General features: G+C 47.9%; 3 protein-coding genes and 1 pseudogene across 3 annotated transcripts; 2 read left to right on the top strand and 2 right to left on the bottom strand.

Annotated features, from left to right (window-relative positions):
* Nucleotides 1-4,371: 4,371 nt before the first annotated feature.
* On the bottom strand, nt 4,372-6,756 carry LOC146175181 (uncharacterized; annotated as a pseudogene).
* Nucleotides 6,757-23,634: 16,878 nt separating this feature from the next.
* Nucleotides 23,635-38,724, top strand: LOC146175180 (uncharacterized). Its single transcript, XM_084584608.1, has 5 exons — nt 23,635-24,168; nt 24,754-24,983; nt 33,529-33,811; nt 35,550-35,735; nt 38,337-38,724. The coding sequence occupies exons 1-5, from the start codon at nt 23,991-23,993 to the stop codon at nt 38,705-38,707; spliced, it is 1,248 nt and encodes a 415-aa protein (XP_084440734.1). The 5' UTR covers nt 23,635-23,990; the 3' UTR covers nt 38,708-38,724.
* Nucleotides 38,725-50,303: 11,579 nt separating this feature from the next.
* LOC146175178 (uncharacterized) lies at nt 50,304-140,660 on the top strand. The gene is made up of 4 exons (XM_084584609.1): nt 50,304-50,361; nt 121,553-121,791; nt 123,052-123,246; nt 130,573-140,660. The coding sequence occupies exons 1-4, from the start codon at nt 50,321-50,323 to the stop codon at nt 130,845-130,847; spliced, it is 750 nt and encodes a 249-aa protein (XP_084440735.1). The 5' UTR covers nt 50,304-50,320; the 3' UTR covers nt 130,848-140,660.
* On the bottom strand, nt 131,163-132,782 carry LOC146175179 (uncharacterized). Its single transcript, XM_084585542.1, has 3 exons — nt 132,315-132,782; nt 132,041-132,248; nt 131,163-131,179 (listed from the first exon to the last, which is right to left on the bottom strand). Exons 1-3 carry the CDS (start codon nt 132,780-132,782, stop codon nt 131,163-131,165), a joined length of 693 nt encoding a protein of 230 aa, XP_084441668.1.
* Nucleotides 140,661-144,179: the final 3,519 nt, after the last annotated feature.

Genomic DNA, 144,179 nt, shown 5'->3' with positions numbered 1-144,179 from the left:
GCCGATAGTTCACCTGCCACGCGGTCGGGGGATACCGCGTTCCACGAAGCGGTTGGGGATGTCCTCCCCCTCTCTCCGCGCCTATGCGGACGTCGCTGGCGAGCCCAGCTCGACGCCGCTGCTCGAACGCCTACGGGTCAAGAGGTCAAGAGCGCGAGGAATAGCGGAGCCTTCCGCTGGCCTTTCCTGCCCTACCGTCATTACGTCTGCGCCTCTGGCGCGTGGCGCGGAGTCTTGGCCTCCGGCCCAGGCACATCGCGGCTCTAGAGATTCGGCTGGCCTGGGGTGTGGCTGGTAGCTCAATTCAGCGAGTAAATCCGCCTGTATTACCTTCGCTTCCTGTGCTAGGGCCTCGAGGTTTGCAAAACCACGACCCCGCAAATGCGGCTTGAAGCGCGGATGGCATTGCCTGATCACGCGCGCGACCTGTACAAGATCGGTTGCCGTGGGACCTGCCCTCTTGTAGAGCTCCTGCATTGCGCGTACTGTTGTGCCGGTGGGGTTATCACACAGTAGCCCACCGTCAACAGGGTTGTGCCAAGGAGTTGGTAACGCAGCGCTCGTCACCCGTTTCGTGAACGAGGGCTGTCAGCTCCCTGGGCGGTAGCGATGAATCCGAGTCGGCGTTGGTGAGATGAAGAAAAGGCTTTATACACTATTTACATGTATTTACACAACAAGATCGGCTCTGGGGCCGAAAGCTAACATAGCCATACGCGACTGTTCTCGCGCAGCGACGGCCGGGGAGATTCCGCCGCGTCCGCACTGTCAGGGGGCGAACTGCTCCCGATGGACGCTCGTGACGAACTCACACTCGGAGTCTCGAACGGAAGCACTTGAGACTCCGTTGCCGAGAACCGTTGACGCTCAAAATGGTCCAATCCGATGGCAGCACTTTCGCAGGGCCAATGGGAGAGCTTGCTGCGCTCTCGCTTCAAATATGCCGCGGGGCGAGAAGGGGTTCACCGTCAGGGCCACGGCGCGCCGTGCTGTCTGGACGTTCAGCGCATGTTACAACACGTCGCTTCTGTCCCTTTGGTACGGCTCGCCTCCAGTGCATTGGTGCTTTGCAGAGAAGTATCCAAAGTTTGTGAAGGAGGCGTTCGCCGAAGAAGTTTGGCGTCCGGCTGAATTTCTAGGCGGCTTTGGCCAGGCACAACAGCACCCCCGCCATCAGACAATGCGCCGGGAAGACGAGCTGCTCGCATGTGGCTCGGATGCCGGGCGCGCTCGTTCGCCAGGTTCCTCCAAGCTCACGTACAGTGTCCGGGCGCCAGGTAGCCTCACGTGCCTTGGGTTCCACTCGCCAGGTCAGGATCTTTGCCGACAGCCTTGTTGCCGGGGCACGCCGATCAACTTCGCTCGGGTCGCTCCGATGCCCTTGCCACTCGCCACTGGTAACGGTAGACTTTTCTGCGGCTTGCAAAACCGACCGACAACAGGCAACACCCAACACAAGCAAGTACCCTCGGTCACCCGTCAAACACCAGACAGAGGCAAAATTTCAAATTCAATTAGCTAAATTGTTGTCCCCTTTTTGCTCCCATTACAACAAGAGACAAGTGTATAGGATGCAGTACACAAGGTTCAAACAACAATTTTGCATATTAAAGATACATTAAGTAGCAAGGGAAATTATCAATCAGTAATGGAAAAGAGTCTCCTTGAAATCGCTTGGACCGTAGACCATAACTGAGGAAGTAAGGAGGTCCTTTAATTTTTCCCAGTCTGCCCGCGAACATAACAGTCTGTCGCGAAGCAAGAGAAGGTAAGCAACGCGGAGTCACTGCAGGAAGCGCGGCCTAGAAGGCCCGACTTAGAGCGTCTGCGTTCGCGTTCAACCTCCCCTTTTTATAGCGGACAACGAGATTGTGCTGCTGGAGTGTCATGCTCCACCTCAGCAAACGGCCGCTTTTAGATGACATGTTACTTAACCATGTCAGCGGGCAGTGATCCGTTTCCACAATAAACTTAGAACCGGAGACATAGCAGGCGAGCCTTTGAACGGCCCACACCAGGCAGGCGCACTCTTTTTCAGAGGTGCTGTACGCCTCTTCTCTACAACTGAGTTTGCGGCTCAAGAATAAAACTGGTCGTTCATGACCATTAGCATCTTCTTGGCATAGCACCGCTCCCATGCCGCGATCACTCGCGTCACACTGAATAATGAAGCCCTTGGAAAAGTCTGGCGCCGTTAGAACTGGCTTGTTGCTCAAGGCTTGTTTCAGCCTCTGAAACGCGTTCTCTTTCTCTGAGTCCCACGTCACTTTGACGGGCTCAGATTTCCGGAGTGCGTCTGTTAGCGGGCTGGCAAGGTCAGAGTAGTCTCTCACATAGTGTTGGTAATAACCAGCTAAACCCAAAAAGGCCCTTATCTCAGTCTTAGTGGTTGGCCGGGGATAGTTCACAATAGCTGCTACCTTGATGTCTGAAGGTCTACGCAGGCCGCGCCCCACCACATGGCCCAGATAAGTCACTTCCGCACAACCTAGGTGACATTTAGCCGGTTTCGCAGTAAGACCCGCCTCTTTCAACCTGCTCAACACGATTCGCAAGTGCTCCACATGTTCCTCCCAAGTATCTGAAAATATGGCCACATCGTCGAGGTATGGTAACGCGAAATCGCCCAAGCCATGAAGCACTCGATCCATCAGACTGGAAAAACAATACGGCGCGTTTTTGAGTCCAAAACTCAACATAACTGGGCGGAACGTTCCGAATGGAGAAACAAATGCGGCGTAACGGCTAGCTTGTTCTGTAAGAGGTACTTGCCAATAGCCTCTCACTAGGTCTAGCGTAGAGATGTAATTTGCCTTCGACACTGTCTCCACCCTTTCTTCCAGGTTCGGTATTGGATATGTCTGATCTCGGGTTATCGCGTTCAGACGCCGATAATCGACGCATGGCCTCGGATCTTTTCCTGGAACCTGGACTAGTATTAGGGGCGATGTGTAGTCGCTCTCACTTGGTACTATAACCCCCAAGTCACGCATGCGCTGGATCTCTTCAGCCATGATTTTCTTTTGCACAGGTGAACATCGATACGGTTTACTACGAATCGGTTCCTGCGATGTCAGCTCGATGTCGTGCTCTACGACCGTTGTTTTTCCGGGACGGTTCGAAAAAACCTCTTGAAATTCTGAAACGATTCCCTTTAAATCTTCCTTTTGGGTGGCGCCTAGACGTGCATCCAACATCAACTCATCCAACATTACCTCTAAACCACACGCTTTCATGTCGGCCGTCGTCAGGATTTCCTCCCCTTCCTCATCGGCCGCGTTCAAAGTCAAGTTTACAATTGCCTGACGCTGAATGTATGGTTTCATCAGGTTGCTGTGATAAATTTTGTTGGGCCGTCTTCCCAATTTCACTTCATAGTTAGTATCAGAAAGCTTCGATACAATCTTTGCGGGCCGTTCCCATTGAACTTCGAGCTTGTTTTTCTTTGATGGCCGAAGAAGCATCACTTGGCTGCCTACCTCAAAGGTGCGTTTTTTTGCCGACTTGTCGTAGTACTCCTTCGACAAGATTTTCGCCGCCTTCATATGGCTTTCTACAATATCCTTTGTTTTCCCCAGCCTCTGAAGTAGGTTGAGGACGTATGAGACTACATTTGAGTCTTCATCGCCGCCTTCCCAAGACTCTCGCAGCATGCGTAGCGGAGTTCTCAAGCTTCGGCCATACACAAGCTCTGCTGGGCTAAAACCTGTGGTCTCGTGGGGAGCAGATCTCAAGGCGAACATAGCGGCGGGAATGCAGGCCTCCCAATCACACTTGCGCTCAAAACACAGGGCTCTCAATATTCGCTTGAGTACCGAGTGCATTCGTTCCACTGGGTTAGACTGCGGGTGATGGATCGAACTGTGCACCACTTTGATTCCGCATTTATCCAAAAAGGTGGAAGTTAGGCAGCTGGTGAATACGCTGCCGTTGTCACACTGAATCTCGGAAGGGAACCCTACGCGTGCGAAAATTGAGAGCAGAGCGTCCACGACCTGGGGAGAATTTAGCTCCTTAAGTGGTACCGCCTCTGGGAACCTGGTCGCGACACACAGGGCAGTCAGAACATACCGGCAACCGTTCGTTGATCCTGGCAGAGGACCTACAATATCGATTACCAGTCGCCGAAAGGGTTCTGTTATGACTGGCACCAACTTCATTGGCGCCTTCCATTTGTCAGTGGATTTGCCCACTCTCTGGCAGGTGTCACAAGAGCGCACGAATTGTTCAACATCTTTCCAACAATACGGCCAATAAAACTCCTGAGCAATTCTAGCTTTGGTCTTTTTCAAGCCAAGATGTCCTGCCCACGCATTTTCATGCGCGAGTTCCAGTAGCTGACCGCGATACTTCCGAGGAATCAAAAGCTGCTCATATTTGAGACCCGTGTAGCTGCGGTACAATAAGCCTGATCTCTCATAAAATTCAACTCCCTTTTTCTTTACACCCAGTTTGACGCTCTTCATTAAATCGGCGATCGAGCAGTCTTCCTGCTGCTCGTGAATGAGAGTTTCCTTCTCAACTGCAGCCAGCGCCTGCCAGCCGGTGGAAATCGGAGCGAGAGTGAGCCCGCGTCGCCCGGCGGCGCCGCGTCTACAGCGTAGGCATCACTCTCAGCCACGTCCAAACACGCCTCGCTCACACCTTCTCCCACGCTCCGCGTTCCCTGCCGTGCCGTCTCACCACTCAAGTTACCCTGCTCGTCCGGTGTGCCGCAGCGCGGTTCGCTCACCGATGCAAGATCAAGTTGCCTCGACAGATTTCGCGCTTTGGATGGCGTGAGGGCCATGTACGCCACGTCGGCAAAGAATGATTTGCCCTGTTCCTTTAGAAGCTGCTCCGAGCTGTTGGAGAAGAGGTAGGGAAATCGCTCCGGGAGGGCGGTAGACACAGCGGCTTCTGTGTTTAGTTTACCAAATTCTCCTTCAATGGTGACCATCGCAATCGGTAGACAGACGCTCTGCTGCTCGGCCACTTGCTGTATCCAAGCGCATTCTCCCGTAAACTCACTCGGGGATACCAAAGACTGGTGGACAACGTCCATAGTTGCTGCCGAGTCCCTAAGTGCTCTGCATTTTTTTCCGTTTACCTTAATGTCCTGCATATATGGCTCCAACAGACGCAGGTTTTTGTCTGTTTCCTGAATGGTCGCCAACACAACTCTCTGTTTGCAGTACGCTGCAAGGTGCCCTTCCCTTTTGCAGTTATAGCATTTCAACGGTTTGCGTTTTTCAAAAGGACGTGTCGCATCGTTGCCCTGTTTGGGAACATCATTAGCCCTCTGAGACTCATTCTGCCCCTCCCTTACAGTGTCCTTTGTAAGAGACGAGTCTTTACGAAACTCACGACGAGTGAATGGCTTCCGTTCGTCGGGCCTCCTCGGAAAGCCATCTTTTCTGTCAGTTTTCTCTACGCGCACTGCCTTGTTGTGTAAGCTTCGGCGGGCGTAATATTCTTCCGCTAACTCTGCTGCCTTATTTAGCTTAACCTCCGTTAGCTTATCTAGCAACCAGAGCCTGACATCATCGATACAACGGTAGAATTGCTCTAATGCGATGCATTCCACGAGCTTATCGCGATCGTTGTAAACCTCTTCGCCCTTGAGCCACTCAACTAGGTCGGCCTTCAGACGGAACGCGAAGTCAACATGCGACTCCTTACCCTTATGAGCATACCGGAACCTCTGCCGGAAGGCTTCGGGCGACAATTTGTACTTCCGCAGTAGTGCCTCCTTGACATCACTGTAGCTTTCGAAAGCCTCTTTCGACAGGCACGTGATTACGTCAGATGCCTCCCCGGGAAGCAAAGCCAACAAATTCTGTGCCCAGAGGGATGGCTCGATGTCATTCCGTTCGCACACATGCTCAAATTTCACGAGGAATTTAGCCATATCCTCGCCAATGGCAAAAGGCGGTAGTTGATCACGGATTTTGGGACTGTTAGAAAGGACTGTCGCAGAAGCTAAGCTAGGTGCTGGCGAGCGGTTGTGGAGCTCCAACTCTATCCTTTTAAGCTCCAGCTGTATCTTCGCCTCACGCTCCCGCATTTCTTTCTCGAGACGTTCCTTCTCCTCCTCTTTCTCGCGACGTTCACTGACATCAGCCCAGGCCTCTGCGGCTTCCTCAACCGTCACGTCATTAGTCTGCAAGATCTCAAGGATCGCTTTTTTTCTTTTCGTTGAGCCCACATCGATGCCCAACTCCTCACAAATTTGGAGAAGTTCTTTGACCTTGTAACGCTCCATCTTTTACACCGGCCTCTTGTTGATTGCCTTTTTAGAATAGTGTACTATACGTTCGCTATCTCGCTCCTAGCAAGAGATGCGCAAGCCTTTCTCACACTGATTCCCCTCTTAGCATCCCCTGGTTTTCAAAACACTTCCTGTAGGCTTGAAACACGCAAGGTTAACACAATGCTACGCTCAGCCTTTCTCTAAGCTACCCTGTGTGTAAGAGAAGTCTGGCGTTTGAGGGAAACTTCAGGTACTCACCGCGCCGAGGTGCCTGACGCCGGTCAATCCCGCAGCTGCCATCCAATGTTGTGCCGGTGGGGTTATCACACAGTAGCCCACCGTCAACAGGGTTGTGCCAAGGAGTTGGTAACGCAGCGCTCGTCACCCGTTTCGTGAACGAGGGCTGTCAGCTCCCTGGGCGGTAGCGATGAATCCGAGTCGGCGTTGGTGAGATGAAGAAAAGGCTTTATACACTATTTACATGTATTTACACAACAAGATCGGCTCTGGGGCCGAAAGCTAACATAGCCATACGCGACTGTTCTCGCGCAGCGACGGCCGGGGAGATTCCGCCGCGTCCGCACTGTCAGGGGGCGAACTGCTCCCGATGGACGCTCGTGACGAACTCACACTCGGAGTTTCGAACGGAAGCACTTGAGACTCCGTTGCCGAGAACCGTTGACGCTCAAAATGGTCCAATCCGATGGCAGCACTTTCGCAGGGCCAATGGGAGAGCTTGCTGCGCTCTCGCTTCAAATATGCCGCGGGGCGAGAAGGGGTTCACCGTCAGGGCCACGGCGCGCCGTGCTGTCTGGACGTTCAGCGCATGTTAAAACACGTCGCTTCTGTCCCTTTGGTACGGCTCGCCTCCAGTGCATTGGTGCTTTGCAGAGAAGTATCCAAAGTTTGTGAAGGAGGCGTTCGCCGAAGAAGTTTGGCGTCCGGCTGAATTTCTAGGCGGCTTTGGCCAGGCACAACAGTACATGCTCGAGGAGGCTCTCCTCTGGGTGCTGTGTGCGCAACGCTAGCTCCTCAAGCATCCGGCGTTCGTAATCGGGCGGCAAGAACTCGGCGCGGAAGCGACCTGTGAAGTCTGCCATCGACTGGAAGGCCGGCTGGCAGTTTCTCCATCGCGCCGAGCTTTCAACAAGTGCCACGGGGATTACCTGCGCTAGCACCACGTCGTCTGGCGAACCCAGTGCCATCTGATAATCCTCGAGTTCTTGCAGGAACTCGTGGACTGACTTCACGTCCGTGTAGCCGGAAAAGGAGGGAACCTCTACATTTATCCGCGGACGCGAGACTGTCGCCGCAGCTGTGGCTTGGTTGGCGCTAGCCACCGAACCGAGCTAACGGGTGAACACCGACAAAATTTCGTTCATCTGCCTCATCAGGGCGGCCACATCGGTAACCTGCGCAGACTCTACCGCGTCCCTCACCTCACTTCTGGACGCACTGGCGTCCGAAGCGGCGGCCCTATCTGGCACGTCTTTTCTCGGAGGCATTGCACTCAACAACTAAGGCCGGCCGGGAGCCGCAGAACTGCTGCACGCGCACGACTACCACATAGCACGCGTCAGGAGGCTAATCACAAAGGCTAATCACGGCGACAACCCTCACGTCTATGTACAACATATGAAAAAAAAATTGAAAAACAAGCCGCCCGACACTAAAAAACACACACATCACCCAAAACAAAATTAAAACATTGCACAAACACCACTATACTACACTTCGCCTCATATACACACACGCTCACACTAAACTCGAAATGGTGTCGCGCCTAACATACAAAGAACGGCCCGTCGTGTTGCCGTGCGCCGCCACGTCGGCAGAGAAATCGTCCACATGGGTGCTAATTCAGCCCCAGTTGGGTGCCAGTTGCGGGTGATTCCTCTGCCCGAGGGATGCGCAAGACAAATACACAGCGGACCGTGTAACGAACATCTTTAATCTCACAGGGGGTCGTCCAAGGCGGTGCGGAGTCGTCGTCCGGGAGGGCAGGCAGCGAACAGCCAGCGCGTCCAGGAGCAAAGAGCCAGGGCGAAGCGCAGGAACGAAGAGAGCGAGACGGCGGCGCGTGCCTTCTTTTATAGCCCCCTAGCGCGGGACCGGTTATCCCCGAACGAGCGGGGAGAGGGAAACAGGCACCGCGCAGGGAGCATTGGGAAGTGGCGCGGCCTTCGAATGCGCGGCGCGCCACGGGACCTACAGATATGTGGCGCAGGGCCCCACAAGGTGAAGCGGAAGGCAGCGACTTTTTTTGTCGGTGTTGCGTGCTGAGTGCGCGCTTAGATAGATTTGATCAAGAAAGGGGCAGTTTAGTGTCTCGTGTGGATGATTTAGAAAATGAAGTACGTTTGTTAAGGACAGAAAATCAGAAACTGCTTGGACAGATTCCTCAAATGGAAAAGAAAAAGGCCGACTTTACCCTTGGAAACAACGAGGATGAACATTCCAGTGCGGGCCACGTGGCTGGGCCAGCACTGGCATGGAAGGCATAAGCAAAGTAGGTCAGGCGGATCCGAACCGACAGAGTTATTTAGAAGCAGCTACTAAGAAGTTGGAAAAAAAGCAAGAAGTAAGGAAGAATGAAAATCCTAGAAATAAGGACACAGATAACCGAAACCAGGAGCCAACACTTGGGAGAGGGAGAGAGAAGGGCCCGGTGCTTATCGCCGGAGGTTCTAACATGATCAGGTGCAAGCGAGATATCTTGGAACGTGTAAAGGGTGATAAGAGAGTGTTAGTTGGAGCCTTCCCACTGAGTACAATGAGGGCAGTGCTGAAAGAGAGTAAAAATAGGCTGTTGAAGAATTCCGCAGAGCGCAGTATGGTAATAGTAGCCGCGGGGCTAAACGATGTCCTAAATGGTGACGCTGCAGGAGTGGTGGAGAGTTTAGCTAAGGGAGTTGACGAGATCAGGGAGATAGCACACCAAGCGCAGATAGTTGTATGCACAGTACCGGAGGTGCTATGATTGAACGGAAATCTGGAAAAGGACGTGGTGGCAGTTAATCAGGACATAAGAAAGTTAAGCCTGGAGAAGCGTCGAAGTGGTTGAGGTAAACAGGGAGGTGCATAAAGCAGGTTTTGGTAGGGCTTTTCAGCGAGATGGCATTCATTTTAACGGAAGGGTGGGAGCAGAGATCGGCTGGTGCTTGGCAGGAAGGGCTGTAGCTTTTTTTAGGGGGTCCGCGATGACTCCGTGCACAGAGGTAGTTAGAAGTGAAGCAGAAGAAAGTGTAATAACGGAGGCTGAGCCCCCAAAAATAGCAAGGAGTAGGTCGAGAAAGAAAAGTACAAAAAAGAAATTTAACACTAGGATCAGCTACATAAACATGCAAGAAGGTAGAAAAAGAGCGAAATGGCTAGAGATAGAACAGCAGTTGAAGGATGACAAAATAGGTGTGTACGCTCTTCGCGAGACTCATCTCAGGAATCTAGAAGATCCGCCATTTATAGAAGGCTACGTCTGGAAGGGTGCAGCAGAACGAGAACGGAAAAAAAGGGTGGAGGGGTAGGTATGTTGATACACCAGGGAACAAATTGGCAAAGAATTAAATCGTCTTGTAAATAACATATCTGGGTTTCAGGAACAATTGCCGGCATAAGGACATGGCTAGGGGCAGTTTATTTAGGAACAGGACATCAATGCAGGCAAGAAAACAAGGATCTTGTTGAATGTCTCAGTGACGATATAAGGCAGTTAGGAAACGGGGCCAATATTATTTTCCTGGGGGACATGAACGGCCACGTCGACGATCTGGATGGATACACGGATTGTAACGGCAAGCTAATGCTAGATTTCTGTGAGCGACACGATCTAGTTATAGTAAATAGAGAAACAAAATGTGAAGGCCAAATCACGTGGGAATTCCGCAACAGGCAGACGACCATTGACTATTGTCTAATGTCGCAGGAAATTTATAGCAAGGTCACAAAAATGGAAATAGACGAAGAAGGGGAGTGTAGTCTGGGAAGTGATCATAAACGTATTAGTCTGCAGATGGGGCCCTTGATGAAAAGAGAAATGGAACTTAGACAAAACGTGAACGCAGAATTAAACGACGATCAAATAGCGCAGATAGCAGCAGACATAGAGGAAGCAATAGAGAAAAGCCCCATGGAAGACTGGGATTATGAACAGGTAGAACTACTCATAAGGAGGAAAATTCAGGAGGTTAAAGTAGCAAACCGCTGGAATGGAAAGAGGAAGCCACGGAGCTGGTGGAATAAGGAAATTAGAGAAGCTGTTGAACAACGACGGGCTGCTTCAAGGGAACACCGAGTGGCAAAGAAAGCACAGGTATCTCAGGAGGAAATCGACCAAAAATGGGAATCATATCGACAAAAGAAACTTGAGGTGCAGGCCCTCGTCCAAAGTAAAATAAGGCAGTCCACCGATCGCTGGATGGCTGACATACACGATGCCTCTAGAGGCGGAGCAAGAAAATTCTGAAACCATATAAGTTGGCTAGGGAAGAAGAATCAAAGAAAGCAAGATCGGATTCAAATTAACGATGGAAATTGTTTAAAGGGAGACAACGCAGTGAGCTACATTACATCAGTTGTAGCCGAGTCATTTAGGAGTGATGATAGGGTAATCTCCGCAAATCAGGAAGCAACACAAGGTAGCCGAATACAAAGCAGCTTAGAACTGACCAATCTAAACTGAAAAAAGGCAGAAAAAAATATTCATAAAAAACACATCTACTGGAATAGATGGGATTCCGATCAAGCTGATTATTGAACTCGGTCCAAAAAGTAAGGAAACATTGTTAAAATCTCTGGAAACAGTCATAACGAATAAGGAAATTCCGGACAGCTGGCAGCAGAGTAAAATGGATTTGATTTATAAAGGGAAAGGAGACAGGATGCACATAAAATCCTACAGGTCGATTACCATAACATGTGTTATGTACAGGCTAGCCATGCAGGCGATGAAATTAAAAGTGCAAACATGGGTAGAAAGTAACAAGATATTCGGAGAACTTCCGAACAGCTTTAGAAATGGTAGGCGCTTAGATGATAGCTTGCTCGTGCTTATCCAATGCATCGAAATATCTAGAGCGGAAAATAGACATTTGTGTTTGGCCTTCCTGGACATAAACGGGGCGTACGACAACGTAAGCAGGGAACTCCTGTGGAACATATTAAAAGAAGAAGGTATCGGTTATGAGATAATAGAGTTCCTACAGGAAATATACCGGGATAACAAAGTAGAAATTACGTGGGAAGGGATAAGAAGTACGGAAGATGTCAAAGTATGCAAAGGATTAAGACAAGGCTGTCCTCTATCACCGGTGCTGTTCATGCTTTATATGATAAACCTGGAACGGAGGATACAAGACAGTAACCTAGGTTTTAACCTGTCATGTAGATTAGGTGGAAAGGCGGTAGAGCAGCGCCTCCCCGGTTTGATGTATGCAGATGATATTGTGCTGCTAGCTGAGAGTCTGGAAGAATTGCAAACTCTAGTTAAGTATTGCAGAGACGAAGGGGACGCTCTAGGCTTCAGTTTCAGCGCAGTTAAGTCGGGTCTGATGATTTTCAACCGCTCAACTGATCAGAGTCTTAAAATACAAGGCCATGAAATACCTAGAGTAGCAGAACCACGTATGGGTAAACGAAGGATTGGCATACATTGGAAAGCATGAGCAATCGCTTAAGGCCAAAGGGCGAAGGAATGCCGGGATAATGAAGCATAAGGCATTGTGGGGATACAATAGGTATGAGGTTTTGAGGGGTATTAAAGAATTATGGAACCCGGACTTACTTTCGGAAATGCGGTTTTGTGCCTAAAATCAGAGGTACAGTCGACATTAGAAATAAGTCAGAGATCCGTTGGATGATTAGCACTAAGTGCAAACGGCAAAACTGCAAATGAGGCGGTACAGGGAGATATGGACTGGGCATTTTCGAAGTACGGGAAGCTCAGAGTAAAATATTATATGAGGAACGCCTGAGGAAATTGGACAGTAAAAGATGGGCAGCTAAGGTATTTAAATACCTGTACTTAAAAAGCGTTGACTCACAATGGAGGAAAAGAACTAGGAAACTAACTAGTAAGTATGCTAGTCGCAAGGACGGAGAAATAAAGAGCACTAAGCAACAGGTGAAAAACACAGAAGGTAAAAATTGGATAAATTCGACGGAAAAGAAACAGAGTGTGGAATTATACCGAAAGTGGAAAATGCAGATCAGGAAGGAATATTTCTTCGATAACTCAAGAGGGAGTGCCCTACTTTTTGAAGCTAGATCAGGGTGCCTTAGAACACGTTGCTACAAAAAGAAATTTAACAATGGAGATGACGCATGTGCTGTATGTGGTAATTCCAGTGAATCAATTGACCATATTATACTTGAATGTAATGGTATCCATCCGGAAGTTGATGCAGGCGCAATCACTATTCCTGAAGCTCTGGAGTTTAGAGATACCAGTGGCCGGGTGAATAAACCGGCTGTGGAAACTAGCAAAAACGACTGGAAGATTGGTGGCTTAAAAGCAGAGAAGTGACGTAATATTAGTAGTGTAGAAACAAAAATTTATTAAATAGAATCATGGTTTAGTTAACCAATCTAAATCAATAATTAAGATACAGGGAGAAAAATGAGCATGATAGCTACTGCTACCACCCCGTTTCAAAGGGGACGCTCCTATATTCTATCCATCCATCCATCCGGCACACAGACTTTCCGCGTCGGGACCAATCAGCTTGACCGCCCCCGCTGATGATGATGATGAACTGGTGGCCATGCCTTTTGAAGCGGGTGGACACTCACACAGTATCCGGCCAGAGTGAAAAAAAAAGTTACACAGTTCCGCATACACTGAGTTGTGCAGTTACAGACACACGCGCGCATAGGTCACATCGGTCACTCACACAAGCACACACACAAGCAGTAGCTGCTACCATACACCCCCTATCGGCGGCGTACAGTCTTCCACCACTCGGCTAGGCGCTTCTTGGCGGTCTCCACAGCTCCCCCTCTGACGCTGCCGCCCGCGTCCTCTTCCTGCGGCTGCTTGGTAGATGGGGTCGAGAAGCCAAGCGCTTTCAGGAACGTGGCTCCCTCTTGTTGTGGCCGCTGGAGGCCCTGACAGTGAATAACCAAGTGCTCTGCGCTTTCGTCCGCCGCACCACACACTCTGCACGCCGTGTCGTGTATAGTTGTGTGTTGTGTCAAACCGGCTTCTGTACACCAGGGTCCGCAAAGCCCCCGCTCTTGCCTCGAATAGGAGGCTACTCCCGACACTGTTGTCATACAGTGTTGCGGGCTTGGGAGCTAATTTATGGCGGCTGTACAACACGAGCGTGGTCTTCTTGCTCATTGCGCCCCGCCTCATTTCGCTCTCAGCTGCCCCGACACGCCGACGGACCTCCGCTGCCCATTTTGTTGCGGAATCGGTGTCAATATGCTTCTGGAAAGAGCCGTACTTCTTTTCCAGCTGGTACAAGCGCTTAGTCCACTGCGTGCGGAGACAGGTGGCAGCCAGGTAGTCAAACACCTGGCGAGCCCAACGCGCTCGAGGCATGCAGCGAAGACACCCGTAGAACGCCAGCTTGCTGTACGCCTCTCGAGCCTCGAAGGTGGACCAACCTACTTCTCCCTGTACTGCCTCTTTTGCCACCTGGCCATGACATCCAAGCGCCGTGCGGCCAACCTCTCGCTGTTGTCGCTCCAGCCATTCACGGGTATCCGCTGCCAGGCACACAACTGCGTTCGCAAACGTTAGACCTGGGAGATGGACCATCTTCCACAGGTCGCGTACCATCACGAACCGGTTGCAGCCCCAGAGGCACCGACGACGCAGGACGCATTGGGCTCGCAGTGCAGTCTGTCGCAACTTGGCCTCGTGCCGGGAATACATGGCTGCAGAGTCGCAGAGCTCCACTCCCAAGTATTTGGTTCCCGAGCTTCGGATAAGGACCTCTCCTCCAAGCGTCAGCTCAGTCTCCGCCCCGTCACGTCCTGCCAGCTGGACAACCGTGGTCTTTCTAGCGTTGAACCGCAAGCCCAGGCGACCGATCTCATTTTGGCAGATATCCAGAAGACTCTGCAGATCCTGGGGTGTCTCCGCCATCAAGACAAGGTCGTCCGCGAAGGCTAAGCCCGGTAGTCGGCGAGTGTCGTCCATGCCAAGGGGAGAGTACCTCAGCCGGAAACCGATGCCTGACCTGAGTAGTTCTTGCTCGATGATTGCTGCGTACAGGATGTACAGGAGGGGTGATAGGGGACACCCCTGCCTCAAGCCCCTCATCACGGTGATGGGCTCCGATACAGCAGGACCGAACTGAACGACGACCCTATTGTCCTCGTAGAGGCGTCGGATGGTCTGCACCAGCCGCTCCGGAAGCTTCAGTTCCCCTAAGCGGCTGAACAGCTCCTCATGAGGCACGTTGTCGTAGGCCTGCTCAACATCAAGAGAGCAACACCACAGCGATCGCCCCTCCTTCCTCGCTATCTCCGCGCACTCCGTTAGTATGAACAGATTGTCATCCAAGCGGCGACCGGGGCGAAAACCGTTTTGGAGCTCGGTCAGGAGGCCAGCCGATCCTACCCAGCCACTCAGCCAATCCTTCAGGATGCGCGCAAACACTTTTTTGTACACAACGCTGGTGACTGTAAGGGGCCTGTGCGATTTCAATTGATCCGCGTCCCCACTTCGTTTTGGGATATAAGGATGACATTCCCTGCCCGCCAGTCATCAGGAATTTGCGCCCCTGCAATGACACTCGTCAGCAGCTCCGCTAGTTGTTCCTTAGCCTCAGGACCGAGGATCTTGACCACCCGTGCTGGCAGTCCGTCTGGCCCCGTAGCAGTGCTGGCACTCAGACGCGTCAAGGCCCGATCTAGCGTACGCCCGGAGATGGTCCACTCCGGCTCCCTTGTTTCCGGTAGGTCTGCGATAGGGCCAATACACGACGGTGACGGCCCACTCAAGGCTTTGACTTCCAGAGTAGTTGTACGTCCGTACAGCTTGGCAAAATGGGCGGTGAGGCATTCCGTCATGCTCGTCACTGGCAATCCCGTTGCAGAGTCCGTGAGCTGAGCTGAGGGCTGGGTGCTTCTGTCCAAGGAGCTGATGTACCTCCAAAACTTCTGCGTCGCTGACCTGCATGCAGTCTTGGCGCAAAGATTTCGTCAGGAGCAAGTTATGGTCGGCCACTTTCGCCTGCACCAGAGCTTGCACTCTTTGTTTGAGTACAATGTATTGCGTCCACACCTCAGAGGCCTTGGGGTCTTGTGACTTGACGGCTTGGCGGTGTACTCGGTTAGCCTGACGGCGTGCTCGCCATGCTGCCTCTACTTCCGCGTCCCACCACGTATTCCGTGTACCTCGCGCCGGCTGTCTTGCCTTGTGGTAGAGAGCCACGGTGGCGGATCGCGGATCACGGTAAGCTAAAGCACGGCCGGTCTCGGGCGAGAGCGCGCGCTCTTTAGAAGAGAAGCGCTCTCTCTCTCTCGAGTCCGGCCGATAAATCTCTCTAATATGTGTTCACTATATCGTTTGAGAAGCAATGCACGAGAAGCATCGTGCATTGAGAAGCATCGTACACGCCCAACAGCAAGTGTAGCACGCAAAAGCAACGTGTGTGCTGGCCGCTCTACGTTTCCGCGCCGCGTGTAGCGTGTAGCCAATGGTGTAGCAGACGACGCGCTCGGCAAGGAGCAAGAAGGGAGCACAAGCGTAAGCCCGTGACGTCAGTAGAAATGCGGCGGCGCTGGTGACAGGAGTGACTTTCGTGGTGTAGGCAAAAGCATAGGCATTCGATGCGCGGCGCTTGCTGCGTTTTCGAGCATTATTCCAAATATTCCTGCAATGTGTGGTGCGGTTGGTTGCGCCCCAAGACACAAAAAAGAAAATGGTACCTGTTTTCACTTGTTTCTCGTGGTCGGATGAAGATGAGAGCGAATGACAGAGGCATTGAGCGCGACAATTGTAGACCCTTCGGCGACGGATTGCCTTGGCAGCCAACGTGCGTTGCACTTCTGCTCTGAAACTTGACCAGTTCGTTTGCAACTCTTAATTGCCGTGACTGTTTTTCGGCCACACGGCGAATAGCGCAATAACAAACGCCTACACTCGTTCACGTTTTGGTGTATATACTACCAGGCCATAAGAAGTTTAGGCGTGATATTCCCTGCGCGTATGATTTTAATCGAACGCAGCTAGGAAACCGCGCTGCGAGTTCCATTCATCTGCGGTACTACCCGTGCACATTTTCGTACAGAAAAGGACACAAAAGCTGCTGCGAAGGCAACTGCGCTGACTTTCAGCGGTCACTCCAGCGCGATCATTGCCGAAAGAGGCTAAGAGAATAGTAAAGTAGTTTTTCTCTGTTTTCAGTTTCCCGAATTTCTACGAGTGACGCACTTCCTCGAGTGAACATCGTTAGGATGCGGACAAAATTAAGTCAAGCAGCACTATTTCTCAGAGCATTAAATTTTATTTTTGAAGGTGAACGAATTAACCATACAACCAGCTCTGATTGAGCAAGATATTTAATTGTGGTATATACGGTACATTACGTTTAATGTTCCAAATTAGAATAATTGGCTATGAGGGATGAAAAATAAGCAGAATAATATGACGCGCATTTGAATAAAAATTTTCCCAATAGATTAAAAATGCTCAGCAGATCGCGCAAATTGCGCTGCAATTAAGTGATCGCGTGGACATCGTGGAGAACATATTGCATTTGCGCATAGCAAAAAAAAAAAAAAAGAAAAAAAGAAACAGCATTATTACGAGCTTTTTATTTATATATTAACCTGTGAATGACCCTGACTACGTCTGTGTGATTAAACAGAGGTCGAACGTCTATTTTTATCAAGCAGGATAAAAAAAAAGTTGGCAGCGCGCCCACTATAGGCGAATGTTACAAAGAAGATTAAGTTCTTATTCAGTGAAATTATATGACTTATGTTGCTGGTACAGTGAGCTAAAAATATGATTTCTAGTTCAGTATAGTTGCCGGTAATATTCTTCTTAGAGTGAAGGTGCTTGGAGCAGCAGAAAATGTACCCATCAAAATAGTCGTCATATATGAAAAAACGCACTTCCAATGATTCATATATATCGTCCTTTCATGCGCTAACAATAGGCCCGGAAGTTGGACAGTGTTCACTATATATTAGTTTTTCTTTTACATTGTGATTTCTCGTTTCCATTTAATTTAACGAAGTGTCTAAAGGTACGTCCGACGTATCCATTCCATTCTCGTAAAGATACGGCGGACGTCGATATACAGGCTCATGGCTATATGCACGTCGAACGCGGCCACATTCCGCTTGCTACGCGTGAATGGATCTCATCCTCTATGATATCAGCTAGCCGCGACTCTCGATGAGGTGCTACGAAGAGTGCATCCGTTCTAACATAGATCACGGTCTTCACTTAGGGTTGTGTACGGCGGACATCGCTGTCAAGCACATAGCTGCAGGCGATATGCTACGTACTGCACCAGCTCCACCAGCTGGCATCGAGATACGCACATTCACGAGCAGCTTTCGCTTCGCACTAAACTATCACCTCGATCTGCCCGTAATGCGAGCGAGCTATTCCTAGCATTTACGGTGTCTAAGGTCCTGCATCGACCTCCGAAGATCTAGCGCCGGCACAACACACACACACCTCGCCGTGCAGCTGAACATTCGGCAGTCCAAAGTATGTATGTGAAATGGCATTATGCTCGTTCCTCACATGCAGACCGAGGAAACAGGATGTTTTTAGCTAAATTCTTCGTTTAAATTCTACCTCAGAGCCGTGGCAGAAGACATGTTGAATCTACTAGAGGCCTGCACATCGACTCGTCGAGGCTAAGACCTACTGCACCGAACCGCAAGAGTGCACAACCGGAAAGCCGGAAGCGTGAATGATCCGAATTCCCTGTGAACAGCAATGTTCTTTGGTATATAGGAGAAGACTAGACTAAAGTGCTTAGGCTGCATCTTTTTCTTGTCGTTGAAGTTTGCGTACATGTAGTTTAAACCCCCGCATGCTCGAGGTTAGCGTGACCCGACTGAACGGCCGCGCAGCTTTGAAACGATCGGGATCGATATGCATGCATCGCCGGACTTAGGTACGCGGTAGAAAATGTGCGCTGCACATTTCGTTGAAGAAGCTGACTCTTAGAATTTTGCAGAGTGTGCCATGCAAGTGATCTTTGCTACAACCACGCATCCATGTTCCCACGGCTGGCCTACCCCGAGGCGCATAAATGTTCAACCGTGGACGTATCAATGATCGAAGAGAGGACAGATTTTCACAATATTGGGCGCGAAATCGATAGCTACCAGTGCTCAGTGTTAGAGAAATTCTGCCTTGATCATGCGCAATTCAGTGTTTCAGGTGTGGTCAGCAGCTATATAAGTTTGAACAGTTCGCCTTTCAAGTCAGCGGCGCCAGCGATGGATCGGCGGAGCGATTTTCCACGCTACACCGCTGTCTTGCTAGAAAGCCTATCTAGGCGGCGTTTGACATTCACCTGCTTTTTGTTGGCCCCGTAATTGAAAGCAACGCCTTCAGAAACGCGTTAAATGTTCAAAAATGTATTCTCTTCAACAGTTTCACTCCAGGCTGTCAAAGCAGGCGGACGTTGATAAAACATTTGAGCACTCCAGTCTTTAGAAATCTGTAGAATCGCCTTCAGTTTGTAAAATAATTGGAATAGGTCACTTTCCGATCGTTGGGACATAGACCCTCATGACAGCGCTGTCACGTGAATAAGGACCACACCAGACCGAAAGCTTGTCTCATATAACATAGCTAACCAAGGTATACCTTACAGCATTGTGTTGATTTTTATGGTGCATAAGCGACTAATGCTGCCATGCACCAAGAACAAGGTTTAATGTATTTATTTTGTGTGTAATGACTAAAATGTTCTTTAGGATGTAGCTTGTTTAGGAACATTTTAGGAAACCAAAAATGCAGGAAATTTGCACGTCTCTCCTAGGATCATGCTGGGATGGAAAGGGATCTGTTGCAAAATTGTACAAAATGTTTCCTCTTATTTTCTCGACTTTGGCGCACGTGTAAGATATGGTTTATTGTTAGTTCATCTCCACACTCCTTGCATATTGGTTTGTCCTCTTTCATAAGTATGAAGCTGTGTGTGAGGTTTGGGTATGTGTTTTGTGAAAATGACCTAAAATGTCCTCCATGTTGTGTTTTTGATTACTGCATGATTTCCATTCCTTAATGACAGGTTTGACAAGTATAGTTTGTAGTTTATTTCAATGTTTCAAAAATCCTGCCATTTCACGCTCACTTTTCTTTGTACAAGCTTCTTGGTATCTTCATGCAGCATATTCACCCTCTGTAATTTAGCATTGCGTCAAGGTAATCTGGTTATTTCTTTTCATCACCTTTCAAGACTACTGTCCCGATGTCATGAAGTTTCTGACGACAGGAACTCCTTCGAAGTCATAGAAATAAATGAGATCCACAATCATGAGCTATCTAGGGTATGCATATACATGTCCATCGCTCAGTGGAATGGCGTCAGTACGCTGTTAGAACAGGTCTTGAGATAACAACAACCATTGTCTGAGGTGGTCCTTTAATGGGCATTGAAATGCTATGTAACTACAGGTACTGATAGAACTCTTGATCATGTTATGTGATGATGCGATCCTTGCATGAATATAGGTATACATTTCAGAATCTGAAGTGCACCACTTGACCATTTGCCACCAGTTTGTGTGAAAATGTATTTTTCATGCATGTTAACCAGTATTTAACAGATGACCCCTGTGCACAAGCCGAAAGTGCCACGAGCCAATTGTCACGAGGCCACACTACATGGCAGGAGCTGTTAAGCCAAGCTTACAAAGTTATATTTGAAATATTTCAGCTTCAACGTTTCAGCTCCAATTAAGAAAGGTTGAGGCTTACAGAGGTCTATGCCAGGTTGTTTATCACCTAACAGGGCAGCCTACGACCGTATGCTAATGAGTATATCTGAGATAACAGAGACATGAATTAAGGAATTAGTAATAATGTTTATAGCAAAGGGCATGTAAATTAACGAGAATCCACAGTGGGATCTGCAGACAAGAACCATTAACGCTGGCACACCATACCCTTACAGGTGGAGATTAGGAGTCTCCCTAATTTTTTGTCTGCTCAAAGCTTGTCATTTCCTTCGTTCTTCCAGATGAGGAAGATGTGAAAATGATAGCATCCAAAATGCCAGAGACCATCGTTAACAAGGATGCTGATCCCAACAGCGTAAAAAGGAATTTCAGAAAAGATGGGTGACTAGTAATGCTGGCAGCAGTTGAAACTAAGTGAAAAGGCATGAAATTGAAATGCAACATATGCAGAGATATGTTGCGAGACGACCAGTCTGTGGTGTGCGACATCTGTCTCCGTTAGTTTCATCAAGTGATTGGCCAAAGCAGATGGGGCTTGTGGTTTTGTGATAAGTGCAGTGTAGTAGCATAGATGCAACCTTGCCCATTAATAATTCGAGTGGAGTAAGTGCATTGTTTTGTTCATGGTTTCCATGAAAACATTATTGAGAAATTTTTTCCTAGAGAATGTTCGCTGAAATGTGAATATAATGTGCAATAAAACTAGTGTTTTCTTGCTGTTTACTTTTCCTTGTATACATTAGTTCTGTGAAGAAAACCACAGGCTAGAAAGAAATGTAATGGCATGCATTTTGATACTTGGCCCCGTTGTGCTGGCTCAGTAGTTAGAGTGCTTGGCTGCTGAACCCAAAGATGCAGATTTGGTTCCAGCCACAGCAGGGGCATTTCAATAGAGGCGAAACAATAGGCAGTCATGCACCGTGCGGTGTCAGTGCATGTAAAAGAACCCCAGATGGTCGAAATTATACCGGAGCCCTCAACTATTGTGTTCCTCATAGCCGTAGTTATTTTGGGATGCTAAACCAGATATATATCACATCACACTCTGAGTAAGATGCTATTCATGGTCAGTTAATCATACACTAAAAGATCAATTTTTTTCTGCATGGTACAGCAGCTGTTGTACAATTTTACTTTAGCCTTCATGAAGAATATCACACTGGCTCCACATGGCCTTCTGTTGACCCTTGATATGAGTCACAATCACACACCCGAGTATGTATTTGTCTAAAGGCACCTATGCATGCAAGGAGGGGACCGTTACTTTCCACTTGCCAGAACTGAATGCATGATCCACATCATTTCTGTAATTCAACTGCTTGCTATTTGAACTGTCCAGCATTGATGCAAGTTTCAAAGAACTGCAATTAGCAAATTAATCTAAGCAGCAAACCATGCCAAGAACTGCTTCGGTTTCATCTTTAGCAACTGTTTGGGAACTAAAATTAGCCAAATGTTGCAAAGCATAGATGAGAGGTTACAAAATCTAAAAAACAATGCAGCCTACCTGTGGCATGTAGGGTTTCACATCCTAAGTTGACATATGTAGCTATGAAGAATACCGTAGTGGAGAGCTCCAGACTAATTTGACTGCCCGGGCTTTGTACTTTGCATTGACATCTTGCAGAAAACAGAAGCATTTGCATTTCACCTGGACCAAAGTGCGACCGCCATCACTGGTATTAAACATCACGACCTTGGGGCAAGTAGCCTAACGTGCCACTAAGATGTCGCAGCGTGTACGTACATGCTATACATGTCAACCTTTCTAGCATTAAAGCTGTCACATGCATGGCAGATATTCATGTTCAGCTTTGGACTGACAAGTTTAAAAGTGTACTATTTGTGTTTTGTCTAGCATGAAAAACAAAGGAAACTAAGGAAAAACGAAAAAAAAATGAACATAATATGTTGAAAAAGCACTAGTCATTAACACATAAAGCATATTCGTTCCTTTATTAATGATAAAGTGGCCTTCAACAATAGTACAAAGTCTGAACATTTAGAAAGGTGCTGTGCCAGGCAGCTATTTTACAGAAACCTGAACCATTTCACCTGTAGTAATGCGCATCCCGGCGGTGTGGGCTGGGCACTTATTTTTCGGTCCACTCCAACATGCAAAAACTGCATCATGTGCATTCCCATTTTCCGAGTTTTGAGCTCTGTAGTACAGGCTAACAAATTGTCGATGACTTATTCTCGTCTGATTGTTGCACAGCGCGTGTAAATAAATTACCACTGCACCTAATAAACACTGACATGCACGTGCAACATCGCCGATCATAAACGGACACACTGATGTCCGTCCGGACATCGGCGCACTCATCACAGCACTCTTCGTAGTCTCACACAGCACTCTAGTAGGACGTAATCCGTAATCACAGCATCTCACGGTAAGCACAAACCACACCTCCAGTTGTACAACAAACACGAATGACGCGATGCTTGGGCTAGAGACACGCCGGCGGTGCCCAGTTTTTTCAGCGCCGCTTGTACTACGTAGAACTTGCAGCACCAAACCTCAATGCGAGCAGAAAGCGATGCGTTACGTGACGCATCTCATCACAGATGGAAGTGAGGAAACTTTGAAGAATAAAAACTACATAACTACATAACGACCGTCGTAGACGTTAATCCACATGATAACGAGGACCGAATGAGCGGGCGTGCGGGTCGCGGGCTGGCCGTCAACACCGCGATTACATGCGCTTGCGCTCTGCTGCCGCGGTACAACTCACGTAAACCTATCATCATGCCATCACGTAGTATATCACCCATTCTAGGCACTATTCTTGCCACTGTACTATTCTTTGTAATTTTACATTTCACGCATGCAGTATGTAGTACACACTTCTTGCACCTCGCACGTACACCTCATACCAACTTCGATTTGGCTACATATGGCTACCATGTTGTTGCTACAACCACATCTGGGGATCTCGGACATGTCTCGGATCCGTCCGGCTTTCCCGACGGATCCCAAGGCCAATATCGGAGAAAAATGCGTTGGGTCCGTCGGAAGAACCCTACCGATCGAGTCCGTCCGCCGTACCTCTGAAAAATATTTCCCGGATCCGTCGGACGGATCCCGAAGAAAAACGCACCGGGTCCGTCGGACGTACCTTTAAGACCATTGATCGGGTCCGTCCGACGTACCTTTAGCCACAGCCTTAATTTAATCAGTCACTATAAGTCCAATACGTTGCTTCAGTCGCCCACCGTAGCAGCGCGCTGTTGAGGCCACGGAGAAGGAAACTAATGCAGCGCTCTTCTCCAGGTAATTCCAGCAGTAATCGGCTAGTTATAAGTGCTGAACTACTCTCCAGGCATAGACCAAACTATTTCTACGCACAAGCAAAGCTTACGCTTTAGAATATTCGCACGCGCGAACTGGTTTCGAAGGCGGCGTCGCTTGGCGCAGCGTAGGCACAGTAGGCACGCTGCGTTTTTGCCTACACCCCTGTCGCTGCCGATCGCAGCGCCACCTTTGTTTACAAACATGACGTTTTTGCGACGACCACCTGGGACACACTCCTCTCCGCTGCCACTGCTGGGCGGTGTGGGCATGGTTATGGGGCTTGGGCGTTTACAACGCGGCGAACGCAAGTTTTGTGGTTGATGTGCGCTTTTTCGAAGGGAATGTTGACACTTGTTTGCTAGCCCGTTGCTTACGGAGCACGGAATTCGTCTCGCAGTGTATAAGTGTGAAATGCGCACCTTTTTCAGCGCCTGCAACTTTGGCGGCAAACGCAGTTGTCTTGTAGCGGGCAGACAAAGGAATCAGTTTTACCACGCATCCAGTGTGACTGTGACTAGCGCATGGTACCAGGTGCCACACAGCTAAGGTGCCCAACCGAGTGCCAGCGACATGTTTACAAACTGCGACATCCGCGGTGTGCCTCGTGGTCAGTGCTCCGTGAACAACTGTGAATGCGACAGCTTCGCTCGGCCCGCGTGTCCTGACGTAGGCGGCACCTCAAATGCTTCCCTTCAGTGCGGTTGGTGTTGCTACTGCGGACATCCGCCGACATCCCACAGTCGCATTGGTAAGTTGACACTCCGACGCATGCCCCTTCGCTCTACGTAGTACATACACTCGACCAATTTAAAACCATGTAGAAACTTGAATTCGGTCAAAACGGCGAGCTTAGGAGAAGGCGTTGAGGTCTTGTTATCGCGCTTGACATTTCGCGCATGTAGTGCCCTGTTAACGCGAAATCATGAGGTACTGCTGTGCTTTGGCACCAGGAAGTGTCATCCTGCGCTTAAGGGAGTCAGTGCGCCAAGTTATGTCGCTGGTAGAGGCAACTAGTAAGAGGGCCAGAATTGACGCAGGTGGAATACCTTTGCCTGGCTTATTTAGCTGCTTCACTTGACGGTCGCAAAGTTAATTAGCTTGCTTTGTGAGCGTTTAATGGTGCCGAGAGCGTATTTGCGATCATTGAGTACCTCGACCATTCGGCATTGAAACCATGTTTAAAAGACCTCAAATTAGAAGAGTCTGCTGGGTGCTTTCTGCCAGTATATCTCGAATGCCATTACCTGACGGTATTGATTGCCAATGAGCTATTGTTTCAACTTGTCGCATATCACCATTATCTCACGAATTTTATCTGTATTGGTCACTGCAGGTCTACAGGTTGCGGTACAAGAGCAGCCCACTGTAGGTCTGCAGGTTGCCGTACAAGAGCAATCCGCTGCAGGTCTGCAGCTTGCTGTACAAGAGCAGCCTTTGATGGAGCAGTCTGCAGGATTTGTGGTAGACAAGGATGTGAAATGTGAGCCACATTTTCTCCACGAATATGGCAATGAAGAGACAGCTTCAAGCCCACCGGCTCAAAAGAGAAGTCACCTTGAGCTGGTAAGTGTTGCTGCTTTCCTATTTGTCTCACAGCTTCACATCTGGCTTTCCAATACAGAGTATCATGCATTGCTGGGCTTTTATTTCAATGTGATAGGGTTAAAAAATGTCCAGCTTTGTCGGCATTGTGAAGGGAAACTCATAGGCATGGCTCTGGTAGGCGGTAATTGGAAGTTGACATGTGGCTGACATGCTTACACAGACTGGTGCGGGTTGTATGACTTCTTGTGACACTGTCAGGAGCTGCAAAGCTTTGGCTTCTTTCTCCTTTAAGATGGGTGAGTGAGACTGGAATGAAACTTTCTAGGATGCTTGAGCAATGAGTAAAGCGTACTAATCCAAGGCTACAGAGGCACGCTCATACGGCTTTGTTAAACCGTTAGCTTATGTCAGTGTTGAATAGTCTCTAACATAATTGGTTAGCTTATCACTACGCAAAACAATAGCGGCACAAATTGGGGGAGTAGTGATGAAGCAAGCAGAATATATGCGAACATGCATCTGGAAGAAGAGCTGCAGATGGGAGCCGTTAACACTCGCATGTCATGCCCCTAAGGGCAGAGCCACAGTGTACTCCGAATTTTGATGTCTAACCTACCACATCATATTCAGAGATGCATGGACCTTCATATGTGACTGTCAGGCAGGTCCCTTGGTCCGGCCGCTCTCGCATTCTCAGACGAAGCCCGGCCATGCTTGGCATTTCCAGATTAATATCAATTTAATTTGACAATTGCACACATTTCTTTACGCTCAGGGTGCAGCCTCTCAACACGACACTCCGTTGTCAGTCTCTCGTCTGCTCTCGTCTCCCGTACACCGTGCCCCCTCCGATCCTTCTCTCCCTTCGAGAGTCCTCGCAGGGTCCATCGCTGCTTTGCATAGTTCCAACTCCTCAGAGATTCGAACAGTTCGCAGAAGCAGGCAACCGCTCCCAGCCGCGAACAGCGGCCAGCTTGGATGGCAGAGGCAGTGCGCCTTGTGGGAGCCCATCTTTCCTCCTTGCCGCCCTCCCGGCACCGGACCTCCGGTCCCCACCGCCACCTCGCAGGCCTGGCTTCGAGAATCTTTAGTCCGTCAACACTTGGCAGGATGTATGGCATACACAAACACGCAAAAGCTGACCGTTCGTTCTGCCGGTGCTTGGGGCAACACACAGTGCGCACGACACCCTCATCGCCACTGTGATGCATGACTTCGAGGAATGCAGCACACTTCAGCACCGGTCGCGCGGCACTCAAACAGGGTAGATGTCTTGTGACTCCATGTCCAGCGCACCATGGCACCTCAACAAGGCCACACACAAAACAAAAATTATAAAAAAAGACAACCCAGAGTCTTTCGTTCTCTTTTCGCCTCCTACTCACCATAATGGTACTGTCGTCACTAGCCTTCTCTGTAATGCTGACCGTTACAGCTCCAGCTGCGTCTAAGCTCTCCTTTCTGTTGTCACCCTTCCTGCTTAGTGCGGTCACCTCTACTGACGCTAAGGTTGCACCTTCTAGCCACTCCAGATATATATCATATTCTAAGATCTCATCAACCCTGGGTGCCAGCGTGCCTGCCACTACATAGATACTTGCATTGCTAAGCATGTCTGTGTCCGTTTCTTTCAATTCATCCTTTTTTACCGCGCTGAGGCCAACCACTCCTCTACTCCAGCCTGCTTCCGTGCATCTCTCAACATATAGTCGTCAATTTCAGTGCTGCGAAAAACCTCACGTCCAGTAGCATCGTGTGGCTCACTGGTCGTAGTAATAGCCGCAGTCGCCGGCTCGACTCTGCACAATTCACCATCACTGCTGCCCGCTGGACTAGTCTCATGCGCTGTCACTGGTTTCTCTTAGCAACTGTGCTTGCGTGTCTGGACTGATAAGTGCATCTATCCCTGGGGCTAATCTGTGGTAAAAGCGCCGAGGACTCCTGTGCCAGCCATGGCTGCACTGACATCTTTACGGGTATGCAAATGTTTCAAAGGCACATATACAAATTCTGCCATCACCTGCTCTCCAAACGCGTCAGTTCAGTTTATGTTTGAACCGGTATGCGGCTCATGGCCTCCCTGAATTGACCGCCTGATGACACTGACCTTCGCTCCTGAATACTGGTGCCCTATAAATTTGGCCTTTTCACAACCGAGCGTGATCATTTTGAAGGCGTGAAACAGCCAGTTTCCGCCACCAGCGTTATCGTTTGCGAAGTTAGCTCCTGCAATCCGCGCTACCAAGCCTCTGCCATCTGTCGTCGTTTCCACGTGGTTTGCCTGCGCTGACCTCCGTTTTGGGCACTGGCGGAATAGATGATCTGGGAGGCCACATTTGTAACACTGCCTACATGTCCTGGCATATGGAGCTGGCTGTTTGGCATCGCGCCTTAGCCAAGCCGGTTGTTTTTCCCTCTCTCCTTACCATCTCCCCTGCATTCCTTTCGAGGTCTTTAGCGATTTGACTTTCGTCCAATTGTTCTTCAAGGTTGACCACTTCATTCAGATGCATTTTGGATGACAAAAGCATGGGCATCTGGACTTAACACTTACTTCAGTTTATCTACTACTGCAAGCTCTCGAAGCTGTTCAAGAAAAGTTATGTTGTAGCTGTTGCAATATTAGATAAAATAATTTTGCAGTCGTGTTGCGAACTGATCCCATGATTCCTTTGACCCCTTTTTTTTAGTGGTTAAATAGTCTCCTATACTTGGCTGTAACAATCTGAGCCCTTTCAGAACAGCCTCCTTGAGTGCTGTGTAATCTCTGCGCTTCTCCGCCGAGAGCCGAACAAGCACTCCCCTAGCCTTTTCGTTCAGCCTGGGCAACAAGACCGCTCTCCATTCATTTGGGATGCTGTAAGCATCCAGGGATGATATCAAACTTGCCGGGGACTAGCGCCCCTTCCGCTGGCATATCCAAAAGCACTCCTTTCAACATGTTTGTGTATTTTAGTCTCCTGTCTTCCTCTACACTCAGAGGAGACGCCAGCACGGCACCGGCACTGCCATTGTTGAGCAGTCTCAGTTCAGTCGTGTCCGACTCTTCGTGACCCTATGGACCATGTCACGCCACGCTTTCCGGTCTCTCACTATCTTCCTAACATCACATAACTTCATCTGCAGTGCCTCGAGGATGCCGTGTAACCATCGCGTTCACTGCCTACCCCTTCTCCGGCGACCCTCAACCTTTCCCAACATCAAATCTTTCTCCAGCGACTCCTCTCTTCTCATCAGATGACTAAAGTAGCTGAGCTTTAACTTTAGAATTTGACCCTCCAATGAGCAGTCAGGGTTTATGGTCGACAATATCGACTGATTTGATCTTCTGGCAGTCCAAGGAACTCTCAAGAGTCTTCTCCAGCACCACAATTCAAATGCGTCAATTCTTCGGCGGTCAGCCTTTTTCACAGTCCAACTCTCGCATCCATACATCACAACTGGAAAGACCATAGCACGAGTTATATGGATCTTGGTTGGCAGACTAATGTCTCTGCTCTTTACTAGGCAGAGACATTAGTCTAGCATGCTCCAATTCCCTTTCCGCTCTGCCCAATTCTGTCTCTCCGCAATTTGAACCTTCGCTGGCACTTCCCAGCCCGCAGTCGCCATCAGCTCCATCTGCCGGCTCCCTTCCTCGCTTCGGGCCCCTATTTTGCCCCTGCAACTCTGCAAGTTATACCCTGTGGTTGCCATAGTGCCCTCGAAACAGGAGCCAATGAGACACCTGCCTGTCCAGACTTGCGCTGCAGGGGAAGACTGCAAATTCTTCGATGCTCCAGGTGTACGCTCAGCTGTGGGTCCACATCCTTCGTCCGGTTCCTGGTCAGCTGCGTTTAACGTCGGAGGTTCTGTCGGCTTCGTCAGTCAGGCAAGTCCCTTGGTCCTCCCGCTTTCTGGCATTCTCCAATGAAGCCCGACCACGCTTGGCATTTCCAGATTAATATGAATTTAACTTGACAATTGCACACATTTCTTTACGCTCAGAGTGCAGCCTCTCAACACGACACTCCGTTTCCAGCCTCTCTCGTCGTCTCCCCCTACACCGTGACCCCTTCTCTCTCTTCGAGAGTGCTCCTCGCCGGGTCCATCGCTGTTTTTCATAGTTTCAAGCTTCGAACTCCTCAAAGATTTGAACAGTTCCCAGAAGCCGGCAACCGCTCCCAACCGCGGACAGCGGCCAGCGGCCAGCTTGGATGACATGGTTAGTGCGCCTTGCAGGAGCCTATATATCTTTCCTCCTCGCCGCCCTCCCGGCGCCAGTCCTCCGGTCCCCATTGCTGCGTCGCTGGCCTGGTTTTGGGAATATTTAGTCTGTCAACGCTTGGCGGGATGCACGTCGAACACAAAACTCAAAAGCCGACCGTTCATTCTGCCGGTGCTTAGGGTAACAGACAGTGTGCACGACAGTGGCTCATGCTAATTTTGAATATCTAAATTTAACTGTTTTCAAGTCCACACCAGTGTTCTTTTCACCACGAATGGACACAATGGGTAATTAATGCTACATGTTCTGCCTATCACGATAGGGTGTTGAACTTCTGGTTTTGCCACCCTGGGTACAGTGCTTTACTACTGAGCTGGAAAACCTGGGTTTGAATGACCGCGCCTGTTTAGTGACAGATGTCAGTGTACATTGAAGAACCCAGGGTGCTCTAATATAGACAGTCCTCCACTTCAGTGTCCATCATAACTAGGGGTTGGAGTTTTCGGTTATTTTCTGAGACTTCGGCCGACTTTTTTGGGTGTTTATTTGCAAACACAACTTCCGCTTTTTTTTTTTCGGTTGATATTGTTTTCAGCTGAATAAACATAATGTTTTTTTTTTTTTTGGTGAGATAGAGGCATCAGTATCCAGTTTAGAATCTGGAAGAAAATGCTATTGCCATGATCATAACCCAAGTTGCTTTGGATGTTAAACCACACAAGCTAAGCCAAACCTAACTTCTGCTAACCAAAACAAAACAATTTGGTTTTTAAAAAGCCTCTGCTTTCATGAAGGCTGTGCTTCCATTTTAATTTCAAGCTCACACTCATGGTGATTGCATCTTACACAGTTTATTTGGCAGACATTCTCATGTCAGGTCATTATTGTCTCCTTTCTCAGCAGAATCATCACTAAAAGCATTCAACTGTGAGTTATCTTTCTTTAATAATGTTGAGTCTGCTTGGAAATGTCCTTGTGTCTGGCGTCTTTGTTTTCGACGTGGCACTGCTGTCACATGGGAAAGCCAGAGTTCAGTGCAGCGGTTGTCGTGAGGTGAAGCCAGCCTACCTGACTGAAGGCATGCGGGGGTCGTTGCATGGTCTTCTGTGCTGAAGGTGACGGAGAAATCAGCTGTACCCAATTTTAACTCTGTTATTATAGCATTTATAAGGGGCCAGTAACGAAATTGCGTCTCTTTGTGCGTTTCCCAAAGCACTGTCCGTAGCAGCTTTGATCTGAACCCGAACGGCACATGCACCACGCAGCACTAAATGTTAGGCATGAGCAGTGTGAGCGTCGATGCTCAGATCTGAGTTTACCAAACATTTAGAGCGCATACTCGCATCCATGGAGCAGCACGGGGGGTGCGCTTCTCTTTTTGGCGCCTGGTGCGAGGTGGTGCTAACGCACTGGTGCATGTATGTGCACCGTGGTGCATGTATGTGCACCGCTCAGGTCGCCATGCTCGAGGCAAGCGGTGCGCTGTCATTATGCTGGCATGCAGCATATTGGTGCAGGAGGCATTCTGCTAGCTTGTGTATACTATGTTGTCACTTCTGTGCTGCAGAGGAGCTCATCTCTTGGCATGCTTTATATATCAAACTATTCCGCGATCCTCTTTGAGTTCAGTATATCCGTGTTCAACTGTATATACATGCACGCGCATTTGTTCGCATTGTTCAGTCACTGGATAGATGCACAAATCTTTCTGATGAGTGTGACAGACTTCGCAACGTTTGTAATCACAACGTAAGGCCCGTGTTGGTGCCTGGTGGTCTGGTAGGGCATTTTGTAGCTCACTGCTTTGTTTTTTCTTATTCCTATTTACATGGGGGGAATTCTGTTTGTGCACCTATACCGAGCAATTTCCATGTCACTTAGAAATTTGGCAGTATTGCACTATGCCTAAATATTTTCCCATAGTACGACCTCTTATTTTCAGGAACAAGATTAAATTCCTGCCATTTAGTGATAAATAAAACTGAGCAACAATGCATGCATATTGCGATGTGTTTGGGCATGTGTTCTTGTTTTTTTTAGCATATTGCTCTAATAAACTTCTAGCTTCCATTTTGTGCATGTCCTATCCACTGCTTCTTTTGTTTTTTCACCGTCACACATTGTGCCTCTTTTTTTCCCTCATTCTTGATCTTAATTTTTCCCTTTCATTACTTGGTGTCTAAGCTGCATCAATTTTATTTGTTGGTTTTTAGGAAGCAAATGTTTTAAAGAAACTGTAAAATAAATAGTAGTCTCCTCTTACAAACTTGTGCTTGGCGCATAATAGCCTGAGCTGCTTATGCGCCATATAACACAACACAACATTTTGTAATTTTACACTGCTTGAAAATGACTGCCATTATCTCCTCCTTCCTTAAAAGAACACTGGACACAAATGTCTTTCAGTATTCATACCTTTTTTTTTTTTATAACAGGTTTTGTTATTTCTTTGAAGGCCTATCACTTAAGCTGTGTTGTGATGAGCCGGCTTTGTATAACCTGGATGCACATTGATAGTGAAATTGGGACAAGCTGTGAGGACTTCTAGCAGTGCTTGTCAATTCTGCTGCTTCTAAGTTTGTTTCCGTGAATTTGTTTGGCTTGCAGGTGTCCTTTTCTCGATTTGGCCTCTTCAGCCATGTGCCCAGACTGCATGTGGCAGTGTGGGTTGGCTGCTATAGTGGGTTTGATGCTGTGATGGTGTAGCGAAAGACATGAGAAATAATTGTGACCACATGAGACGTTTCCTTTTTTTTTTTTTCGAAGCAGAAGCTTCACTACGGACACCAATTTCAACCTTCAGCGGCAGTGTCAGTGGGTGCCTGAAAGAGCGCCAACTCGGGTCTCTTCTTTCATGTGGGAGGGGATGACATTGGAATCAGCCTGTCATGACATTTGAATTCACTTTGCCCCTATGCCACGAGCAGGAGCTGCCATCTCTGGTCGCTCCTTGAACTTGGGAGGTTCATATCAGAGTGGTTCACCGCGCTAACACCTAGAACGACAATAAACACAGCACCACGGAGCGTGAAAATCAGCCCTTTGCATTCACGCTTTGCTAAAGCGTGACTTTATATGTGGGCTGGTAGCTTACGCTCTCACGTCATACATAACCTTAAAAGCTGAGCTTAGGTGTCCCAATAATGTAGCACTTTACACTGATAGGGCGTGACAGGAGAATAATGTAGCAGGCAAAAGAAACTTCCGCTTCCATCCAGATTTAACTAGAACTGAAGCACAGCTAATTTTCTTTTTTTTAAGGTGCAATGGCATATTGCTCAGGCCATGGGCATTTTTCACATCTCCACAGCTGGCATTCAGAGCTCAGTGGCTCAGTGCCAAAGTGTTCAAGGGGTAAAGGGAGGTTAGGGTGGGGGAAATTTTGCCTTAGTTCATTAGTCGAAAGAACTGTAGAGAATTTCATGCAGTTTTTAAAGATTTTTGATACTTTGCATGTTTTTGTGAATTCACCTTGTTACAATTTCTGAGTACTGTGCTAGCAGGAATAGGTCAACAGTTAGGTTTATAGTCAGCAATAAGGGGGCACACGAAATATCCTTCATCATTTCTGCACTGCTACCAAGATACGGCCTTCCCCACAATATTGCTGCCATAACATGCCCATCATCATTTTCAAGCGCTATTGATTCCGGCATTTTGTAAACCCCCACCCCTTATGCAAAACCCCGAAAAGGGGTCTTTAAGGTAAATAAAGCGATGTGATGTGATCTATATGGGCCATATGATATCATGGCTGGGCAATAGGCAGCCTTGTAGCATTGGCCTATCGTTATTTGTTGCTAAGCAACTAAAAGCTAGTAGAAACTCCCTACAGAGGGGTGGGAAAATGCCTTTGAGGAGCATATTGGATGTTCTGGGGCTTTGAAAGTATTTCAAGACCAACTCTGGCTACCCCTTTAAAGCTCTTTCCTCATCTTGATGGAAGAGAGCATTTCATAAGTGACACAAAAGTGCTAAGTATAAGAGCAGGGCTCAAGCGCTTCAATATTAATTGTCCCTTATGCCATTTAGAGCGATCTTTCGAAAGCCATCCTTTTCTGGTCAAGAAATTGTTAGAAAGGTGTGGTGGAAAATGGTGGTTAACATCATGATTGGCTTTAAAAATATTGGTGTAAAGGAGTGGTTTCAAGGCAGTCTTGCAGCATTCAGTATCGTAAGAGCAGGTGACATGGGCAGCTTTCTTTTTCTTTGGCTGCTGTTATCATCTTTATCAATATAGCATTGCAGTCTCTCTTACCCACATTGCTTGTTGTTTGTCTCGTGCAAATGCCTATTTCTTTTCGTCAAGTGTTTGCGAACTCCATTTTTGCTATTGATGTTTCTTTTCTTTAACAGTGTGCGCAACAGTTGGAAAAGAAAAAAGTGAATTTCACAGAACGGGAACGTGCGATCCTTATCGGTCTGGTGGATAAACATAAAGCCATAATTGAGAACAAAAAATCGGATGCCGTGAGCTCCAGCAGGAAGCGGGCGGTGTGGTTGCGAATTGAAGAAGAATTCAACAGCCGCCATGGGGTTTCCAAGCGAAGTGAAAAGCAGTTGAAGAAATGTTGGGACAATTTGAAGGAGAGATCGAAAAGGGAAAAAGGCACAGACTCTCGTGGAGCTTTGGCTACAGGTATGTTTGCATGCTGATCTTCTTTTAAGGCGCAATTAAGTGGCAGATGAAGGACACGGCCGGCTACAGGGACATGCAAGGAGCGCTGCCAAAAACACTGTTACCTTGCCTTATTTTCTGGTTTGGTAGAAATAGGCAAAGTGATAGGGCGTTCCCGCTTGCCCCTGCAGTCAGCCGCATCATTCGTCTTTGCTGCTTTGTCTAGTTTCATTGCTGCATTTAACAGATGTATGCCAGTTATCACTCCTGTGCTCATTGCTGTATCTTGCGTGCATGCAAAGATGACCTTATAAAATGCCACTATGCAAGTGCTGATTGCTTTAGCTCAGCTTTTTCTTTCTAGACAGTGGTGTGTTGCGATCGAGGTCAGAGTTAGTGTCTGAGCGGGTGGAGAAAAAAAAGAGTAAGCAACTTCATTATTATCTTCATACTAAGCACTGATCAAGTATTGCTTATTAAATTAACAATTCCTAATTGTTCCATACTGCCGCTGCCAGACAGCATGTCGGGAGGATAGGGAGAGGACAAAATGGGCTGATTGAATAGAGACAAGAAGGACTGGACACAATATTGTGGTGGGCGGGTGTTGACATAATCTCTACAGGAAGATGCAAGGATGGTGAAGATGCTTGATTGTACCTTACAAACTGTGTGTGGTGTAACTGTGTAATGTTCATAACTGATACAAATAGCGCAACAAATTACCAGTTAACTATTGTTTCGTTACTCATTTACGTATCATCTGCAGCATAAATTTCTGGGGTAAACACCTCTGCTCACATTTTGGTCAGGAATATTTTGACTCACATTTTTTTGTTTAGCAATAAAGAAGGTCCTGGTGCAGTCGGTTGCAGTGGGGACTTTTTCCATGTAACCTGCTTCTTACTCTGCATCCAACAAATTAAAATAAGCATTGCTTGATTTATTTAAAAAATAATACCTGTCACACGGCCACTTTCAAAGGCCATTGAGGTTCTCGATCTGCTTCTACACGGCTAACTCGATCGCCTTTGAGAGGTTGCATCATATCTTATTGAGGTGGTGTGGCGCCACTGTCAGCCTCAATAATATTTTGGGAATTCAAGCAATCAGCCTACAGATTTAACTTGAAACGATAAAACAATATGATTATTTGTTACCATAGTATTATTCATTCTTAAAATGAATGCTGTTTTTTTTGAGACACTGATATGCTTTCGTGGACTTTTCAGGAGTTAATTGTTTTTGTATGGTTGCCAGTGGTGGTATTGCACTTCCTGCTGCTCTTCCATGCTTGGGCAGACCTTTTTTTTTTTTTTTTAAGTAATTTGAATATTTGGAAGATCTATAATTTAAGGGATTTTCAGCTCTTATTTGATTCCCCAGCATGTTTCTATGAGTGCTCTGCATTCTGCCACTCAAAGGCCTTCCAGATCTCGATAAGAGTTCCAAGTTTCTTCGTTGTCTCAGTAGCCGTTAAAACTGCCCGCGCAGCAGCACTCAAAGGCCTTTTAGTTAAAAGCCTGCTGGTTCAAGGACCTTTAAAGTGCCTATTGACAGGTGTATAACAGCCGAGCATATGGCAACAGCGTTGGGGCCAGTCATTACTAATGCTATGGATCCTGCTACAGCAGGGAAGTGTATGGCTGCACATGACGCATTGCAGTCACATCTCTTGATTCAGGCGAACTTAATGAAGTGTTGCTGGCAGGGGTGTTGCTGTGATGATGCTCATCTTGGAAAATGTGGCCTGTTCCAGTTTGTGGGAGCCCCTACCATAACCAGATGACTGATGAACTGCAACGGGTTGCTGCGGTGGCTGGTCAGTTGAGCGCAAGGACCGAAAATAGTTGCGACAGCGACCGCGGACGACGCAGCACCGACCCTTGCAGCAGTGGCAGCAACACCCCTGCGGCAATGATACAAGCAGCTCAAGACCCTGAGGGTATGACTTGCGCGTGTATCTTTATGAGCTCTGTTTTCCTTCACTGCAGAACCTTGAAACACTTCAAACAGTGGGGCTCTATTTACATTGCCAAAGCACATGAACTGAATGTGTTGGTGAATGTCTCTTTGCATCAACTTGTTGATAGGAAACCTAGGTGCCTCTTAGCTATGCATTGGGAAACTATCGGGCATTCCATGTAAAACTGTTTTACCAATGAGTAGCAAACACGCAGAGCATTCATATTACTCAAGAGCATATTAGGCTCATATTGGGCACATACAGAAAAGCCCTTACTGCTCCAGAATTGTCAGATGTGCTAGGAGGGGTATGGCATTGTTCCAAACGTGCTGCAAAAAAGATGCTACGCACATGATTTCATGTCAAAATTGTGTTGCAGTCATTCTTTGTACAGCATCCAGGGTGGCATCATAACACTCCGCTTCCCATTTAGCGCACATCTGCGAGTCAAGTTGAAGGCTAGTTTGCGATGTCAATTTGAACAGATGATGCCTCCAGTTGCATACCGTTAATTGTAAGTGTCCACCGAGAAGCGAAAGAAGCATTTCTTTCCTCAACAACCAGCTTAAACAAAAGATATAAAAGTAATTTCCAGGTGGTGTTAAGGTGCATCTACTCTTAATATGAACCTTGAGCGTCCCCGTAATTTTTGTGGCCCAGTATGCAGCCAGTGAAGTGATTGTGCTCATGACTAGAGATTCACAGCTGTTTTGCCAAGCAGCCGTGGCTGGTCATGTAGGGTTTTGAATTAGCACAGTGAATTGTCGCCGTTTTCAAGGTTCTGCTCTGGGTACGGTTTGAAGTGATTACACCATTCCACAAAAATGTATTTATCATGTGCCTTCAATTGTTTCCTTTTTTTTACTCACTTGCATGTGGGCTGCGAAAGCAGACAAGCCAATGGGGCACCTTTATTCTCTGTTTTTCTGTCAGTGGCATACCTTTCTTTAAGGGCTTGGCATTCCATTGGTTGTAGCAAAAGCTGACATTTAAGATTGATGTATGCACACAGGCCTGGATTCTTCCCTTGGTATCTACAGTGTTGCTGGTAAAGTTTTCATAAGAAAATAATGAAATTTATTGACTACTTTCAATTAGTTTCGCCAGTGGACTTGAGGGATTGAAATGACAAATAAACAAACCACCTGCCATGGCTTGGAGGTGGCAGAGTGAACAGGTGGAGGTCTCCCTCTTGTAGCAGAGAAGCCTGAAGGTGGCAGCTGTGGGCAGAGAAAGCTCTGATGCACGTGGGGAAATGTGCAGCCTGGGTCGGTTGTTACCAGAACAAAAAGCTGGTGGATATCTACTGTGGAAGGGGGAGGGAATGTGTTCAACGGAACGGTTAAACAAAAGTGATAGGAGCTTTTGATGACCACTGCACTAAGGTAGCAATCATAGCTCCGCAGTACTTATTAGCACAGTAAAACCTCAATAATTTGAACTCGGGTAATTTGAAATTCTGGATAAGTTCAAGGATATCTATGGTCCTGTAATTTTGCATGTACGCCTGACACTGGATAATTTGAAGCGGCAGCCTGAATCAACCTGGTTATTTTGAAAGCCCGGAGTGCTGAGAAGCGGCAGTGTCTCCTCAGAGCTGCAATGTGGTGCTGCTAGACAGTGCTGATGCTTCATGTGCCTGCCCCATAAAAACACTGAGCAGTTTGGTTTACGAACTGCTGAAATGTGTGCCTTTAGAGGAGAAAACGTGATGCAGCTGTGTATACCAGTTTCAAGCTAGAGTCCTGTCCACTTAGTCGAAGCACAGCTGGAGGCAGCCGTGCCCATACTCTTCACTCTTCTCTGGCTCTGGTGAAAGCAGAGTCTAGCTAAGTGGTTGGCATTGAAGATTCTCTCACCAGCGGCAATGCTTGTCCCTAAAATATCTTAATTGTCATCACTAGAGTCCAGTTTTCGTCAGAAATGCAATGATCTGAAATTTGGCCAACATTTCTTGGGTGAAAGGAAGCTTCATACTAGCGCCTGGCAGCATGCACTCTGTGCCAGTGCCCATTCCTGGGGGGACACATGAGGCTCTGTGCACCAGGAAGAGTAATTCGTTCATGCGAATCAGCTCTGCTTTAGGAAAATAACATTGTTTTTTCGCGAGGTCATTCACACTGGCGAGCACTCCTTTGAACAAGCAATAGGCAACTGCGAGAGCGACTGGTGACAATACTGTCGGGGGCATGTGTATGGGAACCTTGAATTTGAAATTGCGCAGCTGTGCAAGTTGTTGCAAGCCGTTTTGAGCGTCACTTAAGCGGGAAAGGCACATTAGTGTTTATTATTATTAGCACGTTTATTGCTTTAAGTTGTGTGCCCTGACCCTGCGTGATGCTATTCCATGGAAAACTGCAACAAACTGCAATGGCAACGTGAAGGGGGGGGCACAAAGTGTGCTTTTGCAGGGAGTTTTTTTTGCTTGGGTTCGATATATATATTTTCTTCGATTTTCCCGGTTAATTCGAACATTCCTCACATTCCAAATGGCTTGGAATGAGGGAGGTTTTGCCGATTGCAATGTGCTCTCCCTTTGCGACAGAAAGGTGTGCAGTGAAATGAAAATGACCTCTGCAGATGTTGACTGGCAAGAGGGTAGCCCTGATGACGACATAGACATGGCACAAAGCCAGCCAAGCCCGCAGCCTGCAGCATCTGACGAGACGTTAGGCGGGTCTGCAGCAGCCATTTTGAGGCTGCCCGTGAGCTCTGCTGCTGCTGAACCTCCAGCAGTGGTGGCCCCACAAGAACACAAGCACAGCAGCAGTAGTGCTGACGAGTTGCCTGCTGACGAGAGACGAAAGCAGAAAGAGCACATGCTACGTGTGAAAATGTTGAGGGCCCAGCTCCACCAGCAGAAGCAGTTGTTTGAGCTCACCATGCAGATCAAGAAATCCAAACTACAGCTCCTGCGCACGAAGACCGCTCTGTTGAAGGGGAAACAATAAACACCATCTCATCATCACACAGCACTTTGGTCTGTCTCCTCTCCTGGGGAACACTGCTGGTATTGGTGTCACTTGCAGTGACCAAAAAGGGAAATGGTCTGGCTCACGGATGAGTGTCATCCGGAAGTGTATGTAGAGGCTGTATTGCTGCCTGGTGCGTTTTGTTGTGATGGCCAGGAAGGGCAGTGCACGCATACTGCTGAGACACTAGATTGGGCTGCATGGATTTCTGAATGCATTTAAAAGGACACCTTTTGGAAAGAGGTTCCTGCCTTTCAGTCTGGCATTTCTTCCTGTTAGATGCTTTGAATGAGCCTTGTATGAGGCCTGAAGCCATCGGACAGCTGCAGCTCACCAGGTCAAACAGCTAGCTTGGCATGGCTTGTTGTGGTTGCCAGAAGGAGGCCCCTGCGGTTTGGTTTGTCTTATGAGGCGCAATGCTACAAAGCGACTTGGGCCAGAGGGACACCATAGAGCAGGTCCCTGGAGTAATTTCAACCACCTGGGTTTCTGCCATGTGCACAGATATTGTGCAGTAATCAGATAGATGCCTTGCATATTGCTGATATTAAAAAAAAGAAAACTTTCAAGTAGCGTGACCTCTGAAACTAGTTATGCACATATATCCCTGGTCTCCAGAAAGGAGGTCAGGCATGACTCCTCTCATACTGGACGCAGGAATTGTTGCTGTCCAAGATTCAGCTGACAACAAGAAGAATAAGATTGGGATGGAGGGCATTTGGCAAGCACTCGAAGATTATGACTAGCAGCTTACCGGTATCGCTCAAGAGGAAAGTATACAACAGTTGCATCTTGCCTGTACTCACCTATGGGGCTGAAACGTGGAGGCTAACCAAGAGAGTTCTACTTAAGTTGAGGACAACCCAGAGTGCTATGGAACGAAAAATGGTAGGGGTAACATTAAGAGATAGAAAGCGTGCAGAGTGGGTCAGAGAAATAACTCAAGTTACCGACATTGTAGTGGAAATTAAGAAGAAGAAATGGACATGGGCAGGACATGTAGTGCGAAGAGAGAATAACCGATGGTCGCTGAGGGTAACAAACTGGATTCCAAGGGAAGGAAAGCGTAGCAGGGGGCGGCAGAAAGTTAGGTGGGCGGATGAGATTAAGAAGTTCACAGGGGTCAAGTGGATGCAGCTAGCACAGAACCGGGTTAAGTGGAGAAATATGGGAGAGGCCTTCGCCCTGCAGTGAGTATAATCAGGCTGATGATGATGATGAAGATTCAGCTGTCGTTAGGTGACCCAGTCCAGCCTGACAATGTGAAAAGTCCAATCAGACTCCTTTGATAGCGTGACACGTTGCATAAATATGTAAACCAACCTGTATTAAGCTGCTCCGACGACCTCTGGCGCTGCATGGCTATACACAAACAACACACAAGAGAATTAAACCAAGACGTTCACACAGATGATGCGCTCGCTACCAAGTGCCTGTTTTTGTGGTACGAAGAAGCCAGCGCCAGAGGTTGTCTGAGTCATATTGCCAACTAGCCCGCTCGCAAGTACTACTGTATTAAGCTGTGTTGCATCTGTTTCCAAGAGAAGAATGAAAAAAGAAAAATGGCTGCAAGGTAAATTTTCAAGAACTTGACTAATCAAATTTTCTCATAAGCTCACATTTGCAGTGGGAGACATACCTGTATGGGAAAGACCCAACAAATAAGCAGTTGCCAGTAGTTACCTTGAGACAATGGAATGGCGCTGTTTCGTTACTGCCACTTCTCAAATATTTGGGCATAATATTTGGATAAAACTGTGGGACACTCCGTAACCTTAAGTGTAAGTTTCCAATTACAGTAGCCAAGGCAAATACTAGAGTAACCACATAACAAAAGGATCTTCATAACAGTGCCTTTGAAGGCACCAGCTTTGCTGGTGGCAATGTGGATTTTCTGTCTACGTCAACGCATTTCAGCTTCACCGTGTGGCGTGCACTTACCTGCAGACTAATAGAGAAATATCCTTTCCTATTCGTGCACTTACCGCACACTGATAGAGAATATCCTTTCCTATTTTGGAACACTTATGTGCTGTCACTTCCAGGCCCCTGATTGACACCTGTGTGCAGGAAACGTTTAGTTCCTCTAGAACTCTAGCATTATCACTGGAGCTTGTGCAGCTCTTGGTAGGGCCATGAGAGTGGGGGAACAGCCTTGTGGAGATCGTCAGTGATGCTCACTTTGTGATAGAATTGGCAACCATCACTAATGGAGTGTGGCTAGAAGAGTGACAACAAACCACAAGGTCAGCGTTAGGGTGGAATTACAGCTTGTCTGGAAAGTGTAGCACAGCTCGCTTCTAAAGGTGGCACCAGCACGAGAGTTCCATCTTGCCAAACACCTTCATCGTGCTCCAGTGGTCCCTTGTAGTCAACTTTGGGGTGGTGTGTACACATACTCTCTCCTATTTCCTGCACATCAGCATGAGACAATACGAATTCAGCGGTATCCATCTTGTCATAGACTGCCATGTCAAACATCACACAAGTAAGTTTGTGTAGGTAAAATGCCTCAGCATTGCCTTTTCAAGCCATAGAGCATAAAAAATGGCGCGAGTAGTTCATAAGGAGAGTTTGCGAGTCAGTTTTAAGGTACTGAAAATGGGCTACGGACAAAATGTAAGTATAAGGTTGGTTCGTGAATACAGGACGGGTAAGAACTCTGAACCTTTTTGGTGCACCTGCAGTAAGCAGACCATGCTCCATACCATAATACTTTGCCATTCACAAACCAATCTTCTTATTTATTTAAATAAATGAATAGATAAAACTGTTGGTTTGTGAATACAGGAGGAATTAAGAACTCTTAACCTTTTTGATGCACTTGCAATGAGCAGACCATGCTCCATACGATAATACTTTGCGATCACTTGAATACATATCGCATCTAGCTGCCCCTCTCCTTTGCAACTGCAGGCTCATATTTCAGGCACACACTGTTGCAAGACAAAGGTTGCTCACGAGTTACAATTTAGTCTCATTATTACTGCTTTTGATTAATCTGCCCTACAGCATGCATTGCTGACATTGTACAGAATGCATTGTGGCCACAAGAAAAAGCAGTCTTATTTTGTTGCAGGCTACTGTTTTGTTTTCTTAGAGTGACGGAAAAAAAAAATGGGAACTGCAATAATTATATAGCCATGAAGCATTGTGCAGTTTTTTGCTGCTGAAAGGTGCTCGTACTCAGCTTTATCATTCCATTCTGCAATGAATACTGAGCATGTTCGCTGCTAGTGCTGTCTCTGAGTTGTGTGGTTTTTTACTTCTGCATGTCAACCCAATGAGAAGTTTCTTTTGCAAGCCTTTTTACATTCCACAACCAGGACAGGTGTGACCACTGCGTGATAACATCATTATACATGCTTTGCAATTTGACAAAAGATGAAAGCATACAGAATTACACTAAGCCGTTGCTTGACTGTGCAATTCTGTCATAAAATATTTGATGTTTCAGCAGACGCTTTCACAAATTCCTAAAATAGAGGTTTCGAAATAGAAAAAGTATTTTTTGGAAGAAGCTGTCGGGGATGCTGAACATAATTTACTCTGACAACTTTTTGTTAATTTTCTTATTTAAGGTTTACTAACTTCTTAAATAACCCACTTGTCTCGTTTGGGCTAAGAGGGAAAGGTTTTATCGAGCCCTGGACAATGCTTATGCTGTGTCAGTTTTTGAAAGGAAGCCTTATTTTTAAAAGCCCTGCAGCGCATGACGTGTGGCACTTTTTCCCATTCAAAATTGAAAGTGAGCCCATTAGGTGCGCAGGAAGCTTGGTGAAAGCAGGGTGTCTGCCAGTGGTGCTCTGCATTGACTACGGTGCCCACTTTTAACTGCATGCATTATTGTGACATGTCATGCACTCTCTTTCTCTGTGCCACCTGGCACGGGGGCAGTCATTGCCAACTGATGGCACAGGAGAACAATGACTTTGAATGTGGCCTTGTAGCTACTGCAGTTTTCAATGTGGGGTTCCTAGTGGGGCTGGAGCTCTGCTCACAGAGCCAGACTGCGCTTGACTAGCTTAGACCACACTGGCCGCAAGGAACAACACGAAAACTGGGAGTAGCCAATGAGTGGAAGACGTTCAGTGGAATCCCCTCCAACATGACATAGGCGGGCAAGCACACTTCAGGAGAAATCACTTCTATCGCAGCTTTTCCGATGGGTCTGTGCACTCCGATGTCTCCGCCAACACTCCCTGCAATGCCTCACTGCTGCTGTGGAAAAGGGCAGTATTGGAGAGTTCTTAAGTAAAGGTTTTCTACTTACTGGCTACTGCTTGGTATTCATGTTGCTCCTTGCCACCACCAGTGCTTCAAGCTGCCACAGGACCGGAGAGCTAGTAGCTGAGTGGCGTCTGGCTCTGTGAGCAGAACCCCCTCTCCACCAAAAACCCCACATTCATCAGTAGACAACTCATTTCCTCTGAGCTTCCTATGCATCTTGTGCACTCAGTTTTGCTTGTGTGTCGAGAAAAATGTTTCATTTCCTTGCATTGCAGGGTTGTAGAAAGTAAGTTTGTCATCATTTGAGAAAGTGATGAATCACTTCGGTTACCTGCACTCATTAAGGAATATTGACACGCTGCATTCTTTATCTTCCCTCTGTGCTGATCGCGAGCGTGTGCCTCCTCGAGGCGAAGAAACCGACGTTCGTCTCCTCGAGGCGAAGAAACTGAAGTTCGTCTGTCGAAGCGGGCCTGCTAGTTTCTTGCCGCACTGTGACTTCTGTTACTCCTGTGTCCCGCGGTGACTTCTGATCAGAGGCTTCACACCGTGACATCTGGTGGAGCCGCTGGGTAACGCAACCCATGCTCCGAACACCTCCAACCAGCCAAGACTCCAGCCCTCAAGGATCTCCTACCATCGAGATTACGCCTACCCATCAGAGTAGCCGACGGCTTCGAGGGCTTGATCCTGAATTCGCGCCTCTACAATTTTCTCGTACTGCGAGGCCGCCACCATCTTCTCCAGCACCACCTTCGGAGACAACACAACCACCCGTAATGACGCAGGTAGACACCACTGCCCCCTCCTTCGTGTTGCAGCAGCCGCGGGAGATACCCATCTTCCAAGCCTTTCCTGGCGACGACCCGGAAGACTGGCTAGATAAATTTGAGCGAGTAGCCCAGTACAATCGCTGGGGCGACGACCAGAAACTGCAGCATGTATTTTTTTCACTCGACGGTTCAGCTCGTACATGGTTTGAAAATCATGAGACTACTATCACAACGTGGAGTTCCTTCAAGGACCAGTTCCTGCAAGCTTTCACCACCGTTTTTTGGAATGAACGCGCCGAGCTGCTCCTACAGACGAGAGTTCAGCTCCCTAACGAGACATCCTCGTTTACTTCGAGGACATGACGAGGCTATTCCGTCGCGCTGATCCAAACATGTCCGAAGAAAAAAAACTTCGCTATCTCATGAAGGGAATTAAGGAACAGATCTTCGTTGGATTAGTGCGATGTCCCCCCAAGACCATCGGGGAATTTGTATCCGAGGCCACTACCATTGAGAGGGCTCTAGAGATGCGATCTAAGCATTACGAGTGGCCGTCCATCCCTATTGCTGCCGCCATCGCGGACACTGGTAGCACTGACGTGCTCCGTGAGACCATACGGGCCATCGTACGCGAGGAGCTGCAAAAACTATTTTCGACGGCAGCACCCCCTCAAGTATCCAGCCTTTCTCAGATGGTTCAGGAAGAGGTCAACCAGGCACTCAACCCACCCGAGCCACTCCCGACAATGCCACCACAGCAGGCCATGACCTACGCCGCAGTCACTCGTTGTGCCTGTCCACCTCCCAGTCAGCATCCACCTCCCAGTCAGCCCCAAGCAGCCCCTGCATACACTCGTCAAGCACCTCCTGCTCAAATTTCTCAGGTGCGTCCACGCAAAAGCGACGTCTGGTGCACTCGCAATAATCGCCCGCTGTACTTCCACTGTGGCGAAGCTGGTCACCTGTTCCGCGATTGCTATTACCGACGAATGGGTCTGCCGGGATTTAGCGCCGACACGCGAAAGCTGCAGCGTGGTAACGACCCCCTGCTATTGACGCGTACTTGGCTGAATCATCCGGAACGCCCTATGACTACTCGCGGTCGCCTTCACCGCGCCAATACTCCTCGCAGACACGTGGTAATGCCGGCTTGATGCGGGTCCGCTCCCCTAGCCCCCATCGGGAAAACTAGATGCGGCAACCTTTGGAGGGAAGGTTGCTCATCGACGAAATTCTCAAGCTCCTCCACCACTGCAACCGGATGGCCACTCCGTTTCACGACGACACGACGCGCCCCACAATGATCCGCTGCCTCGGCGCTCCAGTTCTCCGACGACACGAAATCAGCTAGTACCACACCGCAGCCGTGACCGCACCCCGCGACGTTCTGGCAACACCACAGCCGTAACCGCCGACCTGAACATTTCAGTGGACGGAGCCGATGTGACAGCGCTTGTGGATACCGGCGCCGATTATTCTGTGATGAGTGGGCCTTTCGCCGCCACTCTGAAAAAGGTGACTACACCCTGGACAGGCCCACAAATTCGTACCGCCGGAGGCCACTTGATAATGCCGACCGGTACCTGCACTTCTAGGGTAACTGTGCAAGCAGAAACGTACTTAGCAACCTTCGTTGTACTTGTCCAGTGTTCCCGCGACGTCATCCTTGGCATGGATTTCTTAGCAGAGAATGGAGCCGTTATCGACCTGCAGACTAAGTCAGTGACCTTATCAACTGAGAACGCAATACACAGTGCTTCAGAGCGACCGACAGCACTGCACATCCTTGATGATCACGTCACTATTCCGCCCCGTTCCAGCGTGATGACATCTGTGGCTGCGAATACACTGCGAAACTTTGAAGGTGTCGTGGAGAGTAAACGGATCTTACTTTTCGAACGCAGTCTTGCTGTAGCCAGAGGAGTCGTTCGCCTCGAAGACAGCAAAGCAGACGTCCTACTCATAAATTTTGGCGGTGAGCACCAGCATTTAAGCACTGGGACTGTAGTGGCCCATATTTGCGGTATCACGCATGTTCAAAAAGCCTCTGGACTTGCGACGCTGTCATTGACCGAAATGGAGAGGCCTACCACCGATTTACACTTCGACATTAACCCTGCGCTTTCTCAACTGCAGCATCGCCAAGTGAACCAGCTCCTCCAGCGCTATCGGGCGACCTTCTCCAACTCTTCACGTGTTGGAGCATCGCATTATTATGGATGATACCGTGCCACCTCTCAGACAGTCACCTTACCGAGTGTCTCCGACTGAACGCGCCGCTATCACCCGCCAAGTGAAAGAGATGCTTCGCGACGATGTCATCCAGCCCTCGCGGAGTCCATGGGCTGCACCTGCCGTTCTTGTGAAGAAAAAGGATGGTACGGTGAGGTTTTGTGTGGATTACCGCCGGCTAAACAAAGTTACAAAGAAAGACGTCTATCCCCTGCCACGCATCGACGATGCTCTGGATCGTCTCTGCTTCACGAAATATTTCTCTTCAATGGACTTGAAATCCGGATACTGGCAAATAGAGGTAGATGAGAGGGACCGCGAGAAAACGGCGTTTATTACTCCGGATGTGCTCTACGAGTTCAAGGCTATGCCCTTTGGTCTCTGCTCTGCTCCGGCTACTCTCCAATGGCTTATGGACACCGTACTTGCAGATCTCAAGTGGCAGACATGTCTCATTTACCTTGACGACGTTGTGGTCTTCGCTCCAACGTTCGAGGAGCACCTTCGGCGCCTTGAAACTGTTTTGCAAGCCATAACATCCTCTGGCCTTACGTTAAAGAACGAGAAATGTCATTTTGCTTATACGGAGCTCAAGTTCTTGGGGCACGTCGTAAGCCACGCTGGTGTCCTGCCGGATCCAGAGAAAACGACAGCTATTGCCAACTTCCCTCTGCCCAAAGACCAGAAAGCTGTTCGATGATTTCTTGGCTTATGTGCCTACTACCGGCGCTACGTCAAAGATTTTGCTCGACTCGCCGAGCCCCTAACACGTCTGACAAAGACAGACACGCCTTTCACTTGGGACGCACCTCAGGAACAAGCATTCAAAGAGCTTCAACGCCGCCTACAAACACCTCCCATATTGGCTCACTTCGACGAAAACACCGACACGGAGCTTCACACCGATGCAAGCAACATAGGCCTGGGCGCCGTTCTAGTTCAAATCCAGGGCGGCCAAAAACGTGTAATCGCTTACGCCAGTCGCTGTCTATCTAAAGCGGAATCGAACTATTCCGCAACAGAGAAAGAATGTCTAGCCATTGTGCGGGCGACGTCGAAGTTCCGGCCATACCTTTACGGGAAACCATTCAAGTTAGTAACTGACCACCATGCCCTATGCTGGCTTGCAACCCTAAAGGACCCTTCAACCCGTCTTGTAAGATGGAGTCTACGATTACAGGAATTCGACATAACTGTCACGTACAAATCTGGCCGTCAGCATTCGGACGCAGACTGCCTCTCATGGGCCCCTGTAGATCCCCCCGCAGATGAAATTCCTGATGTGGCCATACTGCTAAATGCCATCAGCACAGAGTGCCTCGCTGAAAGACAATCTGCAGATCCCGAACTTCGTCACATCATGGACTATCTAAACGGTGCATGTACAACCGCTCCGAGAGCTTTCAAGCGTGCTCTGTCATCGTTATGTGTGCGCAATGGTGTCCTCATGAAGAAAAACTTTTCCGCCAGCCAAACGCCGTACCTGATTGTTGTACCTATGTGTCTACGTGATGAAATCTTACAAGCTTGCCACGATGAACCAGCCTCTGGACATTTGGGAGTCACCCGCACGCTTGCAAGGCTCAAGGAAAAGTACTACTGGCCTCGACTTCACTCAGACGTTTCACACTATGTGAAAACGTGTCACAACTGTCAGCGTCGTAAGGTGCCGCCGACTAAGCCCACCGGACTCTTGAAGCCAATAGACCCACCGTCGAGGCCTTTCCAGCAGATTGGCATGGACATGCTGGGACCATTTCCCCTTTCACACTCCGGTAACCGGTGGGTCATTATTGCCACGGATTACCTTACACGATACGCGGAAACCTCCGCTCTACCCAACGGTACTGCCTTAGAGGTTGCAAAGTTTTTCATCAATTGCGTTGTCCTGCGCCATGGCGCACCGGAGATTTTGATTACTGACAGAGGAGCCGCATTTACAGCCGAATTGCTGCAGCAGATTTTAATTCACAGTCATACTGAACACAGGAAGGCAACACCTTACCATCCTCAAACGAACGGCTTGACCGAACGCTTGAACAAAACACTCGCTGACATGCTCTCAATGTACGTCGACGTAGAGCACAAAACGTGGGATGAAGTGCTCCCGTACGTTACCTTTGCATACAATACAGCGGTCCAGGAAACAACGAACATGACACCTTTCCGTCTGGTCCATGGCCGCGAAGTGACCACAATGCTTGATGCCATGTTACCACATCTAGACAACGGCAACCAACAACCAGATGTTCACACCTTTCTGCACCTCGCCGAAGAGGCCCGTCAGCTGGCCAGGCTGCGAATTCAGAATCAGCAACGCCGCGATGCCCAACGATAAACCTCCAACACCGTGACGCCCGGTACACAGCTGGAGACCGTGTCTGCGTTTGGTTTCCTGTACGTCGACGAGGCCTCAGCGAGAAACTGCTGTGACGTTACTTTGGCCCGTACAAAGTGGTAAGCCAAGTTGGGGACCTAAACTATGAGGTTGTTCCTGATGGATTTAAAAAGTCCCGACGCTCCACGCTCCCGGACGTGGTCCACGTGGTCCGCCTGAAACCGTATTACGACCGATAGTGTTGACTCTTTCTGTGCGTGAGGAACTGCCCTTCGTGCAATGGTTTTTTTTTTTTCACCTCTACCCACATTCCCAGCATCGGGACGATGCTTCTTGTACCCGGGGAGGCAATGACACGCTGCATTCTTTATCTTCCCTCTGTGTTGATCGCGAGCGTTTGCCTCCTCGAGGCAAAGAAACCGACGTTCGTCCGCGGTGACTTCTGATCAGAGACTTCACACCGTGACAATATGTCATTGATATCTTAAGCTTATAGAAGGGGCATACCACTTCAGAAAATGGAGACAGCCTTGATACAGGATGTGGGGAGCTTTTGCAAGGCATGAACCCATTGAATCTGAATTCCTGGCTCCACGCAGGCACTTTATTCACTGTCAGCACTTGTGCTTCCAGGCCAAGCCAGCCATTACAGGCAGTTCGCTTCTAACCAATATTGATCACTGTCCTGCAATTAACCGCACAATGCATGCCCTATATAGGTACTACTTTGCTTGCTTCAGGAAAACGGGTGGGGGCTGATTTCTCTTGTGTATTTTTCGTACTGCAACCAAAAATTAAAAGAAAATGGACCTCTTCTTTAATCCTAAAATGCCATTACCTTCTATCCTTTGTTTCTCATTATGTCTAGATGCTGCCTTAAGCGAACAAGTCTGCATTGTCACGAAACGAAACCAACCAGACATACAGCAGCCATACCACCACAGAACGGGTGTGGGGAGGCAGACAAATGCGGTCTTATAACTTCCCGCTAGTTTTAAACAATGGCAATGAATTGTAATTAGTGAAGAACTTCGAATCTATTGTGTATGTATTTATCTACCAATGGAACTCAGTTTGTGCTCGTGTGGGTTATTTTATTATATAATCAATTGTTTACTTTATTAAGTACCTTTGTTGTGGTGCCTTCCCTCTCGACCTGAATTTTTGATGCCTTGAATATGTGTATCCTTTTTTTCCTCCAAGCAGTGCATGCCCTTTGTCTAACTATAAATATGTCAGACATACCATATGCTGTAGCGTTGTGCGATTTTGGTTATTCAGTGCTCAGTGAAGCTGCTGTAGGGGGCGGGGACCGCCGTCAAGCCTCACATAGGCTTTTTGTCCTCGCCCCTCACATCCTTGATGTGAAATAAACATGATTGATTGGTTGATGGAGGAGTAGGGTCCTCTCAGCCCTAGTGGCTAGAGAGAGTGTAATGTGCTTAGCGAACTCCTTACTCTGTGTTCATGACCAGTGTGCAGGCCGTACTAAAGTTTGTGAGCTGCAGCTGCCATTACATTCAAGCTGTGCTTAGGGGCACCTTTGAGAATTTGATGCCTGTTGTGCTAGTGCCTGGTGTAGCAAGTTCATCTCCAACAGACACTTAAACCATGTATTGTGTTGTCACCTCTGGAGGTGGTGGTACTAGCTCATGATTGTTATTTTCCTAATTACATCAACTGCAGGGCATCCTCCATTTGACCCTATCCTGTGTGAGCCGCAAACCTAATGTCGCCCGCCCACCAGATTATCTTGGTCCCTGTTGCAGTTGCCTCCTCTTGAGATCCAGTCAGTTACCTTTAGTTGCCATCTTACTTTTGCATTTCATGCCCTGTCCATGCCCTTTTTTTTTCCTTTTGAGGGTGTTGTTAACTTGTATGTTCTCTTACACATTCTGCTCTCTTCTTGTCAGCTGACTGGCTTAATCAATCAATCTTTCATCTGTAACATTTTTTCTTCACAGGAAGCTTCGTTGCCTGAGCCTGGCCCGTGCAAAGAGTTTCAGAGCGTGAGAGAGAATGAAAAGCTTCAGAAGCAACTGCCTGGGGAAGAGATCTCTGTGAGTATACTTTGAACTTTTTTTTTTTATTGAATTGAGGAATTTTTCTCGGCATGATCTGGAAAACATAAAATGCATCTTGGAGAAGAGGTCATTGTGGTGCTTCCTGCATTTAACACAGTGAACTGAAACGAATCTTGGCAGTACCATGAGTTCCGAGCACATGGTCTTCGACATTGGTTTGGCATGTGTTCATGTGTATAAGGCATGGCATCCTGTATGTTTTAGGTGTCTTGTTCTTTTTATCTGTGAAATATAAATATAGCTGCGCCACAATGTGCTTTTTTGTGGAATAAGTCATAAGCAGTAATATGTCGAATTTGTCCACCTTTGGCATTTCATGTGAGGCTTCATTTTGCCTGAAATGCTTGTTTCTTAGGCCAATCTCATTTTAATTGCCATGTTTTTAGGTAACCTTAATAGCTTTTTTGTTTTTGCAGCACGTGGTGCCCATGTGCTTTGCTATGTCAGTGCACGTTAGATCCTTAGGTGGGTGAAATTTCCGGAGCCCTCCGCTGTGGTGTATCTCATAGCCTAAGTCTCTTCGGGACATTACAGCCCATAAACCAAACCAAACTTCACTATACTAGGTAGAGCTGGTCTTTGCGGGGGCCTCAATTTGACTTTTATTTGACCTTCAAGGAGCAGGAGGACAAACCGTTCCTATGCGGTTCAGGTGTCCAAAGAAATGTGACGGATACCGTACCTTTTCATTCCTATAAGCCAACACACAATGTCAGTGTGGGCTAGCCATTGACCTTCAAGGAGCCACAGGACAAAGTGTGGCTATAAATATACTCTGCCTTCCTTTCCTCAAAACATCCGGCCACTTGAAGTGTAACCTTGTGGACCACTAATCGGTGTCCTTGACCTTTGGGTGATCTTTGACATTTCGAACTTGGACATGAGGAGAGAGTGGAAGGGTGGAGCACATGATTAGTCACGTGGTTGAGGTCACGTCACGTCGTGCTATTGCACGATGGAAACAGCCGTGTTGTCGATCGATAGGTACAATAACGAAGAGCAACCGCGCCTCGACATAGCCAGCCATGGACACCAGTGGAACTGATGTTGCACTTAGCACGTCATACCAATGCCACTTAAATCAGGCTACGAAAGAGCTTTGCCAAGCATAACCATGCTCTGAGGCTTTCACTGAATACCATGTTTTACTATGCTATACCTCTGCTAATTCTCTTTTTTTTTTGCTTAGAGTAAATTTTGTATACAGTGAAAGCTCGTTAATTCGACTCCCGTTAATTTGCAAAATCGAATAATTCGACCTTCGCACCTGGTTCCCGTTATTATCTATAGGAGTCTATGGAACAAAACGCTCGCTAATTCGGACGGATTTGACCGCACATCGGATAATTCGGACAACTTCGGGCAGCTACTGAGACTCGAAAACGGAAATAAGGCGAACACGGCGCAATAGCGATACCCGCGATACCCAAATGCAGCATCGCTATAGACATCAATGGCTCAACTTGGCTCGACTTGTGGCTGGATGGGGCGCTTTTCCTTGTTTTTTCACGTGTCGGCGTTATCGGTGGTGCCATTTTGTCGTTTTGCTGCTGGCGGTGCATCCTTGCACGCTGTTGTATCAAATACTGTTGACTTTAGTGCGGCTCATTCATCAGTCTCTGGTGTCACTGACCTCACAGCTGATGTTAACGCCGGCGAAATGGTCGAAGAGCTATGAGGCCAAGGACTTGGCTGCTGAAGTGTAAATTTTGTGGGCCCTTGAACGAGTTCTCCTGACAAGAAGCCATGAAAAAATACATTAAAAGGAGCACACTAAGCACGTATGTAAAAAATTAACATATTCTTCAGGCGCTCGAAAGGGAGAAGTTCCGAGTGTCAAGAAAGCGTCTGTGAACAGCAGCTATTCCGGAGTTGGAAGAAGCCTTGCTTCGGTGGATGGTCAACTCGTGTGATGCAAACCTGCTATTGAGTGGACCCCTCATGATGGCGCAGGCCGAAAGGTTTGCACTGATGATGCATATCAATGGATTTAAAGCATCAGAAGGGTGGTGTGCACACTTCAGAGATAGATATGGTCACGTGTTCAAGACTGTGCGGCAAAAGAGGTGCTGTCAACGAAGATGTTTCCAACAACTGGAAGAACGCTCAGCTGCTCGAACACATCGCTGACTATGATCCAAATGATATTTTTAATGCCTATGAAACAGCACTTTTCTTTAAGGCGTTGCCAGCCAAGACTGTGACGATGAAAGTAGATTCGTGCATCGGAGGGAAAAGGAGCAAGAAACGAGTAACCGTTCGTTTAGCTGCAAACATGACAGGGACAGAGCACTTGCCGCTTGTCGTCATGGCGACAAGCACGTGCCTGCTCTTCCAGTGGAGTACCGGCCTAATAAAAAGGCCTAGATGACATTGGGAATTTTTCGCGGCTGGATGCAAAAGCTAGACAGACAGTTTTCTGCGAAGAATCACAAAGTACTAATCATGCTAGATAGCTGCAGTTCACATAACAGGGTCACCGGACTGAACAACATTGAAATTGTTCTTTTGCCGCCCAACACTACATCGGCCTTTCAACCGATGGACCAAGGCATAATTCAGTATGTCAAGACTAAATACCGCAGACGCGTGCTGGAACGTATGCTACTGTGCCATAAAGTCAGCAAGCAGTACGACTTGAATCTTTTGAGCATGGTTAATATTCTTGCATACGTTTGGAAGAACACGCCTACGCACGTCATTACTGTTTTTGACACAGTGGCTTTGTTGTGCCCGAGCGCTGCGATGACACAGTGGCCAGTGTCACTAGACGACAATAGAGATGACTGCCTGGATTTCGGGGGTGTTCTGCTGGATGCAGGGACACTCATCGATTACATCAGCATTGATGACGGCGTTGCTACAGCCGGCTCTCTAACTGATAAAGAAATTGTCAGGGACGTACTGTACGGTGAAGATGCGGAGGAGGAAGAGGGGCCACGAGAGGAGCAGCCTCGGCCCCCTCGCACTGTGAAGAAAGCAGCGGAGGCCCTCGTTGTGCTAGACGAATTTTGTTGGGACACTTTGGACAGCATGCGAGGCTGCTAAGTAGCGAGTCGGGATAGAGGTGTGTTGGGAGCACAACAATGAGTCTGTGGTCAAACGTGACGAGGGGGGCTCATCCGTGAGGAGCATGGATATGGACGGGGAGTCCGTTATTGTACCCGGAGAGCTGCTACATCATCTACTGGGGCAAACCAACGGGTTCAGTGATGGCGGCGACAATGATGGTGGGCCAACTGGTGGTCGGCTGCACTCCGTGCTCTTCCGGACGTCACATTTCAAAATACACAGGGTACAATGACACTGAGTCTCCCGTTTAGTATTTGGACCGACTGGTGACTAGGGGTGTACGAATATCAAATTTGTCGAATACGAATACTTAGGTTTGAATATCGAATAATTAGTCAGCCACATTTAGCCGCTACAAAACTTTAATTTGAGAATCCAAGAACATCACAGCTCAAAATTGAAAGAGTAAGTGAACACAAAAGGTATGGCTGCACAAACCACATCACATCACACCACATTACCTAAAACAGCTAGCACAAAGCAATGATTAAAAGGCTAGCTTGCTGCACAAAAGGGGCTTGTAGGGATGAGCATTAAAGATTGTCGTGAAGGAAAACCAATTGCTCCACATGGTCAGGTAGAAGCCGTTCCCTTCTAGTTGAAATGACTTCTCTGGCCACGGAAAATGCCCTCTCACTTGGCACTGAAGTGGCAGGTATTGCGAGGTACTTCATACCGAGCTTTGATAGACTGGGATACCTGAAAGAACCAACAACCCACCACCACTCGCATGGGTCACTGTCTCGCTTTAACAGTGCCTCCTCTGAGTAAGCAGCAAACTCCCATTCTGACACAGGAACTGCCTCAGTTCGCTCAGCATTCTTTGCCAAATTGTCAAATGCATGCCAGACATTAGATGAAGGCTGTTGGTGCAGTTCTGGCCTCTGCTTTTTAGCTGCTGGATCTGTTCCTTCCACAGGTGCACATAGGGATATTTCATGAAGCACTAAATCTTTTAGCCACATCATTTTTTCTTTCTCGGCTCTAAATATGGTGGATTTGAAGCGCGAGTCTAAAAACATGGCCAGGCATGCCTCCTTGTCCTCTGCATGCAGGGAGAACCTTGTTTTGACAGAACGTGCCAGTGCTGTATCAAATCCAGTTGTACCAGTAAAGTTGGCAAGATAGTGCAGCATTTCAAAAATGAGGGGTATTTGAGCCAAAAGTGATGGATATATTTCCGTACTGGCAATAACGGTGGCTTCAAAGAATGGCTTTAGCACTTCTAAATATTCTGAAGCCTCAAGAAGAGGGTTTTGTCGGGCTGGTTGGTTCATGTTGAATGGAAGGAAGGAACAGCTCAAACGGACGGGACGTGTAGGAAGGCGAGACAGACACAGCTCATGTGTCTGTCTTGCCTTCCTACACGTCCCATCCGTTTGAGCTGTTCCTTCCTTCCATTCATTCTGAAGCCTCTTTCCACTCCTGTGAACTGAGCCCATCAATATTGTTGTCCGAAGTGGCAAGGTCCGCAGTGACTGCCTCCTTCAGTTCCCAGAGACGAGACAGCATTAGGTATTGGCTATTCCACCTAGTTTCAACATCTTGCATCAGACGGAGATCTTTGCCCGTTGTTTTTTGGTATTCCTCTAGTCGCTTTTGTGCCGATGTACTGTGCTTATAATGGCCAACAATCTGTCTAGCTTTCTTGCACAGATGATCGATGGTTGGCGTACGAGATCGTGCATTGTTAAGGGCGAGCTACAGGGTGTGGGCGAAGCACGATCGCTCAGTCCATGGGAGTCTTCTGACAGCGGCACGGATGTTCCGTCCATTATCGGTCACAATGTATTTTTCACAATTGTCAGGTATCTCCCACTCGCTGCACATCTCGTCTAGCATAGCTGCGATATTTTCAGCATAGTGGCTGGCAGCCATGTAGCGTGTGTTAAGCTTGAATCGCTTTATTTGAAAATTAGGAGACAGAAGGGGGCAAGTGAAGCTCATATAGCTTTCATTCGCTCGCGATGTCACGTGTCGCTGGTAAAGCAAACAGCTACAGTTCCCCCTTCAAAAGCATTGCGGAGTTCCATTTTCACCTTTTTTGCCATTTTCACCATACATGCGCGGAACAAGCACATGTGAAAGTGTAGAGCGCGATGGCGGGCGATAGTTTGGAACAGCTATTGCCAAAAGCTCTTTAAATCCGCGGTCTTCAACGATGCTGTAGGGCTGCAAATCAAGCACCACCATAGCAGCCACCTTACTATTTAGTGCTTGCGTCCTCTTTTCTGAAAGCGGCTCCATTGGGCGCACAAAGTCGGCCATGGTAGGCTGACCTCTTTCTGGTACACCTGCAACGATCTTACGATACTCTTTCATCAAGGTCGGATGCAGCTTCAAATGGTTGACAAGCGGCGTTGTCGTACTTGTAGGAATTTGAAGCACTGAGCTGCACGTCGTGCACTGTGCCGTCGATGGCGTTGTCTTCACAAAGTACTTCCAAATGGAACTCTTTCCTTTTCGTTTCGAGGGTGTGTCCGCATTGTTCCCCCGCTTCGCGAGCGGTCCGCCACAACCTTCGTCTGCCATGACACGAGTTACCGAGTCGAATGCGCAGTCGTAGGTCGCACGCTTCCGTTACGGCGGTTACGGCATGGCCCAACGTTAGGCTACAGTTAGGCATCCAGCACTATCACAGATCTGGGTGCCGCCATGTTGCTGTGTCGATGTCGATAGGTCTTGTGGACAAAATCAAAACCAGTGTTTGCAGTGGAATATTCGGTTGATTGCGAATATTCGTGTCGTATCGAATATTCAATGCAAGACGAATACTTGATTTTCGAATCGAATACGAATAATAAAAATATAATATTCGAATTATATTCGAAAGTTTCGAATATTCGCACACCCCTACTGGAGACGTTTTGCCTGGTCGCTGGTATCGCCGCTGACAAAAGGCTTACGCACGTCTTGTCTGCTGTGCTAGAGGGCAGCGTGAAGTAGTGGTGGCACTTCGTGAGCGTTCATTGCGGAATTTTCTTCCATTGACTCGAAGCGCCGCTTGAAGCAGGAGTTTGAGCTCCGCACGCAACGCCCCGAAGAAAATTTAGAAGAATTTATCTACATGATTGCGGCCTATTAAGATCGGATTGGCGGCGAATTTCCGGAGTCTGAAAAGGTCGACCGCATGTTGCAGCAAATGCACCCACAGCTCCAAGACTTGGTGGAGGGTAAACAGTTTTTGCCAATCTTGTGGAGTTGGCAAGGGCTGCCAACGGCCTCATGGAGCGTTATTGGAGGCCAAGTGTCTCCTGCAGCAGGCATCAACAAGGTTGCGTACGAAGTGGAGCTCATTTTGAGTGCCCCGCTTTCATTACAACGCCACGCTAATTCGTTCATTCCTTGACCTATGAACCAATGTTCTTTCTTTGCTTAATGGTACACGCTTGCTTCGTTTACGTGCAATAAATTGCTATAGCAAACTCGGCAGCGTCGTCGAAACTGCGAGCGGTTTTGTACCGGTGCGACCGCAGGAAAAGCCAGCGAGCTTGCAAACCAGCATTCTGAGCATGCCTGCGCTTTACCACTGCCTGTACAGGATGGATTTCACCTATTTCGTCGTCAAAAAGGCAGATCGGGTGGATAATTTTATGTGGGAGTGAGATATCAGCAGAGGCAATATCTGAAAAGCTGCATCACAGGTTAGCAAGAGCATATTAGATTTAAATTTTATATCCTATTTTATTATTGTAGTATCATCTTCATTTCATTTTTATCACCATCGGGCCCAACTGCAGAATTACAGCGCGATTTATAACAAGCTCTAGAGCCAATATCAAGTGTAGCGACATGTTACGTTTTCGTAATCTTGCCAGCCAACAGGAACACTGGCTCTGGTCTTCAAAGTAATTGCATGGCAAGTTTCAAAACGCATATTGGAAAATGTCTGTTTAATAACCTGCTGCAGCGGCTCAGGCTACTGAGGAAGATCAAGTTACCGGGACCGAAGTCGACCGCGCCGCCAGTGTTTAAGTGGAGGCGAAACGCAAAATGCAACCGTGTGCTGTACAATGTCAATGCACGCTAAATATTGTTTGGCTAAACATTTCATAAATGTAATGCATATTGTATATTCCCGGCAGTGGAGGCAATCACGTTTAAACAAGAAGTGTTCACGGAAGGTGCAATGACAAGCAGAAAACACTGAAAACAGTTATTACTCAGCCCTGCCACATGGCAAATTTAATACCCTTTCCATCGAATGACTTTCGTTCAAAATGATATTTGTTTGCTGCTACACGATAAAATATAATGACATTCGCTGAAAACGACATTAAGTATCGAATGAGTTTGAGGTGCGCATCCGAATGCGATCAACGAGGAAATGTGTTATCTCGACACCAGAGACTCTGTGAGAAGATACACCCAAAATAAACTACAAACGTGCCACCTGCATTAAATACTACTGTGCGCCTATAATTGTGCAGCTAGTCATGTTTGTGAAATATGCCAAATACCATCGTAAAAAAAAAAAAAAAGAACTGGCACCCATTGCTGCCAGTTAACCTGTAGCCACCGCACCCAGCGCTGGTGGAACAGGTCGCTCCTCTGCCGCGGTCTGTCGGCGCCGAGTCGCCGACATGGCGAATTTCCTTCGCCACCTTCATAAAAGCGTGCTCTGTTGATCTTCAATAATAAGCGCTTAATTTGATGAAGGAATAAAAAAAATTACTATTTCCAAAGCGCTTCTAGCTACGGCTTTGATGCAAAACCGTTTAGGCGTTTAGGCATAGCGACGACTAGAGCCTATAGCACACGGCCAGGGCGCCGTTGTCGGCTGCTTTCGTGAGCAGTGTCATTGCGGTAAGCTCGCGGTATCCGATGTGGCAAGCGTTATGAATTTGCCATATGCTTTCTTGATGAAGCCAAGCTCGGGCATTTTTTGACGGGCCTTAATACGCCGAGCGAATGATCTGGCGAAAACGTCAGAACTCCTATGCGTTTCGCAGTCGAGCGCAGACTGCCCTTGCGTAAACAAACTCCGCCGACACTGCCGCTAACTTCGTAACTGATAGTCCTAATCAACAGGTTGATTACAGAGAGAAGGAAAACTTTATTTCAAAATGGAAAAGAAAAGAGAAAGGAAAAAAGCAAAAAAGAAAAAAAAAAGGGGGGGGGGTGGAAGTGAGTGGAGTTTTCATTTCAAGACCCCAGTGGCCTGGGCTGCCGCTCTTGCCCGAGTTACCAGCCTACGCTGGGTCTCTAGATCATAGCATTGCAGAGTGGCCTCCCACTGCGCCTCCGAATGGTGCATGTTTATGTGTGGAGGTTTGGGGCCTGTGCACCCCCATGTGACGTGGTAGGCGGTGGGCTGGTCATTGCACCAAAGGCATATGTCTGTGTAGTGTTCTGGGAACATTATGTTGTATTGACGTAGGTTGGGATAAGTGTTGGTTTGGAGCTGTCTCCATTCCCGCATTTCTTGTGCATTTAGACCCTTGTGTGGAGGGGGATAAATCCTACGTTGTTCCCGTAGGTACTTAAGTCGCTGGGACAGGAATGCTGGTTGTGAGATCGGGATTGGTGGCCGCTCGGTTTGTGTGACCTCATTACCTTCCAATCCAGAGTGCCCCAGAACCCAAGTGATCTGATGCTTGAGCTGTGAGGTTGTAGCCAATGGGTTAGTTGTGAAGCGAGCTAATTTTTTAGGTATTCTGCCTGCAAGAAGGAGCCGACACGCCGCTTGTGAGTCGGTGATTACGTGAAGCTCTCGATTGGCCGTGTCTCCGTAGGTAATGGCCAGCACGATCGCCGCCACTTCTGCTTCTGTGAGTGCAGGATGGACATGCTGGAGACTTCTGTGTATGAAGAGCTCACCACCACGGCTGCTGCAGCGTTCGATGTATGCTCGTATAGAGCGGCATTCACATAGACAGTTCTCGGTCTGCGTTCCACTGCACGCTTAAGATAATTCACTCGGGCGTGTCTTCTGCCTTCGTTGTGGACTGGAGACATGTTCTTTAGGAGCGGGGACACATATACTCTTGCCCGGTACGGAACAGGAATGTTAGTCGTTGACTGTATAGCTTGTACGTCCGAAGAATAGCCAACGCGCTCGAGAATGAGCCGGCCAGTCTCAGTTGACAGAAGGCGTTCCCTTTGGGACAGGAGGACAGCCTCTTGAATTTCTTCAAATGTGTTGTGCAGTCCAAGAGCTTCCAATTTGACGTTGGATGTGTATGGTGGGAAGCCTAACGCGTTCCTGTAAGCTCCACGTATCATTGCATTTACTTTGTTGAGATCTCTTCGGAGCAGGGTGAGGTAAGGTAGTCCATAGGAGAGGCGACTGATGACCAGCGCCTGCACCAGACGGATCGTGTCTTCTTCCCGCATGCCTTTTCTGTTTCTGGCCACCCGGCGGATCATTTTAGAGATCTGCTGTGTTGTATTCTTGAGGAGGTGGACCACGTGGTCTACTTTTCTATCGCTTTGGAGCCAGAGACCCAGGATTCGTATGAGTGGCACTTCCCGGATTGGGACTCTATGCAGGAGGATGCTAAGATTGCCTGGTGATGTATAGTGGTACCCACGTATGCGGATGACTTCAGATATATCTGGTGAGCATTGGAGCCCGCATCGAAAGGCCTCTGTTTCCACGCAGGTTGCGGCTGCTTGAAGTGTTTCTTCTTTCTGGCCTAGAGAGCCGGTGGTTGTCCAGATCGTAATGTCATCAGCATACAGGGTGTATCCAATGTTCGGAACCTGTTGCAGAGCCCTTGCGATTCTAATCATGGCGATGTTGAAGAGGAGTGGGGAGATGACTGATCCCTGTGGCGTGCCTTTGTTTGGCATGTCTTGAAGATCCGATCTCATGTCACCCATTCCTATCGTTGCCGTTCGGTTGGACAAAAAGTTCTTGACGTAACGGAAGGTGCGTTCGCCGCAGATTAGGTTATTGAGCTCGGATAGGATAGCCTCGTGAGACACGTTATCAAATGCGGCTTTTAGATCTAGCGCCATAATGACGTGCTCGCCTCCTCTTGGAATGTTAGAAAGTACCTCCTCCTGGAGGAGAACAAAAGCGTCTTGAGTGGACAGGCCCGATCTGAAGCCGATCATGGAGGGATGGAAGAGGCCGTTATCTTCTATGTGGTGTTGAAGTCGCGTCTGGATGACTCGCTTGTAGAGCTTGCCCAGGCACGAGGTGAGTGATATGGGTCGTAGCGTTTCGACCGCCGGCTTCTTGCCCGGTTTTGGAATTACGATTATCTCCGAGCGCTTCCACTCAGAGGGAATTTCATTCTTCTCCCACAGCGAGTCGTTCAAATACTTGGTGAGGTCGCTGATTTGTGCCTTGCTGAAGTTGCGGATCATGGCATTGCTGATCTTGTCCCTTCCCGCCACAGGTTGCGGGTGCGTGATCGAACTGCAGCATACACCTTGGCTTCAGAAATGGGAGCATCGAGTGCCGGATTTTCCTCGCCCTGGTAGGTCAAAGAGCAAGGAGGAGCTGGGCTGGTGCCGATATATTTGTCCTTAAGAGCCTGAAGCAGCGTGGCGTCGTCCCCTGGAAAAAGGTGAGCAATACGCTTCAGGGTCTGTGTAGATGTGGATTTTGATTTAGAGGGGTCAATGAGGTTCTGCAGGATTGTCCAAGTACGGGACGTTCCCAGCGTTCCTCTCAATGACTTGCAAAACTGTTGCCAATTTTGTTGTGCTAGGTTGGTGGCGTATGTCTGGGATTCCTCCGTGAGCTGCGCAATCTGCAGACGGAGAAGTCTATTTAGGCGCTGTCTTTTCCATCGCCTCACAAGGTGGCTGCGCTTCTGCCATAGCTTGAGAAGATGGCGGTCTACCTCTGGGGCTTCCAGTGTGCGTTGTATTATTTCGGTGGCTTGCTTGTGTGCTTGTCTGATGTCTTCGCTCCAGTCCTGTACGGACTGAATTGGACCTGATGGGACGTATGCGTTGCGGAATTTGGGCCATTCGGTGATGTGGGCAAATCCCTCTGGATTTTGGTAGATGATATGGATGTGCTTAGTATGCAGTGGTCACTTCGCAGGGTTTCTTCTAGGTTCGTCCATGTAGCCTCAGCAACGTTCTTGATCAGGGTGAGGTCCGGGCAGGAGTCACGGGAGACGCTGTTGCCTTCCCTTGTCGGATATAGAGGGTCGGTGAGGAGTTCCAAGCCTAGGGCTTCTATTGCTCGCGCAACTGTCACTCCTCTGGCTGAGTTTGACTGGTACCCCCAGTCCCGGTGGGGCGCGTTGAAGTCCCCGACCACGACAAGCTGATTTGCTTGCGCCAGGTGGGTGGCTTCGGAAAGGAGAATGGTGAAGTCGGCCTCTGCGGGTCATGGCGGCTTGTACATGTTGATGACGAATGTACTCTTTCGGCCTCGTTTGTTAGGCACTATTTCTATCGCTAAGTGCTCAACGTCCGGTTCGGATAAGGAGTGCTCGATTACAGTAACGGCGTTTGCGACGAGGATTGCAACCGACGGCATGTGGGGTTGGCGGACCGTGTAGTAGCCGTCTAGCGTCGGTGACCTGTCGGCTCCTACCTCTTGCAAACAGATAATGTCAAGTCTGATGAGGGTGGTGCAGAGATATTGTTTCAGCAAACCCTGTTTTCGTCTTAAGCCCCTACAGTTCCATTGCCAGATTTCTATGTGTTCGATGTTCGTGCTACGGTGTGGGGTGCCAACGGGCAAGAGACATGAGGCCACCTGACTGCTAAGGCCCATACTGAGTTTGAGCGCGGATTTTGTCAGAATGTTCGTGCAAAATAGAGCACGACTCATGTCCTGCATGATGATTCGGCGGGCGACCGGCGGCAGCACAGGGGGCACACTTAATGTTGGGGTCCCGGATGGAGCGAGGGCAAGCCGCCAAAGCATGTGACCCCGCACAACGGGTACAACACGCCTTCGAAGGATCATTTTTGAGCTTGCACTTCTTCAAAGCATGGCCATACTGCGCACAAAATGTGCACAGTGGAACGTGCAGGTCCTCACGGACCTCGACGGAAGTCCAATCGATGGTTACACGAAGCGCCGCACAGAGGCGGGCAAAAGCGGGTGTGTCAGTTTCAATAACATGAACAAACTGTCCGGAGCACTGTGCGAAAGAGAGCCTGACCTTACAGGAAGAAGGGTCCAGATGAAGAGCGTGGTTCCGATGATTAGTGCTGCGATGAGCTCCTCTGGCCTTATATCGGGGTCAACCCCAGTCAGCCGTACGTGCGGATTCCGCTGCTTGGGGATTCGGACGTTCACGGAGTTCCGCGTTGCCTCGATCCGTGAGATTGCGGACTTCAGACGGTCGAGGTCCTCAGGGTCCCTGGAGGTAACCGTCAGGGCGCGATGAGAGGCCCTGAGAGTAACAGCTCCAATTCCCTCAGCTTCTGGATCGATGTTCGCCTTGAGCAGAGCCGCCACCTCGCTGCCAGCATTGTCCAAGGGTGCAACAGAAGTTAGGAACATCTGGTGCAGCTGAGGATCCGGGCAGGAGTCTCCAGACTGAGGAGGCCTGAACGGATGAGAGGTCACAGCAGGAGCTGCAATGGCAGCGCCTCCCTGTTGATGAGATTCTGAAACGCCGCTCAACGTGGCAGCATACATCCGAGGGACCTGGGGTTGCCACCTCATGTCGCAGAGGTCCGCCGCAGTAGTGGTGTCCTGGGTAGTCCCGCAAGCAAGCCGCATTCGGAGGACACCCAGCTCATGCTCTCGCGCCGCCAAAGAGGTCCGGAGCGTGTCTGAATGGTTGAGCTCAGCGACCGCACACGCAAAGAAGTGCGCAGTGTGTCGGTACAGGGCACAGACCAGAGGCAAAAGGACTGCCCTGGTTCCGGGACCAATCTTGTTATCTTTGTCCAGAATTGCCGCAACGATCTGTTCATGGACCCTCATGGCGTCCGTGTCTGTGCTAAGCTCCAAGCGGTTAGATTGCGGCGATTCCGAGTCCGCAGTTGTCCGCGGCGGAAGGCCCAGGAGCCCCGAAAGCTCAGAGATGTTGGGTTCCAAATGGAGACTGGCAGAGATGGAGGCAGGGTGGGACTCACGAAGCGCACCAGGAGTTGCAAGGTCGTTGGGGTGGTACGAAGTCTGGTCCGCGGCGGTGTTATGAGCCGCCCGACATGAGGACACGTTGCACAGAGACGATGGGCTGCCTGGAGCAGCCTCGTCAGCCATGGCCATACAGGCAGCTGGTAGGCCTAACCAGCCAGCAGCCAGAGACCAGAACGGGAAAAAAAGCGATCCGAGGGCACGGCCCGCCAGGAAGGAGGTCACTCGGAGATTCTCCCAGGTCTTACCGGGCTCCTCCGAGTAACATGGGTACCTAAGACACCCGGAAATTAAGTAACAAGAGAAGCGAAAAGAACCGCCTGTCAGCCAGCCATCTTCGTCTTCCTCTTACAAGGTTGATTACAAGGCATGCAAGATATGAATGTCAATTTAAAGGCGGCTTTCGTTTACAGCACAGTCATCTTCGCAACATATTGAAGGCGCACCAACATTTGCATGTCAGTCGTGCAGTTACCATACTTCAGAAATGGCATTAGCTTTGGTCGTGTAGCAGCGCGTCGAAAAAATGACATTAACCTGAACAAATGTCATTCGGTGCAATTGCTTGCTTTCTGCGTTGAAAAAGCGCGATTCACGGCCGCTGTCGTTCTCAAGAAGCTTCACTTGAAACTTGTACAAACGCGTTCCTGGCAAGGTTTTATGTCTGTTCGAAAAACCAGCTACGCAGCAATTTTTCCCGAAAATTGCTAAAGATTGACAGTTGCGTTATATCTGTTAAACCAGGACCAAAGACGAAAACACGACGCGCGCGCATGCATAGACGCTGACATGAACAGCGCCCGACCGAGCCCGCCTACGCTTTGCGGCTTTGGCGACAGGCGGCGTTGTCGGCGTCTTGCGCATCACGTATAGAGGTGATGTAGTTCCAGACGGCCGTGATATCAAACACATGTCCACTATTATAAAGTATGATCCCCTTGCGCCCACTAGGCGCGCACAAACGGCAGATCATACTCGCGCACCACGGCCACGCTTGCCGCATGAGGCCCACCTCGGGTTCCGCTGCATGCCACTACGTGGCTTTCAGTGGCGCCCCTATAGGCGCTGCGCATGGTGTATAAACATCAGGTACCAACTATTGCACTATGGAAAATAAAGATATAAAAAATAAATATAAAACAACGCATGTTGTCATTCTGTAGAAGTGCTTATGGCTTCCCCTCGGAGGCATCAAAAGTTCAATTTAGTATTTGCTGAATTTAGTTGCATTTTAACTTATGCGATATTGAAAGCCTTCTTAATGCTTGTAAAGTCATTTTCTGCTTGTTGGTAGTGTTGATGGTTGCTTAAAGTGGAATAAATTAGCTATTTCTGGCAATTTCATGGGAGAACACAAGTGACGGTTGAACTTTTTCTCTAACTTGTATTTTTTTTTTTTGTTGCGAGGTGCTGCACTTCTTAATCCAGTTCTTAATTATATTATTTCATTTCTCCTTTATGAGAAAAATTTATAATACTCTATTCTTGAAGGCAATTTTTCTAAAATAACTTGAAACTTTGGAGTCATGCAAACAAGTGTGATAATTGGCAAATTGCGCCGACTCTATACATGCACTCTAGTCTCTGCTTAAAGAATTTTTGATTTTTCTGAAGCTCTAGAAAGGCAAAGTTGCTGGCAATCTTTCCAAACCCCCACTCAACTGACTGCCTCAAAGAACTCGTTACCTTATTAAAGACCAACTGTTGAAGTGTCGCGTGGGTTCTATAAGGCTTAATTAAAAGAGGCCTCAGAGGGTATGCTGGGTCCCCGTATATACAGTAGGGAATCCCTTGGACCAACTTTTCTATCTTTTCATAGGTATGGCTAACCCTCCGGATCCCAGAAAAAAAGAATAATGTAGAAGTACAGTATAACTTCATTACAAGAGAACTTGCAAGTGAAGAAGATTTTGGTCTGTTGTAAAAGAAGTACCGTATTTACTCGCGTAATGAACCCACCTTTTTTTCCAGATAAGTTGACATAAATTTGGGGGGAGGGTTCATTACGCGGGGAAAAAAAATTTAGATATTTTTTAGGTCGAAAGTTCATGTCACAATGAAGATAGGAAAATCGCAATCCCAACCTTACCTTTATAGTAAAAACACGTACGCGATGAATGTGAATTAAAAATTCATTTTTATTTTCATGCTGCTGGCTGCTTATGGTCTGTCTCACTCGGGCTCGCTATCTGAATCCACGCTTCAACTCATATCGCTTGCGACTTCGTCGGCGTCGTCGTCTTCCCACAGCGCGTCGTCTTCACTGCCGTCGAGGCTGTTGGAGATGCCAGTCTTTTTGAAGCTGCGGACGACCATCTCGCTGGGAATCACACTCCATGCTTCTAGAATCCATCGACAGAGCATGTCGATGGTGGGCCTTCTAATCTTACCTGCGGGAGTCAGGTCGTGGTTTCCCGCGGCCATCCACTCTGTATAGAGCCGGCGCACGTTGTCCTTAAAGGGCTTATTAATGGAAACATCAAGGGGCTGCAGCACTGATGTCAAGCCACCTGGGATGATAGCGAGGTCCGTGCGTAACTCGCTCATTCGGCAGCGGACATTTTTTTCCAGATGGCCGCAGAAGCTGTCCATAACAAGCAGCGATGGCAGGAGAAGAGCCCCGGGCCGCCGTCCCCAGACTGTTTTCAGCCAGTCGGACACCAGCTCGGCCGACATCCACCCTTTCTCCTGGGCGCGAATGTGGATACCGGCAGGAAGAGTTCCCTTTGGCAGAGTCTTTCTTTTGAAGACGACGAACGGCGGCAGCTTCCTGCCGTCCGCTGTTACAGCTAACATCACGGTGCACCGCTGCTTCTCGGCGCCCGTCGTCTTAACCTGCACACTTTTCGCACCTTTCATATCGACAGTGCTGTTTCTTGGCATGTCAAAGTTTATAGGCGTCTGGTCCGCGTTCCTGATTTGCGACAGCAGGAACTTTTTGTCCTCACGGATCCGAATGACAAAGCGGTGGAAATCACGCACTTTGTCCCCACAGTCTGCCGGCAGCCGCTGGCATAACGTAGTACGCCTTCTGAGGCACAACCCGTTCCGGCGCATGAAACGAGTCGTCCAACCACTGCTCGCCTTAAATTCACTCGCGGCAATGCCGTGACTTCTTGCAGTGGCCCGCGCGTGATTCTGTATCAGCTCGTGGGATACGGCACATCCTTCGTTGCGGAGCCTCTTCACATAGCTCAGAACTTCTTCCTCGACGCGAGGAAACTTGCCCTGCTTCGGCCCGCGAAAGGCCCGGCGATCTTTCTTCGTCGCTCTGAGTTCCTCTTGTTGATTCCTCCAGTAGCGCACACGCACGGGGTCTACACTAAAATGCCGTCCAGCCGCGCGATTGCCATGCTCCAAAGCATGCTCCACGACTTTGAGCTTAAAACCGGCCGTGTAGCTAGCGCAACGCCCCATCGCACAACGCGCAGAAAATGCACAGCACGCACGAAATAATGCAAAGGTCGTAGCGAAGCACTTAAACAGCAACAAAATAGGACTGGCGAAATGGCGACCGACGCTGTCCAAGTGCGTTGTCTTTACTTCGTTCTGCCGCCGCCGCGCATGCATGGCGCTATAAGCAGAGGTTTGCTTTGCATTTAATAGATGGCACTCGGCAACCTGCATCATCATCATCATTGTAAAAAAAAAATCTAGAGAAGTTTGACAAATTGGTTCGAGAAATACGAAGAAAATAGCCGAGCGTGGTGGAAACTGCCGTCACCCCATTTCAAAGAGGACGCCCCAGTAAAGCCCTTTGCGCATCCACCAACGAATCATGCAAGGTCAATGAACGATCAACGAAAGCGCCCGCGTCACCCGCGTTCGCGTCGCCGGTGTTCAGCATCGTTGGCTTCAAATGATGTTTATTTTATCACTGCGCGATCAGACAATTTTATGATCGTCGACAGTCGACAGCGCCGGCCAATTGAGCCGAGATAACGCGAACATGCTGAACACCGACCCTGCGGGCGGGTGCGCGTTATTTACGCGACGTAAAAAAAAAAAATTCAATTTTCGACGACAAAAGTGGGGGGTGGGTTCATTACGCGAGTGGGTTCATTACGCGAGTAAATACGGGCTGAATCGTGGAGGCTAACCAAGAGAGTTCTACTTAAGTTGAGGACAACCCAGAGGGCTATGGAACGAAAAATGGTAGGGGTAACATTAAGAGATAGAAAGCGTGCAGAGTGGGTCAGAGAAATAACTCAAGTTAATGACATTCTAGTGGAAATTAAAAAGAAGAAATGGACATGGGCAGGACATGTAGTGCGAAGAGAGGATAACCGATGGTCGCTGAGGGTAACAAACTGGATTCCAAGGGAAGGAAAGCGTAGCAGGGGGAGACAGAAAGTTAGGTGGGCGGATGAGATTAAGAAGTTCGCAGGGGTCAAGTGGATGCAGCTAGCACAGAACCGGGTTAAGTGGAGAAATATGGGAGAGGCCTTCGCCCTGCAGTGGGTATAATCAGGCTGATGATGATGATGATGATGATGAAATACGGTATGTAATACTTCTTTTACTTTTTTTTTTTTAAAGAGTAATACTGTTACAACAGACTTTTGTGTAAACACTAAATCGGTTTGTTATAACTGGAGAATTACAAGTCACAAACACAGTCAAAGAATGGATTTATTCCTCTCTAAGCCTTCTGAAAGAAACTTGTCAGCTTTGACTGCACTACTATCTTGCTCAAAAAAGTTCTTTAAGCATTGGATGTATTCCAAGGCTTGGGAAGTTATTTTCTCAGCTACAACCCCTCTTCTACTTTCCTCCTCTTCTGCGTCTTGATCTGCAGTAGGCACTGTGCAGGCTTGAGCTACAATTTCTTGATCTGTAAACTGTTCTTTGTTGACCAGGTCATCATCTGCAGTTGCATACTCTGAAAATTCTTGGCTCTCAAAGGCTTCTTCAACAGCTGCCCGGAGACCTGGATCTGTTTGGTCTTCCTGCGGCAATAGGGGGTCTGAGCAGCCACTGTGATGGAAAACCAGCTTTCCCGAAGCCGTTTTTTATGATAGTTGGCTGAATCTGCCCACACAGAAGAAAGAACCCATACTGCAAATCTCAGGTCGATTACAGAGTCTCACTTTGCTTACATGTCAAAAAGCAAATGCTCAGCAAGGCATGTGTGGTACCTGGACTTCACTGAGTGCACAATGCCCTGGTCGATAGGCTGCGCTTTTGACGTTGTGCCGGTTTGAAAATACACCACCTTTGTGGCCTGAAGCTTCTCTTCTTCTGCATTTTGCTGTCGAATTCCAGCAGCGACCTGTTGAAAATACTTTTCGTTGTTCAGGCGCTTTTGTTATAATCATTTTGAAGGTAGCATGAAAAACGAGGACCAAGAGTAGAAGGACACAACACTACTCTTGGTCCTCGTTTTTTGCGCTACCTTCAAAATGAACCAGATTCAACTCGCCCAACTTTCAACCTCACTACTTTTATTATAATCCCAGTCTACAGTAACGTGCACATTTTGCAGGCATAGTGGCCTTCATGACTTGCCTATGACCATGAGCCTCTCTTTCACTCCCTTCCATGTTGCAGCAGAAGAGAACACTTAAGCACTCCTTCGACTTCTTGCCGCCATGACACACGTCTGGAAAAACATCATCTTTCCTGGCCTCAACTTGTAGAATATGCCACATTTATCGGCATTGAAAATGTTGTGTGGTGCGTAGCCTTCGAGGTGCACTAGAAGAACCTCGGCTGTCCAATCGGGCACAATAGTGTCATAAATGCTAGCCAACTCACCAGAAAGGCACTTGAAGGCGATTCCACACCTTACATTAAATCGGTTGAGCCAACCTTCACTGCACTTAAACTCTTCTTGATTCAGAACAATGGCTAGTTGCTCCGCACATTTCCATAGAAGTAGGTCGTTCACAGGGATGTTTCGCAAATGGTCGTCACGAACCCACACCAGCACGGTCTCCTCGATGCCGGGGAATAAAGCCTCACGGAGTCGAAATCACTTGGGCTGCAAGTCACCCGAAACTTCCTTTGCCAGGGTTGCCTCCTTGGCACTTATGATAGTGTTCACGGTTTGCTTCGATAAGCTGAATGCCATGGCAATGTCCACCTGCTTCTTGCCCTTCTCAACCTGCTCGATGATACCAGGCCTTTCCTTCTGGAAATTTGCTTGTGCTTCGTCGTTTCTGGTGGTTTACGATGCACGGCAGTGGCTGATCCAATCAGCTCCATCACACTGCTAATGTCCCGACAGCGCGCACAGGCTAATAATAAACTCAACACACACTGGTCTGAACAGCATTGGCGCTGAAATTAATCATCCGCATGCATAGAAAATCAAGAAGAAATGGGCATGTGCAGGACATGTAGTGCGAAGCGAGGATAACCGATGGTCACTTAAGGTATCAAACGATTCCAAGGGAAGGAAAGCGTAGCAGGGGGCGGCAGAAAATTAGGTGGGCGGATGAGGTTAAGAAGTTCGCAGGGGTCAAGTGGATGCAGCTAGCACAGAACCGGGTTAATGGGAGAAATATGGGAGAGTCCTTAGCCCTGCAGTGGGTATAGTCAGGCTGATGATGATGATGATGCATAGGCTGATAGGATAAACAAAGCACATGCCAAGCTGAACAATGTTGGTGCTGAACGTAAAAGTCCGCACGCACAGGCTGACAGGAGAAACAAAGCACATGTCACACTGAACGACGTTGGCGCTGAACATAAACTTCTGTACGCACAGACTGACAGGATAAACAAAGCACACACCATGCTGAACAACATCGGTGCTGAAAGTAAACGTCCGTGCCCGCAGGCTGACAGGATAAACAAAACACACACTATGCTGAACAACGTTGGCACTAAACGTAAAACGTCCGCATGCACAGGCTGACAGAATAAACGAAGCACGTGCCGCGCTGAACAACGTTGGCGCCGAAAGTAAATCTCCACACTCATAGATCGACAGGATAAACAGCACACGCTGCGCTGAACAATGTTGGTGCTGAAAGTAAACGTCCGCACGCACAGGCTGACGGGATAAAGAAAGCACATGCGGCGCTGAACAACTTTGGCGCTGAAAGTAAATGTCTACACGCACAGGCTGACAGGATAAACAAAGCATATGCCACTCTGAACAACATTGGCACTGAACATAAACGTTCGCATGCACAGGCTCACAGGATAAACAAAGCACGCGCCACTCTGAACAATGTTGGCGCTGAAAGTAATCATCTGCATGCACAGGCTGACAGGCTAAACAAAGCACACGCCATGCTGAACAACGTTGGCGCCGAACGTAAACGTCCGCATGCACAAGCTGACAGGATAAACAAAGCACACGCCACGCTGAACAACTTTGGCGCTGAACGTAAACGTCCGCATGCACAGGCTGACAGGATAAACAAAGCACCTGCCGTGCTGAATAATGTTGGCGCTGAAAGTAAATGTCCACACTCTCAGGTCTACAGGATAAACAAAGCACATGCCGAGCTGAACATTGTTGGTGCTGAACGTAGAAGTGTGCATGCTCAGGCTGACAGGGTAAACGAAGCACACGCCGTGCTGAACATTGTTGGCGCTGAACGTAAACGCTACAAAACATTTTCTTCTCATAGGGGGCGCTATCAAACGATCACATTTTTTTTTTCTTTTTTTTTTAATAAAAGTATTATGGAAGTTTAAGTGGTAAGTAATCATAGCAAATCATCCCTCGTTATATCAAAAATGGTCAAAGCCAGCCCAATTTTAAGCTGGCCGAATCCAAGTGAAGTACGGTCGCCTCAGAATGGCCACCGGCCGTGCTGATCCTGCTGGCGCTGTTCCCCTCCCGAAAGTTTACCAAGCAACGTTTGCAGTTGGAAGCTATTGAATTTGGAATATCCCTGGGTAAAGAAGTCCGCTGTAAATAAATGTAAGGAGGGAAATTATACCCCAAAATTTAATCCATTGTGTCTGAATGTCCGCTCTAGCCGAATCTGCAGTAAGCAAAGTTTAGTTAATTGGATAGGAAAACCAGCCAAACATCTCGGATCGGTGTGTTATTACCGAATATCCTTTGAAACCAGATCCGTTGTAACGAGATTATACAGTAAATATGACAGTTCAAAGTTTTCAACTTTCTCATAGTTATACACTATCTCGAATAATATTCAACAAAATGAGGTTTAAGCAAGGCATTGTTTTAGAAATGTGCATATTTTGTCTCACATTTTTAATATACGAATCTGGTTTGTTTAGCAAGAATGGCAAGTGGTAACCGGGAGCACCTTGGTTATATTAACCTAAAGCACCTCTAAACATCTGAACACTTTCAACAGTTAATTTAAACTCCTCACTCTTAGACAGGTGCAATGATATTTAATGCATTTAGTAATACCTTGAATTTGCTGGCGTCATGCTTGCTACCAGGATATAAACCGTCAAGCTGGTAAATTTTGTCATTACTGCACATAATGGCTTGATACAGTGGACTCTCGTTAAACGGAACCTCAATGGACCAGAAAAATATGTTCCGTTTATCAGGAGTTTTGTTTAGAGAGATAATAAATAGATCTGGAATAGGTGGACCACTCCTGCTCGCCATCATCGCATACGCACAGCTTGGTCCTGACGCTTTAAGTGTGCGTGCAGTCGGCAGTCCCTGCAGAAGCAATATTTAGGCAATAAAGAGAACAGTACACAATGAGCACAACGTTTATTCCCAAAAGCTTTTTTCTTCAACCTTTTAACGGAGATAAAAAAAAAAAGATCAGTGTTCCACTTGCTCAATTCACCTGTAAGAATTGTGATTTACTGAGTGGTGAAAAATGACTTATGTTTGCTTGCTTCAGCACTCGCAGCCTTTTTTTTAATGGCGTCATCCATACTTGACAGGCTGCGCAAAAACAATTCGGAACCTTCTTCTCTTTGGAAAAAGTTCCTAAGCATTTGGACTGCCAATTCCGCCTGTACAGGGGTCACCATAGGATCAGAGTTGGGCTCTTCCTCCTCGTCCTTGGTTTCTTCAGGAGGGCACACTTCAGCAATAATGCTTTTCAGTGTGTTATCTGGACATGTTGCCAAATGACTGTCCATATGGGCATATTCATCAAATTGGATGCCTATGGCGGCACAGTTCACCACAGAGCTCTCTTGGCATCTTGCTGTTGGGGTAGGTCATACTGTGCTCATGGCTCTTCTGCAGTTGCAGTAAATCCTGCATGCCGAAAGCAGTTTGCAGCGACTTGCACAAGCATCATCCAATAGGTAAATGACGCACAGCACATCCACCTTGTACTTCTTCCCCTGGTCCATGCACAACAGCATCCTCTGAAGAAGACTTCTGCGGAAACGTAACTTCACTGCTTGGGTCACACCCTGATCCATGGGCTGCAGCAGTGCTGTGGTGTTCACTGGCAGGAACTCTAGCTGTATGGACTTGAGACCTGGCACATTTTCATGTCCAGGGCAGTTGTCAACGAGGAACAAAACTTTCTTCTGTCGTGCAAGACAGGCATCCTCGTGATGAATCCATTCACTAAAAATGGCCTGTGTCATCCACGCCTTGCCGTTGGCTTGATAAAAGACAGGCAAGGTCGTGACGTTCTTGAAGCACCGTAGATGCTTCGGTTTGCTAATCACTAGCGGCTATAATTTGTCGCTTCCTGTCTTGTTAGCGCCGGTGAGGACGGTCCGCCTGACCTTATTAAGCTTCTGCCCGGTGCACGTCTCTCCTTTGAATGCAAGGGATTTAGAAGGAAGCAACTTGAAAAAACAGTGCTGTCTCATCTACATTGTAGATGTCCTCTGGATCGTATTCTTGCATAATTTCGGGGAGCCGTTTTGCTCGCCACTCTCCACATGCCATTGCGTCGGCAGCGGCAGCTTCCCCTGAAATGGCACAAAACGCTAGGCCATTCCGTACCTTAAACCTAGTGAGCCATCCTTCGCTGCAGATGAATCCTTCAATGCTGAGCTGAAGAACAAATTCTTCCGCTTTTGCATGAACGAGTGGCCCGCTGATTGGAATGTTTTGCTCTGGGCTTTCCGTAGCCAAAGCATGAGACACATCTTCAAATCTTCGTGATCAGTTGTTCGCAGTCTTTTTCTCTTGGGGCCAAAGCATGACGTTTGGAAAGCCTTTAACAGCTTGTCTTTATCCTGCAATGTCCTCGTCAGGCTGCTCTTAGGAATGACATACTTCATCGCAAGGGTCGTGTTAGTGAAGCGACCACTCTCGAAGTTGTTGATTATCTCGATCTTCCTTTCCAGTGGGAGCGCGTTGTGCGAGCGTTTCTGCGCTGCCATCGGACACTGACTGTGCGATGATACACAACAAAAGCTTTAAGCTTAGGCCTAATCTGACTGTGAGCACCAGCGATGACAGTGAGGAATCAGAGGAAGCGATGGGCCGCAGCGCAGTGTGCGCGACAACCGGAAATCACTGGACATGAAAACCAGGGTAGAACGAAAGGAGGGGTGAGGTGTAGTGATGCGTGTAGCGATGGCGCTGTGCATAGTCTATTAGTTAAGGTTTCGAGTTCATTTTCAGTTTCGTTTACACGCTGGTCGAAAAATTTTAGTTACGATTAACGAGATTTTTTTTACATTGGTTTAATATAAAACCAACTAATTCTAGACAGTTTGTTTTGCTCTAGCGGCAGTTCAGTTTAACCGATCTCTGTTTCTCGAGATTGTACTGTACTGGACACACGCTTCAAAGCGTGTGTCCACTTATTACCAGAAAAAAAGCTTCTGGTCTCGCGATGGACAGCAGATTGCCCTTGCCATGCCATCAATAAAAGCCCTGCATTTTTACAAAAGCACCCCTTTAGAAGGCATGGGCTGGCAAAACAAAATAAAAGACCTGTCATGAACATTGTCGAGAAACGAAACTAGAGTACAAGTGCTACCTGAGAGAACGTTTCCAGAGCCACAAGGTCAAGCCACAAATGGCTGTTCATGTCATCAAGCAAGTGCCTGAAGTTCTCCTCTATGTGGACTTTGTTAGGGAGTTGTTAGTGATGGTGGAGATGATGAAGTAGTGCCTCCTGAACATGCGCTCCAAATCACACAGCCTGCGAGTCTGCGCTAAGTTATCCAAAGGGCCTCATCGCCGGGCACCGAAACTGCCTGTGCCAACTATAAAACATCTGGCAGCAGTAGGACATTCCGAAGCCTCTGCACATGGCCCTTCTCAAAACAAAACAGTGCGCAAAACGCTTCATCATTCATCTCTTCAATATTCTGCTTCTGGACACAGAAGATCTTTAATTTCAGCCCACGTCAGAGTGGTCAGTAGAAAAGAATCTTTAAGGATGCTTCGTGGCCTTGGCATCGTCTTGGCAATGTAGAAGGCCCACTGGGAACACTACTACAGTTTATACTACAATTTACTAGAATTTTGAGCTGCGCGGTCACTGAACTCTCACATGTCAACGCCGTGAAAAAATTGTGCGACCAAGGCTAGAGCTGTGGTCGGCTTGTTTTGTATGTTGAAGAGACGAGCTGAAGTATCGAACCATACCGATATTTGTTAACAGAGTTTTTGTCGCCGAAATTCTTTTCAGCTATGCACAAAATAGTGCGTTAATGGGTACATTTTGCACTGCAAATAAAAGTAATCAACCTCTGTAGTTTACCAGATCTTATGATTCCAATTTAGTTGCACAGAGGGCACTACGGTAGCCTTCTGCTGAGGGAAGTGTGTTTTGCGTGAAACTAAAAACGATTTCGGCATCAGTGCTCCTCTTGCGCTTATCGTGCTACCGTGAGCAGAGCGGAATGTGAAAATGGTCAAGTAGAACTATCTAATGTCACACTTTCACTGAGCTTCTGCAATGTACATTTTTAATGTGACTAAATAAATAAATGATTAAGTTTCACAATATTACTCCTTTATACAAGAAACCTTTTCTTCAAACAATATGAAAGGAAGTTCTCTCTTTTCTTGTACAACAGGGCTCCCTTTTTTTCTGCCTGACATAACCCAATGACACAAGTGGATCTAGTAGTTTTTTTCTCAACTGAAGCTATTTCACAGAGCAAGAAATATCAAAGATCTCATAGTACCAAGAGACTAACTACCTACTGACAAGCTCTGTGAAAATACTAGCATGCATATTATATCAGTAAAGCTGTATTCCACATTTGTTTAAACCAAAGCATTTTTTGCCTAGGTGTTCATTCCTGTCGCAAAATACGATGCACATTTATCTCATTGCTCTTGCATTTATCTCATTTCTCTCATTGCTCTTGTAATTATTTAATTATTTATTACGTCATTTTTGTCGGGCTGTTATGAAATGTTAATTGTCCCATTATGTGTACCCTGTCGAGCAGCATTAGTTCATTTTAACTGCTTTTTTTCTTTAGTTCTATGCGCAAGACAGTGGCACGCTTCATGCCACAACAGAGACCGCATCATGCGCACAGAAATGTTTTATTTTTTATTTCAAAGTGAATGCAACACGGATCGGATCATGTCTCACACGTGACTTTGGATCGTTTCTGAGCTCTTTATGCCCGTGCCTGTGTGTTTAATAAGGCGGAAACTTGGGCGAGTTGGAAAGCATTTGAACTCATCTTTTCTAGCGCTTCTTTAACACACAAGGGACATTAGATGAAGGAGGAGGAGCTGGCAAGTATTGCTACTATACGCACGCTACTCGTTCGAGATGTGGCACAGTGCCTGCAGCATCTCGCCTAGCTGCGGAGTATCATTCGCTGCGTGTATTTGTAGAATGGCGTGCCGCAGATTTTTTTTATTTGCGCAAATATTTCTGTCTAGCTGGCATGAAGTCGGCACATTGGTGCAAGTTTAACAGGTTGTGATTGTTTGATTATGACTATCATATGGGAGAGGGAAGGTTCGTGGACGAAAGGCCGCTGCCAATGTCTCCCCACACTTTCAGTTACCAGCTTTGGTGGGAAGAGGGACATACATATCTGCCTGAGTGTTAAATCTAATGAAAGACTGGGTGGCTAACTGGCGATACGTCCACACCTGATGAGCCACCGACTGAAGGCAAGACACAGGAGTCAGGAACAGAATGAAGGAGATTTAATTGCTAAGGAAAATCAGCACATTTATAACGGGTAAATCCTAATCCAAAAAGAGAGCAGATGGCACAGAATAAACAGAATAATTTTTGGCATACATGCACAGCATCCCAATGTAAAGATGAAGGGATATACAACACAGAACACTTTGGAAGAGACGAATTAAAGAAAGAGTTCACAAGATGACAGTGTAGCGAGTGCTTAGCTGTTCGGGGCAGTAGGGTTCAATCCGAGGTGAACGTCGTGCTGTCGTCGTCGGCTCGCCTGAGACAGTCCTCGCTGGGCCGGACACCTTGCGACGAGCAGACTCTCTCTGGCTGACGCACCACACATACGCGTGGTTAGCGAGCGCACCACCACCACCACTTTCAGAGTCTCAATCCCAACTGAAATCTGACCAGACGCATTGCACTGTACGCCCGTAGCGTCCCCCTCCCCCGCCTCTGTTTCCAGACAGCCCGGGGCTCTGGACAGACAAATCAGCGGCTGCAGTAAAACGTAAACTCCCTGGCTGAGACGTCTCACCCCGAGCCGCCGGCTGCACTTGCAGACGCTCACATTCCAGGAGCCATTGCTTTTCCGGAGTCGGGAGCCAGACAGGAGAGGATGGGGGACGGAGCTTTCCAGACGGTGTCTCTGGTGCGGGGTTCAACAACTGCAACTGGCGACCGCAACACAGGCGAATTCTGCTTCACCACCCCGGCATTAAGAATGTTATTCACAATAATATTTCACAAAAAGACAGCAGAATTCACGCACACTCCCAAAAAGCGACACAAGAATATTGCACTGAAATCATATCACTTATAAAACTTTGCGCAATACATACGCATAGAACAATATAACATTGCACAAACACGTTGAATACTGAAAACAAAGGAAAAACGCGCTGACCACTAGTTGTCAGCAACAAATCGGCCCGGTGCGATGGACCCTGACGCCTGGCTGAGGTTATCAGCCCTGACATTTTCTTTTCCCCATATATTCCGTACTGTGAAATCGTACTCCTGCAGTAGGAGTGCCCAACGGAGCAGTCGAGAGTTCATGAATTGTGCTTCGCGGATGTATTTTAAAGGTTGGTGATCTGTTTGGAGTGTGAATTTCTTCCCATACGAAAAAAAAATAAATCGCTTGGTAGCCCAAACTATTGCGAGGCCTTTTTCGACTGCTGAGTAGGCTCGCTCCCGCTGCAATAGCTTCCTAGTTGCTTAAGCCACGGGACTTAAATTAAAATTATTAAATTGGTTCACAGGAAGGGAAAGGCGCAGTAACTGTCACACTTGCTCTGTGGACACCCGAACCGCGCCGTAAAGGAAGGGAGGAAGGTGGGAATGAAAGTGGACAGAGAGAAAGAGGAGCCGTAGTGGAGGGCTACGGAGTAATTTCGACCACCTGGGGATCTTTAACGTGCGCTGACATCGCACAGCACACGACGCCTCTTCGTTTCGCCTCCATCGAAACGCAGCCGCCGAGGCCGGGATTCGATCCCGGGAACTCCGGCACAGTAGTCGGGCGTCTTACCACTGCGCCACCCCGGCGGGGCCCACGGGACGGAGCAATCCTTCTTTACTCTGGAGCAGCACTGCATCAGACCCTCATCAGAGGCATCCGTGCGAAGCATGAAAGGCTGATCAGTTGTAGGCCTCAGAGCGTCACGGATCTTCTCCAAGGTGCTCTTTATTGGGCTTAGGCTTCCCCTTCCGTTGTTGTGTCCGAGGAACTTCAAACCCTAGGTAGCACTTTCTCGGATGCATCGTCATTGCAGCTTCCCGGATTCAATTGAGAACTCTGTTGAGAGCCTCAACGTGGTTCTCCCAGTTTTCGGTCGCTATCAGGATATCATCATAGAAGCAGTACACGTTGTCCACTCCTTGAAGAACTTGCTTCATGAGGTTTACAAACACGGCTGGGGCAGTTTTGATGCCGAATGGCATGTTCTTGAGTGGTAATGTCCGCTTGGCCTAGAGAAGGTGGTCTTTTCTTTTGCTTTTTTTCCTCCTAGGGCACCTGCCGGTATCCCTTTGCTAGGTCCATCTTCGAAAAGTACTTCCTCGAGCCAACTTCAGCGATTAAGCAGTCCGCCCTGGGAATCTGTTCCGCGTCTGCTACTAGCACGTCATTTAGTCATCGAAAGCCCACACAAAACCGGTGCGAACCATCCGGTTTCTTGACCAACACATCTGGGGCGTTGTAGGGAGAGTGAGATTTTTCAATTACTCCCAGCTGCACCATGTTATACACGTTCTTCTCGACTGCTTGCTGGACGGCGTGAGGGAGTGGATATGGCTTCATGTGGATTGGCTCGCTCTTTGTCGGTAGAGCGCATTCTTCCCATGTCCTGATGCCTGGCTGCTCCATGAAAGCGTCCCGATATTTTAATGCTAGGCATTTCAATTCTTCCGTCTGTTGAGGCGTTAGCTGGCCTTATATAACTAGGTCTTGTGGACCTACCTGGTCATTCAGTGGCCACAAAAATTTGGCGCACTCTTTGTCTGTCGCTACCGTGGAGACAATCTGCAATGGGGGTTCTGGTTGTGCCCCCTGGGCAAAATGCTTTTACACATGTTGGCGTGAAATGTCTTTGTTACGCCCTCGATATCGACAGCATAGTCCACTTCGCCTTTTCTTCCCATGACTGTATATGGGCCTTTCCACTTCAGTGTAAGCTTGTTATGCTCCGTGGGCAATAGAAGCACTTGATCACCCACTCGCAGTGGCCGTGGCTTGGCTTGTTTATCATAGTACGCTTTGTACCGCTAGTTAAACTTTTCGGGCGAAGGCTTGGGGAATAGATGTGCTTCCCTGTACAGCAAGGTGTTTCTTGCTGTTTCTTCTGCCTTCGCTCGTACAGAGTGGTGTTGGTGACCACCGCTGCGTCCGTGGCTCAGCGACACATTGCAGTGCGGAGATGAGGACTTCCCTTCTCGGCTGTACACATTTATTTACATTTGTTTACAAACTATTTACAATAACGTCTTCAGATGCGACATGAAACATGGAGAGCTAACTGCAACTGGGTGCACGATCGGAGGTCGGAGGCTAGCAGAATCAGGCCTTGGCCTTCTGCTACACTTTAGGCTGGAGTCCCTTGAGACCTCCGTCAGCCTAGCCTCCCTCCTCGAACAACCCATCTGCCCTCGACTCTCGTCTGAGCCCCACCCTGCTCCGAGCCCAACTGTCGCAACGCTCCTTCCTTAGCGCTCAAAACTCGAGTGCAGTCCGTTGACCAATCAACGACTAGTCACTCTGTGGCCAATAACATGCAGTGTTACAAAATAGACTGGCCAATCATTTTGCCACATATACCCCTCTCCTACGCATGTCAAATAAAACACACACAACGAACGCACTAAGCAGCGAGTGGTTGTGCACGCAAACACATACATCTGCGATTTACGCCCTCTCCAAAATCCTCCCACGCAAGAGGCGCCAAGCAGTCGCAAAGACAAACGGCGTCGACGGTTACGCTTCCGAAAATGCACACATAAAAACACGCGCAAACCTCAGGCGCTAACATTCCGATCCCTGCCCTTGGTCGGTTGCGCACGGGCGGCGGATTCAAAGGGACCGTCTTCCCGTGAAGGCATGTCAACAGCAGCTCCCTCTGCAGCGCGCTCTCCCCAGGCCCGTGTTACGCCATGTTTCGGGATTTATGGCCTCCGCGCCCTCTCCACTCGAACCGGGAGACACAGCAGTTAACGCCGAACCCACAACCACTGCGCTTACGCCGTGCGCTCTAACTGCGCTGCTCTGTCTCCCTCGCGGCACGGAACAGACAGAGCTGCCGGCGTCGCCCGCTGCCATGTGTTCTGGGCTCACTTCTGAGAAGCGGTCGCCTGCGCGACCGTCATAAATCAGCCCGCGTCAAGCTGCCCCTTGACCTTGGTCGCCCCCTTGGGAATCTCGCATTGGGCGAAGCCCGCAAACTTAACTCGTCCCCATCGAGAATGTTGTGCATACACTTGCTGTACGCTGGCATTGTGATGTGGCGTACACCAAACAAAGCAGAAACCAACGCAGCATGCAAACCAATAGTGCAACACTCCGTACAGAGGCGTGCGCGCCCTGAGCAACAATACCCCATGTGCACATTCGCAAACTGTAACTAATGCATGCGCTAAAACTAAATAACACTGCTTGGCCTTTACGACACCACACAAAGCAATACAAGGTAACACGCGTAAACCACATCATACATAGAACATAGGAGTACCAGATACTAATACACACAGGCAAACAGCAGTCCTTATTCAATGCTCAAGTACAGGCAGGACCCTGCCTTGTACTTTCCTTGGTCCACAATGGTAATTTCACTCACCAATATTAGGTAACTAGAACAATCACCACGATCTTCCCCATACTTAACAAGCCACGGGGCATGTTACAACTTCCAACACCCCGATGAGCGGCGACCCAAGTCGTCCACTCTAGATACCACTCTCTAGTCTAGACAGGGCATCGGCACACCGATTAAGCGATCCTTTGATGTGCGAAGACTCCAGATCATATTTTTGCAGCGCTATAACCCAGCGAGTTAGGTGCGCACTGGAGGGTGTGGACTGGGTCAGATAAGTCAGCGGATTATAGTCTGTGACCACTTTGATTTTAGCACCGAAAAGCCATGTATCAAGGCGGCTCAGTACCCACACAATTGCAAAGGCCTCACGCTCGATAGCAGACCACTTCGCCGGTTGCGGCGTTAGCTTTTTATTGAGGAAGGCGATGGGTTTCTCAGAACCATCCAGCTCCTGACTCAGACATGCACCTACCCCTTTTTCCGAGGCATCAGTAGTTAGCACGAACGCCTTATCTGTCTGTGGGGCACCTAATTTCGGGATTGCCTTCAATGCAACCTTTACATTGTTAAAGGCTCTTTCAGCATCCGCGCTCCATTGGAAGATTGTTCGGAACGCATCGGTTCGTGAGATCGGTCAGAGGACGTACAACTTCAGAGTAAGATGGTATGTACTCCCGGTAGTAGTTGAAGAGGCCCAAAGCGCTACGTAGTTCCCTTTTCGTTGAGGGACTCTTAAGCTCTGCTACAGCGCTCACTCTCTCTGGATCTGGGGAGTGTGTGCCAGATCCGACCACATGCCCGAGGTACCTGACTTTATACTGGGCTAGGCGGCATTTTTCCGGGTTAATCGTTAGCCCCACCGATGCTATCGTAGCAAGAACCGCTTCCAGGTGCTGCATATGTAGCTCCCAAGTCTCAGAGTCGTCGGCTACATATCTATGTAGGCGCACGAATAGTCTCGATGCTTTCGCAGGATCTCGTTCATGATCCTCTGAAACGTTGTCGCCGAGTTAAGAAGTCTGTCTGGCATCACTCTCCACGCGTAAAGACCACTGGTGGTCGCAAATACGGTATGCTTCTGCGAGCCTGGTTTAATCGCGATTTGCCAGTAACCTCTCGTCATATCTAGAATGGAGATGTATCGGGCCCTGGCTACCTTGTAAAGCAGCTCACTGGTTTTTCCCATCGGGAAGCTATCCGCTTCAAGCGACAGTAGTCAATGCACATTCTTACTGTGCCATCCTTTTTAGCAACGCACACAACCAGACGCGCGAAGCTACTTTCTACGGCATATGTGAGTCCCCATTCTTTCAGTTGCTCCACCTGCCGTTCTACCTCTCCTCTCAGTGCTATCGGCACACGATAGGGGTATGCCTTGGTAGCTTTAGCTCCTTGAAGCAAGATGATTTTGTGCTCACCAACGTTACACTTTCCTGGCCTTTCAGAAAATGTACTGCCGTACCGTCTCAGCAGGTGACCTAGCTCCGTCAACTGTCGGTTTGACAAGTGCGTGTTTCCCTCTAGCAGTGCAGCTACTGTCCTCCCATTTTCACTAAATTGCGGGGTTGTTTCAATCTCGCCAAATTCTTCGTCTGATTCAAAGACCACGCCGACGTTATTCGCACGAGCGTAGTACTTCCTGAGGCGGTTCGCATGTACCCATTTTTCTGCGTCCCCCGGGAGCTGGACGATATAGCTGTCTGGCCTCACCTGCTGTTTCACTTCGGCAGGTCCGATTCATTTGGGCTGCATTTTTGCAACCTGTCCCGTTTCTAGGATCAGTACCTGTTCACCCACCTCAGATGATTTCGGCCTAGCCCTGAGGTTGTACCTATCAGTGTATAACTGTTGCATTTGCTTACCTCGCTGATCTGCGGCATGGGCTGCTTCAGCCATTCTCTCTCGAAGCTCGGTCAAGTACGCAGATGCAACTTTATTTAACCCTGTCGGGGGTTCCCACGCTCCGGTCCACGTCTTTTGCAGTATGCTAAGAGGCCCCTGTCTCTTCTCTTTCGCGAACGTGTCACATTGCTCCCCGTTCGGCACCGACGATTCTGGTGCAACCACTTCGTCCTGAACACTCGTAGGGCCGCTTTCTATCACCTGGTCTTTGGCTACCTTTCTAGGATGCACGCTCTCCTCAACCGCTTCATGTGCGGCTTCTTCTGCCTGCACAATGCGCACGGCTAGCTCAGTGGCTTCTCTCTGCACTTTCCTCAGCTCATCAAACGCATCTGGGGTTAGAAGCGCATCTATTCCTTCCGTTAAGTGGTCCGTTACTGTGCACAGTGTCATAAGCTGAGGGGCTACGCCCTCGTCATTAGTGGACAGGCTTAGTGGGACATACATCAAATCGGCTGGAACTGTCCTCCCAAATGCTCCCTTAAGGCGAACTTTGCCTGCACCCCTGAATGTCTGCCTCAGCCGGGATGACATCCCTTCTCAGGATGGTAATGTCAGCCCCTGAGTCCAAACAAGCCATAAATGGGCGCCCCGCAGACGTGAGCTCAACCCAAGTTAGTTTTGACGTAGAAACGGTGTCTGTCAGCGTTGCCGCGCACTCGTTCACATCACATGCAGTTCTGGCAGTCAGCTTTTTCGGTGCAGAGCCCTTGGCGCGTTGCCCGCCCATTATTGCTTTAGGCCTCGTTTGGCTGCACTGCCATTGGTAGTGACCCATCTCACCGCAGGTGAAGCACCTAGAAGACGGCTTCCGATTGATCTCATGGAACCTTCCTTTTCCTACGGGGTCCCGCCGGCTGTGTGAATCAACCTTACTCGCTTCAGCAACCTTTTGAGAATTTTGGCGTTTGGAAGCTGTGCTTTCCTCGTATCCCTGTGCTAACTTGGCAACACCCTCCGGTTTTAGCCATTCCCTTGTCTCATGCTGTAAGACATAGGTGCGCATGTCATCTTCCATTAGCTATTTAATGCAATCTGCGATCAGTAGTGCCCACAGATCTTCCAAGCTTGTTACGTCTCTACTACGCAGGTAGCAATCAAGCAACCCTTCTAGTTTCGTGACAAACTGTCCCCATGTTTCGCTGCCTTTCCGACAAGCATATAACCTGCGCTTATATTCCTCAGGTGTGAGCTTCAACTTACCCAGAATATAATCACGCACTTCCTCGTAGGACTGCCTTCCACTTACTGCCCTATTTGCTATGAGTATGCGGCTTTTTTCGTTTAAGAATGGGACAATTATCGAGCCGCGTACCTCTTCGGGAATCTCGCAACTTTGAAGCATACTTTCCGCACTTCGGAACCATGCGGGAGCCAACTCGTCTCTCTCTGGCATTTGTGCGAGAATAGCGCGTATATCTTGTGCATATCGACCCAATCTAGATCGAGCGCCTCGCCCGCCTTGATTCTTTAATCTCTCTATCTCCACCTGGAGTCTCAGAGCTGCAATGTCCTGCTCTTTTTCTCGCAGTCTGACAGCTGCCTCATTTCCTCCTGACGTTGGACCTCTGTCAAGATCCGCGGTTACCGACGCACTACTATAACTTTGATCATGATCGCCAGTAATGGTACTGCTCAAGGTCTGCCCTCGCTCATCGGAGTCTGTTGCGCCGGAGCTCTGCCCCACGCCATCAGAGCTGTCCGTAGACTTTTGGCTCTCTGACCGAGTTACGACCATGGTGAACCCAGAGAAAACAGGACAAGGACCCACCTGTATACAGCTAGTGTCAGTCCGTCGCACTAGGTTGCCGTGCGGTCACTGCTTTCGGTTCGTCGAACGCCTGGACACCATCAGCACGTCAGGCTCAGCATCGGTCGTCGCCACTCGAAAAGTCAGTCTTGGTGGCCTTTTGTGCTACGCCACATCCGCGCAGCCTCGCTGGAGCCGCTCCCCGTAGCTGCCTCTCTAGGCGAGTAGCGTCGATTCACGGGGCACCCTGACTTCAAACTTCTTGGTCAGCCTTGGCTCACCGAGGTAGTGTGCCACCCTCCGTGTACATCAGTCCGAGGTGTCGTCGATCTCTCGCCACTCCTCAGGATGTCGCTGGGCCGATCCTGTCGGCTGTGCCAGTTAAACTTTTCAGGCGAAGGCTTGGGGAATAGATGTGCTTCCCTGTACAGCAAGGTGTTTCTTGCTGTTTCTTCTGCCTTCGCTCGTACAGAGTGGTGTTGGTGACCACCGCTGCGTCCGTGGCTCAGCGACACATTGCAGTGCGGAGATGAGGACTTCCCTTCTCGGCTGTACACATTTATTTACACTTGTTTACAAACTATTTACTATAACGTCGTCAGATGCGACATGAAACATGGAGAGCTAACTGCAACTGGGTGCACGATCGGAGGTCTGAGGCTAGCAGAATCAGGCCATGGCCTTCTGCTACACTTTAGGCCGGAGTCCTTTGAGACCTCCGTCAGCCTAGCCTCCCTCCTCGAACAACCCGTCTGCCCTCGACTCTCATCTGAGCCCCACCCTGCTCCGAGCCCAAGTCCGCTCCGAGCCCAACTGTCGCAACGCTCCTTCCTTAGCGCTCAAAATTCGAGTGCAGTTCGTTGACCAATCAACGACTAGTCACTCTGTGGCCAATAACATGCAGTGTTACAAAATAGACTGGCCAATCATTGTGCCACATATACCCCTCTCCTACGCATGTCAAATAAAACACACAGAACGAACGCACTTAGTAGCGAGTGGTTGCGCACGCAAACACATACATCTGCGATTTACTCCCTCTCCAAAATCCTCCCACGCAAGAGGCGCCAAGCAGTCGCAAAGACGAACAGCGTCGACGGTTACGCTTCCGAAAATACACACATAAAAACACACGCGCAAACCTCAGGTGCAAACATTCCGATCCCTGCCCTTGGTCGGATGCGCGCGGGCGGCGGATTCAAAGGGATGCACAGGCGTCTTCCCGTGAAGGAATGTCAACAGCGGCTCCCTCTGCAGCGCGTTCTCCCCAGGCCCGTGTTACGCCGCGTTTCGGGATTTATGGCCTACGCACCCTCTCCACTCAAACCGGGAGACACAGCAGTTAGCGCCGAACCCACAACCACTGCGCTTACGCCGTGCGCTCTAACTGCGCTGCTCTGCCTCCCTCGCGGCACGGGACGGACAGAGCTGCCGGCATCGCCCGCTGCCATGTGTTCTGGGCTCACTTCTGAGAAGCGGTCGCCTGCGTGACCGTCATAAATCGGCCCGCGTCAAGCTGCCCCTTGACCTTGGTCGCCCCTTCGGAATCTCGCTTTGGGCGAAGCCTGCAAAGTTAACTCCGCTCTCCTGCCTGGCTCAGTGCCTCGTGAGCGGTTTGGCATGTAGTCTCCAATTGTTCTTTTAGATCAATGACATATTGGTAGGCCGTCTTCACCTCTTCCTTGGTTTTGCTGCCTGTCCATAGTTCATGCAAGGTGGCCAGTGGGCCTTGGACATTCTGTCCGTACAGCAGCCTAAATGGTGCAAACCCCGTGCTAGCCTGGGGCACCTCTCTGTAGGCGAACAGGAGTAGTTCGATGAATCTATCCCAGTCTGTGGGCTTTTCGACACACATGCGGCGCAGCATCTTCTTTAGGGTACCATTCATTTTCTCCACCAAGCCATTCGCCATGGGGGGGTAAGACGTCATCGTTTACAGGCACAGCGTCAGAAGGCACCCAACCTCAGTCATTAGCTCGGAGGTGAAGTTGGACCCTTTATCGCTTAGCATCACTTCTGGCACGCCTACCCGCGCAAATATGTGCAGCAGTGCTTCAGCCGCTCGCTCAGTCTCAATACTTGGAAGTGCCACTGCCTCAGACAATTCGGTAGCGTAACCTACCAGTGTCAGAATATAGCGGTTGCCTCGACGCATGGTTGGTTTGAGGGGTCCCAATGTATCGACAGCGACTTTGCTGAATTTGGTGTCGACGAGAGGCACTGGCTGCAAAGAAACCCGACAGTCCTCTGGCATATGTCACACAGGGCGACATATTTGTTCACGTCTTCATGCAATCCTGGCGAGAAGTCTGCCATAATGCAATCAGTTGTTTTCTTTTTACCTAGGTGCCCTGCCATTAGCCCATCATGTGCCAGTTGGAGAACTTTGCCCTGGTGTTTCTGGGGCACTACCAGCTGGTTCATCCTCGTTCCAAATTCGTGAACATACTGCCGGTATAGCAGGTCATCACGCAGAAGGAATGTGAACGAACCGCCTCCCTTGCATTTCGTCCTCTTCCTTTGTTTTTGCGCCTCTATACAAGCGAGGAGGCTGCTGTCTTCCTGCTGGTCCTGCCTTATTTAGCCAAAGCTTACATCAGGTCATTTCGCAGCTGTCCACAGCTTACGGAGCCCACCTTTGGATTTTCGGGCTGCTTGCTGGTGGGTTGTGACAGTCGCAGTGGTGCATGACACACTGGTCGGCACCCTTGTCGCGGGGAACTTCATGCTGATTGGGAGTTTCCCTTGTCTCTAAGTCCTCAGGTTTCCACGCAGCATCTGGTGCATTTGGAGGTTGTACCCCATCAATGTTTCTAAGGACAAGGTCAAATATTGGGTCCTCCATGCAGCCCGCTATAACATCGGCCCAGTAATATGGGATGTCAATTCTAATTTAAGCCTCGGGGAGCAACTTAGCCGAGTAGTCTACTTTTTTTTTTTTTTTTTCACATTTTTCGAGGTGGACGAGTCCGGTTCTTTTGTGGCGGTGGGTCGCGGTTCGCCCTGCACTGCATCGCAACGGGTCTTGTTCGTGAGCATTTAAAGCACCAGAGGACGATGTCGGCTCACGCAGATGTTATGCTGCCTTGCCCGCAGCCATACCCTCTCTCTTTGAGTCCCTTCGACCGAAGTTGTACTCATCAGTGCGCTGCATCAATTCATTCAGGTCCGTGGTCTTCTTTTCTCTTATGAACGTGACCATGGCTGGTGCACAGTTCTCTAACAACTTCTCTGCCAGAAGGAGACCCTTAACCCATTCATACGACCTTTCCGTCTTCGAAAGCTCTCTTCACCTTCCCCAGTAATTCCCTAAACGAGCAACGAACTGCAAGGGAGTTTCGTGATCGTTGGGTGTTTCGTTTCAAAACTTCTGCCGGAATCCCTCCTCAGTTAATCGAAGCCTGAGGAGCAGAGCATGCTTCACCTTGTCGTAGTCACCTGAGTCGGACGCTGGCATTCTGCCGAACACACTCAAGGCTTTGCCCGTGAGGCAAGTACTCAAAGCAGTGGCCCACTGATCATGGGGTCACTGCTGCGCTTCAGCGACACGCTCGAACTGCATCAAATATGCATCAAGGCCATCTCCTTTTTCATTAAATGTGGCCATCAATTTGTGCGGACGAGCGACGAGCGGTCGAGATGCCATCCCCGACGGTCTGGGCTCACTGGCTGAAGTGACACTGACATCAGCATTTGCCCTTAGTTGAAGGAGAGCTATTTCCTTCTCAATTGCCTGGAGCTTCAGCTCGGAACGCTCGTTATCCATTTCATAGCGCTCATTTTCGCGCTGATCTTCCAGCCTACTCCGGTCGCCTTCCGCTGCCCGCTCTTTGCCTCACGAGTTCATGGCGTTCTGCTCCCTGCAGACCCAGCTTCTCACCAAGCGCGACTAAGCATTCTGTTTCCGACATCACGCTCAACACAAAACAAATCAGACGAAAAAATAACGCGCACACTGCTTTGCCATTGTCTCGTGGTCAGGGCTAATCGAGGTTACCGCAAGGTCCTGTCCGCGATCGCCAGTTTGTCACGATATGAGAGAGGGGGGTTCGTCTCCCCACACTCTCAGTTACCAGTTTTGGTGGGAAGAGGGACAAACACCTCTGCCAGAGTGTTAAATCTAATGCAGGACCAGGTGGCTAACCGGCGATAGGTCCACGCCACCTGATGAGCCCCCAAACGAAAGCACGACGCAGGAGTCAGGAATTGAATGAAAAGGATTTAATTGCTAAAGAAAATCAGCACATTTAAAACAGTTAAATCCTAATCCAAAACAAAGCAGGTAGCACAGAATAGACAGAACAGACTAACAGCATCCAAATATACAGATGAAAGAATATACAACACCGAACAATTTGAAAGGGAAGAATTAAAGAAAGAGTTCCCAAGATGACAGTGTAGCGAGTGCTTAGCTGTTCGGGGTGGTAGGGTTCGATCCGAGGTGAGCGTCGTGCTGTCGTCGGCGGCTCGCCTGAGACATTCCTCGCTGGGCCGGACACCTTGCGACGAGCACACTCTTCCTGGCTGGCGCACCACACGCGTGGTTAGTAGCACACCACCACCACTTTCAGAGTCTCGATCCTGACTGAAGTCTGACCAGACGCATTGCATCGTGCTTCCGTAGCGTCCCCCTCCCCTGCCACCGTTTCCGGACAGCCCGGTGCTCCGGGCAGACAAATCAGCAGCTGCAGTAAAACCTAAGCTTCCTGGCCAAAACGTTCCGCTCCGAGCCGCCGGCTGCCCTCGCAGACGCTCGCATTTCAAGAGTCATTGTTTTCCCAGAGTCGGGAGCCAGACAGTGGGGGATAGGGAACGAAACTTTCAGGACGGCGTCCCTGATGTGGGGCTCAAAAACCGCATCTGGCGGCCTCAACACGGGCGAATTCTGCTTCAGTGACACAGAAAAAGAGGTCATGATTTTGACATTTACTTAATGTCCCCTTGTGTTAGTACCCCCTTTGTAATTTGAGAGATATATTCGCCTGAATTTATTCCTAACACATCTGTCGATTTCTATTGACAGATAAGCTTGCTTTGAATTTAGTAAAGATAAGCTCCTGGGAGCCTATTAAAAACAGCAGAATCTGCAGCCAGCAGTTTGTGAATGCTGGAGAATCAAATGACTAGAGCCTATCGTACCTACCTACAGTATTTCCAGCTGTTTACAGATGCTCGACACCAGGGACATCTGAGAAAAATCAAGAGTAATTCTAATAATTTTTAGTGGCAACATGGATCGCACCACATTTCACGCATGACATTCAGTGGTTTAGGAACTCTGTGCACATCTGTGTTTACACAGACAATGTGCGAGCCATGAAACATTGCTATTCTGTGCATGCTACTCATTCTAGATTTTGCACAGCTGGCTCTTAAATTTTCAGTTATAGAATATCTTTCGGTTCGAGCACTTGCTGAATGGGTATGCTGCTTTTTGCTTATGGAAATAATGCTGCTTCTAACAGGCATGAAGTTGGACCATTGCCACACATGGAACACATTTGCGATGGCTGGGTGCTAACTCTGTCTCCCGACTGGGACTTTTACTTTGGTTCACCTGAATTAAACTACCCTTTTGTATCTAGTAGTGGTAGTAGTAATGCACTTTATTCAGGACTCAAATTAAGCGTCCAACAGGTTGGCTGCCTGTCGTACCAAGGCTAGTTGTTCCTTCGGTGAAGAAGATTCCAGCCAGGCACGCCAGGATACAGGGGGGGGGGGTATGGATAGTGTGAGGATTGTATGGCGGCAGGACAGAGGAGAAGACAGTGTTCAAGATTCGCGTAGATGGAGGGGCAGTTAGGGCACGAGGGGTCAGCGCGCATGTGATAAAGGGAGAGGCGCGCCGGGGTAATGAGGGCATTTGATTGAATTTTACGGAGAACTCTGGCTTGGGGGATAGTGAGGGCTGGGTGGGGCGCCGGAAGAAGGGCAAAAACTTCCTTTAGCTGCGTATAATGCTCTTTCAGGATGTGTTTTAGAGCGTATGCCTCGTCACTTGTCAGTGGGCTGACCCAGGGGATCACCGGAGCCCGGTTATGGAAATCGCGGGCGATCTGATTACACAGCTTATTTCCGGCGATCCCTGAATGACCAGGGATCCACTTTAGAGTGACAGTGGCTGGGCGTAAGGCGAAGAGGGCCTCATCGAGACTGTCTCGTAAGTCAACGGGTATGGTGCGGATGAATGTCTGAGCGGCGTGCACGATGGGCGTAATTTCAAGTGTGGTTGAGCAGGGAGGGTTGCTAAAAGGTCCACACGTCTGGCATATGGGGTCCGGAAGATGCGGGGAATGGATGACATATGCGCCGGTGCCAGTGTCTGAAAGGCGTGAGGCGTCTGTGTACGCCACCGTATGAGTAGAGAAAGGAGGGTTGTGGTGGGTAGCTTGTGCCTGTCGACGACCGTCATGTAGCCCCGGCTGCATGTGCCGAGGGATGGGTGCAATCTGGACGTTAGAAGCGAGTGCATGACCGGGTATGTGGAGAGGAAGATCAATGGGGGGTATTCCAGCCTCCCGCAGAATCCATCGACCCTGTTGCCTGCCGGACAAGCGGGCTAGCTGGCGCTCCCGATGGAGGTTGATGAGCGCAGGAAGAGGCAGGAAAAGGCCTGTTTCGTAGAGTCGTTGGTTGGACGTGTGAACTGGGAGATGTAGTGCAGCTTTGTATAGAGTGTTGAGTGCGGCACTGAGCTTGGTAAGGTGTTGCTGTGTAAGTTTAAGGTAAGGTATGTAGTAGAGGATTTTTTTTAGGGCCAAGGCGTGTGCTAGCTGCGTGGCACGCGACTCGCTTAGTCCAGCATGACGCTTAACTACACGCCGAACCAATTGAGTAACTTGATGACATGTGTTAATGGCCGGTTGAACGGAGGGCGTGCTTTGTTTCATGTGAAGGTGCATACCGAGAACCCGGCATGAATTGACTCGGGGTATTGGTTGGTTATCGATGTGTAGTGATATGAGTGACTGGGTGGAGCGTTGATATTGTGTATGCGTGAGGAAAAGGAGTTCGGATTTTTCCGGTGCTGGTTGAAGTTCGGTGTGAGAAAGAAAAGAGGAGATGAGGTCAAGGCCTTGCTGTAGCGTGTTTTCGACATCTCCGGGGGACCCGCGGGTGCACCAGAGTGTGATGTCATCAGCGTAAAATATATGATGCAGATCGGGGATGGAGGTGAGCTTTCTGGCTAGTGCGGTCATGCCGATGTTAGAGTCGGGGAGAGCACAGCACCTTGTGGAGTGCCACGTGTTAGGGCGATTGGTTCAGTAAGAGTATCTTGTAGTCGAAATTGGGCCGTCCTGTTCTGCAAAAAGTTACGGAGATAAGTATATGTGTTATGCCCGCAGTTAGTGTGCTGAATGGAGTCGAGCATGTGATCATGACTGATGTTGTCGAATGCCTTGCGAACGTCAACTGTGACCAAGGCATGTACCTGAGCTGAGGGGGGCTGGAGTTATGTGTGTTCGAGGAGGAAGAAAAGGTCTTGCGTCGAGACATGAGAACGGAACCCGATTAGGGTGTGAGGAAAGAAGTCGATGGCGTCGAGATGCTCCTGAAAGCGGGTCAGAACCATCCGTTCCATAGTCTTTCCCACACATGAGGTAAGGGAGATGGGACGAAGGTTTTGGAGAGTAGACGGTTTACCTGGTTTCGGAATAAGGACAATGGTCGAGGATTTCCACTCGTCGGGAAAAGTGCCCTCAGACCAGTGTTCGTTGATGTAAGAAAGAAGAGTTTCTTTGTCGAGGTCAGGAAGGTTTCGAAGAAGAGTGTAGGTGACGAGGTCCTCACCTGGTGTCGAGGAGCGGGAATTTTGTGCGAGAGCAAAATCAAGCTCGTTGAGAGAGAAGGGTTTGTCGAGATCTGCTTGAGAGGCGCCTGTGTAAGCTGGATAGGTTGATAGAAGAGGTGGAGGAATGTAGAGGTTCGATAGAACTTGCTCTAGTTGAGCGGGACCTTGCAGGGATAGAAATTTATCGATAGTGGGGGTGGGGTGGGGTTGGGGACCGAGAAGGGAGCGGAGGAGATGCCAGGTGGATTTTTGGTGGAGGGTGCCATTGATGCGGTTACAAACTTTATCCCAGTTAGATGCCTCAAGGGTCGAACAGTAGTGTGTTATGTCAGAGTGTAGTCGGTCTAGTGTTTCTTTGAGTTGGAGGTTGTGTGGCTGTTGTCTGATTCTTCTAAGGAGTCGCTTGCGCCGCTTCCACAGGCGGATTAGGTGTGGGTCAGGAGTTACAGTGGGCGCAGAAGACTTTTCTGTCGTAGTTGCAGATTGTCGTGCCGAATGAAGAGATTGGAGCCAATCTGGATATGGGGGAGCTTGGGATGAGGTGGAAGTGCGGATTTTGCGGAATGATTCCCAGTTTGTGAGGTGTCGGGTACTTTTCCGGTGGCATAGAGAGAGATCGAGAGATAACAGAATGATATAGTGATCGCTGAGGAGCTGTGCGTCCGTGCTTTGCCAGGTGATTTGTGTGGAGCCTAGGAAGAGTGCGAGGTCAGGGGTGGACGGTTTTTGTGTGCTTGTGCCTGTGCATGTGGGTGTGTCAGGAGTGTTGCGTACGGTGAAGTGGTTCTGCATAATGTGTGTGTGAAGTATGCGGCCAGGCCGTAATGTAGTCGGGTAGCCCCAGCTGACGTGCGGGGCATTGAAATCTCCTGCCAGTAGCAGCTCGGGGGTGGGAGCTAGGGATGCAGTGAAAGAAAAAAGTGGTTTGAAAAGGCAGTATTCGGTGGGTCTGTTATAGAGATTGAGGAAGCATATAGGGCGCTGTTTTGGTGAGGGATAAAATACGAAAGCAATGAGATAGGGTTGTAGCACGGTCGGGACTTCGATGTGTTCGAACTTGAGGTCTCTACGGATGAAAGAGGAAACGAGGGGTTTGGTAGTGTTGGGGGTGTGCAGTCCACGGTATCCAGGGATGTTATGAGTGTGGCGTGTTTCTTGAAGTAGCAGGAAAGCCGGTAGAGAAGGAAGAGTGAGAAGCCATTGATACAGAGGTGTTTTATTTGTTCTGAGGCTGCGGCAGTTCCATTGCACAATTTGGAGCGCGGTTGTGTTAGCCATTATAGTGCGTTAGAGGTGGGAGAGAACGACGAAGACGGCGGGGGTGGAGGTAGAGGACCTACCTCGGCCGCCAGAGTTGGGTGTGTACGTTTGAGAGATTGAGAGGTGGCTTGCATGGGGGTGGGAGTGTTGAGGTGGATGGTTTTTTCGAGGGAAGCGACGCTGTAGGTGAGCTCCTCGATTCGGGAGACGAGGGGGGAGACAATGGAGAGAACGTTAGAAACAAGGGTTTCGAGGGTGGAAACACGTTGGGTGATTTCGGTCATTTGTTGCTCACACGGAAGAAGACGGTTTTTTAGATCAGTGTATTGTTGCAAAAGTTTAGCGGAGGAGGGGTGGAGAGGGGGGGATGGGAGAGTGCCTGGCATACCTGAGCATGAGGGGGTGTCTTGCGAAGTTGCTGTCAGCTGTGGTTTGACCGGGGGCAACCTCTCCTGAGGGGCCGCCTGTTGGTTCACTGCGGAGGTGGACTGATGCGGGGTGGGTTCTTTTGGTCCCGTGATTTGAGGTTGAGGTTGGGCTGTCAACTGAACAGTAGCAGGACGCAGGAACGATGTGGTCGGTGCTGTAGATGGCGGTTGAAGAGGCATCTGATGAGGCTGGTTCTTTCCCCAGGTAGATGTGGCAGGTAGAGAAGTTAAAAATTGCGCAGATGTCTGCGGATTCGCATGTAGGGCAGTGCTATCCGGGCCCGTAGGTTGTGAGACCTTATGAATCGACGTAGCACTGCGTAACTTGATGCGCTGCTCATAGGAATCTTTGGCCCGGGCTTGGTCTTGCTGATACTGAATGGGACATGCGGTGTCGAACGGTGACTGGTCTGCTTTGCAGTGAAGGCACCATGGCGAGCAGGGATGGGCGTCTTCAGCTGATTGGAGCTCAGTAGAGCAGATATTACAGCGGAGGTAACGTTCGGTGCAGGTATAAGTCCGGTGCCCGTATTGCAGGCATTGGGTGCATTTATATGCCTTGGGGTGATGTGGGCGGCAGCGATACGCGGCGCGGCGAAAATAGACGGTGTTTGGAATTACTGAGCCCTCGAAGGTGATCAGGACGGACTCGCTGGTGCCCATCATGCGGGCATTGAGGATGTTTGCAGAGTAGCTTTCCAGGCCTTGCATGAGAGCAGCTGTGGAGAGGCCAGCGTCGACGCCGTGTATCACACCGCGGCAGGAGTTGGTGGGGGCTGCGATGTATGAGTGCACGAGCATTTCTTCCTTGTTGAGGGTGATGTGATTAATGGCACTCAGGCGTGAAGCAATCAGCTGGGACGAGGTCTTGATGATGGCAATCCGTTGTTGGGGCCGGAGATGGAGGGAAATGTCGGAAGAGGCACCAGCAGGGAGCTGAGCCGCCGCGGAGAAGGCGGTGACTAGAGCGTAGGGCTTTACAGTAGGCGCAAAGGCGGCGGCGGGGAGTTGGACGCACACGGAGTGGAGGGCATACCGGGAACGGGGTTCAGTGCGTGTCTTACGGGCGGCGGGTGTAATCCATCCGTCTGCGGGGTCAGGGGTAAAGGCCGCGGAGTCGAGGAGGGCATCGTTCGAGGTGGCTGCGAGGCTTACGAGGGCAGCGGCCGCTTCAGATTTTCGAACAGCCGCTGCCACGCAATGCGGAACGGTACCGGGTTGTACTTGGTATCAGTCGGTGCGCGGTGATGAGGTTACGCGCCGGTTGAAAACTTTCAGGGGTTGGTGGCGCAGAACAGCGATGCGCGCGGATTTGATCGGAGCTCGACGCGGGTGCTGCTGCCCCGGGCGACGCCACCTGGTGGCCTCCTCTTTTGCATCTAAATAAGAAGCTTTTGGCTGGAAAGTTTGGCAGTCATGATATTTTATTTGCCAAAACTCGTAACTAATAGCTCCTGAAGTTTGCTGGACGCACGTTTGCATTGCTTTCAAATTTTGTAACGATGAGAGTTTGCAGGAGCCAACAGACATCAGTCTGCGGCCAGAATTTTGTTAATTGCGATGAGTAAAATGATCTGAAGAACCCAGCATACTTACCTACCTACAATATTTCAACGGCTTACAGATGGTTCTCGGAATGAACATATAAGAAGTAACAAGTGTAAATTTATTTTTGATGGTTTTCCAGCATTTAGTTTCAACCTGGGAAATGCAAGTTAGGTAATTGCGCGGCACAAAATATTCAAATAAAGCTTTTCACCTGCTACAGATGAGGCAAAAATGCTGTGATGCCAGCCATAAAAGATGAAAAACATGCATTTAAAATGCAAATTTTAACAAGAAAGTTGAAAAGGTCAAACAATCCTGAATGCCTTAAGTTTTCTTCCTGTTTCATATCAAGCGCAACTTGCGATATGCACAAGCTACGCACGTAGGCATCATGAAAAATTGGGGTAATAGCTAGCGTTGGGCGATGGGGCATGAAAATGTAAGAAGATTCTTCTGAGCAGCTGAAGTTGCCGCACTCGCTTCTTAAGCTTACATACAAAAGTAGTAATAGATTATGCCACAATTGTCTTGTGCAATTTTTATCTGCCATGGTGGGGGTCCAGTTATGCGGAGCTCTCTATTACGGTATCTAACGGAGCTCGAGAGGGGGCAGCATGTAGGGAGGCAGCCATACCAGAAATTAGCGCTACTTAAAATAGTCATGGTTTGAGCCACAAACGATGTGCTCTCGCTATTTCATCGACGTGTTACAATTGTGTCAAATTCAATAAATATGGCGAAAATTATTTCCGATTTGTCCAGCACGCTTCCCTTTACGCAAGCGTGCCGCTAAAGCGCCTGTGCCACTAACCTCTCAGCCCACTTGATCGGGCGTGCGAAACAACACCATGCTCAGAAAAACTGAATCTATCAGTTTTTCTCCAAACACAGTGCCAGTGTGAGTATTGATTTTAAAATGCAAAAAGAGGGATGGTGTTCATGGGTGTAGCCGGTATTGGTGACTTGTCTGTGGCAAGCATTTCGCATGAACGCAGGTCGGGTTGTCCCAGCTTGGGGGAGAGTCCGACTGCGTTTGGGCCACTTTGGAGCAATTCAATTAATTTTCCGATGCTGTCACCATAGAAATAATTGCCATGCACCCGCACAAATGGCAGATCACATGAGTGAACTTCTACTACGCTTGCTGCAGCAATGGGGTAGCCGGGGGCCGGGGACTGTTCCCTGCCTGTGCTTCCCACAGTCATTGGCAGGTGGCTTGGCTTTCAGTGGCGCCCTTACAGGTAGTGCGCGAGGCGTGTAGTTGAACAGCTCCAACTCCTGCGGTGCATCAAATTCACAGCTGTACCTATGGAGAATACAAGTCCAAGGCCAATACTTCACTGGACAATTCTGGAACTGGCAGGATACATGGACGTGGCACTCCATGATAATGAGATTGCCACCAGTACGGCGGCCTCCCCAGATATTGCAACTCAGGTGACCATGGTGCTCTTTGCACTTGGGACACAGGGCATGCAGAATTTCCCAGCCCTAGCTATCAACTGCACAGCCTGACACACCGTGAGGGCCATGTGCGAGGAATCTTAAACCGCATACAGATACTTTTTCCATGGGATCATCCTGCACAAGGCCGCAACATTTCATAAATGTAACATGGGGACCTGAGCATGAGGGTATCCTCGGTAATCTGCGCGCTCATGCGTTCGCTCGAGAAATCTCCGAGTGCCGATGGAACCCTCTCTCAACCCTCATGGCAGCACCAGTGATGACATACCGGACTACCATACAGTCATGCTGTACTACTGTGAATGTGAAAGCCTTTACCAGCTGCCACACCGCTCCCTCAACACACATGATAGCATAGTCTGGAGGAAGAGGTTCCATCGCTCCGCTGTCTTCAGTCTCCTGCCTCCAGCTCCCTTCTGTGAGCTGCCCCTGCCAGTCCTCGTGATCCATAGAACCTGGCGGGCAGTAGGCTGCACGGGAGGCAGGTGTCTCCGTCATTAAAAAATTGTGCAGTCCAACACATGCCGATATAATTCGCTTGAAATTGTCATCTTTTGCCTTAAATGGACGACGTAGGATGCGCCACCTTTGGGCAAGAATGCCAAAGGCGTTTTCAATAACCCTTCGAGCCCTGCTCAACCTATAGTTGAAAATCCTTTTGGACTGTTGCTGGACAAACTGGCTTGGTTCCCCATCTTGCTGCTCTGCTTCCATTTTAGAACTTCCAAAGAGAGGAGGCAGATCTGCAGAATAACAAGTGCCGCTTCAGAAAGCAAGTTCAATGAAATCTTAGCATGTATTGATTTGTAATATATATGTAATGTTTTTCATAATAATGTACAACAGTATTTTTTTTTTTTTTTCAGGCAATCAATGGCAGCTTTTCTTAGTAGCAGTGGCAACATGTATAGTGGTTTGAGCCAGTTAATGTAAACTGTAATTTCAATCTTCAATGTAATCTGTCATCTTGTATACCTCAAGTTGGCTGACGAAACAAACACATAAACAGCTGATCGAAGCAGGAAGTCTTAATGGCTCTGTAAATCATTCCCTGAGTTATAGTGCTACAGTTATAGTAGACTGAAACAGACTAGGAATTGCCATAAATTCATTACTTACTCTTCCTTGCATATGGCCTCATTAGGTACGTCTTTAAAGGAAACGCCTCATCTCCAACAAAGTAATAAGGGGTCCTTCCAACGTCGGCCAGAGGCGAGTCATCAGGAATTCCTTGCTGGCGGTCAGTAACCCTCCTGAAGAATTCGCTTCGTCCAAAGTTACCTCCATCAGACTCACTGCCATTGTGGCCCATTTCCACAAACAACCCACTGCCATTGTGACCCATTTCCACAAACAAGAACCTATTTATGTGAGCATAAAAAATAACATTATTGATAAGTGCTGGCTAAGGGCGAAAATGCAGGACATATGAAATTACTATAGCTACATCACATGCATGAAAATTCATCACATAAGGAAACATGCAATACAACCTACACTATTAAGTGGTACAGTTGAAAGCATCCATAGCTTTTGTATGTATACAGCTATGAGAGCAGAAAGGCTCATATAGAATTCAAGTTCAGACATTCGAGCCTTGCGTGCTAAGGTAAGAAGTTGCATATGGCACCTTTATGATTTTGTTACTAATTGTTCAAGATAACATTATTTACTGGTTTGTTTCTGGGAACAAAGAGCGTAAATAACTCCTCAGATATCTCACATAGTTACAGATATACCACGTGACACGACTAAAATAGTGATGATTGAGAAGAGGCCAGCCATTACGAAAAATCAGCTAACATTAAGAAAACAATTAAATTTACGCATATGCAGCATCTACAAACAGCATAAACATCAGTGATTAAAGCAACTACACTTCCATACCTGTAGTGGGCATCGCTGATTGCAAGCATCGACTTGCTGAATGCATTTTTGTAGTTTCTGTCGATGCTTCCAGACTTGTTTGGGCACTCTATAGTGACATGTTTGCCATCTAGGGCACCTATGCAATGTGGCATCTGCCATATCTTTTCAAAGTCATTGGCAATCTAAAAGTGGCACAAAGTAGAAATGTTATTGTTCATTGCAGTGCAGTTGATATGCTTTAAAACAAGCCTCTTGTATAGCCACATGCTATGTGCAACACACTTGATGCAGTACAGTAGTTCTGAACCTTTCGTATTCCTTAAAAATGTAGGATTTAATTTTATTTTTACCTATTACACATCATTTACAGAATATTTCCAATGTACACTTTTTTTTTAGCACACAGGCTGGAAAATATTCATTCCTAAACTACATTACATCAGTGCTGTTGATGGTTCAGGCTATATGAATTTTTTTAATTTCCAATACCTCAAAGATCCCAGGAGTGCGGGGTTACACAGCAAAGAACTGGAGACTACTTACCCTCAACCATTCACCTGGTGATGATGGTCTTATAAGATATATAGGGCCGAGTACCTCCCAAATTGCCTGGCAGACTTGAGAGATCAAGTTGCAGGTTGTTGAGCGGCCTGCCAAGAAATTAAACGCTGAAGAGCGGAGGGTATCCCCAACTGCCAGAAATCTGAAATGGGGAAAGCAAAATAAGTGAAATACAAAATATCTTGTGCAAGCACGATGCTAAGCAGTTCAATATTTGCACGCTAGAACTTCCAAACCAAATGTTAGACTATATATATGTATGTATATATTATTTTTAAGTCTCCTTCAAAAGAACCTCTCAGTTTTTAAGTTGCTTAGATCAGTAGAGATCTTTAATATACCAGTGTCTTTGCTATATCAGGTGTTGGTGATGGCATGACTTTGAGAACAATGTCTAGATATTCACTGGCTACTTGATAAACATGTAGGGCTGATTTAGAAATGGAAGATTGTAAATACCTCCCAGCCAGTTGCTGTCATCCCATAATGTGCAAATCATTTATTTTCTTTCACATTTAGAATAATTCTTGCGAAACCACCGCATTCCCATGAGTATATAAAAAAAAAAAATGAAAGCAATTTTTATAAAGTTGGCCTCTTCTCATGGCTCCCAAGGCTGGCGAAAAAACGCCGTTTTACGCCATACAGAAAAATGGCGCTTTTTTATATTTTAGATGGCTTACACATTTTATACATCATAAATGATGGATAAAAGCATTTCATCTTATAAGGTCCATATCTGTTTGCATCCTCCGCTGCGCCTTGCGATGCCTACGGTCTGCGCGCATGCCACTGTTCATCATTCCGCAGGAGCTACGTCGTGCATGAACAGACGCTCATTGCTGTACCCGTTTCTTCAGAAACTTGTCTCATGTATAAATGAACAAGAAAAAAAGTGCAGTCGTCCAGAGAGGGCGGAATTAGACCGCAATTTCTCTACGACGTTCGAGCTTATTATAGCGGTATTCTACTGTAGCACCAAATGTAATTTGTATGATTTTGAAAATTGGCCTCATTTAGCGCCCTAACTACGAGAGCAAATTTTTAAGTTCCTCTGGCTAGCAGTTACTCTGCATCTTTTGCGAACTAGTGTAAAGATATGGCAAAGTTTTGTTTAGAAAGCAAAATAAAAAGGAAACCAATACGTACACAAAACATAAGGTCGACCTTGACAGTTTGCTCCAATATTTTTCATCTTACCTAATAACTTACGCCAGGCGGTGGTCTGCTGGTAATGCCTTGCGGAATCGTGTGTCCTGCTTGGAGATGCGGGGCCCAATGAGTTCCACAAGAGTATCGAAGCTGCTCGGTGACATCCGCAGGAAGCTGCCGAGTACACGACAATGACGACAGCACATGCAGTCGTTAGAACGGTTCAGGTCAGATATAAAAAACAACATGTAGTTAACGTGAACTTACTCTCTGTAGTACTCCACGTCACGGTCGCGAAGCAGTGGCAAGAGGTTGTTTGCCTGGCCCAGCCTGTCACGCTCCTGCAAAGACGGTCGGACCCACCACCGCCTCCGCCGCGATACGGGCTGCTCAGCCCTTCGCAATTCTTCAAGCATGGCCATTACTATCGCATGGCATTACGGAACTGCACAGGAGGATGGAAGCAATCTCCTCCTCTTCCGAAATGCTAGCCATCATGCTAGCTAGCTGTGCTAGTTGTTCGTAACAGCAATCCAATGAATGAGGAATAGCAGGCGTGGTACCAGCAGACAGCAGAGCAGGGAGAAATGCGCGCGAACTGCTTGCGGGGCTCACGCGCACTCTCGCTTCATTCGTGAACTCCCAATACCGGAAAAGAAATTGCCGTGCAATCTCGCTGCTTTCGTGAAAAAACGAGAAGCAGCCGCAGTTCCGCGTCGGTTCCGCCGTCGCCGGAGGGGTAGATGAGAACAGGCCCCTTTTTTTCTGGCGAAGCTAATCCGCTTCGCTCGCCGAAAATTTCGTGTAGTGTGAATGCGGCTTAAGGCAATAAATTCACTTGCGAGCCTGTGTCTACTTTCAGAGACACTACTTGGGAAGCCACTCTCGCGTGAATGACCCAATCAGATCTGTTGCCTAAGCAGACGTCGAGTATTTCAAAACCTTCCTGCTTGCCGCTTACTTCGCTTACTTGAGACACGTTTTTGCAACAGGCCCAAAAATGGTTAGCGCCACGGCACCGGAAGCATGTTTTGCCGAACGCTGGGCATCTGCCACGTTCGTGGACACGGTTGCACTTGGAGCATTTGAACTGCCGGCATGTTTTTATACGAGCAACTTCCTGTTCTCGTTGAGCCTCGTCCTGCTCTGAACATTCTGCACACTGTTCACAGGCTGAAAAGTTGCCTTGCTGGCGCGTTTCAAGTCGTGCTACTTGCTTCTCCGCTTGAGCCCATGTGTTGTTTTGTTCGGCGCATACCTCTTCAGCCTTGCAAATTTCCTCTGCCCTCAGTAAAGTAAGGTCTTTAACTTTCAGCATCTTTTCGCGCAATTTCGGATTATTTGTGCCAAAGACAACCTGGTCCCTCACCATGGAGTCACTCAAGGTCCCAAAATTGCAGCTTCGTGCAAGACTCTTCAAGTCCCGTGAAAAGCGTTCGAAGGGTTCACCCTCAGCTTGCATTCTTGAACAAAAGACATAGCGTTCATACACTTCGTTTTGCTACTCTTTGTAATATTCCTCGAACTTCTTTGTAACAGTTTGATAATCTTCCTTGCTTTCATTCTCCGAAAACAAAAAGTTGTTGAATACCTCTAGGGCGTCTTCCCCGGCTACGGTGAGCAGCAGTGCGGTTTTGGCTCCTTCCGTCCGTGGTTCTTTCGTCAACTCAGTGGCCTGCAGGAACAGCTCGAACCGCTGCTTGAAGAGGCTCCAGTTCTTCGCGGTGCTACCGGACAGCACCAGCTGCTGCGGTGGCTTCACTAAATCCATCGTGCAGTGCACAGTGACACCACCGCTTCGATCAGCGCGTTACTGCATATGTGAACGCTATCCCACTTCTGACACCATGTTCCAGCGTCCAACAACGAACAAGCAGCGTGGAAGCAAGAAGAAGAAGAGCGTTTATTTGAGATGCATGCTGGTATTTATAGCCTACAAGCGGCTGCGTGGTAACGGCCAGAGCGCATGCGCGACTGATACATTACAATCATTATTTGTTGGTAAGGTTCCCAAGAATTTATGTAGGCTCCAATAATGCTCCCACTCTATTCCTTTTGATCCTGTGGGAGTGCCGTGTTGCCTGAGCTACCTAAAGAAAAAAAGAGCTGTCACTGTAGACACAACCTGCAGAACAGCCTATCAGTGCAATGTTTACAAAATATGTGAAAGCATGTTTACTGAGTACCATGCAAGGCGATATGTAGAAACAGAAGCAAAATATTGTTATGGTGAAATAGCAAAGGGGTGTTTATTTACAATGATATGGCAATGGGATCAGGGATAAGGTGAAGCCTACTAGCCCCCAGACACCAACGCTTTCTCCTCCTCTTCTCCCAGACCAGCACAATTCTTCCTCGTCGTCAGTGGCGTGACATTTCCCCCCTCCTCAGCCTAAGCCCTCTGGGCGTGTTCGTGAGTTGTGCGAGGCTGACACGGCTTCAATCGGGCAACATGACATAGTTCGGTTTTGGCAGACCGACGACCCGATGCTGTCAGGCGGGCTATTGCATAAGTTAAATCACTGATGCGTTTGACAACCACATATGGGCCGTCATAGTGGGCCAAGAGTTTTTGATGTAGGCTACGGCGCCGAATTGGACGCTACAGCCAGACTAAATCACCTACAGAATACGTCACCCGCCGGTGACTCGCATCGTATCGCACTTTAGAACGTTCTTGTGAAGCACCAGACCGTAATCGGGCGATTCTCCGAGCTTCTTCGGCAAGACAGAGGATCTCAGCCAGGCAGGGGTCTTCACGGCTTGTGAAGGGCAGGATAGTATCTAGGGAATAGTGTGGTGGTCTGGCATAAAGCAGGAAAAATGGACTGTACCCAGTCATCTCATGCGTGGCGGTATTATACGCATACGTGATGAAGGGTAGTATGGTGTCCCTGTTCTTATGCCCTGCGTCCACATACATGGCTAGCATGTTAATAAGCGTTCTGTTGATGCGCTCAGTCAAGCCATTTGTCTGGGAATGGTATGGCGTCGAGTGTCGGAAAGTTACGACGCATAAAAGCATGAGCTCTTCAACATGCTATGTGATCGCAACATAAGCTGTCTATATTGGCAGTGACACCCAGCATTGTATGCATTTGAATGGCTCGGCTGGGTACTTATGACACTCGACTAATCAACGCAGTACCTGGGTTTAATACCGGCCCAAGCGGCCGTATTCCCATGAATGCAAAACGTGTATTGTGTGATGTCAGTGCACGCTAAAACAACGAATGTGATAAGGTAATCAAGAGCCTTTCACAGCGCTTTTCCTCACAACCCACACGTTGTTTCGGGATTTTCAACTCCCCTTTTCACATTTAATTCGCTTTGATCGCATGTGACACCTGCTTGGATAGCCTTACCGCAGTGCAAACAGCAGGGTACAGTTTGGCATGACTATTCAGCATTGTTAATATTTAAAAATGGCCTTGCAGGTAAATATTTAGTCCCATGCAACACAACAAAACAGCTGGCACTATGGCGCACGTCGAAGTTTGACCACTTGAAAATATTGTTTGTGGTGTCCGTTAACTCCGCGTATATTAAACAGCAACCACAAAAATGTGTGAAAGTGATACTGCACTTACTGATACTTTTTATTCAAATTGTTCATCTTCAGGCGAACTTGCTTCACCGTGAATGGCTGCACACCTGACGGAAGCAGGGCGTTCAGCTCTACCGTGATCGTGGCGTATATCTTCGCGTTCCGTGTCGCCCCTTGAACGTGACGCAGATGGCTTTCCCATAGCCTAATTAGGCTTTCCGTCGTTAAAGCAGACCAGCACGCGCGTTTCTCACACGCGGACGCCAACGCGGGCGTGGACGCTGCCGACACGCTCCGTCCATGGATGCCGCCATCTTCTCGGTTAACGACGCAAACCGAGGTTGCCAAGCTCTGTTCGCGATAACCGCGGTTACTGGCATAACCACGGTTTGGTCCGCCGTATAACATGCGCTAGCCATGGTTTTGCGTAACCGTTAACTCTGCCCGTGTAACAAGGGTATAAGATTGCCTGGTGATGTATAGTGGCATCCATGTGTGCGCTTGACTTCGGATTTATCGGGGGAGCATCGGAGCCCGCATTGAAAGGCCTCTGTTTCCATGCAGGTTGCTGCTGCTTGAAGTGTTTCTTCCTTCTGACATAGAGAACTGGTGGTTGTCCAGATCGTTATGTCATCAGCACACAGGATGTATACAATGTTCGGGATCTGTTGCAGAGCCCTTGCGACTCTCATCATGGCGATGTTGAAGAGGAGCGTGGAGATGACCGATCCCTGTGGCGTGCCCTTGTTTGACATGTCTTGAAGATCCAATCTCATGGCACCCATTTCTTTTGTAGCCGTTCAGTTGGACAAAAAGTCCTTGATATATTAGAAGGTGCGTTAGCCGCAGTTTAGGTTATTGAGCTCGGAGAGGATTGCCTCGTGAGACACGTCAAACGCACCTTTGGAGTCTAGCGCCATAATAACGTGTTCGCCTCCTCTCGGATTGTTGAAAAGTACCTCCTCCTTGAGGAGAAGGAAAGCGTCTTGAATGGACAGGCCGGAACTGAAGCCGATCATGGAAGAATGGAAGAGGCCGTTATCTTCTATGTGGTGTTGAAGTCGCGTCTGGATGACTCGCTTGTAGAGCTTGCCCAGGCACGAGGTGAGTGATATGGGTCGTAGCGTTTCGACCGCCGGCTTCTTGCCCGGTTTTGGAATTACGATTATCTCCGAGCACTTCCACTCGGAGGGAATTTCATTCTTCTCCCACAGCGAGTCGTTCAAATACTTGGTGAGGTCGCTGATTTGTGCCTTGCTGAAGTTGCGGATCATGGCATTGTTGAGCTTGTCCGCTCCCGCCGCCGTGTTTTATTTATTTATTTTATTTATTTTACAATCATCATCATCATCATCGTCATCATCATCATCTGCCTGATTATACCCACTGCAGGGCGAAGGCCTCTCCCATATTTCTCCACTTAACCCGGTTCTGTGCTAGCTGCATCCACTTGACCCCTGCGAACTTCTTAATCTCATCCGCCCACCTAACTTTCTGCCGCCCCCTGCTACGCTTTCCTTCCCTTGGAATCCAGTTTGTTACCCTCAGCGACCATCGGTTATCCTTTCTTCGCACTACATGTCCTGCCCATTTCTTCTTCTTAATTTCTACTAGAATGTCGGTAACTTGAGTTATTTCTCTGACCCACTCTGCACGCTTTCTATCTCTTAATGTTACCCCTACCATTTTTCGTTCCATAGCCCTCTGGGTTGTCCTCAACTTAAGTAGAACTCTATTGGTTAGCCTCTACGTTTCAGCCCCATAGGTGAGTACAGGCAAGATGCAACTGTTGTATACTTTCCTCTTGAGCGATACCGGTAAGCTGCTAGTCATAATCTGCGAGTGCTTGCCAAATGCGCTCCATCCCAATCGTATTCTTCTTGTTATTTCCTTTTCGTGGTCCAGGTCTGCGGTTACTACCTGTCCTAAGTAGACATATTCGCCTACTACTTCCAGTATTTCGCTACTAATGTAAACTGCTGTTCCTTCCCGAGGCTGTTGAACATTACCTTAGTCTTCTGCATATTGATTTTCAAGCCTACCTTTTTACTTTTCCTGTCTAGGTCATCAATCATTATTTGCAGTTCATCCCCCGAGTTGCTTAGCAAGGCAATGTCATCAGCAAATCGCAGATTACTGAGGTATTCTCCATCTACCCTTATCCCTAACTGCTCCCATTCCAAGTCTCTGAATACTTCCTCTAAACAAGCTGTGAATTGTACTGGGGAGATTGTGTCTCCTTGCCTAACACCTCTCTTTATGGGAATTTTGTTACTTTCTTTATGCAGAACTATGGTTGCTGTGCAGCCGCTATATATATCTTCCAGCACTTTCACGTATGGCTCGTCTACCCCCTGATTTCGCAATGCCTGCATCACCGCCGAGGTTTCAACTGAGTCAAATGCTTTTTCGTAATCAATAAATGCTATGTATAAGGGCTGGTTATATTCCGAGCATTTTTCTATCACCTGATTGATGGTATGATTTTACAATACTGTGAGCCTTTCTCAGGCTCTTACAGGAGTGGAAAAAAAAAGTATAAACAGCAGGCATAGTGCTCCAAGGCAGCAGGGAAAGCATACAGAGTACACCGTGAATAACACATCAAGGTTGAGGATATTGACAAGCTACGTTAAGACTCGTGAACAACAAAGAGGGCAGTGAAACAACAACACTACGACAATGACATTTCTTGAAAAAAAGATTCAACGCTGGCAGAAAAACCATCAAGCGACATATTATTCATAAACTGGTGGGGCAGGTTGTTCCATGTTTCTATGGAACGGGGAAAAAATGAGAATTTGAACAAGTCACATTTAGCAGAAAACGGTCTTATACACATGTCATGGTTAATTCTTTTAGAGCGATGATAAGGCGGCTTTAGGTACAAATCTTTATCTATGTTGATGCAATTGTTATATAGAAGGAAAAGAAAATTCATGCACGCAGTCTGTCTCCGGCATTCCAACGTCGAAATGCCCGCGCTTTCACGCAGATTTGTCACACTTTCATAACGTGAGTAACGGTTATATATAAACCGGAGTGCTAGGTTTTGAATTCTTTCCAGTTTTTTGTTCAGATAAGATTGATGAGGGTTCCAAACTATTGCACTGTACTCAAGAATGGGTCGTACTAATGTCTTATATGCGTTTAGTTTTACATGTGAGGGTGCAGCTGATAATTTCCGTCGTATGAATCCAAGTTGTCGGTATGCTTTAGTGCATATGTTATCGATATGAGATTCCCAACTCAATTTTTTCGTGATTGTTACTCCCAGGTACTTAACTTCTTTACTGCGTTTCACAGCAGATCCTGATAACAAATAAGTGAAGTAAATGGGAGTCTTCTTCCTAGTTATTGTAATAGATGATGTTTTGCTGACATTTATTCTCATACCCCAAGTGTCACACCAAGAGGCAATGTTATTCAGTGTTAAGTTTAGATTATTTTGGTCATCTTGTGAACGAACAGTAGTATATACAACGCAGTCATCTGCAAACAGCCTTAATACAACATTCTGAGTTACACAGGAGAAAATATCATTGATGTAAATAAGAAAAAGTGTAGGCCCTAATACGGATCCCTGGGGAACGCCTGAACAGACATCCAATGTGTCTGGTTTAGCATTTTTTATTTCGACATATTGCGAACGGCCTGAGAGGTAGGTGACGATCCACGAAATTATTTTTGAATTAATACCAAATAGACTGAGCTTCTCAATTAACTTACAATGTGGAACACAGTCAAACGCCTTTGCAAAATCAATAAACACTGAATCTACCTGCAGACCAGAGTTAATGGCAGCCGCAAAGTCGTGTGTAATCTCAAGTAGTTGAGTAACGGTTGATAAACCCTTCCTGAAACCGTGCTGGTTTGCATATAGAAGTTTGTTGTTTTCCAGGTAGGTTATGAGGGCTTTGTTAATTACATGCTCCAATAATTTGCAGCAAGAGCTAGTGAGTTATATGGGTCTGTATGTGTTTACGCAAAGTCTGTTTCCAGTTTTTTTGAAAATCGGGACCACCTTTGCGCAGAGCCAGTTGGTTGGTACGGACGCTGTTTCTATAGATAGGGAGAAGATTTTGTGAAGGAGCGGAGACAGTTGTTGCGCATATCGTTTTAGAAAAGCGTTAGGTAAGCCGTCGGGCCCAGGCGATTTCTTTTCGTCAAGCTGTAACAACAAATTAAGAATGCCACATTCCGTTACAAAAATGTCAGGCATACTCGATTGGTGTTCCGCCTGACTGAATTCTGGGGCGGGGGCACGAGTGAACACAGACTGAAAATATTGATTAAAGGCGTTTGCGATACTGTATGCGTCGTATGTAACAGCTCTGTCTATTTCCATTTGATCGATTGATCCTCCCGGCTTTGCCATGTAACGCCAGAACTTTTTTGGCTCATGTGTTATAAAATTGGTCAACGTATTCGTGAAAAAGTTGTTCCTTGCCGTAGAAATTTCAGCTCTAAGCGTTTGAGAAAGCTCACTTAAAATAGCCAAATTGGTTTTCTTTTTACGCATTCTTTGTATCTTTCTTTTGAGGTGAATAATGCTGCGTGTAATCCAAGGTGTCTTTCTATTTACTCGCTTTCTTATAGTTGGGATGAATTTTTCTTCACAATGTGCCACTATTCGTTTTAGCTGCAACCATAAGTCGTTCATGTTTTCAGAGTTCGGGTGCAAGATACCGTCTAGCATTACTCCAATGTAATCTATAATGCTGACATCATCAGCCCTGTGATAGACCTTAACAGATATGCGGGATACACGGGAGCTTTGGTCGGGGCTGCAGGTTAAGTTATCAAAAGTGAGTAGTACCATTTTATGATCCGAGATTCCATTCTCGATACTGGTATTAGGGCTAAGTGTTTTGGAAGCGAGAGCAAGGTCGAGAATGGAGCTAGCTCGCCCTTGTATACGCGTTGGTTCCTTAACAAGTTGGACCAAAGAAAAACTAAACATAAGATTCAAAAGCATTTCACAACTACTGCGCTCGTTTCTACCTATTGTTAGATTTTCCCAGTCAATCCCTGCTAGGTTGAAATCACCAACTAAGATAAGCTTGGAACGTTCCTTAACTTTACGGCACAAAAAATCGTGGAGCTCAGCGAGATAGTCGACTGACGCGTTCGGCCGTCGGTATATGCCGCCTAATAGCACTAACGTTCCGTTAACATCGATACTGCACCATACGCTCTCATGATTGGAAATTCCCTGATATTTTTTAAATGGTAAGCCTTCCTTAATAGCAAAAGCAACGCCCCCTCCCCTACTATCATGGTCAAATCGAATGAGAGAATACGAGTTTGGGAGCAGTTCCGAATCATGTATTTCAGGATGTAACCAGGTTTCAGTAATCACAATTATATCAGGGCTGTACGTCAGTACAATTACTTCCAATGCTGTGGATTTATTGACAATGCTCCTGGCATTGAAACATATTAAAGACAGCGGAACTGAAGTAGTCTGTCATGATGTAGAATGAAAGTCTTCGTCTTCAGCCTCACATGTTTCGCGTTTGACAAGTGTCCTCCTGCTTTCAATGCTGTCCCATGCGTAAAGATCGTTGCCTATCTTCAGTTTATCAAATATTAACGACGCTTTCTCGCCCCTGTCACGATTTTCTTGACACGATTGCCATAGTTTCCGGCGCGTTGCCCGTATTGCAGGTGAGAAGTCTTCAGAGATGGATACGTTTTTTCCTTTCAACTTGAAACAGTTTCGAGGAACAGACATTTTTTCAGAAAAATCGAAGAAATGAAGAATTACTGGACGTTCGCGTGTAGTACCTTTCTTGCCAATCCGGTGTATACTTTCAATAGATTTTAATACAGTTTTTTTCTAAAGGTATGGTGCAACACCATTAATAGCTCCTTCTGTGATTTTCTTGCAAATCCTCATTTGCCTATGAACACTTTACTACCTGTTCATTAGCAAACCTCAATTTTTATCCTTTACTATCTCACACATGCTGTTTAACACATAGTTGTAAGCTACCACATGATGGGCAAGCAAGTAGATACAAAGCCAAAGCCCTACTTAACCAAGCCTTACAAATGTGCCAGTGTGGCGTATGGGTATTGACTCTGGATACAAGGGTACTAGAGGATTCGATTCATCCTCCCATCTAAAAGCAGAAGCCAATTTGGCAACTCAGGCCAATTCAGCCACGTCTTGTCCTATCTTGATGTCCTGACACGATCCAACAACCACGTTAAATAGTGTAATCACTAACAGCCACGTACCCCACTACCTCCGGATGTAGCACCCTGATCCACGCCGGATAGTGTGCGCTGTGACCGTACGCTCCGCGTGTGCTATTCTGGACGATAACGGTCGATCGCCCCACGTTGGCAGTCATTGCTTTGTGAAGTGTGTAGCTCCGGGCGTCTTAAACACTTACAATGATGCAGAGCTAGTGCGAAGGCCCGCCCGATGTGCCGAGTGCTCAGTTACCTAAGACATTTGTGGGTGGGCCTCAAGCAAACTACTGTATGTTGTTCTATAGTGTATATATTTCTTTTTTATTTTTACCCACCCTTTCCTTTCTCCCAATCGCTCACCTCTTTAATTGGTAAAAAGAGGGATCGTTGTTAATTCTCTACGTGCTGCTCTCGCAAAGTCATGTGCACACTTTATGAACATCAGTGTGCAGGGCCACATCGAACGCCTGAAAGCCGCTGGCTACCCGAATGAACTCCTGGCTTCGGTAGCGAATAAGCTGTTGCGGGAAGTGGAGAGTGAGGAACGAGGGCGATCACAACAATCCAGACGCCAGGAAACAAGGCCTGTTGCCGTTCCTTACATTCATGGTTTCTCCCACCGTCTGAAGAAGGTTGCAGGGAAGTGCGGCGTCCCTGTCATCTTCTTTGCTCCTGAAAAGTTGTCGCGGCTTTGCCCTAAAGTGAATGGGCAAAACAGTGGCATTGATGCATGCACGAAGAAGCATGACACCTGCTTCGTCCCCTGTAGAACGGGGGAAGTCTACAAGATTCCTCTGTCATGTGGGAAAACCTACGTTGGACAGACGGGCAGGTGCATAAACGACAGATTGCGAGAGCACCGAAGAGCAGTAGGATCCCTTGTAAAGAGCAGTCATTTGGCCTTGCACTGCAGCCGCTGCCCTAGCCCCACCAGTCCATCATGCACCCCTGCGTTCAGCGACACACGTGTGCTGCGCAGCTTCAAGCAGCAGTTGAGCAGGGAGATATTTGAGGCCCTTGAGATTCACAATCAAGGTGATAATTGTGTTAGCAGTAGCTCGGTTGTGCTGTCACCCAAAGAGCTGGAATTTTTAAAGAGGAGAATGACACGTGGCCATAGGTGATGAGGCTCTAATCTGTTCGATAATGCAGAGGCGAAGGTTTGGGAGCATGCGCTCAAGTGATGGCGTCGAAAAACTTTTGGTATATATTGATGTTACGTCCATTAAACTATCAGTTGAAGTTCAGCGTTTGTCCCTTGTCTTTCTCCTTTAGTCCTGTCTTTAATTTTACGCTGCTAAAATATGCACTCTACTTTCTTTAATTTCCTCTACCCCTTCCTCACTATCTCTTTATTCCCGCTGCCCCAGTTCAGGTGCTTCAAATATCAGATAGGAGATACCGGGGCTGGCAAACATGTTTTTCTTTCTTTTGTATATAAATAAAATAACTACCACCACCACCACAAACCCCATGCAGCAAGAGCTTTCACAGGCGGTTCTCCCTGCACTACAAAAGGGTGCTTTAATGTCCTCCTGATGCACTTCTAGACAGCATTGAACTAAATAAGTTGTAAAACAGTACTGGAGACATGGCCTGGCTTCACCAAACCTTACGTAGTGCACATTCTTGTGCTAGCATGTATCTGGTGAACCTTTTTTGTGCTATCTAGCGGATACAGCATTCAATAGTTACTTCAAATGTTTTCCTCTTTTCGCTAGGAATATTTTTGTGCGGTAACAACCACTTACTAATGGCCGTGTCCAGAAGGTCCTGGAGCCGATGATTCCGTCTCACCTCCTCAAGCCAACTCTTTTCAGATAATCTCAGCCTTTCTTCAAGAGAGGCTACTCTCTTTTCTGCTCTGCGGAGCAGTCTTTCGGGCACGAGCTCATCTTCACTGTCACTTTCTGACTCAGCAGCTCGTGCCTTTGCTTTTGCTATTCGTATTCTTTTTTCTTTAGTGGTGAGGTCCGCTTGGTAAAGGAAAGCAAAGATGAAAACAAAATTACACTAGCATGTTGATTCAAATGCTACACACTCCACATGACTAATAGGGCTACCTCCAAGGGTTGACTGGGGCCCTGGTATCCAGCTTCCTCAATTACTGTTCGAGGAACCGCCTTCCTTTTCTTTGTCATTTTATCGATGAAGTCTGCCATGTTCACTGCAAGAAAGTAATTTTGTCACAATATTTGTTGGGCTGTGCGAAAGAATGCCTTATTGATGCATTTCATTCAGAAACAGAACAATCTGCTATTTCCTTGTATACAAAAAAGAAGACCGTGTATTCTGTGGCAGCCATGACAATTGCTGCAGGAAATTCCTCACCTCCTCCTGGAAACTTAGCACCCCCCCTTCCCCCCCCCCCCCCCCCCCCCCCGACATTGTATTCGGTACCATGAGATGGCACAGGTCATGGAATCGTTACCTAGAATTTTAAAACTGACCTAATGGCTTATTGCTTTTATATTTTATTACGCTTAACATTTCATGCTCGCTTTCAGATGTGGCTGCCTCGTTTATGGTTCACAAAGTGTGCACAAACAATTGGTCATCTGCATATCAATGTAAAGGGGCTTTTAAAGCAACAGTTAGAAAAGCTATGGTAGAGGATGCAGAGCCAGGAAGCCAGTGCACCACTGCTACGGTATGCTTTTTGAGAAGGCTACCAGAAAGCAGGTAACGGCTAGAGAGAATGCATGACATGCTTACCCGCACCTTTTTAAAACTTTCGCATTTCATTTGCACCATAGTACAACCTGCAATGCAAAATTATTGAGGTACATAGACCTGTTACATTATGAACAAGTTGCTCTTAAAAATATCGACCCTCTTGTCTGGACTATTGCTGACAGCAATGATAACTTCCCAGGCTGGCTAAGCTCTTAAATGCACTCACAAGGTAAACATGGAGCAATATTTAGTATGACTACGGTGCAATCAAAACACCAGAGCATAGGACCCACAGTCATAAAATGGCATGTTGCCCTGCAAGTGTCTTACACCCATATTGTCTCGAAAGCTTCATTTCCTTTATTACTGCTTAGCAGTTTTTACTGCACTTTTCGTCATGCTTGTACAGTCATGACAAAATTTGTGAGATGCTGCAGTGCTGTTTCAAGCTGCCTCTGGGTCACCAGGTGCTGCAGTGTTCACATCAAGGCTGTGCTGAGCAATGAATACGTACATGCGTGTCCTATATACAAGTCTCCTTGGCTGCCTGATCGCTTGCTCTGTATGAAGCACTGCTTAATCCACACCTTGGAATGGTTTGTCGTTTTCAATTCTTGCACTGCTCGAGCCATGCAGCCATCATGGTCTGCACACAGTCATTTGGCAGCGATATCATTGTGTGTTCGCCGGGGACAGCCGCCTTTATATTGCAACCGCAGTGTTTTTTTGCTTTCACTATCCTTTCTAATTATTTGCTTGCGATCGAGGCCTTGTTCTGCAAACTGCCCGCAGTGATGAAATCCTGTTCTCAACAAAGACAGTTGGTTCATGCTTCAACAGCAATCACTAGTGTGCAACGGTACCCAATAATAGTTACCGTACTGTCTCAAAACACAAAATGAATACAAACCTTAAGCAATGTATTTATTGTCAAGAAACTTAAGACTGAAAAAGAGAAACAAACACTTTCCAGGCACCAATGGCAAAGGAACAAATTCCTAGTACTTGAAAAAATTGCCCTCAGCACCGATAATTATTACCAAATGACGTGGCAGCTATTCATACATAAGCAAACCACATTTTTTTCTGCATGCAGCCCTCCCCATTCTCTTTTGATTGCTTTCCACTGAGTGAATGCATGCTGTTATCACTGTCAAGCAGTTGGGTGTTGAACATGATGGCTGCATGGCTCAAGCAGCACAAGGAGAGGAAGTGATCACCCGTGTCAAGTGTGAAATAAGCAGTGCTCCATGCAAAACGAGCAATCAGTAAGGCAAACAGGCGCTTCTGGGATGTGCATGTGCCTTGTCATCATGCAGTGCAGCTTTGGTGTGCATGCTGTGCTGCTTAGTGTCTCAAAGGCAGCTTTAGAGCAGTGCTCAGGCATCTGAAAATTTTGTCCACGACTGTATGTGAGGTGGGGTTGAGTGGGAAGGATCAGACTAGGCTTTCTATGCTGTTATTAGATAGTCAAGACAGCCTCCGTTATGTGAAGCATACATCAGGCGAGTTTTCACTTCATACTGATATTTTCAAATATTCATTTTTTCCAAGGGCAATACGAGAATGGAACAATCTACAAATGCGCATTACTAACAGCACGTCCCTAGCTGAGCTTAGTTCCTCTATTGCAGGTGAACGACACCCATTGCAGTAATAATTGCATTCCTTATTTTTATGCTTCCTTGTTCTCTTGTCATTTTTACTTGCATGTTCGTGCCTGATTCAAGTTGTGAATTCATTATGCTCGATTTTCTCATTTTTTAGTGTCTTAAACCTTGATTGTGCCTTGACTGTTAATTAGAACTAATAGTGATCCCCTCACTGACACTGCGACTGAATTTTTTCTTGTCATAAGCCTTTTGTACTAGTTATCATCCATATTCATATAATTACTATAAGTGATATACCCTATTTTCTTCGATTGTTGTAAGCTGCATGCAACACTCTGCACCATGTATTATTATGTATGCTCTTTAGCTTTAGTGTACATATGCTGTTACAATCCCTGATAGGATTCACAGTATAAAACAAACGAACATGACTTTTAAATGCAAACACTAAAAAAAGCCTTGATTAGTTGGGTGCACTTTCTGCAATAAGCTTTTCTCATGTGTGCTCAAACAAATGCCTGGAATAAAAATAGAACTGGGGGGACACCTAATCTCTGCCTTTATGGATATGATGTGACAATACTAATGGCTCCCATTTGCTGGCTCCCCTTCTGGATCACTGCTCACATAAATGCACTTTTCTGCTCACCTGACTACTAATAATTTAATTTGTACCTCTATTATTCTGCGAATCCCTGATGGGATTCACAAAAAAAAAGAACATGACCTTTAAATGCAAACATTAAAAAAAGCCTTGATTAGTTGGGTGCACTTTCGCGCAATAAGCTTTTCTCATGTGAGCTCAAACAAATGCCACGAAAAAAAAAAACTGGGGGACACCTAATCTCTGCCTTTATGGATATGATGTGACAATACTAATGGCTCCCATTTGCTGGCTCCCCTTGTGGATCACTGCTCACATAAATGCACTTTTCTGCTCACCTGACTACTAATAATTTAATTTGTCATCATCATCATCATCATCATCAGCCTGATTATACCCACTGCAGGGCGAAGGCCTCTCCCATATTTCTCCACTTAACCCGGTTCTGTGCTAGCTGCATCCACTTGACCCCTGCGAACTTCTTAATCTCATCCGCCCACCTAACTTTCTGCCGCCCCCTGCTACGCTTTCCTTCCCTTGGAATCCAGTTTGTTACCCTCAGCGACCATCGGTTATCCTCTCTTCGCACTACATGTCCTGCCCATGTCCATTTCTTCTTCTTAATTTCTACTAGAATGTCGGTAACTTGAGTTATTTCTCTGACCCACTCTGCACGCTATCTCTTAATGTTACCCCTACCATTTTTCGTTCCATAGCCCTCTGGGTTGTCCTCAACTTAAGTAGAACTCTCTTGGTTAGCCTCCACGTTTCAGCCCCATAGGTGAGCACAGGCAAGATGCAACTGTTGTATACTTTCCTCTTGAGCGATACCGGTAAGCTGCTAGTCATAATCTGCGAGTGCTTGCCAAATGCGCTCCATCCCAATTGTATTCTTCTTGTTATTTCCTTTTCGTGGTCCGGGTCTGCGGTTACTACCTGTCCTAAGTAGACATATTCTCCTACTACTTCCAGTATTTCGCTACCTAATGTAAACTGCTGTTCCTTCCCGAGGCTGTTGAACATTACCTTAGTCTTCTGCATATTGATTTTCAAGCCTACCTTTCTACTTTTCCTGTCTAGGTCATCAATCATTATTTGCAGTTCATCCCCCGAGTTGCTTAGCAAGGCAATGTCATCAACAAATCGCAGATTACTGAGGTATTCTCCATCTACCCTTATCCCTAACTGCTCCCATTCCAAGTCTCTGAATACTTCCTCTAAACAAGCTGTGAATAGTACTGGGGAGATTGTGTCTCCTTGCCTAACACCTCTCTTTATTGGAATTTTGTTACTTTCTTTATGCAGAACTATGGTTGCTGTGCAGCCGCTATATATATCTTCCAGCACTTTCACGTATGGCTCGTCTACCCCCTGATTTCGCAATGCCTGCATCACCGCCGAGGTTTCAACTGAGTCAAATGCTTTTTCGTAATCAATGAATGCTATGTATAAGGGCTGGTTATATTCCGAGCATTTTTCTATCACCTGATTGATGGTATGGATATGATCGATAGTAGAGTACCGTTTCCGAAACCCTGCTTGATCCTTTGCTTGATTGCAGTCTAAGGTTGTCCTGATTCTATTAGCGATTACCTTAGTAAATACCTTATACGTAACAGACAGTAAGCTGATTGGTCTGTAATTTTTAAGGTCCTTAGAGTCCCCTTTCTTGTGAATGAGGATAATGTTTGCATTCTTCCATGGTTCCGGTACCGTCGATGACACCAGGCACTGCGTATACAGGGTGGCCAGGTTTTCTAGCACGATATCCCCCCCGTCCTTCAGCAAATCTGTAGTTATCTGATCCTCTCCAGCTGATTTCCCCCTTTTCATACTTTCTAGTGCTTTCTTGACCTCGTCCTTCGTCACTGGTGGAACGTCTGACTGTTTTTCCCTACCGCCAATCTCATTACGGTCCTGACTACTTTGGCTACTGTAGAGATCTGTATAGAACTCCTCGGCTACTTTGACTATCTTTTCCATATTAGTGATGACGTTGCCCGCCTTGTCCCTTATCGCATACATCTGGTTTTTGCCTATGCCCAATTTCTTCTTTACCGCTTTAAGGCTTCCCCCGTTCTTTACAGCATGCTCAATTTTCTCCATGTTATACTTCCTAATATCGGCCACCTTGCGCTTATTGATTAGCTTCGATATCTCGGCCAATTCGATCTGGTCTGTTGGATTGGAAGCTTTCATACTCTGGCGTTTCTTAATCAAATCTTTCGTCTCCTTAGACAGCTTACCGGTATCCTCTCTAACTATCCTACCGCCTACTTCTACCGCGCACTCAGTAATGATATCTCTGAAATTATTGTTCCTTGCCTCTAGGGTAATGTCGCCATCCTCAGTTAGAGCTGAAAACCTATTCTGTAGCGAGATCCTGAACTCTTCTGCCCTCCCCCTCACCGCCAATTCGTTGATGGGTTTCTTTCTTACTAATCTGTTGCGTTCCTTCTTCAGATTTAGGCTAATTCGGGACCTCACCATCCTGTGGTCACTGCATCGCACTTTCCCGATTACCTCTACATCTTGCATAATGGCGGGGGTTGAACACATTATGAAGTCGATTTCATTTTTAGTCTCTCCGTTAGGACTTTTCCATGTCCATTTCCGGTTCTTCCGTTTGCTGAAGAAGGTATTCATGATTCGTAAGTTATTGCGCTCTGCAAACTCAACTAGTAACTCCCCCCTGCTATTCCTAGAACCAATGCCATAGTCACCTACTACCTTGTCTCCTGCCCGTTTTTTCCCTACCTTGGCATTGAAATCGCCCATTAGTACAGTATACTGCGTCTTGTACCTCTATTATTCTGTGAATCCCTGATGGGATTCACAAAAAAAAGAACATGACCTTTAAATGCAAACATTAAAAAAAGCCTTGATTAGTTGGGTGCACTTTCTGCAATAAGCTTTTCTCATGTGAGCTCAAACAAATGCCACGAAAAAAAAAAAAACTGGGGGACACCTAATCTCTGCCTTTATGGATATGATGTGACAATACTAATGGCTCCCATTTGCTGGCTCCCCTTCTGGATCACTGCTCACATTAATGCACTTTTCTGCTCACCTGACTACTAATAATTTAATTTGTACCTCTATTATGATGTGAATCCCTGATGGGATTCACAAAAAAAAGAACATGACCTTTAAATGCAAACATTAAAAAAAGCCTTGATTAGCTGGGTGCACTTTCTGCAATAAGCTTTTCTCATGTGAGCTCAAACAAATGCCCCGAAAAAAAAAAAACTGGGGGAACACATAATCTATTCCTTTATTGATATGATGGGACAATATTAATGGCTCCCATTTGCTGGCTCCCCTTCTGGATCACTGCTCACATAAATGCACTTTCGTGCTCACCTGACTCAGTTCAGTTCAGTCGTTCAGTCGTGTCCGACTCTTCGTGACCCTATGGACCATTTCACGCCACGCTTTCCGGTCTCTCACTATCTTCCTAACATCACATAACTTCATCTGGAGTGCCTCGAGGATGCCATCTAACCATCGCGTTCGCTGCCTACCCCTTCTCCGGCGACCGTCAACCTTTCCCAACATCAAATCTTTCTCCAGCGACTCCTCTCTTCTCATCAGATGACCAAAGTAGCTGAGTTTTAACTTTAGAATTTGACCCTCCAATGAGCAGTCAGGGTTTATGGTCGACAATATCGACTGATTTGATCTTCTGGCAGTCCAAGGAACTCTCAAGAGTCTTCGCCAGCACCACAATTCAAAGGCGTCAATTCTTCGGCGGTCAGCCTTTTTCACAGTCCAACTCTCGCATCCATACATCACAACTGGAAAGACCATAGCACGAGTTATACGGATCTTGGTTGGCAGACTAATGTCTCTGCTCTTTACTAGGCGGTCATTGCTCTCTTTCCCAGAAGCAGGCGTCTCCTAATTTCATGGCTGCAGTCTCCTTCCGAGGTAATCTTGGAGCCCAAGAAGAGAAAATCTGTCACAGCTTCCACTTCTTGTCCATTGATGCTCCAGGACTTGATAGGGCAAGACGCCATGATCTTTGTCTTTTTGATGTTCAGTTTAAGCCCAAACTTCTCGCTCTCTTCTTGTACGCGCATCAGAAGTCTCTTGCGTTCCACTTCACTTTCTGCCATTAAAGTGGTATCATCCGCATATCTAAGGTTGTTGATACGTTTTCCAGCAATCTTCACTCCATATGAAGACTCGTCCAGACCGGCCTTCCTCATGATGCACTCTGCATATAGGTTAAATAGGCAGGGCGACAGTATGCAGCCTTGCCTCACTCCTTTCTCAATCGGAAACCAATCGGTAAGACCATGCCCAGTTCTGACTGTGGCCTCTTGTCCTTCATACAGGTTCCTGAGGAGACAGATGAGGTGAATTGGAACACCCATCTCTTGGAGAGCTTGCCACAATCTGCTGTGATCTACGCAGTCAAACGCTTTCGCATAATCAATAAAGCAGAAGTAGATGGGTTTCTGGAACTCTCTTGCTTTTTCCATGATCCAGCGGAGGTTGGCAATTTGGTCTCTAGTTCCTCTGCCCTTGCGAAACCCAGCTTGCACGTCCGGAAGCTCCCGATCCACATACTGCTGCAGCCTACCTTGGAGGATTTTCAACATCACCTTGCTAGCATGCGAAATAAGTGCGATCGTGCGGTAGTTGGAACAATCTTTGGCACTGCCTTTCTTTGGAATGGGGATGTAAACTGACCTCCTCCAATCCTGTGGCCACTGCAGAGTTGTCCAAATCTTCTGACATAATGTATGCAGAATGCTAACAGCGTCATGGTTGAGGTTTTGAAGCAACTCAGCTGGAATGCCATCACTTCCGCTGGCTTTCTTCTTAGCAAGACTGGCTAAGGCCCATTCAACTTCACTCTTCAGGATGCCCGGCTCGAGATCAGTAATCACAACCGTCTTATGTTGGGTTTGCACCTGACTACTAAACATTTAATTTGTACCTCTATTATCCTGTGAATCCCTGATGGGATTCACAGTATCAAAAAAAAAGAACATGACCTTTAAATGCAAATATTAAAAAAAGCCTTGATCAGTTGGGTGCACTTTGTGCAATAAGCTTTTCTCATGTGTGCTCAATCAAATGCCCCGAAAAAAAAAACAACAACTGGGGGACACCTAATCTCTGCCTTGATGGAACAATACTAATGACTCCCATTTGCTTGCTCCCCTTCTGGATCACTGCTCACATAAATGCACCTTTCTGCTCACCTGGCTACTAATAATTTAATGTGTGCCTCTATTATCTCACAAACACACATGAAGTTAAAAGATACCACATTCTATGAAAAACAGCTGAAACAGATATGACAGGATGACGAGGAAAAAAGTGCTTTGTCGTCTCGTCTCAGTCCTTGCGTTTTTCCATAGCCGTACTTTCATTGTCTACGTGGGCTGGCAAACAGGCCGCCCCTGAATTTCGCAGTGCTGCAAGAGTCATTTTGCGGACACTAGAAGAAATGACATTTGAAATGCGTACTTACATCCTAGCACCACAACATCACCGTCGTAGAACTCTTCATCTCCTTCGTGGCCTCCATCGCCCGACCGCCAGTATGCCTTGATGTTCTTGCGAACTTCGCTGACATCTTTCGGAGCGAAATCTTTAACCATCGAGACTGGGATAATGGCTCTTCCGCCGTCCTTATATTCTACGTAGGCGTACTTTGGCGATGCCATCGTAAACCTCCTGGAACACGAGAAAATTCAACTCCGACTCGACCGCAGCAAGAATTTTGACGAACAGACCCAAGCACGGAGGAGAAAAAGGCGACGAGGGGAGGAGAAAAAGGCACGGAGGGAGCGCGAGGCAATAGAGAGTTTTTAGTTGACAGGAGCGGAGACCCCGCTCCACTAAGGCAGCTAGCGGGAGCGCAACTGCGCATGCGCAGCTCGCTTAGCTGATAGGGGGCTAGCGGAGCGCACCACCCGCTCCGCTCGCGGACGATCTTAGCGGAACGGGCGTAGCGAGACGGTCCGTGCAAGCGGAGAAAGATGGCTGCCACCAGCGTAGCAGGCATGATTAGCGGTTCGGCGACATCTACAGCCTGTGGTTCGAGCTCGTCGCAGCAGAGGATGCGGAAACGCTTCCGCGTTCATGAAGTTATACTGCTTCTTCAGGAGGTAGTGGCACAAAATCCATTTGAACGACCTGAAAACTGGATGGCGGTGCTACGCTATGTGTCGTTCGCGGTCGGCCAGCCGTTGACGCTTCGATACATCAAGGAGCGCACGGATCTCTTGGTGGGTACTTCCGTCGGGAAGACCGAGAAAACCTTCGAGAGTAAGTGGCATGTTCTGTATGTATGCTGAGCATAGACTGTAATCCCACGCTAACATTGTCACAGTCTCTGCCGGATGTTTTTCGTTTCTCACGGGAGCATTATTTTCACATCAGATCCGGCACGGAGGAGCAATATACCGAGAGGGAGAAGCTTCTACAGGAGATCTCCGACATGGCTCGGGATGTGGGCCATGTGGTGAGGAATTGGCCGCGGGCGGCCAATTCAGCTTCAAAAAAGAGGCAGAACACCTCTTCCGCTGGAGAAATGCGTCAAGCGCAACAAATACGTCTCGAAGCTTGTGAAACCGTTTGTGTAAATGACGGGCCAGAAGACAACAGCCAGTTTACACATGGTAAGTGTTTCTGCGTCCTTTTCTCGGCCGTAGTGGTTGGCCTTTTTGCCCCATGGGGATTGGTTAGCGTGCATTGCACTGAAAGTCTGTATGGATGCATGCTTAGTTTTCTAATGGTATTTGTTGCCTCAGGGCTTAGTTGATGCTTAGTTGTTATACAGACATTAGTTAAAGCTAGGGTAGATTCTAAAACCTTAGCATTGTCCTAAAGAAAATAATTTGACTTAAATATAGTGAGAGTGTGGCGAGAGTGCAAAAAGAAATAAGGGAAAAAGATATTGAATGGCTGGTCCAAGCACTGGTCATCACCAGAGTTGCATATGACCTCCCTACCTATTTAGAAAAGTAGAACACAACATATCAGATGCAATCATCAGATCAGCCATCAAAAATGCCCTCGGTCTCCCATCATACACTAGCAACAACAAGCTCAAAGCGCTGCGTGTCCACAATAACTTTTATGAACTTTATCCTAAAGAGCGCCTGCTCTTACACCTAGCTCCCATACCCTTACAAAAGAACATGTCGACCCACTCCCACGAAAGCCAGAGAAGAGCCACAGTGGATTTCATAAGACGCATGATAGGAAGAAGCAACAAGGCAGTCTACACAGATGGAGCCTTGTATCCCTCTCCTCATGTGAATGCAGTGGTAACCAATCTCCAAGAACTCTTCAGCCTATCCATAGAACTACACCACATTGGAAGCAGAAATGGTTTCTCGTTTTTCCCAAGAGTTGTATGTGATGAACTCTGCACCAGGCGGTGGTAACTCAGACCACCATCGACAAATTTGTCGAACTGGCTGGAAAATCTGCATTGTCAACCATGAGGAAGTGATGACATCATTAATGTCTTTCTTTTATTTGCTATATTTAATATGAATCTGTGTAAATGTCAACCTCTGATTGATTTTTTTTTATATTTCATACGCTTGCTTCTTTTTCATTATTGTAAGAGTGTTCGGTTATACCCTTCTGTCCATATGTCTATATTTCTGTATGAGCAAATACCTATGGGCCCTTGAAACCCACTCCTGTAAAAATCCCTATTGAGATTGACAGTATCTAAAAAAATAAACATAAAACAAAGGAACAGTGGGAGGAAATAACAAGGGAATCGATCAGTTGGGGATATGAAATCGCACAAATATTTGCAATATCCAGCCGAGAGCTAACCTAGGGCAAATATTTCACGCATACTCTGATAAGAAGTTTATCTCTCTCTCTCTGACAAATGCATTCTCCTTTGTTTGCAACAGCTCAAGATTCACCATCACAGCAGCTGCTGCTGGGCATGTACAATGAGGTGGAAGCACCGGCCCCCTCCAACAGTGCTCCTTCCCCGCAGCAAGATCTAGCGGAGGCCACGCAAGAAATGGGCAACCAGTTGCCTCAGGCAGAACAGCCGAGGCAAAGACCAGCAAAATGGCACGCTGGACAGAGTACTCCCAAAGGTAAAACAAGAAACACACATCAGGGAATGTCACCGAATCTGTTTACTGGACTCTCAAATGTCCTTGTTTGGTAGCTACTCATAACCACTGCATTAGAAAGTGAGCCACAGGAGAAAACAAACAAGACAACTGTACAGGGCAAGCAGTGCACTAGTTGCGATATGTTTATTCAGAGCCCTTTTAATCAGCGACAAGGCCACCTGTGTAGATGCTATGAACAGTGAGATGACAATATAGTCAGAAAACACTCCAGCTGCAATGTGGCAATAAATATTGTAAAAAAAAAACAGCTGAAAGTTAGGTGAATGAAAGTTTATCACTTGAGCATAAACTGCCGCCTCATTTTCAAGAACTCCTATAGGTGTTACATTTAGACATTTTTGTTTTCAACAATAAATGTTTGTAGCTTTGAGGTATTTCAGTTCACCTATTTCTGCTGTGGCCTATGATTTCGGTCTTTAGCAGCTTATGAGAGCCGCACTGACAATTTTTTGTAGAGGTGTGGATGATTCTCTTCACTTCTGTTTCCTATAGAGCACTCGTGTTGTCTCATGTTCAATGCACTAACCTGTTTGATACACACTGCAGTGCAGTCTGACAAGAGTACAAGTTATGCTTGCGCAGCAGGGGACATACACACTTCTTTAAAAGTAAAGACAGCAAGGGATTAAGATGCACCATGAGCCTCTCGTGGCAACTGTAAATATGCTAATAGTTTGGGATCCAGAAGGAACGTCTTCCCTTTTTTACAAAAACATGGTACTCTAGCAAATTGCAAAAACACATGCAACACTGTTGAGTAGCAAACTCCTATGCTCCAAACTTTTCACAAAGGCTGTATTTCTTCTAGCAGCTGGTGCCGTAATGAGGCCAATCATCTAGTGCCTTGCATAGCATGAAAATACTAACAGTATATTTCAAAAGCCACTTTCTTTTTTTTTTTTTTGCTGGCAGAGCACGCTTTCGTACCTGATATCATTTTTGCACCAAAATCCCAACCGACATGATTGTAGGTTTTAGGCACGGTTCTGTCTTAACGATTTCACCGCAGCCTATAGCAGAGCAGCAGCAGTATAAATTAAGTTGGTATTGCAGAGCTGTTGCATCAATTTCAGACAGACACAAAAATTGAAGGTATTCTTAACAGTTAACAAACAGCAGTTGCTCTATCCAATTTCTTTGTCTTTATTTTCCTGATGAACAGTCACAACAGTCAGCATAAATCGCAAGGCATGTATGGCTTAAAAACCAGCACACACCATATTGTAGCATGCGTTGACGACAAAGAAGCGCAGAAGTGTGAGAGGAAGAAGTGTGCTAACCTCGAGCTTGAACTCTGACGCTGTTCGTAGAACCTTTGCCACGCCTTGGACCTCGGACGCAACTGTAAAGGTCGCTGTTTACGCGACATCTGGTGGAGCTGCCGGGTACAATTTTCATGAGCCGGACGCCCCCTACAAGCCCAGGACGCACCCCTAAGGTGGAGTCTCCAGTACACCAGAGCAGCCGCCGACTGCAAGGTCTGCCTCCCGAGTGTGGTCCTCTCCCTGACCACAGACCAACAAGGAGCGTTTCTCTTAGCGCGATGAATCCCCCGGTATTGACAACTCCTGTCCTGCTCAACCACCAGCGGGATCCACCACATTTCCACGGCCTGCCACATGAGGATGCTGAAGACTGGCTGGAGCAGTTCGACCGGGTGGCTGCCTTCAACGCCTGGAACGCTGACTCGAAGCTTCGCCATGTCTACTTCGCACTGGAGGATTCTGCGAGGACATGGTTCGAAAATCAAGAAGCCGGACTCCGAACGTGGGATACTTTCAGGGCAGAATTCTTGCGTATGTTTACCAACACGCTTCGCAAGGAAAAAGCGCAATTGCTTTTAAATAGCCGTATACAACATCCGAATGAAACTGTTACGGCCTACGCCGAAGAGATGAAGCGACTCTTTCGACGCGCGGACCCAACCATGTCGGAAGAGAAAAAAGTGCGCTTTTTGATGCGAGGTGTTCAAGAGCAGTTATTTGCAGGCCTGGTGTTAAGTCCACCAACAACTGTCACCGAATTCATAAGTGAGGCGTCTACCATCGAGAAGGCACTTGACATGCGCGCCCGGCAATACCAGCGCACTACAGTGTCTATGAACGCCGCGAGTGCAGGTGAAGCCGTACAGTTTTCGTCAGAATCGCTGCGTGATACGATCCGGGCGATAGTCCGGGAAGAGGTGGCCAAATACCTGCGGATTCCTCCACAGCCACAAGTTGCCACAGTTTCCGATATCATCCGTGAGGAAGTACAACAGGCGCTGGGTGTTCCCGCACCCGTCACCGGGCCCGCACCCGTCGCCGCGCCTGAACCCGTCGTAGCTACACCGCTGCCCCAGACCCTGAGCTACGCCGCGGTCACCAGCCGCTACCTGCCGCCTTCGACAGCATCCTACGAGCCTCGCGCACCGGTCGCCCATGTGTCTTCACGGCCGAGCGTACGCCGCCGAAGGACCGATATCTGGCGAACGCCCGATCACCAACCGTTGTGCTACCATTGCGGCGAAGCTGGACACCTGTGTCGCCGCTGCCCCTACAGGGAACTCGGCCTCCGTGGGTTTTCTTTTGATGCCCGTCGTCCGTTGCCTGGTCAGCAGCCACGCGAAATCGCAGAATACATTTCGCGTTCCAACACAGGCCCAAGCCGCCTCCGATCGCCGTCGCCTCGCCGTTACAGCTCTCCTGGACGCCAGGAGCAACTCCAAAGTCCCCATAGGGGAAACTAGATGCAGCAGCCTCTGGAGATGCGGCTGCTACAGTGCGAAAATTTCAAGATCCTCCACAGACCCACGACAGTTCTTCACTGCAAACTACAGTTCGTTACATACGGCCACCAGCAGAATCGACGCCGCTACGAAATTCCGCTGATCCTCAACGTAACCACGACGCCGACAGTCGCCCCACCACTCCTTCACCAGCGCTTCAGCAACAGAACCCTCCGACAACACTGAACCTCTGTACGATATAAACCCGGCCTTACCTCGAAAGTATCGAGAGAAACTACGGCACCTCCTCCGTCGCTACTCTAATGCATTTGCCAAATCATCACGCGTCGGTCGAACCCACCTTGCAAAGCACCGCGTCATTACAGACGAAACTGTTCGACCACTCCGCCAGTCGCCTTATCGAGTTTCCCCTAAAGAACGTACTGCCATCCGAGACCAAGTGAAGGAAATGCTCGATAACGATGTCATTCGCCCTTCCCGCAGCCCCTGGGCTGCACCTGTGGTACTTGTGAAGAAAAAAGATGGCACACTTCGTTTCTGCGTAGACTATCGCCGACTGAACAACGTTACGAAAAAAGATGTTTACCCTTTGCCCAGAATAGATGACGCCTTAGATCGTCTGTGCAACACAAGATACTTCTCCTCCATGGATCTCAAGTCTGGATACTGGCAGATAGAGGTCGATGAAAGGGACCGCGAAAAGACTGCTTTCATTACACCTGACGGGCTATACGAATTCCAAGTCATGCCCTTCGGCCTTTGCTCCGCGCCCGCAACCTTTCAGAGACTCATGGACAGCGTTCTTGGAGATCTGAAGTGGACGACATGTCTTGTATACTTGGACGACGTAATTGTGTTTGCCCCGAATTTCAAGGAGCACTTCCGTCGCCTAGACGCAGTACTAGACGCCATCCAAACGTCGGGCCTCACTCTGAAAGCCGAAAAATGTCATTTTGCTTATGAAGAGCTGAAGTTTTTGGGCCATGTCGTGAACCAAGCGGGAGTTCTGCCGGATCCTGAAAAAACAGTTGCCATCGCCAATTTTCCGACGCCGCGGGACCAGAAAGAGGTGCGACGCTTTCTTGGACTATGTGCATATTATCGACGTTTCGTGAAAAACTTTTCTAAAATAGCCGCCCCCCTTACACTTCTTACTAAGGCTGATATGCCGTTCACATGGGGCGACCAGCAAATGGACGCATTTCAGGAGCTTCAACGTCGCCTGCAGTCACCTCCAGTTCTGGCACATTTCGATGAAACCGCAGACACCGAACTCCACACGGATGCAAGCAATGTCGGTTTGGGCGCTGTCCTAGTACAGATACGGAACAGTGAACAACGTGTGATCGCCTACGCTAGTCGGGCTTTGTCTAGGACTGAGACAAACTACTCTGCCACTGAAAAGGAATGCCTGGCCATCGTGTGGTCTATTTCGAAGTTTCGACCATACCTGTACGGCAGACCCTTCAAAGTGGTGACCGACCATCACGCGCTTTGTTGGCTGACAAGCCTTAAAGATCCTTCTGCATGTCTCGCCAGGTGGAGCCTACAACTTCAAGAATACGACATCACTGTAACCTACAAGTCAGGTCGTAAGCATTTAGATGCTGACTGCCTGTCTTGTGCTCCTGTACAACCAGCTTCGGACGCCTCAGGTGACGACGACGCATTTCTGAGTGCAATTAGTTCAGACAATTTTGCCGATGCCCAACGGATTGATCCCGAACTTCGCCAGGTAATCGACTTTCTTCAAGGTGCCGGCAGCATGGTCCCTAGCCCTTTCCGTCGTACTTTGTCTTCTCTGTGTCTCCGTGATGGCGTTCTCGTCAAGAAGAATTTTACAGCCAACAGTCGCCAATACCTCCTCGTTGTACCAGCAAGCTTAAGGGATGAGATTTTTCAAGCCTGCCACGACGAACCCACATCCGGCCACCTGGGAGTCACTCGGACGATATCCAGAATTAAAGAACGGTATTACTGGCCTCGTTTGCCAAGCGATGTAACGCATTATGTTCGAAGTTGCCGTGACTGCCAACGTCGAAAGGTTCCGCCTCTGAGGCCAGCCGGTCTTTTAAAGCCCATTACGCCACCGTCCAGACCATTCCAACTAATAGGGATGGACTTGTTCGGACCGTTCCCTACTTCCACCTGTGGGAACAGGTGTATTATAGTAGCTACTGACTACCTGACTCGCTACGCAGAAACCGCTGCTCTTCCTTGTGCTACCGCTTTTGAAGTTGCGAAATTTTTCGTTCTTCAAATTGTCCTGAGACATGGCGCACCAGAAGTACTCATTACTGACAGAGGAGCTGCATTTTCTGCAGAGCTCATCCAGCATATCCTTGTTCTTAGTCGCACCAATCATCGTCGCACGACTGCATACCACCCGCAAACAAACGGCCTGACAGAACGTTTGAACAAGACCATTGCCGATATGTTGTCAATGTATGTGGACGTCCATCACAAGACATGGGACGAAGTATTGCCGTATGTAACATTTGCATACAATACCGCCGTTCAGGAAACTACCAACATGACTCCATTCAGCCTAGTTTACGGCCGACAAGTGACGACCACGCTCGACGCCATGCTGCCCCACATAGACGAAGGTCCAAATGATGATGTCGCCTCTTTTCTACAGCGTGCCGAAGAGGCCCGTCAACTTGCACGGGTGCGAATACAGCAGCAGCAAGGCCGAGATGCACAACGCTACAACCTGCGGCGGCGGACTGCAGACTATCTGCCAGGTGACCTTGTCTGGGTTTGGTACCCCATTCGACGACGCGGACTTAGCGAAAAACTCTTGCGCCGTTATTTCGGCCCCTACCGCGTTCTTCGACGCGTCAGTGAACTGGACTATGAAGTCGTTCCGCACGAGGAACCAGAGCCCCGGCGTCCCAAGCGTTCTGAAGTGGTCCACGTGGTCCGCTTGAAGCCTTTTCATGCCAGATAGCGGCCCCTTTTACTCTGTCCCTCTTTCAATATAGCATCGGGATGATGCTTTTCGCACGGGGGGGGGCTAATGTAGCATGCGTTGACGACAAAGAAGCGCAGAAGTGTGAGAGGAAGAAGTGTGCTAACCTCGAGCCTGAACTCTGACGCTGTTCGTAGAACCTTTGCCACGCCTTGGACCTCGGACGCAACTGTAAAGGTCGCTGTTTACGCGACAATATTTATGGTGCTTGTAGCAGCACTCTGAATCATCACAAGGTTACGTTTTCACACAGTTTTCAAGAAACAGCCAAAGATGCACTCACGACATTCGCCTCCTAGTGCAAATGTTATGACAAATGGCCAATTAAAGTGCACACAATATAGACGCAACACTTGCTTACAACCATTCTCACTCAGAACATGAAATTTTTAAACTCAAATCTTTTAAATTTTGCTCGGGTAAGCTCACTAGTATAAAAGTCAAAATTCTTAGCATGAAATGGTGATGTTCTGGTGAGAGTCATAAGTTCAGGGTGAAATACACTTTATGGAAAGTAGAACACAAGTGCTGAATGATATGAGTAAGCAAACCGAAGTGCACCATACAACAGAAAGGTCAGGAAAGTTACATGAGGTTACTTAGCCACAGAACTGCTGCAGTAATCACTGGAGACACGAGACTGTCTCTCCCATGCACACTGCCACAGCTGCACTAAATCACCATCAAAGTAATCACCATGTTTAAAGCTACATGTTCACACACTTTCACACAATCACACTGTTGACAACATAGACGTGGCTTGTGTCCACATGGACACTAAAGCAGATCACTGCAGTAATCCCTGGAGATACGAAACTCCCTCTCCGATGTGCACTGCCACAGCTGCAGTGAATCACCATCAGAGTAATCACCATTCTCAAAGCTTCATGTTCACACACTTTCACACAATCACATTGCGGACGACATACACGTGGCTTTTGTCCACACGAACACTACAGCAGATCACCATCGTGTGAATTTCCTTCAATATGGAATTCCATCCCACGTGAAGCCTTGTTGTCAACTGCAAAGACGCAGTCATCTTGTTGACGACATAGGACTTTGCATGTACCCACAAGGAGGCTGAAACAAGACACCGTCAAGCTACTTTCCTTCTATATGACACACTGCAGCAGTATCACCATGATGAATTCTACCCTTTTTCGTGCTGAAGCAAATAATTATAGTGACCACAATAGACATAGCACATGCCCTTGAGGGGTTTGTACAAGGAACTGGGACAGAATTCAAGAAAGCCGTCTGCTCCTTCATGCAATTCCTTCCCAGGTCATGCCTCCCAATAAACTAAACTAACTGTCCATCAAACATGTTTCCTTCGGCTACTCTTAAAAAGTTGGAAAGAGTTGGCTACCCTTAAACAGTTGTAACAATACTAACCCATTTTTGTGCTATGACAGGAGCCAGCTTAGAAAAATGTGGTCTGTAGAGTAGAGTTGATGCTATCCACACATGAAGGGTGTCTTGAATGCCATCAGTCATGACTGTATTTAATATGTGTGCAATTCCTCGAATGAGTGCCTAACTGGTTTTCTCTTTTCTTATTATTTTTGTCAATTTTTAGGGTTCCGTGGACTTCAGTTCCTTGGCATGGAGCTTCTGACAAGGCGCGAAGAAAAAGAGTGTGATATCAAGCTCAGAGAAATTGAAAATGAAAAAAAAAAGCTTGAGCAAGATGTGCGTCTTGCACTGGAGAAAGAACGCCTTGCCATTGAGGAAAGAAAAATAAGCCTTCAAGAGGCAAGGCATGCAGAAGAGGTTGCCTGTAGGGAAAGAGAGAGAGAGAGCGTCTTCTGCAGCAGGTGCAGAAGATGCTTGATGAGCAGGAAAAAAGATTAATGGCTGCAATTGAAAACAACTCGATGATCTAATTTTATACAATAAATCTGCATGGATGTTTGCTAGACGACGTGGTAGTGTCTAGTGCAACAGTGATAGGAAAAAACTTTATCTTGTGCACTTCCAACTTGGAAAACAGTGCATGTGTTTCTTGCCTTCTCTGTTTCTAAGCACTCCTTCATTCTTAAAAGCACACACATATATATATTTAGCAATGAAAAGCTCTGCAAAACTGAAAGCACTGAAAAGGGATGAAATGTTGAAAGCGACAAAGTGTGCTTATACAATTAAGAAGGCATGGATCTGCACTCCTGCCTATGAAAAAGTGCCCACTGCACCATAAATGTAAAAGTAAAAAAGCTGGTTTCACAAATCTAAGATTTATAACCTCTGCTGCGTTCGAAAAGCACTTCCACTTGACTATTTTAGCCATGGACAGTGAGGTAATGCTCCAGAACTGGAGGTTCTAGTCCAAAGTAACTCGAAACTTGGGAGCCATACAAGCAAGTGTGACAATTGCCAAATAGTGTGCTGACTCTATACATGCACATTAGTCTATGCTTGAAAAGTTTTTGATTTTTTCGAAAATCTAGGAAGGCAAAGTTGCTGGCTATCTTTCCGAACCCCCACTCAACTGACTGCCTCACAGAACTCATGGCCTTATTGAAAGCCAACTGTTAAGGTGTCGCATGGGTTGTTCCATAAGGCTTCATTAAAAGCGGCCTCAAGGGGTATGCTGGATCCCCGTATATACCCTTGGACCAACTTTTCCAGCTTTTCGTCGGTATGGCTGAACCTCAGGATCACTGTAAACGAAAAAATAATGTGGAAGACGTAAACAAGATCGTTCAAAGTTTTCATATTTTATCATAGTTTTACAATATCCCAAAAATATTCAACAAAATGGGGTATTAAGCAAGGCATTGATTTAGAAATGTGCATATTCTGTCTCATATGCTTAATAAACAAAGAACTTCCTTAACTTAAGCCTTATGGCAAACTTGTGGAATAAAAAAAAATAAACGAAGATGTTTGTTTAGCAAGAGTGGTAAGTAGTAACCGGGAGCACCTTGGTTACATATAACCTAAAGCACCTCTAAATATCTGAACACTCAACAGTTAACTTAAACAACTAATGCTGAGACAACTTTGACCGGACTGCAGTGATATTAAATGCATTGCCTTCAACTTACCAGCATCATGCTTGCTACCAGGATAGGAGCCGTCAAGCTGGCAAATTATGCCATTAGGACACATGATGGCTTGATACTTTAAAGCTTGTGTACGTTTATGACGAGAAAAAAAAAGCTTCTGGTCTCGCGATGGACGGCAGATCGCCCTTGCCGTGCCATCAATAAAAGCCCAGCAGTTTTGCAAAGGCGCCCCTTTAGAATGGATCGCCTGAAAAGCAAACAAAGGACCTGTCATGAACATTCTCAAGAAACGAAACTAGCGTACAAGTGTTACCTGAGAGAACGTTTCTAGAGCCGCAAGGTGAAGCCACGAATGGTTATTCATGTCCAGCAAATGCCTGAAGTTGTCCTCTATGTGCATGAGGACTTTATTCGAAATGCTGGAGAGGAGGGAGTAGTGCCTCCTGAACGTGCGCTCCAAATCACACAGCCTGTTCAGGTAGGCGAGTCTGCGCAAAGTTATGCAGAGGGCCTCGTCGCCGGGCACCGGAACCGCCTGTGCCGAATATAAAGTGTCTGGCAGCAGCAGGACATTTCGAAGCCTCCGCACATGGTCCTTTTCAAAGCGAAACAGCGTGAGAAAAACGCCATCGTCCGTTTCTTCGATGGTAAACAAACTATGAGAAGAAAGCGGGCCCCTTCGTTCCGCGGCGAACACTTCTAGACACAGATCTTCAATTTCAGTCCAGTTCAGAGCGGACAGTAGAAATGGATCTTCAAGGATGCTTCGTTGCCTAGGCATCATCTTGGCAGTGTAGAAGGCCCACTGTGAACTCTACCACAACGTTGTGAAAAAAAATAAAGTGCGACCTCGGCTAGTGCTGCGGTCGGCTTGTTTTGTATGTTGAAAAGACGAGTCAAAGTATCGAAGCATACCAATATTTGTTAACACAATTTTTGCCGCCGAAATACTTTTCACCTGTATAGAAAATAGTACAGTAATGGGTATATCTTACACTACAAATAAAAGTAATGAACCTCTGTAGTTTACCAGATCTTGTGATTCCAACCTTGTTGCACAGAGGGCACTACGGTAGTCTTCCGCTGAGGGAAGTGTGTTTAGCATGCAACTAAAAGCGATTTCGGCGTGAGCGCTCCGCTCGCACTTAGCGTGCTACCCTGAGCGGAGCAGAACTTGAAAACGGTCAACTAAAACTATCTAATGAGTGAGGCATGCTTGGTCTTTGGCATCAGAGACCAAATCACTGAATGTAATGCCTCATTCGCATTCTGTGTATGTCCTCGCTGGCACCTGCTGAGTAGATCCTTGTCGGCAAGGCGTTTGTACACTGGTAGCAGTGCCTGGCTGACGTAGTCGGGCAGGTTGTACCGGTGTTTGGGTGGCTGCTCTCCCCTTGCAATGGCAGCATTATACTTGCACCAAGAGTTGGTGCCGTGCAGGCATAGGCCATGGTCCGGGTGCTTATCTGTTGATGTGACATGATATGTGGCCATGACTGCTTGATGCATTTTGTCAACATCCCCTGCATTCGATTTTAATGCCAAGCCATAATAACTGCTCAGTTTGGCTATAACGTCTGCAGTGAGTCGACCTTTGCCACTCAAGCTTTCACCATGCTCTGCTTTGTTTTTCTGTACAAGGTTCCGCAAGGCACTCCCCATTCGCTTCTATACATGGTTTATGCAGTCTTCTTTTTCGACTGGTATAAAACCATATACCTTAGCCTCTTCTACCGCACGAAAATGTTTGCTGTCCCCATCGCAGAGCATGGTGGTGTAGCACAGGCCGTGACGCTCGAGGGATCCTTGGAAGAGCATCACAGCTGCTTCAACCTCCATCTGCCCAGATTTTGCGTTGGTATTTTTCTGGCATACATGGTTTTCTTGCCATGCATTGTACTGGGGGTCATCCTCTTTAGGTGCATTTTTGCAGCCAAGGCAGTGGTTGGACAGCACAACAAAGGCTAACACATATCCTGAGAAGAGCTCTATCACAGTGCCCACGCCAATGTGAGACTGGTGCCCTCTCGTCATCCACGTTCCGTCAAAACAGACCGCAATATTTCCAGGGTTTCCAAAATTGAGCTCCTTGTATAGTTCCTTCACTGCTGAAGCGCAACCGGTCAGCACACTTCCAGCAGCCAGCACTGCGGCAGGACTTAGCTTTGATTTCAGGTGCGCCTGGTAAGTCTTGTTGTGAAGGCCCCGGTGGGAAATTCTTATGGTTGAAAAAAAGTCATTCAGGGCTGTTTGGCCGTTTCCTGTGGTTTGCGCGGCACGAGCAGCGAGAATATTCACTTCGAATGGATTGCACCTAGCACTTCCAGCCATACGTTGTGAACTCCACTCGCGCGCTACGTCGCCGCACACTGAACATCGCAAAAACAACTACACAGCAACCCCGTATTCACAGTCACTTTTCTCGATGGTCACGGTGCTACCACACTGTTGGCACACGGTTTTTTTGAGCAGCCGGTTGATTGCCGACAGATCGCCGATTGTATATGCTGCCGCTGCTGTCGCCGCCGATGGAACCGCGCCGCTTTTCTCGGTGTGAAGGGTCTGCAGCTTGCGCTCGGTCGCAGATATTGATGATAACGAGGCAATTCGGTCGTTCGCTTGTTCTTGCCGTCGCTGCAGGTCTTGGGGGGTCAAAAACGTCGTGTCAACGCGCGTTCCTTGCTGGCTGCCGCCCGCGTCACCGAACTCGGCCGCTGAGCCAGCCGTCGCACGTTTAACTGCGTCGTCTCAATGACTTGCTTCGGGAGCCGCCGGATGTTCTTGCAACGCATCACCTTGCTGTTTAGGCGCCTTTTTGCGTCTTTTTCCAAACTTGTGGACACTGTGGAACTTGCGGTACGGACGAGGCATGGTTGGCGTCGTGAACCTCACCGACAGACTTTTTCAAAATGGCGACGCGTTCGTTCGGAGCGGGAGTAAAAAAAAATGGAGTGGGCCAATGAGAAGTGCCCATTTCATCACGTGATAGCCGTAGACCAATGGCACAGCAGTATTTCATGTTTGTTTTTTTGCTTCTTTATGGCTAACAAAGAGACGCTGCGCGCTCAGCTCCGACGGAAAAAAGAAAGAAGAGACGCTCTTTCAAACGAGACCAAGACAGCGGCATTCCGGCGCGTCGTTTGAAAGTGGTGCGCGGCGCAAAATGACCATTTTTGAGATACTTTCGCGAAATTTTCGGCCGAAATACTACCGTTATTCGGCTTTTTCTCGAAAACTATCAGCATTTCTACTTTGAAACTTCACCAACATTTAGGGAATGACCTCATAGTCACGAATATTACAAAACTGAAAAGTCGATTTTTTCGCGATTTTTGGCTTCCAAAGACCCGTGTCCCCTCTTAAAGACCCTCATTAGAGGGTATTACATAAGGGGTGGGGCGCACAGAAATGTAAAACAGAATAGGTAACATATATGTGTAAGTAAGTTATACAAATACAAGATTTTCACTGCACAAACGGGCAAAAGTGGGGGAGTAAATTTTCATATATGGATAATGTGGTGTTCTGCATGGTCCACTGATCCGGCGACACGTTGCAGGAAACGGACGGGACAACTTTTTCGAGCGCTACGGGCACTTTCTTGCACGGGTCAAAAACACATTTCGCCTCCGCGAACACAGTCCACAGATCTCAGTCGGCAGTCAGTCCGTCCTTTTTCGTGCCCAAACACCCATCTTAATTATACATTTTCAACATCCTGGTGACCAACCTCGTGGCCAATTGGAGGAAAAGAGCTTCTTCGAGCCAATCAGAATGATAAAGCAACATTTTAAATAGCCAATGCAATGTCGGCACCTCTGAGATTGGTCCCTCGCAAGCACCGCATGCCTCCCACCAATCGTTCGCCCTTTCCCCCTGTGGACATGGCGCACAGATACCCTCCAAAAATTAGGGTCGAGACAAAACAAATTAACAGACACATGAACGCCACTTTCACCAGCAATGCATACACGTGCAAGGGTGCACAGGGCAGCAAAATATGCAAGGATAATGTCTGGACCCCGCTGGCCGTAAGCAGAGCGGGAAAAATAAGAGAATTTATTGCTACCATGCTCATCAACATGAGCGCCGTGTGCTGCGACAATGTTTCCGACAGCACCGGATGTGCCTTACTCTTCTCCTGCGTCTGGGCCAGCTCGGCGAAAGCGCCGCAGGGATATTTATGTTCAGTCGCGAGTTGATGGCGCTCTGCACGACCTTCCGCTCGAGTACCACGAAGGCATCACATTGGAAACGGCACCCCCGGCTTGCGTGAGCGAAGCCAGAAACACAAGACAGCTTGTGTGTAAACGTCGGGCCTTTCGAGCAACTGTTTGTTCTTGTGTTTTGTTTTGCCAGCTTGCGATGCATCGGTGCCGCTCCATTGGTAATGCACTGAGCAGGAAAGATAATAAACCTTTGTCCGTTATTGGTCTGAGCTGACAGGTTAAACGACGACGCGGAGATGGTTTCGCTCTCTGCAGTCTCCGCTTCGCCGGCACGCCTGACCTACGTGGATCTGTCTAAAACTGAAACAATGTATGCTACCCGTAGGACGACCCTGGGTTTCTCACGCGGTTGCAACAGCGATCAGCACACACCTCCGGTCGCACAGGCCAGAGGGCACTGTGGTGTGTACATTTGCAGGCCCCTATGCCGCATCTGCAGCTTTTAAGCTGCAGATGCGGCATAGGTCATTTTCCCCAAGTGTCATAATTACTGTGTCTGGCGCCATGATGCCTACTCTGTCTCACGGTCCGACCACCACCTCACCAGGTCTCAGCCCTGCACTCCCGGTCAAAGAACTTTTCCTCGCATATTTCAAGTTCAACGGGTGCCCAGACGCGTCCCCATAAAAAAACCCTGCCAACAAAATTAACAATAACAAAGAAAAGACAAACAGAAGAAGCGAGCCGGCTGTTTTGGAGTGCTCCCCACCTCCACAATGGCCCGGCAACTTAACACCTTTCCACTAAGAATGTTGTGCGTACACTTGCTGTACTCCCAACTTAAAGCTCCTCTAACGGGGGAAGGGGGACATTGTGGTGTGTCATACAAACAGAAACAAACGCAGCATGCAAAACAATAGTGCAACACTCCTTGCAGAGACGTGTGTGCCCTGAACAAAAATACTCAATGTGCTTGTTCGCAAACGGTAAATAAACCATACGACATACAAGGCGACACAGCTTGGCATACACAACACCAAACCAAGCAATAAACACAGCATGATCAAGCATAAAGAGCAGAAGTTCACACAATACACATGTGCAGGAATGACTGGCCACTCCCTGTTCCAAGTCTATCAGTAGTCAACGTTCCCCCACTCTCAGTCACTGCTTCAGCACGTGGTCGAGCCACAGGAGACCTTTAAGCCTGTCACAAACTGGCAGTGGCAGAGTGGGTTAAGACTGCGAACATTCAGCGCACAGCGCTTACCACTGGGATCGAAAGCCTTGACTGCTCGCACGGCACAGACGAGCCGCAGCATGCAAGATAATCACACTCGCCCTGCTTTCTGGCTGTGCTGTTCTCCTGCATCGCAGAAAACGCTAGCTGATTGTGTGCTCGGGGATCCTGGCTCAAGGAGCTCACTCTCAGGAGGCCCCGCCTTAGCGATCCGTCCTTTGTGCTGATGTGCAACGGGGTCCCAACACTGGTCGTGATCCATCGCTGCTTGCTGCAATGTTACTTTGCTGTTTTTAAAGCGTGTGACGCAATTTTCATCGCCGTCGCTCAGCATGCCTCAGACTCTGCTCATCTTAGCATGAACCTGTGTTTTCTGGATCAGGATCGCCTCGTCTATCCAGCTGTGCGGCTCCTGGCTCTTCGGATGTTACTACTGATGTCGCGATCACTGTCTACTGTGCCGGTCTTGGCACATCCTGCCTGGCACACTGCCGCTCCAGTTGGGAACACAAGTTCAGCGCTCGCGCTAACCAAGCATTTTGCGTCTTTGCTCTCATTCACATCATTAGCATGGTGAGCACATTCAGCTACTTCGCAACACTCGACCTGCACATTTCGATCAATGGCGGTCACTTTTGCAGGCACCTCAGTAGAGCACACCTCTACCTCAGAGATATGATACTGCCTGTCTCTCTCAACACTGGTTGTTTCCACAACCCGAGACTCCTCGATGCAAACTTCAACTGCGCTCTCTGGATCACTGGAAATAGTAGCACTTTCTGCAGGAATCTGGCGTTCCTCTTTTACGTTCTCTGCAAGAACGGACTTAATGCCACTGCTGCTGCTAACCTCACGAACTGCCTCAATCAGCGTTTGATCAAGGCAATTTACGCTAGTGTGAGCCTCAATCTACACTGGCTCCGGTAGCTCATGCGCCACTCTCCGTGAGCGCTCTTCTTCAAACCATTTCCTTTCCTGCCTGAGCTCTTCCTCGGCTATGGCTATCCGCCGCAGGAGATCACAGATATGCTCTTCCCTTCTCTCCTTTTTCTGTTTTTCCTTAGCTTGCTCAGACTAACATCGGCACATACCACGAGTCATGTGCACCTACCAACAAAATGCAGCCATTGCGAGATACTTTACATTAACCCAGCGGCTCACGCACATACGCTGAGGCAAATAAAGTGAGAGCGGAGAAACTCAGTTGTCTGTGCTGTCGTGAAGCCTTGGCTTCTGAGGCCTATTGCTGGGATGTCGCCTCGTTGTCGCAGCACTCCGCTCACTTTCTCGGCAGCCTCTCGCTCACCACGCTATCATGAATGAAGCCTTGGCTTCTGAAGCCTCTCTACTTTCGCCGATTCTTCGCGGTCGGTAGCATCGATCCACGGGGCACCTCGCTTCAGTCTTCTGCCTCAGCGCGTTGTGATGTTCAGCTGTAGCTACGGGGCCGCTCACCAGGATGTCGCCGCCGTCCGAACCGTGACTGCAGGACCTCCCTTCAGGGTGTCGTCCTCAGCTCATGTCCCATATTGCCGATGTCCTTGTCTGCTCCGCAGAAAGACGCCGGATCATCCTGCTCGACTGCGCCAGTTAATTTTTATATATGGATAATGTGGTGTTGTTTATGGTCCGTTGATTCAAGGCCACATTGCAGGAAACGGACGGGACAACTTTTTCGAGCGCTACGGGCACTTTATTGCACGGGTCAAAAACACAGTTCGCCTCCGCGAACACAGTCCACAGATCTCAGTCGGCAGTCAGTCTGTCCTTTTTGGCGCCCAAACACCCATCCTAAGTATACATTTTCAACATCCTGGGGACGAACCTCGTGGCCAATCGGAGGAAAAGAGCTTCGAGCCAATCAGAATGATAAAGCCACATTTTAAATAGTCAATGCAATGTCGACACCTCCGAGATTGGTCCCTCGCGAGCACCGCGTGCCTCCCACCAATCGTTCACCCTTTCCCAAAATCAGGGGTGAGACAAAACAAATTAACAGACACATGTACGCCACTTTCACCAGCAATGCATACACGTGCAAGGGCACACAGGGCAGCAAAATATACGAGGGTAATGTCCGGACCCCGCTGGCCATAAGCAGAGTGGGAAAAAGAGAATTTATTGCTACCACGCTTATCAACATGAACGCCGTATGCCGCGACAATGTTTCCGTCAACTTTAGAACCGACAGCACCAGATGTGCCTTACTGTTCTCCCGTGCCTGGGCCGGCTCGGCGAGAGCGCCGCGGGGATGTTTATTTTCAGTCGAGAGTCCGCCGTCGACTCAATAAACATCCCCGCGGCATGCCTTTCCGCTCGAATACCACGAAGGCATCGCATTGGAAACGGCACCCCTGGCTCGTGTGAGTGAATTCAGAAACACGAGACCGCTTGTGTGTAAACATCGCGCTTCTCAAGCGACCGTTTGTTTTCATGTTTTGTTTTGCCAGCTTACGATTGTGTCGGTGCCGCCCCATTGGTAATGCACAATGCACAAGGAGTTTGAATAATTTCTGATGGCTCCTTTCCACTGCGCCTTTCACTAAATTATGTGTCCCCATTTAGGGTCAGCTCCACTTCAAGTCCTTTTGCCATGCTGCTTTTCAGCATGCTAGCTCACAATGCTCCTTTGCTGAGGCAGTAAAAGTCTACACTGCAAAGCAGTTGGTATCCTTCTTCACAGGTGGTACTATGTTCTGTTTCTACCAAGTGGCCGAAAATATATGGGCTGTATGCGATGTTGGAGAGCCTGTTTGATTATTCTGGGTCACAGCGAGAGTTGATACTTTTTGACAATGTCCTCTTCCGGGGTCCTAGGTTAGTCTCCCGGAGATGCAGTGTTGTCGTGGAAAATGAATTTGAAATATCTGCCACATCAATGCAGTCTTTAAATGTCTGTTATAGTTCCAGTGAACTAATGCAGGAAAATGCACTGCCACTGGGACACAGTATGCCAGTGCCATATTTGATTATTCGATCGGTGTGGTACTGGGTACTGGGACACTGGCAGCAGCCTGCAAGCATATTGGACCGCGTGTGATACTAGCATGTAGGACAAAGTACACCCTTCATAAAACAGGTGATGTCCTGTCACCATGGACTCACACATTGAGCTTTGCACAGTTTATGCAGTTTTATTTTCACATACTTTCTTATGACAGCCCTTGTAACTGGCTTCTGCGAAAATATCACGAATGGCCTTTTGGCCCGCGGCCATCCTTTTGGCAGTTGGTACGTCACTTGGGTTTTCTGTGACCATCTTTTGTATTGCATCTAAAAACAAATATGTATAAGCAATTGAAGAAAAATGATATTTAAGGCCATGGTTGAAAATTCCGCAATCTGTTTATCTGCCACAGCTTCTTTTGGCAGTGATTCATCTCAACAACAAGCATAAATTGAGGCTTACTTACTTATGGTTGCCATCACTTTCTCGTATGCTGCAGGCATCTTTGAATACTGCTCGCAATCCTTCTGCAGGGCTGAATTGTTAGGCTCCTCTTTGTCAACTACGCAGGGGTCCAGAAATATTGTACTATATCTCCCGCCCTACTTTTGCCTTATTGCTGCGTACAGCCTAGGTGAACATACAGCCTAGGTGAACATACAGCCTAGGTGAACGTACAGCCTAGGCGAACGTACAGCCTAGGCGAACGTACAGCCTAGGTGAACGTACAGCCTAGGTGAACATACAGCCTATGTGAACGTACAGCCTAGGTGAACGTACATCCAACGTGAAGTGTACGAGACATACATGACATGCATGACTGCGTAATCCCATCACAAAACTAAACGCGTATATATGCACAGCTGTGTGTTAAGAGCTGCCACTGGTCTGTGGGCCAGATGTTTCCCGTCCTATTTTCTTCTGCTTCTTGAGGTCTGCTGCATGCCAAAGTTTAATCATTTTATCACTGCCTCTTCTGACCTTCACCTTTCCAGGTTGAATTAGGAAGATGCGCTTCCTTTTGTCATGATTTCGACATAGTCAATCAAATGTGAACCTTAATACATAGCAGGAGGGGAATGTCACACAATGTATCTCTAGAGGCCCTTTCAGTCAGCATTACAATTTTTGATTTGCATCATTATGTTTCGAAAATATGTATCATAGTACTGTTGCATGACAGGTGTATAAAAGATAGTGGTGTTAAAGCTTAGCTTGAAAGACTGTTAAGCTTCCATTGGATGCATCCTTTTTCTTTATTGCAAATCTCTAAGCATAGAAGCTAGGTGCTTGTTCAGTGATTTCAGCCGGTCTCCCTCCGGACGCTTGTCGCTTGGGTGATTGTGTACATAATCACCATATGCTTATGCAAATGAAAAATACAAAACAGAAAGCTAATTTTAGTCATGTTACATCGAAGGATAAGATATTCGCATGCAACTAAAAGAAAACAGAAGGGGATTGCATGTCAAAAAATGGCAAGCAAATCAATTTTGCTATTGAACAATCTTGATCATTCCTCTTTCACATGTGAAGAAATCAAGAATAGGAAAAGGTCATGAAATTATTAAAACAGTGAAAGCATTCAAAGCAGCTATAGAGAACCAAAGCTGGAGTTTGCTCCGCGACGCCAGCGCTCTGTTTCTAGCGGAGCGGAGAGGAACTACAAAACCTACGCGCATCCGCGCCCGCGCTGCGCGCGGCTGTCTGCGGAGTCTGCGCAGCCCGCTCGCTCGGGAGCGCGTGCTACAGGCAGCCGCACGTGCACGCGGAGCGGGAGAAGGAGAGTGAGGACGAGGGGGCATGGACGCGCGTCTGCGCGCGCAAAGCCGCCGCTCTTTGCCAGTGGGGTTTCTTATTTTTCCTTTTTTTTCTGTGCCCCGGCTGACATAGAGGCTGGCTGGAAGCATGCTTTTATCAGTGCCTTCGAAAGCGAGAAATTATGATTATTCGATCGTCGCGTACATTGTTTTCAAAGAGCGCTTGTTGGCAGGATCAGACATTCAAAAAAAAAAAACAAACGTGAATTCGCTGCTCGAAGGCAGAGGCAATCGAGAGATATTTTGAAGGACTTGAGGCGGCACCTCTTGATGTCTCTGTCCATGTTGTCCACAGAATGAAGGGTCCAGCCATCTCATTGAGAATTGATACGCGTGTACACAGCGATGAGTGCTCCGGGCGCTGGTTGGAGAGCTTCCTTTCCATTTGTGACTGCTCACTTGAAAGGGGCCTATTCAACTCTTTGGGGACACGTTTTAGGCAATGCTACCGGCGCCGCGGTTCCTACTTTCGGCGCGTCTAGGACGCGTTCCCTACAAAAACACAAAGCATGCCGCCTTACCCTTTGGTTCCTGCTGACAGCGGCCAGGGGGAGTTAGCTGCTGCGGCACTGACATCCGAAATCAATGACCTATCTACCTTTAACGATGAGGGGTTTCTTAACGACCTGCGTCACTGACGAGAAGCCGAGGCATGCCATTTTTGCGGCATTTTCCTCTCTCCACGAGACGAAGAGCGAGGAAATGCCTGACGACTTTCCATGCAGGCGGGGACATTTCTCCACGGAAACCTTTGTCTTCCTAATTCTACAGCTACGCTGTGCAATGCCTAGCTAAGTTATCTCCTCTAGCGAATGTGCAGTTTTGAGCTCCCGAAGCAGGACCGCGTTGAGGATAGATTGAACAATTGACGTTTGTGATTTTCCTTTATAAGCGCCAAGTGATGGCATTAATGACGTGTATCTGTTTCTTGAGGCCGACTTGGTTCCGCGATGGCTGCTGCAGCTCCGCGTTACAGAGGTGCGAGATACGAGCGGTACGAGATACCAAAAAAAAAAAAAGCCGACAACCATCCCGTTACGTTTCCACACAAGTTTTGCGAAAAAGTGCGCCGTCACTCTTTCATTCTATTTTTTTCCCCTCTGTTGGAGCGCGACGGTGGCCAGAACGCGGCCGGAAGAGGAGCTCCTCCGGCCGAAACACGTGCTGAATAGCAGCGCGGAGCAGACGGCAGCATGCTTTTCTATGCGGCGGGGAGCAGACGATGCGGCCGCACTGCGCGGAGGTTTTGACGGGGTCTCCATGGAGGGCGCTGACGCACAGTGGCGCAGCGCCCCCTGGCCCAGGTTTTCTCCCCTATGAGATATGAGAGGAGCAGTGCCCATGATGTGTCAGGTCACTGTGTCAGCCACAACTAGGACTGGTTGAAGCAGTGTCTTTTCTCCTCAATGCTGGCTTCGCTGCTTTACATCAGCAACAAGTTACAACAGAAAGAGTATTTTCACTGCCTCAACCGAGGTGTTGCAGTGAACCTTTTAGTAGTTTTCAATTGTGTTTTTTTTTCAACTTCTTATCAAGCGCAAACAAGGCTTTTGTGCACATTTCATGTGCTTATTTTAACTGCTTGAAGACCTAATCTAGCTGTGTGCACAACTGAAATTCATTAACACTTCTTTTTGGGCGAGTTGGTTCATTTTTGGAAAACTTTAAAAGAGCGCAAACACACGACCACTAAGGACAAGAGACGAGACACAAGCGCCGACTGTCAACTGTAGGTATTGTTGCCTACCCACTGGCTTTTTGTACAAAGAAGTTTTAAGTTTTCCATTTTCCACTGACACCATAGTGTCGAAAAGTCAACTTTTAACCATGACTGACAAGTGAATTTAATGCTAGTGTGATGATTATTAAATGAGAGACGAATGACTGGAGTGATTCTGATCCATGCTGCCGTATCATGAAGATATCGTCAATATAGCAAAGGTATATAAGTGGCTTTTATGGAAATAATTTCTGTATATTGGATTCTACAACTCCCATGAAT

The sequence above is a fragment of the Amblyomma maculatum genome, chromosome 11, assembly GCF_055883805.1.
Source record: "Amblyomma maculatum isolate TAMU_Amacu chromosome 11, ASM5588380v1, whole genome shotgun sequence".
Lineage (NCBI taxonomy): Eukaryota > Metazoa > Arthropoda > Arachnida > Ixodida > Ixodidae > Amblyomma > Amblyomma maculatum.
Note: the sequence above shows the minus strand (reverse complement) of the source record. Positions and strands in the feature narration are given on the sequence as shown.

Excerpts from the sequence above, each read along its gene's own strand:
- LOC146175178 (XM_084584609.1), top strand. The coding sequence starts at position 50,321 with ATGAAAAGCTTCAGAAGCAACTGCCTGGGGAAGAGATCTCT. Across the intron at positions 121,792-123,051 it reads CAACAGCCAGTTTACACATG|CTCAAGATTCACCATCACAG; the intron begins GTAAGTGTTTCT and ends TGTTTGCAACAG. Across the intron at positions 123,247-130,572 it reads TGGACAGAGTACTCCCAAAG|GGTTCCGTGGACTTCAGTTC; the intron begins GTAAAACAAGAA and ends GTCAATTTTTAG.
- LOC146175180 (XM_084584608.1), top strand. The coding sequence starts at position 23,991 with ATGTTTACAAACTGCGACATCCGCGGTGTGCCTCGTGGTCAGTGCTCC. Across the intron at positions 33,812-35,549 it reads TCGTGGAGCTTTGGCTACAG|TTTGTGGGAGCCCCTACCAT; the intron begins GTATGTTTGCAT and ends GGCCTGTTCCAG. Across the intron at positions 35,736-38,336 it reads AGCAGCTCAAGACCCTGAGG|ATGTTGACTGGCAAGAGGGT; the intron begins GTATGACTTGCG and ends TGACCTCTGCAG.
- LOC146175179 (XM_084585542.1), bottom strand. The coding sequence starts at position 132,782 with ATGCCTAGGCAACGAAGCATCCTTGAAGATCCATTTCTACTGTCCGCT. Across the intron at positions 132,249-132,314 it reads CTCTAGAAACGTTCTCTCAG|GCGATCCATTCTAAAGGGGC; the intron begins GTAACACTTGTA and ends TTTGCTTTTCAG.